Below are 121,896 nucleotides of genomic sequence, written 5' to 3' on the forward strand. Positions count from 1 at the left end.
ACAAAACAACGCTTACTGTTGTAACCAGGGGCTTCGAATCATGTCTAAAATGCTGATTTTTCTAAAACTGCTGATTACTATGGGCTTAAAGGGCCTAAAAGCAGCCCAGGAAGTGAAACCTTGGAGAGGAATTCCAAATAAGCAGGCCTCTGCTGAGTTGCAGAAAGGAGAGAGAGAGTCGTTTTTCCTTGCTTGCTCCTGAAAGCCCCACAGCTGTAGCTAGCAGAAAAGTCTTTCCCTGGAGGTTCTCAAAGTTGCTATCCCAGGTGCTAATTCAGTTCCAAAGGGCACATTCATCTGTTAAAGTGTAAAATATGGAGGTCCTGGGGAATCACGGGGAACGGGAGGGTGGAGGGAGGGGGCTTACTGTGTATTCGAGGTGAGTCCTGGTTGTGGGGTTATGCTCCTGTACAGGGGTCTGTTCAAAGGCACAAATAGGGCATCTCTCATCTCTCTGATTCATGAAGGTCAGAGCTGAGACCCAGGGTAGTGGCATGGTCTGTCTGCTGTCCTGACTCCAGAGTCTTCTATCTCTGGGATCACCAGCAGCCCTTTAATCTCCTTCTTGCAGACAGCTGAGTGGCCCATGAGCTACACTTTAAGGAGCACTTGCCAAGCTCTTTGCATAAATGACCTCATGAAACTTCCAAGCAGTTCCTGGATACCCACAAAAGATCCACAGTCCCATTCCTCTACACCACTGACTCCCCATGCTCCACTTTTCTGCTCAATCTGCCACAGAATCCTAATTGAAACATGTTGTATTTTTAATGGCTTTATTGAGATATAGTTCACAGACCATACAATTCAGTTTTTTTTTAAGCATATTCACAGATATGTGAAACCATCAACACAGTTGATTTTAGACATTTTTATTGCCTCCAAAGAAACCCTGTACCCTTTAGTTATCGTCACCCCAGGCCCCCATCCCTGCCACCCTCCCCTCCCTGCCAGTCCTAAGCAACTACTAATCTACTTTCTGTCTCTGTAGATTTCCCCATTCTGGACTTCACATGAATGGAATCATAATATGTGGTCTTTTGTGACTGGCTTCTTTTCCTTAGCATAATGTTTGCAAGGTTCATCCATGTTGTAGCATGCACCAGAATTTCATTTCTTTTTATGGCTGGATAATATTCCATGGTATGGATATACCACATTTTGTTTATCCATTTGTCCATTGATGACTTGAGTTGTTTCCATTTTTTGGCTATTATGACTAATGGTGCTATACATTTATGTACAAATTTTTGTGTGGACATAGGTTTTCATTTCTCTTGGGTATAAACCAAGGAGGAGAATTTCTGGGTCATATGGTAATTCTCTGTTTAATCATTTGAAGAACTGCCCAGACCATTTTCCACAGCAGCTGCACCATTTTACATTCCCTCCAGAAATGTATGAGGATTCCAGTTTCTCCACATCCTCACCTATACTTGCTATTATCTGGTTTTTGGATGCTAGTGGGTATGAAGTGACATCTCATGGTTTTGATTTGCATCTCCTTAAAGACTAATGATATTGAGCATTTTCTCATGTGCTTATTGGCCATTTGTATATCTTCCTTGGAGAAATGTTTATTTAGATCCTTTTCCAAGTTGGGTTGTCTTTTTATTATTGATTTGTAAGCATTTTTTATATATTCTGGATACAAGTGTCTCATTAGATAGATGATTTGCAAATATTTTCTCCCATATTCTGGACCATCTTTTCACTTTCTTGATGGTTTCCTGTGAAGCACAAAAGTTTTTAATTTTGGCAAAGTCCAATTTTATCTGCTTTTTCTTTTGTTGCTTGGATTTTGGTGTCATGCCTAAGAATCCTTTGCCAAATCAAAGGTCTTGAAGATTTACCCCTATGTTTTCTTCTAAGAGTTTTATAATTTCAGCTCTTAAATTTAGATCTTTGATCCTTCTTGAGTTTATTTTTATATACAGTGTGAGGTAAGGGTCCAACTTCATCCTTTTGCAGTGACTATCCAGTTGTCCGAACATATTTGTTGAAAAGACGCATCCACCATCTCCTACCCTTTAATGGTTTTGACACCCTTGTTGAAAATGGGTAGATATATGGGTTTATTTCTAGACCATCAAATCAATTCCATTTGTCAAGTACCTCTTGACTACCATTGCTTTGTACTGTTTTGATATTAAGATGTGTGAGTCCTCTTATTTTGTTCTTTTCAGAATTGTTTTGGCCATCCTGATAGGAGTGGTCAAAGAGGACATCCTTGAATTGTCCTTGATCTCAGGGGGAAAGCATCCACCTTCTTTCATCGTTAAGTATGGTGTTAGCTGTGAAGTTTTTCAAAGACGCTTGTAATCAAGTTTAGGAAGTCCGCCTCTATTCCTAATTCCTTCATTGTTTTTATCACGAAATATTATGGGATTTTGTCACATGCTTTCTCTGCATCTAGATGATCGGGTTTTTGTTTTGTTTTGTTTTGTTTTTTATTCTATTGATGTAAAACACTTATTTTGAATCTTAGCTAATCAGAAGGGTCTATGGAGAAACTAACCAGGGGTGTGGGTGGGATTCCAGACTTGGAGGTCCCTCTAGGTTGCCCAGGGGTGAGGTCCCTATCTGTCAATTTTATCTATCTCTGACTTTTTCTGTCTTTTTCTATTTTGGCCTGTCTTAGCGGGGATGCGGGGAGAGTGGTATCTGCTTGTCTGCGTCTATCAGTCGGTCTCTGGTTGACTTTGCCAAACATTGACTCATCTCTATTTCTATCCTTGCTCTTTATCTTGACGTATCTTTTTCTGCCGGTCTGTCTCAGGTGTGTGTGCGAGTGCAGGGACTGAATGTGTGTGGTGGTGGTGGCCGGGGGTGGGGTGTGGGGAAGACACTGTCGCCAATGTTCTGAGCCTGCTTTTACTCCCTCTCCAAGCCCCAGGAGCCGCCCCCACCTGACAGAGCTTCACGCTGCGTGCCCAGCTGGAAGAGCTCCGACCCTGGGGTCGGGAGGTGGGAGAAGGTGTCGGCGCCAGAGACAATCTTCCCCTCCCGCCTCCTGTCGGCGTGGGAGCGGCCCTAGGAGCGTGGAGCTGGTGGCGCGGGCGCTGCAGGCCGGTGGAGCTCCAGTCCCGGCCCTCCGGCCCTCCCTGGCTGGCTCCCCTCCCGCGCGGCTCCTCCTTCTGGCTCCCCGCCTTCCCAATCCACTCCCTACGCGCTCCAGTCGGTCCCGCCGTGCCGCCGCCGCACACCGATCCGCCTGGCCGCTGCGGCCGCCGCGCCACCAAACTTTCCCGGGAACCAGCGCTGGTGAGTCGGGGCGGCTCGGGCAGGGCGCGAGCAGGGGCGGACGCGGGTACCGCAGCGGCGAAGCTCGGGCTGCGCGCTGGGAGGCGCTTGGGTCGCGTTATCCCCGCGGGGCGGCCGGCACTCCGGGAGCCGACCGGCGTGGGTCTGCGCGCTTGGGGACCTTCGGGACGCAGGAGGCCCGGGTAGGGTCCAGGAGCGCGGCTCGCACCGCAGCACGTCCTGCGCCCAGTTCTGGCCCCAGCACCTTAGCGCGCTGACACCTGTGGCTTCACCCAGCTCTGCCCGGGTGTGCGCCCCGAACATCTGCCTCCAGCCTCCGGCGGGGAGAGGGCGAGCCTCCAGTTTTTCCCAGAGCTGCCCCACGGTCTAAGTTTAATATTAACCGTAGTCCCTGCCCATCCGTTGGGTGTGTTTTCTGTACCAGGTGTTGGGCATCTATTATCTCCTGGTAACTCGATGAACCGGGCATTGCTCTACCCATTTTACAGAGGAGGAAACTGAGAGTTGGGGAGGGAAAGTTGTGCCCAGAACACCAGCGAGTAAGGGGAGAGCCAGGGTTTGGAACCAGAGTCGGCCTGACAAACCCTAAGTTTAGCGTCACGAGGGGTCGGAGTGCGGGAAGCTTCAGGAACACCACTCGCCGGCCATGCGCACTGCCCCGGCTTGCAGCCAGACACACGTACCGCGCGGAGAATCTTTCGGAGAAATGGGTGGACATTGAGTCCAGCGAGTGGATTCTGGTGGCAGAAACGCATCAGTGGCTGCGCTTACAGTGCGGGGGTGAGAAAGAACAAATTCTGGAAGTTGCTTTAGGTTTTTTTGGAAGGAGCCAGGGAGGTCAGGAATAGGAGCTAGAGCGCAGCGGTTCTGCACGGTGGCTACCTTTCCCTTTCTGGGTAAACCCCTTCCCCAAGAAGAAGATCCCACCCCTGAGCTGCTCTTTGAAGTGTCCACCTCCCTGGGAGCTAGGAGGACAGAGATGCTCCAGGTAGGTTCGTTGTCTTCCGGCAGGGGGCTCCCCCTGCAGAGCCCAATGCCAGGGCACAGCGCGGGGAGACCTGTGTGAGCAAAAGTGTTTGGGTTTCATTCTATGACGGGAGGTGGGTCCCTGGGACTGGAGCACAGGAAGGAAAGGGGAGTTGGAGTCTGATAGGCAGGGGCTTGAATTCCCCACTTTTGGCTTTTATCCTGCTAGCAGGCGGGAGCCATCCCAGGCTGGAGAGATGGAAAGGGAAAGGGGGTGGGATGATCATAGCATTTGTTGTGCATTACCCCATTTCATTCTCACCGCAGTCTGCAACGTAGATACCATTATTACTACCCCCATTGAACATAGTCTGTTGAGGCCCAGAGAGGTTAAGAAACTTGCAGGAGGTGGCCCAGCTGATCTGTGGCAGAGTTGGGATTTGAACACTGTCTTGTCTGACGTTTCCAGCTTATGAAGGAAAATCAAGGCTGCAGATGGGATCCTAGGTCCCTCCAAGTTTGTGGCTCGCAGCAGCAAAGGTGAAGAATAGAGGGAATGGTAGGTGACAGAGTCCCTGTAGACACTGGTCTGCTCTATTTCTCTCTGATGGGCATCTGCTGCTGAATGGGTTCTCATTCACGCAAATCCCTGACAACTCCATGTAAAGACACTAATAGAATTCAGAGCTTGCTGAAACCTCACAGGCAAGCCTGAGGGCTTCTTGGCTTCTTCAAGAGGTGTCTCCCTGATGGAGAGGGAAGTGGGTGGGGAGGGGAGGGTACCATTTTCAAGTGTGACCAAGAGTATGGTGAAGGCAGGAGATGGCCAGGCTCTGCCTGTTCCTGATTTCAGAGCTGGGTGGAGGCTGCATCTGCCCTCCAAGGGACCCTGTGGCCAAGAGGAGTTGGGGAGTGGTTCCTTCCCATCCTCAGCTAAGTGTCCAAAGGAGGAGGAGCTTGTATCTTACATTCCTTCCCTTAGACACTCAGAGTTCTGTGTCTGCACTTTACTTTTCACATTCAACAAGTGTCCGATGGAAATAGTGTAGCCTTGGCAGAGTTGGAATCACGAAGAGATTAAATTCTGGAGCTGACCTGCTTGGGTTCAAATCATAACACTGACACTTAAGGGCTCTGTGGCCTTGGGCAAGTTGCTACACCTCTCTGTTCCTGGTTGCCCCATTAATAGAATGGAGGTACTCATAGCACCTTCCTCGTTGGGGTGATGAGAGGGTTGAGTGGTTTCACATGCATGAAGCATTTAGACCAGTGTCATGCACTACATCAAAGTGCTATTTAAATGTTGTTTGTGAGTATTGTTATTAATAAAGTCAAAAAGGTTTGGCTTTGTATCCCGACTCAGCCACCTGCAAGATGTTCACCGTCTTCAGGACTCTTGCTTTCTCATCTGAAAAGCGAGAGTATTTATTCCAACCCTGCAGGTCTAGCTTTAGATGTAATGTGTGTCCCAGAGTCTTAATGGGGTCTCAGGCTTTAAATAGTCTAAACCCCACAGTCTTAGTGTAGACTCATTTAAACCTTTCACTCTTTATTAAGTAGCCGTGATCACATTGTTACTTCTGTGGCTAACCTCGCTCCTTCATGCTGCAGCTTGGACTTCATACTGTCCCTTGGTTCTAAGGGGCTAGAGTTTGGGACAGTTTTCAAGCAGATGGGTGGGCCAGGATGGGCCTGGAGACCTGGTTTGTCCTTTGGTGAACCCTTGTGTTGTGTGGGATGAAGAAAGCCTTTTCCTGTCTTTTAGCCCAGTTTCCTACTTTTTGGTTACTTCTGGGGTCCCCAAGAGTCAAGTGTGGGCCTCTTGAGGGTCATGGGGTGGCAGGGGACATGATGTGACATTCATTTCACATGTTCTGCCCATAGCTGCTCTGTCCCCATCAAAGCAAAGAGATCACCGGAAACACAGCACCTGGCTGCCCTTCATATTGTGTTTTGTGCACCTGCTTTCAGTTGGGGAGGACACCTCCCATGATGGAGTAAAAAATGCTCAGGAGAACACGGTTCAAATCCCAGCTCTGGCCCTTAGAGCTGAGTGACCTCAGGCAGCAGTTTCCTCATCTGCAGAATGGCCATTGATCATATTTGTCAGTGGCTATGTCTCAGGATTAATGCCAGGATGGAAAAGAAGAAGAAAAGCAGATGGTATAAATGGCAAAGAATTACATGCAATCATAAGTAATTCTCCTTAGCATTCAGGCCAGGCATCAACTCTAAGTGATCCTGACCAAGACGTTTTGTCTGAAAAGACATACCTGGCAGAGGATTAGCCAAGCCCCAGTCACCTGTTGCCCTCCCTTTCAGAGCAAGGCTGAGCATTTCTGAGTCTGGGATGTAATTATAATAAGGCTCCCATATCTTGTTTATAAGTGACTCACTTCTACCAGTAATGGTGACAGAGGACTCAGACACACACTTGTCAGAACAAAGCTGCTGATGCTGTCAAAGGCGGGGTGGGGGTGGGGGGCAGGAGGCCTTGCCTCTTCTTTGCATCCGTCGTCTGGGCTGTGAATCTCCAGTGGTAATGCTTGAGGATCACATGTGTGAAATCCTCTGCCTTGGGTTGGAAGCTGACAGCTTGCAATTTGTGCAGCAGCTCGGAAGGCGAGGCCCATTGAAACTTGGCGCTGCCGGCAGTCTGTGTGATAGAAACCGTTACATCACAGCAGAGATGGTGGAGCGGAGGAGATTGAGAGAGCACCCCCAGGTTGTGGTTAGGAGCATGGACTCTGGTGTCCAAACAGACCTGAGTCTGAATCTTGGCTCTGCCAACTTGTTAGCTGTGAAACCTTGGGTAATACTTTTTTTTTGTCTGTCTCCCCCACTAGAATATCAGCTCTAATACAGCAAGGACCATGTTTATTTCATTTGCCAAGGTATTCCTCGCACACAGCAGGCACTCGTGGATGCCTAATGAATGAATGTATACTTGAATGACTAGTTTGCTTAACTAAGCCTTAACTTTCTCATCTCTACAATGGAACTAATAGAGCACCTGACTTAGAGGTTGTTGGGAGGATTGAATGAGGAAATGTTATGCATGGAATAAGTGGGAGAGTACTCTTGATGGCAAATTGATGGACAGAAGCAAGGACAGAGCTGGCTTTTGATAACCGGAGAGAGAGAACTTTTTCCCCATCCTTAGACCAAGTAAGGATCCATAATACTAATAAGAATGCCATGTTGTTTTAGTTTCCTAGGCTGCTTAAAGCAGATACCATGAAATGGGTTGGCTTAAACAATGGGAATTTATTCACTCACAGTTTTGAGGCTGGGAAAATGTTCAAATCAAGCATCATCAAGGCAAGGCTTTCTCCCCAAAGACTGGCATTCTGGGGTTGGCTGCTGGTGATCTTTGGTTCCTTTATCACATGGCAAAGGACATGACGGTGACGATGTCTCCTGGTCTCTGCCTTCTCTTCTGGGTTCCGTTTCCATTTCTTGCTTCTATGGCTTTCTCTCTAGTGTGTCTGAATTTCATTCTGCCTCTAAAAGACTGCAGTGATTGGATTAAGACCCATCCTGAATGATGTGGGCATACCTTAACTGAAGTAACCTCATCAAAAGGTCTTACTGACAATGAGTTGACACCCACAGGAATGGATTAGATTTAAGAACATGTTTTCCTGGGGTACATACAATTCCAAACCATCATACATGTATTTGCACAGCTCTCTACAAAGTGCTCTCATATCCACTGGTTCCAAACAACTAGACAGGAATGGCTGTGCAGCTGTTTTACAGCTGAAGAGACTGAGACTCGAAGTGGTATGTTCCAGTTTGGTAATGCTGCCCGTTATGCAAAATACCAGAAATGGATTGGCTTTTATAAAGGGGGTTTATTTGGTTACAGTTACAGTCGTAAGGCCATAAGGTGTCCAAGGTAAGGCATCTACAATAGGGTGCCTTCACTGGAGAAAGGCCGTTGGCATCTGGAAAACTTATGTTAGCTCAGAAGGCACGTGGATGGCATCTTCTTGCTTCCAGCTGCGTTTCAGAATGGCGTTCTCCAAAATGTCTGCGTCAGCTTCCAACTGCCATCTTCAAAATGTCTGTCTCAGCTAAGCTACAGCTCTGAGGTTCTTCTGTTTGTGAGCCCCTTTATAAGACTCCAGTGAACTAATTAAGGCCCACGCTGAATGGTGTGTCCACACCTCCATGGAAACTTTCAATCAGAGGTCACACCCTAACCAGAAGTGTCACTCACAGTTGGGTGGGTCACATCTCCATGGAAACACTCAGTCAGAAGGTTCCGACCTAATCAACACTAATACCTCTGCTCCTACAAGACTACATTAAAGAATATGGCTTTTTCTGGGGGACATAATATATACAAACTGGCACAGGGGATATTGGGATGCCCAGAGTCACATGGTTTAGAAGCAGCAGGTGGTAGAACACAAGCCAAGGTTGCTCTGATTCCTAAGTCCCAGCCATTACCACTGAGTCTTCTGTTGCCTTCTGAAGGAGGGAAGGTGCCATGTTGAGTCTTCCAAGTTTCCCTCTTCATATTTACTATATCTTTAACATCTCAGAATACAGTTTCCTCATTTTCCCTTGGATGTCTTGTACATCTTTTGTTAAATATATTCCTAGGCACTTGATATGTTGTATGCTATTATAAACGGTGTGTGTGTGTGTGTGTGTGTGTGTGTGTGTGTATTTAAACTTAATGCTCTGTTGGTTACTTTTTTGGAGAAATATGTTTGCATTCTGTGTATTGATTTTGTGCCCAGAAATCTTGCTTGAACCTTGCTTTTTTATTGATTGAAAAATTTTTATTTTTAGTTTATTTTGGAAATTCTGTGTCTACAGTCATAGCAGGTGCAAATAGCAGTTTCGTTTCTTCTTTTCCAATCATTTCCTTCCTTCTTCTCCCCCTTGCTTTCTTGCCTTCTTACCCTGGCTGGGATCTCACTACAATGGTGGATTGAAGAAGTGACAGTGTGTGTCTTGTCTTTTGCCATTCTAATGGAAGGGCTGTACATTTGACCATAAGTATGTTTACTCTAGATTTTTGGTAGATATTCTTCATCAGATTAAAAACTTGCCTTTCTAGTCCCAGTTTGTTAAGTGTTTCTTTTCTTTTTCGTCATTAATGGAAGTTGAGTTTTAACAGATGCTTTTTCGGCACTTGCTCAGATAAGCATTTTATTTTCCCTTTTTAATGTCTTAATTTGATGAATTATATTGTTTTTTTTTCCAGACTGGTTGTCCTGTAGTGTCTGTATTACAAGATTATATTGGCTAACATTTTTGTTTAGGATTTCTGTCTCTGTGACCATGAGTGAGATTTGCTGGAGATTATCCTTTTCCGTATTTGATAAGATCTGGTAGCCAGATTTTGTTGGCCTCACAAAATAAGGTGGGCAGAGTTCCCACTTTTTATGTTCTCTGGAAGAGATTGCGCAAGATGAGTAATGTTCTTCCTTGAATGTTTGGTGGAATTCATCAGTGAGGTCCCCAGTGGGTGGGAGTTAAAGTGGAGAGTGGGGTGGAAAGCTGGTTTCAGCTTAATGCAAGCAACAAAGAGTTTTCTAACAATGATAGTGTCAAACAGTGGCTCGGACTGCCTCAACTGGGAGTGTACAGGGACAGTGAAGCTGTCTGTCCTGTGTGCCACAGAAGAGCCCATCCGTGGACACTAAGTGAGGGTTCTTCCAAGCAGAGCCTGGCACAGGGCAAAGCCCCAAAGCTGTCAGCTCAGCTCAAATTTCCTTCTTCTGAAATTGCTGCAGCTGCAAATTGTTGTCATGAAGTATTGTTCCTTGGTGGGCACGGGGTGGGTGGGGGGCTTACCCTCTCGGATGTGGTATTAGTTTGCGCGGAATCCCCAGATTATGACAGAAGAACCACACTCCTACTCACCCCAATACTTGGCCCTCCCAGAGGAGCTAGATTTGGGCGTATGTCTGAGCAGGAATCTTTCTTCAGTCCTCTTTTTTTGTTTTTAATTAATAGACTTTATTTTTTAGAAAAGTTTTAGGTTTATAGAAAAACTGAGCAGAAAGTACAGAAAGTTCTCATATTACCACCCCCTACCCCCTCCCACCACCCCAGTGTCCGCTATTCTTAACATCTTGCATTAGTGTGGTACATTTGTTACAATGGATGAACCGTTATTGATACATTATTATCAGTTAAAGCTCATAATTTACTTTAGGGTTCACTCTGTGTTACGCATGTCCATGAGTTTTGACAAATGCATGTCATGCATCCACCGTGACAGTATTATACACAATTGTTTCACTGCCCTAAAAATCCCTCCACCATCCCAACCCCTGACAGCAGTCCTCTTTTAATAAAGCGCCAGACACTGCGCCAACTCAGATCCTCGCCCTCAACCCCCACAACAATATTCTGAATTCGTTACTATGCTCTCTATTACTCAGATTAGGGAAACCGGGTTTCTAGTTGCTATTGTTTTCATGGTTTCAGATTTTACATGAAATGATCGCTCTCTAACCTATTCAGATTTTAGCATGAGACAACGATCTAAATTAATTTCTTCTTCGCCTATTTAATCAGTTGTGCCCAGCCTACTTACTGAGTTGTTCTTTTTCTCACCACCTTCCTTCCTTAGGCCTCTTGCATCAATGCTAAACTATCACACATCTTGACCAGCAGGGTCACATGTTGCACAGCTCCAGGGACACCATCCCCATGCCGCTGGGCTGGGCGTCAGCATGTGCCACCTGGAAGCCCTTTCTCTCCTTAGCACCAAAACCTTTACAGGCTAAACATCCATGCTCTGTTAGACCATCCATTGATTCCAGACAGGGGCTCTGCAGAAGATGGCACCCTCAAACTGGGTTACCAAGGGGAGTTTAATAGAGGGACAATTCACAAAGACGTTTGCTAGGTGTGGGAAGGCCCACATGGGATGGGGCAGTGTCCTGGGGGTATCAGTGGTGGAGAGGAGAGTATGTCCACCCCTGTGCCTGCAGGAGCCAGGGAAAGGAGCAATGGTGGAAACCTGGAGAGAGCGCTGTAGGAGAGGTAGAGGGTGCGGCCCAGAGGGAGTAGGGGATAAGCAGCCAAATGCCCTCTCCTTCCACCCTCCCATTGGCCAAAGCCAACCAGCAGCTGGAGGGCAAGGGGCCTTCCAAGAACTCAGCTTCTGTGGCCCAGAGATCGAAGTTCAGAAGCGTACAAAAGAACTCATCCAAGTGTTACATGCTGTTGGGATAGTAGATGTTTTAACAGCTACCAAAGGCATTGCCTCCCCCTTCTTTTTTTCTCTTCTTCAAACATTTCCAGGCAATTTTCACTAGGTGTATTCTTTTAGGACAGCTTCATTTATTGACAGGCTGGCTTTTCTCTGTTCCTGGAGAGAATCACTAACCATCAGGAAATAAATCAATCCTGCTGCCCTTCACCTTGAGCCCGTGGGACGTGCGGTTCCATCGCAAGCCAGCACCTGCTGGCTGGGGCATCTGCTGACGACGTGACTATTGATTCTGGGCCCATAATGGAAGCAACTTTTGTTTCCTCGGTCCACGGTGTCTCACCACGTGTAGGGCAGGTTTACCCTGATGGATTCTGGCTGTCTTACTTCTGGTCTCCCTGGAAAATGACATTCTAGCTCTTTGCAGTGCCTCTCTGGGGCTCCCCAGAATGGATTTGGGGGGAACCGTGAATTCTGCATTTAAGTCAGACCATCACAATCTCCTTCTCCAAACCAATTCATGGGAGGCAGAAAGAGACAAAGAGGATAAAATGTAATTTTATGTATAAATTTGATTTTCTAAATTAGATTCATAAATTCAGTTTATGGTTAAGAGCACAGGTTCCAGAGTCAGATGGCAGAGGTTCAGCTTCCAGCTCCTCTGCCTTCCATTGTGTGTCCTGGGCAAGGGACTCTATCTTTCTTTCCTTGGTTCCCTCAATTGTAGAGTGGCATTAGTGCTAGTGTTAACTTATAGGGCTGTTATGAGGATTAAATGAGTTATGAAGCTTTAAAAGATTGATTTTTTTCTTAATTTTTTGATTAACTTTTTTATTTGGAAATAATTTCGCACTTACAGGACAATTGCAAAAAAGTATAAAACCCATACAGTGATCCACCAACTATTAACATTTTACCACATTGCCATACCTTTCTGTCGGTCTGTCTTTCTTTCTATCTATCTATCCATCTATCTATCTTTCTTTTTTTCAGGCAGAACTTTTTAAATTCTATTTATTTATTTTTTATTTATTTTGTTTTTAAATCAGTAAAAGAAACTGGGTCCTAGAAGCTGCAATGATCTAAGCAGCAACTGGTTTGTCTATTCATCCTCTTTGATTGTTTAAATACATTATCGTACTATCTCTTTTCATAATACCTCATGTACATTTCCTAAGAACAAGGATATTTACTGATGTAACCACCTTAAATGCAGTTATTAAGTTCAAGAAATTTAATATTGATATAAAGTTTATGTTTATATTTCAGTTTTTTCCTATGTCCCAATAATGTCTTTTGGGCCACTGTCTCCTCCATTATTAGATCCAGTCCAGGATCAAGTATTGCATTTAGCAGTTAATAGTCTCCCTCTCCTTTTTAAAATTGTAGAAACATATATATAACATGAACTTCCCCTCCTCAACCCCTCCCAAGTACACCATTCAGTGGGATTAATCACATTCGCAATGTTGTGCTACCCGCACCACAATCCATTACCAGAACTTCCCTGTCACCCCAAATAGAAACCCTATACCCGTAATGCGTTAACTCTACAAAGATTAATATTTGAAAAGCATTTTGAACAGGGTCTGGTGAATAATAAGTGTTTAAGAAATAAACCAACAAATAAATAAATATATTATATGGATTTCTTCTCCCCCAAGAAATTTGAAATAATTTGTCACGTTCCAAAACAAATCCCCCAGACTTTTTTTTTTTTTTTTAATTGCATTAATCCTATATGTTAATGCCAATAACCACATTTCAATTTCTGGCCTGCTTTGTGTTATTAGTGTTTTCTGTGTAAAGATGTTTTCTCTCAAATTAGACTGGGGTCCACCTGCAGCAGGCAGCAAGGCCGGAGTCGTCGGCCGAGCCTGAGGCTTGAGCTTGCTCCCCGGTGGAGGGATCCACGGTGGCTGAGGGGCGGTGGTGAATCTGGTAGGAAGAGGCAGCTGGAAAGGCAACGCATAAAGGGGCCGCCGCGGGGCGATGCGGTGACCGCTGCGGCAGGCCCAGGAGCCGAGTGCGCCCCGGCCCTCAGCCGGTGCTGCTGGATCCGCGCTCCCGAACACCTCGTCTTCTCCGGCCGATCCGCGATCGCCAAGGCGGCCTCGCGCCCCTCGCCCCTTCCCCGTCCCTCCCCCACCCCTGTCCCCGCCCGGGGGGCCGCCGCCACCCGCCTCCCACGATGGCTCTGAAGAGAATCCACAAGAATTTGAAATGTGTCATACCACTGCCTACTCGCCTCCATGGTGCCCAGAATTGAACGACCTGGCACGGGACCCCCCAGCTCAGTGTTCAGCAGGTCCTGTTGGAGGTGATATGTTCCATTGGCAAGCTACAATAATGGGGCCAAATGACAGTCCCTACCAGGATGGGGTATTTTTCTTGACAATTCATTTCCCGACAGATTACCCCTTCAAACCACCTAAGGTTGCATTTACAACAAGAATTTACCATCCAAATATTAACAGTAACGGCAGCATTTGTCTTGGTATTCAACGGTCACAGTGGTCTCCAGCACTAACTATTTCAAAAGTACTCTTGTCCATCTGTTCTCTGTTGTGTGATCCCAATCCAGATGATCCTTTAGTGCCTGAGATTGCTCGGATCTACAAAACAGATAAAGTACAACAGAATAGCTCGGGAATGGACTCAGAAGTATGCGATGTAATTAAACAAATTATTGGATAACCTCTACAAATAAAGATAGGGGAACTCTGAAAGAGAAAGTCCTTTTGATTTCCATTTGACTGCTTTCTATGAGCCCACGCCTCATCTTCCCCTGTGCACATGTTGACCTGATACAGCAGTGCTGCGTGTTATACATACTTGGAACAACAAACTAGAAATACTGTACTCCTGTACCAACATTGCCTCCTAGCAGAGAATTGTGTGTGTGGCAAGCCAGTTCTCCAGGCGTAACCTAGATGTGAGACTAAAAGCTTTCCTTAATTGACTTAAATTTGGATAACAGCAAGGTGAGGGGTGGTGGGTATAGTGTGTGCTTGGATGGGGAAGAACAGCTCCACTGACCTGTAGGAGACTGTTTTAAGTGGAGTCCTTTTACACTCAAAACAGTTATGAAAAGCAAAGTGAAGAACATGAAGCTGTTTCTTTATTCATTTTATTCTGAAGGACCTACGTCTTAGGTGAAAGTTACGACCAACCAGATTAAAACTGTACCTACATTCTGTATTTTAAGGTCTGAGTTTAACTGGTCAATATTTAAATGGATTGGAGCTATTAGTGCATAAAGTGTGATGGGCTTTTGTTCCCCACTCTTTTACATCTCCCCACCCTTTCAGCCTTTATCCTTTCAGCCCCTTTCTCTTTTCCATAATTTTCGGTTTGTATGTGGTTTCTCAGTTAATACATAGCTAATAGCTCTTATTTTTCTTATGTTTTTAATTGCTTAGGTCTATCTGGATGTTAGGGTAAAAATTCATTTGATGGAAATACTTGTGTGTATTTAAAGACCCAGTTGCTCCTCTGGAGCTCATACGTTCAAGAATGATTAATCTGTGTAATAAACTGATTACTGCAGTCATTACGTATAAAAAAAAAAAAAATTAGACTGGAAGCTCCTTGAGGGCCTGTTGGATTTCACTTTGCTGAATTCTTTTAAAAAGTACCAGAGACTTTGGGGAAGATAGCAGAGTAGGGGGCTCCAGGACTCAGTCCTTCCACCAAAACAACTATTAAACAGGCAGAAACTATCTGATACACTATTTTGAAACTCCAGAAGTCAGAACACTGTACAACATCCAGGGAAAAGCACAAAGAAGAGGCTGATAAATTACAGTAAAGAACAGTAAATTGCTCTCTCCACATGGTGGCTACTGACCCCCACTCCCCACTCTCACGGCAGGCCAGCGCAGGGTCCAGTCCTTGGCTAGCTGCTGACGATAGAAAGGTACATAAGAGCCCTCTTATCCAAGAACAGGGGTGCGTGCAGCTGATCACTGTTAGTGGTTAGTGAATCTGAATCACTGGGTCCCAGCTCTGAGGGCAGCTATTGTTTCAGCCCTCCCCAGACAGGGGCAGAGGTGGTGGAAATTTAAAGATGCAGCACTTCCTTGGGGCTGCAGGGAATAGTTAGCTGAAGGGCTGCATTTGCCAGGCAGGCCAGGAAAGCTCAGCTTCAGGGAACCACTGGAGAAACTCTTGGCACCCTTCCTGATCCCTTCCCCAGGGCCCTTTGGGACAAGTCTGCGCTCCCTTCATGGGTTCCTGGCCCTGATTTGGCTGAGAAAGACTGAATTGGGAAAGTCTTCCCTGGGGTGACCCTCCTCCCAGAATTTGCCTCTCAGGCAAAAGCAGCTTGAGACAACGAAAACAGTGTAAAAATCTGTAGAGGTCCTAACCCTAGCTCCACCATGTCAAAAGTTTCTTTCAAGATCATACTGATGTCAGACCCGCAGCTGTCCTACAAAATACTCAGCGTTCCCAAAGGCATCCCTCTCACAGCAGTCTTAAAGTTTGCAGCAGAGGAATTTAAAGTTCCTACAGCAACAAGTGCAATTATTACCAGTGATGGAATAGGAATAAACCCCGTACAGACTGCAAATTATCCCTAGAGACCGCGTTGGACGATGTTAATGTCGGTTATTTGGAACACAAGAGTATCTTTCAGAATAAATATTGTAATTTTTTTGTAAAATTGATATCAGGCTATTAAAAATACTCTGAAAATGCCAGTAGTCAGTGAAGTAGTAAAAGACGACGGTTGTATCTCGTCACGTGACAGGGAATGCTTGTAGCATGAACCTACCACTGCTGCCACCATCTTTCACTGCTGCCTCTCCGTGGCACCTATTAGTTCATTAGGGGTAAATGTTTTATAACTGGAGGATGCTTCTGAAAATTCTTTCTGAAAACATTTGGAAAATTAAAGTTTAATAAACCGTAATTACTTGTCTTTGGGTTAAAAGTTTTTAAAAATATCTGGTGCATAGATGGCAGTTTGCTGGATAGCGTCTAACTTGCAGGGCTCATAAATAGGTGAATTTCTAGTTATATGTAGTTTATGAGGAGGGTCATAGACATGCCAGTGAACACACAGCTATTTAAATATTTATCATTTAGTTGTTTTTTTTTTTACATTTCAAACTTCATGTATGCACATAAATTTCTATTTAATATCAAAGTGCCAATTTTTTAGACAGCCTTCATGAATAAATTGATATCCCACACCAAGTGGTTTTAACTGTTAACAGAGTCCATTCTCCCAGTGGTAAAAAGCGACAGCACATTAGAAAAAACCTTTGCTGAATTGTGCATTTCTTTATCAATCCCTTTTGGAACCCACACCTACAAGAATCGTCAAGAAACCATTTCTTTTTGAGGATGATAATTCTAAATAGCATTCAGGAGGAGATTATTATTTGCAAAGATCTGGAGATTGCAGCAAAGCTGTAAATGGAAATGCTGGTTTGTTCTACTTATTGAAGATCCAACATTTAAAGGAGAGTTAAGATAAGTCTCCCAAATGAATAAGAAGCCAGGATAGGGAAGCTGGGGACGCCCAGTGATCAGGCTAGTAAGGAGGAAGGCAACCAAGGACCACAGTGAAGGGGAACACAAAGCCGAAGCCAAGGGCACGGAAAAATCCAACCGGGCAGAGAACTGCAGAGGGCATGCTGGGGAGGGCTGAGGGGAAAATCAAAACGGCATTGCCGAAAGTAGCAGAAGGCAATTAGAGCAAATTATAGGCCTGCTCAACATACAGATTTCAATATTCTCTCAAGGAAATCCAGAGAAAGGCATGCAGAAGGAAGTATTTTGGTTATTCTTATAGAGGAAACCAGTATCTTTGCAAGTCCTGAAAGATGGAATGAAGAAATGAAGGCTCCTGGTGATTGAGAAGCAGAACGCAACCTGGATTTCTAGAGGGCTAGCACTCTAAAAGCAGATGGTGTGCCTGCTGGCTCTGTCTTGAACTGTAAATATAGTTGTAGGCTTTCCATAAATATTTTCTGAACTATTGTGATGGTTTGATTCTGTATGTACCCCAGAAAAGATCATATTCTTAAAGCTAATCCATTCCTGTGGGTGTAGACCTATTGTGCGTGGGAACTTTTGATTAGGTTATTTCAGTTGAGTTGTGTGCCCCTGGTGGGTCTTAATCCTCTTACTGGAGTCCTGTTTAAGAGATGGAATTCAGAGAAGTTAAGACAAAAAGTCCACACAGAAGCTGAGACAGAAGCTAAAAGAGAAAAGCACACAGAAGCTTGGAGAGGAAATCACTGAAGCCAGAAACTGGAAGCAACGAAACCCAGGAGAAAAGGGAAAGACCGGCAGATTTCACCATGTGTCTTGAGGATTGCCAATAGCCAGTCTTCAGGGAGAAATTATAATGTGTTGATGCCTTGATTTGGACATTTTCATGGCCTCAGAACTGTGAACTTGTAAGTTAATGAATCCCCTTTGTAAAAGCCAACTCATTTCTGGTATATCGCATTTCGGCAACTTTAGCAAACCAAAAGAACCATTCATGAATCAAGTATCTCTAAGACCAATTTTTATCCATGTGTGTCTTCTTTGTCATAGACCCTAGCTTCATTGGGAAAAAATTTACAAAGAAATGCAACAGAATCAGCCTTCAAAGAGTGGCATTGGTAGTTAAATTTAAGAAGTTAACCAGATATTGTTCACAAACTTTGACAAATGAATAGCAGGATTCTGAATTATCAAAGGGGAAAAATATCTTTGCTGAGGTAGAAAAGAGAGAAAGGGGCAGAAGGAATGGTCAAAGAAATAATGACAGAGAACTTTCCAAACTTAAGTAAAATACATGAATATGCACATCCACTGAGCCCAGAGAGCACTAAACAGGATAAACATGAAGAGAAATACAACTTATTATATATTGATTATAGTATCAAATGTAAAAGATAAGGAGAGAGCTCTGAAAGCTGCAAGAGAAAAGCCACATGCCATATGTAAGAGAATCCCAATAAGATGAAGTGCCAAGTTCTCATCCAAAACCATGGAGGCAAGAAGTCAGTGGGTTGAAATACTTAAAATGCTGAAGAAAAGCAACTGCTGGCCAAGTATTTTATATCTGGCAAGACTCTTCTTTCAAAAATGAGGGAGAGGTTAAGACAAATTCAGATAAACAGAAGCTGAGGGAGTACATCACAACTAGACCTGCCCTACAAGCAATGCTAAAGGGAGTTCTTTAGGCTAAAATGAAAAGGCACTAGACAGTGGTTCAAAGCAGCATAAAGAAATAAAGACTCTAGTAAAGGTAGCCATTTAGGTAATTATAGATACCAGTATCGGCTGCTGTTGTTGTTGTTTGTATATAACTCCACTTCTTAAGTTCCTACAGGTGCTAAAATGCAAATGCATAAAAATAATGATAAATCTGGGTGTTTGGACATAGAATGTACAAAGATATAAGTGGTAACAAGTACCAAAAAAGTGAGGATCAGAGGGGTATAGGAAAAGTATATGTGTATGCTATTAAAGTTAAGTTGGTATCAAACCAAATATAATTTTTATATATTTAGGATGTCAAGTTTTAACTCTATTGGAACCTCAGGGAAAACAGATGAAAAATGTATTGAGATAGAAAGGACCCAATATGGCACAACACAAGAAAGCAAATAAATATAAAAGAAAGCTTCAACAGAAGTGAGAGGTAAAAAAGTATAAGACTTACACAAAGGCTAAGTAGAAAAACAGCAGAAGAAAGAGCTATATTATCAGTAGTGACTTTAAATGTAAATGAATTAAACTCTCCAGTCAAAAGATAGAGATTGGCAGAATGGACAAAAAGCATGACCCAACTATATTCTGTCTGCAAGAGACTCACCTTAAAGTCAAAGATACAAGTAGCTTGATGGTGAATGGATGGAAAAAATTATACCATGCAAGTGGTAACCAAAAGAGAGCTGGGGTGGCTGTACCAATATCAGATAAAACAGACTTTAAGTCAAAAATGTTTATGAGGGGCAAAGATGGTCATCACATACTGATAAAGGGGACAATTCAATGGGAAGATGTAACAATTATAAATATGTATGTGCACCTAACAGCAGATGAAGCAAATACTGACAGATGTGAAGGGAAAAATTGACAGTTCTATATTAATAGTAGGAGACTTTAACACACCACTTTTAATAATGGATAGAACATCTAGTCAGAAGATCAATAAGGAAGTATAGTACTTGAATGACACACTAAACCAACTAGACCTACCAGACATAAATAGAACACTGCAACCAACAAAAACAGAATACAATTCTTCTTGAGTAGACATAGATCATTCTCCAGGATAGACCTTATGTTGGGTCACAAAACAAGTCTCATTAAATTAAAAAATGTTGAAATCATACAATGCATATTCTCCAACCACAACGGAATGAAGCTAGAAATCATTAACAGAGGGAGAAAGGGAAATTTCACAGGTATGTGGAAATTAAACAACATACTCTTAAACAACCAATGGGGTAGAGAAGAAATAAGTGAAATTAGGAAATATCTTGAGACAAATGAAAAGAAAAGTACAACAAACCGAAACCTATGAGATGAAGTGAAGGCAGTGCTAGAGGGAAATATATAGCTCTAAATGCTTACATTAAAAAGAAGTAAGATTTCGAAACAGAGACCTAAACTCAAAACTGGAAGAAGCAGAAAAAGAAAAGCAAACTAAACACAAAGCAAGCAGAAGGAAGGAAATAACAAAGATTAGAGCAGAGATAAATGAAATAGAAAACAAAAAAACAGTACAATCAACGAAACCAAAATTGGTTCTTTGACAAAAACAACAGAATTGAAAACCTTTAGCTAGACTGACGAAGAGAGAGGATACAAATAACAAAAATCAGAAATGAAAAAAGAGGTGTTACTGCCGACTCTGCTGAAATGAAAAGGATTGTAAGTGAATACTATGAAAAATTGCCAGTAAATTAACCTAGATGAAAAGGACAAATTCTTAGAAACACATAAACTACCTACATTGACTCAAGAAGAAATAGAATATCTCAACAAACCAATTACTAGTAAAGAGATAGAATCAGTTTTCTGGTTTGCTAAAGCTGCTGGAATTCAAAATACCAGAAATGGATTGGCTGTTATAAATCAGGTTTGTTAGGTTATAGATTTACAGTTCTAAAGCCATAAAAGTGTCCAAATTAAGGCATCAAGAGGTAGATACCTTCTCTGAGAAAAAGGCCGATGGCATCTGAAACGCCTCTGTCAGCTGGGAAGGCACATGGCTGGCGTCTGCTGGTCCTTTGCTCCCGGTTCATGTTGCTTTCAGCTTCCGATTCCAGTGGCATTTCTCTCTAAGCATCTGTAGGTTCTCACTTAGCTTCTCTGGGGCAAACTCTGGGCTTCATCTCTTAGCTTACCATCTCCAAGTGTCTTCCTGTCTGCCTCTCTAAGATGTCTCTGGGTGTTTTCTCTCTAAGCATCTCTGCCTTTTATCCTCTCATAGAGGATACCAGTAAACTAAGACCTACCTTAAATGGGTGTGTCACATATCCATGGAAATAATCTAATCAAAAGTCTGCTTCCACAACATTGGATTAAAAGAATGGTTTTTCTGGGGAATGTAATAGATCCAAACCAGCACAATCAGTAATCAAAAACTTCCCAACAAAGAAAAACCCAGTACCACATGACTTCACAGGGGAATTTTTACAAAAGATTTCAAGGAAACTTAACTCCAGTTCTGCTCAGACTCTTCCAAACAATTCAAGAGAAGGGAACACTTCCTGATTCATTCTATGAGGCCAACATCACCTCATACTAAAGCCTTATGAAGATACCACAAGAAAGGAAAACTACAGACCAATATCTCTTATGAATATATACGCCAAAATCCTCAACAAAATACTAGCAAACTGAATCCAGTAGCATATTAAAATACTTATACACCATGATTAAGTCGGGTTTATCCCTAGTATGCAAGCGTGGTTCAACATAAGGAGATAATGTGATACACCACATTAACAGAATGAAGAAAAAAATACATGGTCATCTCAATCAATGCAGAAAAGGCATTTGAGAAAATCCAGCACCCTTTCTTGATAAAACACTTAGAAAACTAAGGATAGAAGGAAACTTCCTCAACATGATAAAGGGCATATAGGAAAAACCTACAGCTAACATCATACTTAATGGTGAAAGACTGAGAGCCTTAGGTCTAAGATCAGGAACAAGACAAGAATGTCTACCGTCACTTCTCTTATTCAATATTGTACTGGAAGTTCTTGCCAGAGCAGTTAGGAAGGAAAAATAAATAAAAGGCATACAAATTAAAGGAAGAAGTAAAACTTTCCCTATTTACAGATGATATGATCCTATATATAGAAAATCCTGAAAATTACACAGTAAAGCTACTAGAGCTTATAAATGAATTCAGCAAGGTGGTGGGATACAAGATCAACATGCAAAAATCAGTAGTGTTTCTATACACAAGCAAAGAACAATCAGAACAAGAAACCAAAAAAAAAATCCATTCATAATAGCAACTAAAAGAATCCAATATCTAGGAATAAATCTAACCAAGGAAGGAAAGGGCTTGTACACAGAAAACTACAAAACAGTGCTAAAAGAAATGAAAGGATACCTAAATTAATGGAAGGATATCCTGTGTTATGGATTGGAAAACTAAATATCAAGATGTCATTACTACCCAAAGCAATTATGGATTGAATGCAATCCTAATCAAAAGTCCAACAAACTTCTTTGCGAAAATGGAAAGCCAGTTGTCAAATTATAAGGAAAGGTAAGGGGCCCCAAATAGCTAAAGACATCCTGAAAAAAGAAAAATGGAGTTGGAGGCACACTTCCCAATCTTAAAACTTATTACAGAGTCATGGTAATCAAAATAGCATGATACTGGGACAAGGATAGACATAGAGACCAATGGAACAGAATGGCAGATTAAGAACTCAACCCTGATATTTATGGCCAACTGATTTTTGACAAGGTAGCAAAGACCACTCAATTGGGAAAGAATAGTCTCATCAACAAATGGTGCTGGGAAAACTGGATTTCCATTTCGTAAGGGAGGGGGAGGACCACTACCTCATACCATATACAAAAATCAACTCAGAATGGATCCAAGACCTAAATATAAGAGCTAGAACTATCAAACTCCTAGAAGAAAACATAGGGAAGCATCTTCAGGACCTTGTGTTAGGCAATGGTTTCTTAGACTTTACACCCAAAGCACAAACAACAAAAGGAAAAATTGGTAAATAGGACCTCATCAAAATAAAAAACTTGTTCCTCAGAGGAGTTTATCATGAAAGTAAAAAGACAACTTATTCAATGAGACAAGATCTTTGGAAACCACATATATGATAAAGGATTAGTATCCAGTATATATAAAGAAATCCTTCCACTTAAGAAGAAGACAAACAGCTCAGTTTAAAAATGGGCAAAAGAGTTGAGCAGACATCTCTCCAAAGAACATATACGAATAGCTAGAAAGCACATGAAAAGATGCTCGACCTCAGTAGCCATCAGGGAAATGCAAATCAAAACCACAATGAGATACCATTTCACACCCGTTAGAATAGCTGCTGTTAAAAAAAAATTACAAGTATTGGAAAGGATGTGGAGAAATAGAAACACTCATTCATTGCTGGTGGGAATGTAAAATGGTGCAGCTATTGTGGAAGACAGTGCGGTGGTTTCTCAGAAAGCCAAGTATAGAACGACCATATGACCCAACAATCACACTTTTGGGTCTATACCAAGAAGAATTGAAAGCAGGGAATTGATCAGTATTTGCATACTGATGTTCGTAGTGGCATTATTCACAATTGCCAGAAGATGGAAGCTACCAAAATGTCCATCAACCAATGAATGCATAAATAAAGTGTGATACATACATACGGTGGAATATTATTCAGTCGTAAAAAGAAATGAAGTTCTGATTCATGCGACATCATGGATGAACCTTGAAGACATCATGTCGAGTGAAATAAGCCAGACACAAAAGGGCAAATATTATATGATTTCACTCAATTAGAATAGGCAAACTCACAGAATCAGAATCTAAAATGTAGGTTACTAGAGAACGGGGTCAGAATAGGGAACGGGAAGTGAAGTTTAAAAGGTACAGGGTTCCAGTTTGGAATGAAAGAAATGTTTTGGTAATGGATGACGGTGATGGTGACATAGCATTGTGAATGAAATTAACAGCACTGAAGTATATATCTGAACATAATTAAAGGGGGAAATGATAGAGTGTTCATATGGTAACAGAATAACAATTTTAAAAATCCATGTAACGACGATACACAGTGAACCCTAAGTTAAACCATAGACTTTAATTAATAGTACAATCATAAAAATGTGCTCTCGTCAATTGTAACAAATGTTCCATACCAATGCTGGATTTCGGTGATGGTGGTAGGTAGGGGTGGTATATGGGAGTCCTGTGTTTTATGCATGATTGTTCTGTAAACCCACAATTTCTCTAATAAAGGGGGAAAATTACTAGAACCTGGAGGGAAGTGGGTTTGATGGCAAGAGTTGGGGTTTCAGATTCTAGACCCAGATTCACATCCAAATGCCACTAACGGATGCCTCTTTGGCCTTAGAGAAAGCATTTTACCATCCCTGGCCTCAGTTTCCTTGCCTGTGAACGGGAAATCAGAGTAAAACACATCTCACAGCATTATCGAGAGCCTCCTCTCCCAGATCTTGCACTGGCTGATGCCATCTTATCATCAGGGAACCAAATGTCCCCTCCTCAGAGGCCTTCCCGACCTCTCCAAGTTTACTTCCTCCTTCCCCCCAAGCAGCCACAGTCCATTTGATTTTCTTCATAGCTCCCACCAGGCGACAGCTCCAGGGGTGTAGGGCTGCCTTCTCGCAGATTTACTACTCTGCTTGCCGTGCCTTCCTTAGCACCTGGCACCTAGTAAGTGCAGAGTAAAAACTCATGGAACAAAGGAAATGGGACAGCAAGTAGACCCATCAAGACAGGGCCGTATCTTGATCCTGTAAATGGCAGGCAGCACTGAGCATGGAGGTGAGGTCTATGAACTGAATATAGTACCTGGGTCTTAACGACGCTCACAAACCTTTGAAGCGAGTGTCCTTTTAGGCATTTTGAAAATAGTGAGGCACAGTGAGTTCTTTTCACTGTTGCATCAAGACTTCCATAGATATTTGTCAGCCGTTTATTGATTGATTCTCCCAGCACCTCACCCAGGGCTGGCCCGAGACCCCAAGACACTCCATTAATAGGTCAGGAGCACAGGATGAGGTTTTCTCCCACTGGTCAGTCCCCACTGGGGAGATTGAAGAGGCCCGATAAATAGCACTCCCTTCCCAGCCTGAGTGCTGAACGAATCAGGAATGAAGACAAAAAGCGAGGCAGCTGGAGAACAAAATACTGCTGTGATTGCTGATCGCAGTGATGTCGGGACTGGAAGCCGGAACTGGACTGGGGTCTTCCCACCCAGAGCAAGCATGCTGGGCCCCCGCCGACATGAGACCCCTTTTGCTTTCCTGTAGAGAGCAGAGTAGGACACATGCTACCTGCAAGCAGGCTGCCTCCTAAGAGGAACTGGGAAGAGACTGTGTTCTGCCTGCCTATTTCATCTCTCAACCTCACTCCTGAATATGACCCACTTTCAACCCAGGGAGGGGAAATGAGGAGGGAGAGCGAAGCCAGGAGGATTTTAGGCCTGTGAAATTCCCATCATGTGGAAGGAAACATGAGGAGGAGGCCAGAAGCCTCTCTTGCCATTACCCTTGAAGTGTGGGAGTAGGTCAAGAGAGACAGGGAAATCCAGAGGCAGAGTAGTAGAAAATGACGAGGGTCCCTGACCTTTCTGATCCTTCACAGCCAGCTGAAAGTGGAAGGGAACTGCCATCTATCGAATGGGCGCCTCCCATTTGTTGTGTCACCCAGGCCTCTCAACAGCCCTGCAAGATAAGCATTAGCGTGCCCATTTTATAGATGAGAAAACTGAGGTTAGAGATGTTGGTTAACTGATGCTAGCGTGGAACTGGGGAGACCAGTGAGAGGGTGAGTACTCAGGGCAGGGGGTGGTGGTGATGGAGAGGGGTGCACAAATAGAGACTGTTTTGGAGTAGACACATGAGGATTTGACAGGTGCTTGGGTGGGGCATTATTAGAGGGCCTGTCAAAGCCATGCTCCTGCTTAACCTGTTGTGTCTTTTTCAGTTTTAATTTTTATATTTACTTATCTGTATTTTGCACTTTAGGTAGCATAGGGGTGATCCTCCTGGGCAAAGATTATTCAAATAATTAAGAATTACCTAGGTACCACATATGCACATCCCAGTGACACAGTGGAACCGAAACTAATGATCACTCACTCTTTTTTTATTGCCTTTGTTACATTAAAGGAATCATAATACAGTGTTTCTGTTATAGTCTCTAGTTTGCATTGATTGTATTTTTCCCCCAATCCCACCCTATTTTTAACACCTCACAATGTTGACATTTCTTTGTTCTCCCTCATGTAAAAACATATTTGTACATTTTATCACAATTGTTGAGCACCCTAAGTTTCACTGAGTTATACAGTCCCAGTCTCTATCTTTTCTCTTTCCTTCTGGTGTCCCACATGCTTCTATCCTTCCTCTTTCAACCATACTCACAGTCATCTTTGTTCAGTGTACCCACATTGCTGTGCTACTATCTCCCAAAATTGTATTCCAAACCCCTCACTCCTGTCTTCTCCTGTCTCTCCGTAGTGCTCCCTTTAGTGTTTCCTGTAGGGCAGGTATCTTGTTCACAAACTCTGTCATTGTCTGTTTGTCAAAGAGTATTTTAAGCTCTCCCTCATATTTGAAGGGCAGTTTTGCTGGGTATAGGATTCTTGGTTGGTGGTTTTTCTCTTTCAGTATCTTAAATATATCACCCCACTTCCTTTTTGTCTCCATAGTTTCTATTGAGAAATCCGCACATAGTCTTATCAAGCTTCCTTTGTATGTGATGGATCGCTTTTCTCTTGCTGCTTTCAGGATTCTCTCTATATCTTTGATGTTTGATAATCTGATTATTAAGTGTCTTGGCATAGGCCTATTTAGATCTATTCTGTTTGGGGTAGGCTGTACTTCTTGGATCTGTAATTTTATGTCTTTCATAAGAGATGGGAAATTTTCATTGATTATTTCCTCTATTATTGCTTCTGCCCTTTTCTCTTCTCTTCTTCTGAGACACCCATGACACATACATTTCTGCATTTTGTGTAGTCATTCATTCCTGGAGACATTGCTCATATTTTTCCATTTTTTTTTCTATTTGTTCTTTAGTGTGTTGGCTTTTAGGTTTCTTGTTCTCCAGTTCCTGCGTGTTTTCTTCTGCCTCTTGAGATCTGCTGTTGTATGTCTCCATTGTGTCTTTCATCTCTTGTGTTGTGCCTTTCATTTCCATAGATTCTGCCAGTTGTTTTTTTCAAACTTTTAATTCCTACCTTATGTATGCCCGGTGTTTTCATTATATGCTTCATTTCTTTTGCCATATTTTCCCTAAACTTTTTGAATTGATTTAGCATTAGTTGTTTCAATTCCTGTGTCTCAGTTGAAGTGTAGGTTTGTTCCTTTGACTGGGCTATAGCTCAGTTTTTCTTAGTGTAGGTTGTAGTTTTCTGTTGTCTAGGCATCTGGTTTCCTTGGTTACCTCAATCAGGTCTTCCCAGACCAGAATGGGCTCAGGTCTACAAGAAGGCAAGAATATCCTTTTCCCTGAGGGTGTCATAGATTGATACACCCTGTGACGCCTCAAGTCACTGTGTTTTTCTGCCCAGCAGGTGGTGCCTGTCAGCCTGTAGTTCCAGACTGGTGTAAGGAGGTGTGGCCGGTGGCTGTTTTCCCCTAGACTCTGGGGTCTGGTTCTGAATGGAAGGCTAGTAGTAGAGCTTGGCCCCACCTTTTTCCTCTTAGGGAAGATGCACTCCCTGGGGAGAGGTCATTTACATTCAAATAGTCTCTCTGCCGGTTGTATCTTCACCCTTGTCTGGGTCAGAGCGCTGGGAACTGAAAATGGCTGAGGCTTTCTCCACTGAGCCTGAAAAGGGACAGAAAGCCTCCTTCAGGACCAGTCCGTGGCCATCCTTGGTTTCACCTGTCAGCCTGAGACAGCACCCGGTCCTCTGGGCTCCCCTCCCTCCCAGAGAGGTCCTCCAGCTATCCAAGGTCAGTTGTCACCAAAAGCCTCTGTCTGCTTGTTGGGGATTCATAGCTTGTATTGAGCAGTTCATGTTTGTTATTTAGAACCCCTGTTGGAGCTAAGCTGAGCTATATTCACTTGCTCAGAGAGTGCTGCTCTCCAGCACTGCGAGACTTTGCAGTTTGCTGTGGCGGGAGGGGGCTCCTGGCATGGGTCCACAGTTTTTACTTACAGATTTTATGCTGTGATCTCGGGCATTCCTCCCAATTCAGGTTGGTGTATGATGAGTGGACAGTAACATTTGTCCCCCTGAAGTTATTCCAGATTATTTACTAGTTGTTCCTGGTTGTATATTAGTTGTTCCAGGGGGGACTACCTAGCTTCTACTCCTTTCAATGCCACCATCTTAGCTCCTTGATCACTCACTCTTAATGGGATGTGCTAGCTGGGTGTGCTTGTAGAGGATTGAAACATGCAGGGCTGGGACTAAAGGGGAAAGATACCTGGGTCTGTAGGGTGTCCTGTAAGACAGGGTGGGGGGCCTGAGGTGTTCCCTTCCCCACTCCACCCTCCCCCTTGGTCAATTTAGAGGTGTTGGTTTCTGCCCCCCACTGCCCTGGCACTTCACTGCAGCGGCTTCCTGTCTCTGGAGCCCCCTTCTCTGCAGCCTCCCCACCCTGGCCTGACCTCGGGCCTCAACCCCAGGACCCCCAGCCCCAGCTTCCTGGCCTCCAGGCAGCCCCCTCCAGTCCCCATGATGAATCTGATCATGTCATTTCCCTGCTTGAAATCCAGTGACATCCTCTACAGCCATTAAATAGAATGTAACCTACTTGGAAGATGTCCATGATAAGTGTATTGTTAAATGAAAAGGGAAAGTGGCAGAATTACATTGGCGCCCTAAGACGGCACAGCACAGTGGTCAGAAGTATGCACTTTACAGTCATGCTGCATTTGAACCCTGGTTCTGCCACTTACCGACTATGTGGCGAGAAGCAAGTTCTTAACTGCTCCGTGACTCAGGTTCCTCATCTGTAAAATGGGTGTGATAATAGTCTCCACCCCCATAGGGTTGTCTTGGGGATCAGTGCTTGCTTCCTGGCAGTACTCAGTAGATGGAAGCTATTATTATGGTCAGGTCAATACTTATCATTATATATCATTATATATCGTCTCAGTCTTCAGGTTAGAGATTCCTCTTCCAGGAAGTCTTCCTGGAACACCTTGCCTTCTCTGCACTTACATTGCCTCCAGGCCTCATTTCTAACACAGCTTATTATCCTTGTTGTATCCATCTGTCCCCCCCTACCTGGCTGTAAGCAGCTTGAGGGCATGGGCTGTGGCTAGCGGCCAGTTATGTACCTGGCTCCCATTGCCAGACACACAGTAAGAACCCAGGAAATTCTTGTTGAATGAATGAATGAATGAATGAATGAACGAGTGTGAGCATGGCTTTGAGACATAAGGTTTCCACCGGTAAAGATGTGGAGGAAGGGCATTCCAGACAGCGGGAACTGCATGAGCTAAGGCTCAGAGGTGGGAAGGAGCTTGCTCCAGAAAGAGCCAGTGGCCTGGTCTGGCTACGTCATGGAGCGCGATCAAGGAAGTTAGCAGAAAGTGATTCATGTGGGCAAGGTCGATAGGGGCCATTTCCTATGATTGTGTAAAGAAAAGGAAAGAAGGTGTAAAAGGGGTGGAAGTGAAGAAGGAAGGACTCATCCTCTTTTTTTTCTTTACACCCGTATTCCCCTAGACCGGCTTAGATGCTTCTGAGACACCGTGCGGTTATGGTAATGAACAATAAACACCCAGGTTACCCGTCTCCTTTCACTGCCAGGTGGCAAACTCCTTGAGAGATGGAAATTTATGGTGTTATTTTTTCTTTCTAAAAGTCTTCTTGCACACAAAGATAAGCTATTTCCTCCTCTACTCCCACCTTTTCTCTGCTATGTGGCGCTACATAGAATGTCGTGCATTCAGCTATCTCGATCCTAATAGAATTCCACTTCCTGTTCTTGTTGCAGTCAAAGTTTTATCACTTCTCCACTTAACTGAACCCATTCACTTGACTCTAGCTCCTTTATTGAGTCCTTGAGTCAGGCCAGAAATAGGAATAGCCTTGTGGGTCATTCCTGGGTCAGATGCAGATGCAGGCCTTTTGACTGTCAGCCTGCAGAAGAAAAGGTTCTCACTGAAGTTCTTGGAGTCGAACTGAATCCTGCTCGCCAAAGCTAAACGTGGCAATGCAGGAGATGGAGTCTGTTTTGGGGGATTGTGCGCCTACTGTGTGTGGGGACGCTGCAGGGGACAGACACAGCCTCTGCCTTTACAGGTTGCAGGGTGGTGCAGAAGACAGGTGTTAGACAAGTACAGTGGAGCGGGATGTGATGTTCTCAGAATAGGGGAAGGACAGCAGTAAGGGAGGCTCAGAGAGGTTAAGTGACTTGCCCAAGATCACACAGCTAATAAATGCCTAAGCTGGTATTAGAACTGAGATCCTCTGAGCCCTTTCCGCTGTGCTATGAAGCCACTCAAGGTATGAAGCTGATTGCTTATTTTTGGAAATTGCTCAGTGTCAGGTAAATAAATTTTCTGATTCTTCACTTGCTCCCTCATCCTCTAAATATAAAGTGGATGTCTCAAGGTTCCAGGCTCCATGCTTTTTCCTGAGCTTGGGACCAGAAAACAGGAATAAGAGTCATAAAACTAATCCTTGGCTTTCTGATGTTAGTGCTTGCTGACACCAAGAGACTTTTTTTTTCTCTCTGCTAGAGGCAGGAAAAAAAAAATAGGCAAATTGGGACGAAAAATCAAATCAAATGAACGTCTAGCTCTGTGGATTGAAACATAAACCTTGAATGAGTTGCAGGGACTTGGATGCCAAGGGTTTGGAGCTGATGTTGGACCGCGTGCCGTGTGGTGATCTCACTTCTGAACACTGAGGGCTTTCTCTGCACTCTTGGTCACTAGTAGAAACCTCTTTAGAATCAAGCATTTTTCTGATTGATGCATTTTACCCCCTTTTGTCTCCGATGCAGGGCTGCATATCTGTCTATGCTCCAAATGTTACCTTAGAAACACAGTAGTTCGGGGTGGATCTCAACTTCCACACATTTATGTTACAATATTGCCCTCCTTGACAGGAGGTCACCGTAATTAATGCCTGCCATTTATTGAGCAACTGCTATGTGTTGGACATTGTGCTAAGCCCTTAATATTTGTTCCCTCATTTAACTCTCTCAGCCACCTTATGAGATGGGACATGTTATCATCCCCATTTTAGAGATGATGATATCCACGCTCAGAGAGCTTGAGGGTCCCACAGCTAAAAAGCAGAGGGACCAGGATTCAAACTCATCTCTGACTCCCAACACAGTGCTCTGAAGCACATTCAGGGGGAGTAAGAGGCTGCAAGGGACCGTGAGAGGCCACCAAGGCATGTCTTTTCTTCAGAGGAGCAGCGGGGACCAAGGGGGAGAGTGGACCCTTGGATCCAGATCTCCTGACCTCTGCAGCCACCACTACTGGTTTCAGACAGACCCTTCTGTTTCCAAGGTTTGCCAAGTAATATCTAGACTTGTAACCAAGTATCACTGGCTCCTGGCACCCTGGCTGCACCTGCTCCACCCTCTGTACCCCCCACTTGTCCCCACCCATGCTGGACAACTGGCCCTTCCCCCAAACACGCCTCGTACTTCCCTGTTAGGAAGTCTTTGCTGCTTGCCATACTCTCCTGCCATCTCTACCTAGCAACACCCCATGCCTCCATTGCACTGTATACTTAAAGCAGGAGGCTTTTAATTGGTGTATAAATTACATCTCATAAAGCTGGAAGGCTTAATAAATTAGTAAATTGTTTGGGGTTGCTGAGGATAGAGACTTTCTCAGTTCAGCCTTGGTTAGTGGGTTCTATTGTCTGGATAAATGGGGATGTAAGAAAGATAAGAAAACAATGTCACCACCACACTGCCAGACACCCCAGGGATCTGGTTGGTCATTTGGGTCCAAGGTGGCACTAGGGACCCGTTCTCCCACCCTCCCCTCTGCAGCCGCGTCCACTGCTTCCTTCGCCAGTGCTGGGACAGTATGACCCCTCAGTTACAAGTTTCCTAGCTTCTGCAGTTCTTGCTCACACCATTGAACTCTCAGTTTACCTTTCATTCATTCCACAGATATTTATCCAGCTGCTGCCGTGCCCCAGGCACTGCTCTAGGCGCTTGCCATGCTTCCCAGAACATGGCAAAGCAAGATTCCTGCCCTTGGGGAGCCTGTATGCCACCTCCTGGCTTCTGCAGCCTCATGGTGTGTGCTTGTTAAGTTGTTAACTTCCCGGTGTCTTGATTTCTGCCCCAACCAATCACTGTCTGTATGATTCACATTCAGCCTTTCAAGAGGGTACCCTGTTAGTTCAGTGAGCCGTATCCAGGATTCCACATCCCCATTGGCCCAGGAGTGACCTTCTCAGGGTCAGGAGCCCTTGGCTCATGCACCCACCAGTCCTGGGGGTGATGGTGCCACAGGGTCAGCTTTCTGCAGAAGGAGCCTTAGGGCCCGAAAGCTGGAATTCATTTGTATGACAAGTATTGACTGAGTGCTCCTGGGTGTCAGGAGATGTTCTGGATGCTGGAGTGATGGACAAGGAGGAAGATCCTAGAGTGACATTCTAGTGGAGTGACAGGCAAGAAAGAAATTAGTAAAAGAACGTGCGCTGTTGTCTTGAAGCCCAGGAAGGGATAAAAGGGTGGGGGTCTTTTACAGAAGGAAGAGGGGCCCTGCAAGGGGTGACGTTTGAATCAAGCGAGGACTTGAAGCATACGCACATGTGAGGGAAAAGCATCCTGAGCTGAGGGAACAGCAAGGCGCTGGGTCAGAAGTGGTTGGGCGTGTTCCAGGAAGGACGAGGGGCTGGAGTGGCTGCAGTGGAGTGATCGAGGGGTGAGGGGCGAGGGTAGGCACAGAGAGGGCACGGGGCCAGACACACAGGGCCTCGCAGGGCGGTGTGAGGTCTCGCTTGTGTGCAAAGACCCTGGGGAGCCATGGGAGGGATCCCAGCCCTCTGATGATGAAATGATGGAGCCTGTGATGAAAAACAGTGCCCTGGCCCGTTGTGGGCAATAGACCCACGGGAGGGAGGGGTGGAAGCAGAGGGACTCTGTTGGATGCTCATGTGGAATTCAGGCAGGGGACAGTGGGGGCCTGGACCAGTAAGTGATGAGAAGGGATCAGCTTCCAGATCTATTTTGAAGGTAGAACTGAGCCTAACAGATTTCTCCCTGATATATCTTACCCAAGTCACTCTGGAGCATGCAAGTACTGCCTCTTGCGCCCCTGAGATGTTGATCTCGGGCTTCCTGATCCATAACAAGAGGAATGTGACACTGTCACCCCCCCTGGGGTGCAGGCAGGGCTCCTGGTGCAAGGGGATGCTGAGCAAAGAAGAGTTATTTTTGTTGGAGACACAGGTTGGGGGGATCCGTTTGCAAAGAATGCCTCAGAGTCAGAGTGTTTCCTGCAGATTTGGGACACCCCAGCACTGCTCCATCCAGGAGCCCAGGGATTGAGGTCTTTCCAGTTGGAATTGGAGGGAGCAGACCCCTTCATTTAGCTTCAACTAGGAGCCTGGGCTTTCCCCAGCTTATTTAAACTGTCACAGCACCTCAGAGCCATGGAATTCACCATTCCGCAGAGTCTCAGAGGGAAGAGGGATTCACCTAAGAGTCTGAATTGCTGCCTCCTCGCCAAGAAGCAGTGTTGTCTAGTGATTAAAAGCTTGGGCTCGGGACCCAAAGGAACCTGAGTTTGAAACGTGGCTCTGCCACTTACTGCTGTGTGACCTTGGGCATGTCCTTTGCCCTCTCTATGCTTCCGTCTCTTTATCTGTAAAAGGGACTAATAATGGGTTTGTTGCCAGATTGGAGTGAAGAGTAAGGGAGGCAATGGGTGTGAAGTCTTAGATGGGACCCACACAGAGGAGCTCAGAGCTCCCTTCCTTTCGCCCCCAGGCCTGTGTCTCTGGTTCCTGCTTGTCGTCCCTGCCAGCACTTCAAAGTAGAGGCTGCATTGCTAGGTGCTGTCATGGAAACCAAGAGATGGGGGTGGGGGAGGGCAGGAAATAGGAGGCCCAGAGGAAGTACGGGGGTGGGGAGGGGACGTCATTCCCTCGCTCACCCTCTGGCCCCTCTCAGCCAGCTCATTATAACATGCTAGGGCTCAGAGGAACAACGAGGGGGCAGGAAGTGATGCAGCGATCGGGGAGACAAAGGCAGGCTGGAGTGAACCCGGGCCTGTGTTCCTTTTAGGGGGTGTGGGATAGAGGGCACGACTTGTGGGGACCACTCGTGGCAATCTCCCGCCCCTCCTTTTTCCTTACCCATCTGCCTCTCCCCACCCCAGGACAGAATACACCCGGGATTTGACTCATTCTGGAATCCCTTATCCATCTGTCTTTCTTTCCACACTATTCAAGAGACAATACACTGTATTGCTCTTTGAAGAATCCTCTCTACCTCATCTCCGTCATGTCAAAGCTGATCACCCTTCTAACTGCTTCTCTGAATCAGTTTCAAAGTGAGCTGGCCACTGCCTTGTGGACAAGGACAGGTCTGCTTGGGATTTGCAGTGGTTGCCCCCATCCAGGTGTCCTTTAATACTTAGATCCCTTTCTGAAACCTTGTCCCTAGAAAAGGGTTCCCCTCCAACCCCTTCTCCACACCCCAGCCCTCTGGAACTCCATCCCACAACTCTTACGGCTGTTGTTAAGCTGCCCATTCCCTCCCCGCATTTAGGTTGTAAGCTTCAAGCTTTGCAGGCCCCGGAAAATCAGCAGAAGGACCCCTGGCCTTGGAGTTCCATAGAGCCAAATCAGAAGAGTCCCCACCTTGTCCACTTCCGAGCTGTGTGAGAGGTTAGTGGCCCTTCTGCATCTTGGTTTTATCATCTGCTCAAAGGGAGTAGGTGGCTGGACCTGCTTGCCAGATTCAGAGAGTTAATGCACATTACTGTTATTATCACTTCAGGCCTTTCTTTAAGGTCAGGAACAAAGTAGAAAGCAGGAAAAACAAAAACACACTTTGTTTCTAAAGATTAAGTCCCTTCTCTTTGAGAAGAATAGAATCTGCTAAACCCTCTTCCCTTAGAGGAGAAATTATCGGCTTTGGATCCATTCATCAAACATTTAATGTGCACCTACTTCGCCAGGCTCTGGGGGTTCAAAGGTGGGCAAGGCATGACCCATGCCTTTGAACTTACAGCTTGGCAGGAAGGCAGACCAGACACAGCCAATCTCCATATGATCCAGGATGTGTTATGATCAAGACACACAGGGTTACAGGAGTGCGGAAGTGGGGTGAGGGTGTGGCACTTATTTCAGCCCGAGAAATCTGGGAAAGCTCCCTGGAGGAGGCAGTGTGCAAGCTGAATTTTTGAAGACAAATATAGGACTTGATTCAGCATAGTAAGGTGAGAAAGGCTTGCCAAGCACAAGGCACACCTGTGCCAAGGCTTGGTGGTCTGAAACAGCATGGTGTGTGCAAGAAACTTGTAAGCCACTAGGTTTTGCTAGAGCATAAAGTAAAGGTTAAGGGCAGAGGTTGGTAGGAGATGAAAAGCTGGAGAGATACACAGGACCACATTGTTTGGGGCCTTTCAAAATTGGGGGCTGCCTCCCTCCCTGTCTCAGTCTAACCCAGAATCTTTTCATCTCAATGAGTGAAAATTTCAGGGACCCCAGGAGATCAAGGGGGGTTGAAGGGTTTTTCTTTCCTTTCGCTTTTTTTTTTAAATTGTATTGTGATAACAATATATGATGTTAAATTTCCCATTTTCAGCACTTCCAAGTATACAATTCAGTGGCATTGATTACATTCACCATGTTGTACTACTGTCACCACCATCCATTATCAGAACTTTTTCATCACCCCAAACAGAAACTCTGCACCCCTTAAGCATTAGTCTTACTGCCCATTTATTCTCTGGAATTTTGCTCTTTGTGGAGTGGTCCTTGCACTTGGGAGCTTGTTAGAAATGTAGCATCTCAGGCCCCACCCCAGACCTGCAGAACCAGAATCTTAATGGTGTCTGCAGGTGCCATGTCTGCCCCATACAGATTGCGACACACTGGGCTAGCAAACACGGGGCTGGGGCGTGTTCGGACATGACCCCCTCTACTTCCAGCCCCCTGCCGAAGTGGACTTTTGCTCTCTCAGGAGTCCAGGACACCTGAATGGGCTTTTGGTTGGTCTTAGAGGAGGAAGAGGAGATGGTTGCCCCAACCCTGTGACTGTTTTAAAAGGGGGAGATGTTCCAATCCCTTTTATTATATCCTGGGGTCCTTAATGACAAGTATTTATATATGCCTCCTCTGACATGGGATCCATGAGGGACCCCTAAGCACAACTTTCTTACTTATTTGGTAAAGGAAAAAGCATTTTCTCTCTTCCTTGTTAAAAAAAAAAGTCTCCAAATAAAAGATCTGGGCAAGATATTCAATGGGTGTTACTTGGCCCCTTCTGTGAGATGGTTTATCTTCAAGCATAGTAAGTGTCACCTGCTTAATAGGCCCTGTTGGTTCATTTGTGTGTTATCTGGTGAAAGGAGAATGATCACATGGTCTCCCACATCTCTGAGGACCTGGAAAACCAGGCCAAAGGATTTGGACTTCTGCTGGGGGCTCTAGGAAGCCATTGAAGAGTTCTACAAGGAGGGCAGTGTCAGGCTGAATGTGTTGGCGACATAGTGAGACTGCTCTGTGTGGACGTGGCCAGAGGGTTTAGTAGCAGAAGCTCAGAGGCTGGGGCAGGGGCCCAAGTGAAAAAGACAGGGCCTGGGTCTGGGCAGTGGCCCCGTTTGGTCAGATGGTTCCAGTCATCAGAGGGCCTGTAACTTCCCCTGCTAAGTGAGCACTGGCTCAAGGATTTTGTGTTCATAATCTGCCCAGCCTGCTGGAGACTTGAGCCAATAGCTAGGTTTGATGCAGTAAGTTAGAAATGACTGAGAATACAATTCAGAACCTCTGCAGGTCACTCGTGGCCAGTGAGAGCCATCTGTTTAGATGGGGAAGTTTAGGAGCTGCCAGCTGGAAATTTGGCCTCTTCCAGGAACTCTTCATTATTCGGGGTGAACATGGAAGCACCTGCTGAGGGACTCAGAACCCCCAGGCCCAGCTGAGAAACGGGAGGAAGAAAGAAGAGCAGAGCCTCTGAAATCCTTTTGTTGCTTTTTGGCAAACCTTCTAGGAACAAACTAAAGCGGTATTTTCCAGAGTTGCTCCGTGGAACCCTAGATGTCTGGCGAAAAGTTTGGAAATGCTGCATGTCATATCCCCTTCTTAGGAATTCATAATACTCATTAAAGGGTGTAGAGTTTGGGTTGGACAGAACCTGGGTTTGAATTTCAGCTCTACTATTTATTGTGTGATCTTGGGCAAGGAACTTTACCTCTTGGATTGATACACTTCCTTATCTGTAAAATGGAAATAATGGCAGTACTGATGACATGAAGTTATTATGAGGATTCAATGAGATGGTGCATAGCACATGTTTGGCAAATAAGAAACACTAAATTCATGGTAGCTACTATTATTCTAGTAATCATTGTTATTTTACCTTTAAAGGCTCTGAGAAGTCCTGCAGTAAAAAAATCTACTTGATTGTTTAACCCAATATTTCTGCAACTTATTTCATCTTAGAGTCTCCTTTTCCATATAACATAGGAATTTCCTAAGGGATTCATGCTCTGGGGGACTCACTTTGGGAAATACTGATTTTGTGTTTGGGGAACAATATGGGGACACCAGTGTCTTTGAACCAAGATCTGGACCCTTATAGGTGGAAAAAAGTTGTGTCTTGTCTTCACTTACTCCTCCATTTCCCCTTGCCCCTTTCCTCCAAGATTGTCACTCAGGAAGAAAGGCATGGACTAACTATGCCAGAATTGTAGACTAGGAGTGGAGAAGGGGCTTAAGGATCTAGGCTAGTCCTTGGCAAACTCCTACTCATCCTTCAATACCCATTCCAATGTTTTCTTTTCTCAGAAGCCTTCTCATCCTGCCCAGGAAGAATTAGTTGGCCATTCCCACATGAGAGGGCCACCACCTCTAGTGCAAACTTCGGTTTTGCCACATGCCATGTTGCACCATAGTTACCTATTACGTGACCAGCTAGACTGGGAACTTCTTCAGGGCAGGCCTCAGGTGTGTACTTTCTCAGTTGTCCCAACAAGCACTTGACCTAGACCAGGTTCCATTTATCACCTTTTAGGGGTTCCTGATGACTTGGCCAAGGACAGGCATAGTAACGAGATATTTCTGGGTCTTCTGTGGATGGGAGAGGGCATCTCAGCTCTTTGGAAGACTCTGCTGTTCTGTGTTCTAGGAGAAGAGAATCAGTTCCCTGTGATTGCCAAGTGCATGGTTCAAGACCTTTCTGGGTCCTCAAGTTCAGAGGCCCAAGAAGTAGGAGATGATGCCTACTGGGCTTCTCTCTATATGGACTTGTTTTGAGAAGTCTCTAGATGCCCCATAGGATGTGGCACTCTCACATCCCCCATTGCCACCACATCCTTTTAGAAAGGCTCTTCTAGGCTGGCCTGGTGGGGGGTGGGGGTGGAGATGGGGATGGGAATGGGGATGGAGTCTGAGGTTTACCAAAGCAGTGGGCACCCACAACACCCACCCCTCAACCCTCACATGAAGAGCTCCAGGCTTCTGGCTACAGTGCCAGATGTTGCCACCAACTGATAAGCCTGAATGTCTCAGGTTGGCTCAGGGACAGGGTGGGCTAAGACTTGAGCCAGTCAGGATTAGGGAAGCGGGAGGAGAAATTAATAAATATTAAGTGTCTTCTCTCAGCTGGGCCCCAAGGTCATACTGCTGATAAGTGACAAAGCCAGGATTCAAACAGGACTTCCTGGCTCCAAAGGGGATGCTTTTTACCATACTGTTAAAAGTTAAGGTTGTATAAATTTTTGGAGACTAATGGAATGGGAGCCTCGAGATAGACAGTGTCAAGTAGTGCCCAGAGTACAAATTGGAGTCAAGTACAACCCCTGTCCTACTACTCATCAGCTGAATAATTTCAAAATGGCTTTCCCCCCATTCTTTTCCCAGTAAACTCCTACTCATCCCTCAAGACCCAACTCAAACATCACCTCATTTGTGACTACCCTAGTTGCTCCAGGATGAATGAATACTCCCTTCGTGGGCTCCCACGCCGCCATTCATAACTCCTACCACGACACTTAAACCACCCCGTGTTGTGATTAAGGGAGTTTCTGTCTCCTCTACTTGATGATGAGTTCCGTGAGAGCAGAGACCTTGTTTGATTTATCTCAAAACCCCCAACTCCTTTCCTCTACCTCCAATGTCCAAGGCAACCCCAGCCAGCTACACCACAAGCATTCCTAAATACGGAATGAATGAATGCTTGAATAAATTCACTTTGGCCTCTAAATTGTTCCCAAAGCAGACTCTCCAAGCTTTGTTACTGTGTGACTCAGAGGAGCAGGTCACAGTCACCTGGGATTCCCTGGCTACTGGCAGGCTCTCCTGATACACTGCAGCTTCTTGATTGGCACAAATAGAGACGAGAGTCAGCATGTCCCTAACACAATACAGCCTCCCTTTGAAGAGGTTTGTCCAAAAGAGTTCCCTGGGTGGGATTGCTTTCCAACATATCTGCATCCTGCAGTCATCTCTGCCATCTGCACTCGGGGTCCGGTCCACTCCAAAACCAGAGCTCACAGCAGCAGAGAAGAGGTGATTTGATGTGATGTAGAGAGAGGCTGCAGAGGAAGGGGGATGCTACTTGGTTGAACTTGTTGATGTCCTTCTATGCCCATCCCTTCTCCGCATGCATCCTTGGTTCTTTACCAGCGTCTTTTCTTCTGGTTCATGTTTATCATCCTCACCCCTGAAGCCCACATACTAGAACCTTCTTCCCCAGCCCAGTATCTGGGTACATCCCTCTGAGGAGGAAGGGAAGGTCATGGGCTTTGGGGACAGACTTGGCTTCAGATCCCGGGTCCCTTATTTCCTGGGTAGGTGGCCAAAGTGGACAATGTCAGTGCCCCACCTGGATCCCCTTGGGTCCCTTCCACAGTTTCTGTGTGACCCTCCTTCAACTCCCCCAGTCCCCTCCCAATCACCAAGGCATGCATCTTCCACTGTTCTTTGGAGGACCATGGGCGAGCTTTGAGCCATTGTGTGCCCAAGCGCAGAGATCCAGAAATGCCTGAAAATTTACACCTCTCCCTGCCCCACATATACCCGCCAGCCTTGACCAAAGGCATGGGTGCAGGAGTAGGAAGGCCCATCTCTCTTGCCTTGGGTTGCGCCCGCTCCGAGGCATGACGCATGACTTACATCTTCCAGACCCCTGAAGGATCTGGAAGGACTTTGCCTGGGATGGAGCTCTTTCTCAACCCCTTCCCCTCCACCCACTCTCTGCTTTTTCCTCAGAGTACTCCCTCAATTCTTGCATGTGAGTGAATCCTTCTCCCTGCCTCTGCTTCTCCAGAACCTGAATTAAGACAGTGACTCTGGGCAAGTCACTTCACTGCTCTGGGCCTGAGTTTCCTTGTCTGTAACTTGGTGGTAGTCATGCATTCTTCTTAGGGTCGTTGTGGGATTAAGTGAGAAGGTGCACTTTAAAGTGCCTGGCACGTAGTAAGGCCCACGGTGCTTTTTAATGACTCCTCTCTTCGGGTCAGCCTGGGATAGGAAGTCCTGGTGTCTGTTCTAAACTCACTGTGTGTCCTTGAATAAGTCCCTTTGCCTCCCAAAGCCTCAGTTTCTTCTCCTCCTCCTTTTTCTTTTGTAACAGTTTTATCAAGATAGAATTTACCCAATATAAGTGTACAATTCAGTGGTTTTTAGTATATTTGCAGAAATGTGTAGTCACCACTATCTCCATTACTCCAAAGGGAAACCCATTAAGCAGTCATTCCCCATTATCCTTTCCCCTCCAGCCCCAGGGAACCGCTAATCCACTTTCTGTCTCTATGGATTTGCCTATTCTCGACATTTCATATAAATGGAATCCTACGACATGGTCCTTTGAGATTGGCTTCTTTCACTTAATGTTTTCAGAGTTTGTCCATTCTGTGGCATCTATCAGTCCTTTGTTCCTTTATATTGCCAACTAATATTTTATTGTATGGATATACCACATTTTATTTATCCATTTATCAGCTGATGGACATTTGGGTTGTTTTCACTTTTTGTCTCTTATGAATAGTGCTGCTCTGAACGTACATGTACATGTTTTGGTGTGGACATATGTTTTCCCTGAGTATACACCCAGGAGTGGAACTGCTGCACTATATTGTGGTAACCCTATTTTTAACCTTTTTGCCAAACTGCCAAATTCTTTCCAAAACAACTGCACTATTTTACATTCCCATCAGCAGTATATGAGGGTCCCTGTTTCTCCACATCTCACCAAAATTTGTTATTGTGTGTCTTTTTGTTTTAGCCATCTGGGTGGGTAGGAGATGATATCTCATTGTGGGTTTGATTTGCATTTCCCTGATGGCTAATGATGTTGAGCATCCTCTCCTGTGCTTATTGGCCATTTTGCGTATTTTCTTTGGAGTGATGGCTGTTCAGATCCTTTGCCCACCAATAAGTTGGCTTATTTGTTCTTTTTTGGTTGAGTTGCAAGAATTCTTTATATATTCTGGATATTAGCCACTTATCAGATACAGAAGTCCTCAATTTCCTTGGCTATAATTTACTGTCTTCCCTAGATTAAAGTATGTATGTAAATAGCTGTTATCTGTTGTTACTAATAGAACATACTTTTATTCACAGACTTCAGGGCCGTTTAAGTCCAAGATATAATTTAGTCTGACCCACACAAACCCTTACCCATTTCACAGATGAGGCCACTCGAGCCAGAGAGGGGAATTGACTTCCTGCTGTGGACTTCAGAATTGATTTAAAGGAGATCTGGAATGGCACCCCAGCTGTGACCTTGGGCAGATCACTTCCCTTCCTTGCATCTCAGTGTTTTCATCTATAAACTGGAGGTGGAGGGAGGCAGTTACAGCTAGCCTGTGCTGAGCATCTCATGTGTGACAAGCATTGTCACAAGTGCTTTCACGTACATAGTCTCATTCAGTTCTCCCAACTCCCCTTATTCTTAGGTGCTCTTACCTGCCCATCTCTAGAAATGGACATATTCAGGATTGCAACCAGGAGTTTCAGCCCCAGTGCCTGTCCTCTCTTGTGCCACCTCATGCTGCTTCTTGGGATGCTCCATCTCCTGAGTCACCCCAGTAAAGCACTAGAGACACTTCCTCTTTTTGTTTTTTCCTTTGATGTTTATTGATTGCATCAGAAACTTTCTAATAACCACAAAAGGATATCGGAGAAAAAAGAAAATGCGTTCCCACCCTGCCCGTATCTGATGCCCTCATCGTCCCTTCAACCCACCGGATCTGATATGTTCTAATGCAACCCAGGCCCCACCCAGTCCCACCTTTTTAAAGTGGTGTCTTGGGGAGGCTTGGAGTTTAACCATCACCAAGGCCAGCGCAGCTGAGACAGTGCTGAGTTTTGGAGCAAAGAGTACCTTGGGCCTCTCCTTCTAGAAGGCAGGCAGATGTGTTTCTTGGTGAGTAGGGTGGGGCCTCTTTTTGTTTGGAGGGATTTGGGGTTGTCACTATTGGGGAGTTGGTGGTGGCGATGCTACTGGCATGTAGTGGGTAGAGGCCAGGGAGGCTGCTGAACATCCTACAATGCATAGGACAGCTTCCTTTAACAAAGAACAATCTGATCCTAAATGCCACTAGTGCTGAGGTTGAAAAGCTCTGCTCTGGGCAAAAAGAAGCTGCAGAAATGGTCCTGCCCTCTCTCCATGGCCCCACTGGGGTGATGGCATATATCTGTGCCTGGGGTGTGAAGCTCACATCTAAGGAGGCCCTTCCTTACCTGGTTTCTGGGAGATCGGATTCTACCTCTGCTCCCCTTTCTGTGTCCTAGGCTGGAAATGTCAAATGTGACCCATGCTGAAGACAAAGAGTTGGAACACTTTGTTGATTTCAGTCACCCACTTTCTCATTAGGAGAGGTCAAGGCAGGTCCTTGCTGGTCAGACAGACAGGTGATGAAATGGTTTGCTCCATTTCTCAGAGCTCGGGGCCTCTTTAGGTAGGAGCTGTGTCTCACTGACCACTGGATTTCCTGTGCCTGGTGCAATAGCTGAATGCAGTCGGTACTAGCGCAGGGGTTGCTGAATGAAAGCAATTGCTCAGAGAAGATGCCTTTTCCTGGATTAAGAGTTGCCCTCAGTCTTGGCCATGTCCAGCCCCCTCACCTCCCATCCCCAAGTGACGTGATGATATCACGAAAGCCGATAGTTACATAAAACTTACTATATCTGACAGGTCCTATTCTAAGTCCTTTGCATGTATTAACTCAGTTAATTCCCATACAATCTATGAGATAAGAGATAGATACTACTACTGTCCAGAGCTTCTTGTTATCTGATCGTCAGAGTGAAATGACCTGAGTTCTAATAGCTATCTTCTACCATCATGACTTTGGGCTGCTCATGTGCTCCATCCAAGGCTTAGTTTGCACACCTGGAAATTGGGGATAATAATAATCTGTCCCTCTTGGAGTTACCATGAGCTCAGATCATACGGGTGAAGAATATAATGGTGTTTTGAAAGCCCCAGGGTGCCATGCTTGTGACACGCGTGTGTGTGTGGAGTGGGAGGTGGTTATTCCACTCTGGAGTGTTGGCACTCAGAAAGACATTGTGTCTGGCATTTTCTGGGCTCTGTCTCTGACACCCCTGAGCTCATAGTTCTTGGTGAGGGCCGGATGGAAGTTCCAAACACAGCTATGTGGCACTTCCAGGGAATGGCGAATCTGGGTTGGTTTAGCGTTGTTTGATTTTCCTCCTCTGCGTGGGCTTCCTTGCTTCTCCTGCCATCCTTGGGAGCTGCTAATGAATTCCTTTGTCCCTCCCAAGCAGCATCGGGGCCCATTTGAAGCCCTTTTCAGCACTGCCGCTCTGAGATCAGGCTTGGCACCCCTTTCCCCTGAGTACAGCCCTACTCTTAGGAGTTCCACACCCTTGGACTGCGGGCAGCCAGAACTTTAGATTTATTAACCAGTTGTCAAGAAGTTGTGCAGCCTGGTCCCTGTTAAACTGTAGCTGGAGTGAAGGGCATTTTTTTGCCTCTGGATGAGGGAGAGTGGTTGTGCTACATGGCAGTGTCATTGGTCATTGTAACTGCAGCTTTTACCTTGTGCCTTTGTTCCATATAAATGATTGGATTCCCACAACATGAAGCAGGTATTATTATTATTACTGCTGCCATTTTGCAGATGAGGTAAACTGAGTCTCGGAGAGGTTAGCTAACTTACGACTCTACTCTTGAGAAAGCTGGAGTTGAGATCAGCTGGCTGGTGCCAAAGCCTTCACCACCACTCACTGTCTCTGAGTGAATGAAGGGGAAGGAGAGGCTGGGTTTTATGCTTTTCCCTGCTTTGGAGGATTGGCATCTGGGACCTCTCTGGTTCCTCGCCCATGGTTAGGGGACGGTCACCTCTCAGTAGCACAGGCTGGCAGACCTGGGTTCTGGTCTCACCTCTGCCACAAGCTTGCTTTCGCTTCATATGATCATGTAGAAAAGTTCCTGGCTCCAGAATAGACAGGCAGACAGATCCATAGAACAGAAGAGCCCAGAAATAGGCCAAAATAGATATGTGGGTTTAGTATGTGTTAAAGGTGACATTGCAAATCACTGGAGAAAAGATGGATTATTCAAGAAATGGTGTTGGAAAAATTGCCTAGCCACATGGAAGATATTAAGTTGGATCCTGACTCACTCCTTTTACCAAAATAAATTCCAGATGTATCAAAATTTCAAATGAAAGAAATATATAGCATAAAATTATTAAAAGAAGATATGTTTTTTTAATAACCTCAGAATGGAGAAGGCCTTTCTAAGAATAATGTACAATGTACAATCCAAAATACCATGCAAATTTTTAATAAATTTTAATAACTAAAGATTTTTAAATGTCTTTATCATACATAGAGACAAAACCCTATAAGCAATGCCAAAAGACAAATGAGTCAGCTGGAAAAAATTATCTGCAAACATAGATAAGATACATATGCTAACTTTCTTACTATACAAAGAATTCCTACCAATCAATAAGAAAAGATTATCCCCATAGGAAAATGGTCAAAGGACATGAACAGTAAGGGAAATATAAATGGCATTTAAACATGTGAAATAATGTCCACCCTCCCTCATTTTAAGAACTCAAGATTAGACTATCATGAAATACTATTTTAACAAATGAGATTGGCAGAGATTTAAAAGTTAGATACTGCACCCTGCAGAACACAGGCACCCTCATACATTGCCATTGGTGTGTAAATAGTACAGCTTCTATGGAGAGCATTTTGGATCTTAAAGAATTTTAAATGCACACATCCTTTAACCTAGCAGTTCCACTTCTAAAGGTTCATTCTGCATCCAAGTGTAGGAGGAGAGTCTGCTGTGGCAAGAGCTTGAAAATAGCCACAAATATCCACCCATTGAGTACTGGTTAAGTGAATGATCATATATCCATACGATGGCTTTTTATGCAAGTGTGAAAAAGAAAGAGACCAACCCATATGAACTGACATAGAATGCTTTTAAAAGACCATTTGCATAAAAGAAAGAAATGGAGGAAGGAGAGAGGGAGGGAAGGGAAGGAATCAAAGGGAGGTAAGAGGGAGCAAAGAAAGGAGGAAAGGAGGTAGGGAGGGGGGAGAGAGGAGGTACAAAGTACATTTGTAAAGATACATATGCTTGTGTGCATATAGTCTGACCCTGTGTGGTGGATTGAACTGTGTACCCCAGTTTGGACATGTTCTTGATCTTGGTCCCCATTCCAATGGGTGTGGACCCAGGGTAAAAAGCATCTCTTCAAGATGTTACTTCAGTTGAATTGTGGCCCAACAAAGTGAATCAGTCAGGTTGGGCTTTAATCCAGATTAGTAGTGTCCTTTATTAGAAGAGTGAAAGTCAGATGGAGAAAGAAGCTTTTGGAGAAGCAAGAAGCTGGAGGTCAGTGGAATCTGGAAGAGAAAGAAGATGCCGCCATGTATATTGCCATGTGACAGAAAAGCCAAGGAACCCCAAAGATTGCCAGCCAACCAATAGATACTGACCCTGGGAGGAAGCAAGCCTTCTAGCCTCTGAAATCATGAGCCAATAAATTTGTGTTGTTAAGTCAACCCACTTTGTGATATTTATTTTGGCAGCTAGGAAACTAAAACACCCTGGAAGGATATACAGCACACTAGTATCAGATGCCTCTGGAAAGGAAAATCGGAGTGGTGAGGATAAGTGTTCTTTATGTCCTTCAGTATCATTCTTTTCCTAACCTGTGCATTTAGCATATATTTAAAAAAAACTAATAAAAAAGCAAAAAATACAAAAACCCCTGGCACATAGGATATGCTTAACACATCAGTTACCTTCCCCTCATTAAGCCTCAGTTTTTCCCTCTGCAAAACTCAGATGCAAAATTCCAACTGGGCCTTCCTCCCTGGGCCAATGTGAGACTCGAACACAACCTCAACAGAACATGCTTTGAAAGGTACCTCATGTTCTACTAAAGTAGAGAATCAGTAATAATAATGATAATGTCAGTGTTATTTAAGATTTTCCCAGCCTGCTTGTCCTAGTGCAGAAATTCTCCCTCTCTGGGCCTCGTTTTTGTCATCTGTGAAATGGGGGCGTCCAGGACTCTTGGGGGATTCCTAACCAGTCTGGAAGGCTTGCTGAGTGCCCTCTTGTTGTAAAAGGAGCTGCCTCTCCTCCCATGTGCTTTCCTTCACCCTCAGGGTTATGCAATTCTGCACCCACCTTCTTCCCAAGCCTCAGAGTAGGGTGGGGCAGAGGGAATCCAAAGGCCTGGAAAGACCTCACCTGGGCGGGGTCATTACTGTGAACCCTGTTTCCATGGATGTCAAATACCTCTTTCTCTGCTTATTAAAATGCCAATAGTATTATTTAAGAAAATCAGAAGTTTTTAATCTCTTGTGACGCAAACACAGCTGTTTTGGAAAAGTTATAGGGGTTCCTGAGAAACTGGGATGGCCTATTGGGAAAATCAACTAAAAAGGAATCCTTGAAGTAATTTTTCTTTTTAACTACAAAGATTACATAACAGAATTACAAAGCATTTTGGAAAATGGAGGGGAAAAGGAATATCTTCAGAAATCCCAGTCCTCACAGGCAACTCGATCTGATTGTGCATTACCCACACCCATCCCCAGCATTTTATGACTGGCGTTTTTAGGTGGTTGTAAACATAGAATATATTTAGTTTATGTCCTGCTCTTTCTTACTTACCATTATGTCACGGGTTCTCCCATGTTGCTAAAACCTCTACATCCTCAAATTTTAACGACAGTATAGTATGCCATCAAGCGCTTGAGCCTTAATGGACTTAACATTTCTGTATTGCTGGACGTTTAGTTTTCAGGCTGACACTGGGTGCTTGTTGAATGACTACAAGGGAGTAGAGGGATGCTCGGGGAAGGGTGTTGAGTTGTCGAAGATCGCCCAGTGATGCGGTGGCAGGGCCAGGGCCAGGGTACATCTGGGAGCCCAGAAGACGATGTGTTAACAGGTGATTCCTTTCTATAGCAAAGGCTCTTTCCTGAGCCCCCTTTTCTCCACCCATCACAAAGAGGGGGGATCAACAGCTCTCAGGAATTCTCTTGGGAAGATGTATTGGGCAGACATATAGTGACCTGCAGTGGTTGCTGTGAATGTTGGGCTTCTCAGAGTGCTAGGGTTTGGGGAGGAGAAAGTATGGAAGGAGCAGTGGTCTGTCCTTGACTTGCTTTGGGTCCTTGGGTGAGACATATTGTCTCCCTACCTCAATTTCCATCGCCATTAAGTGGACATAAAAGCTTCCTCCCAGTCCCAAATGTCTTAAGGATCCAGGGAGGTACTGCAGCAGGGAAAGGCTTGAGAAGGGCTGGAAGTATTTCAAAAGATGCAAATATCCTGTCATCTTGTCCTTGGCAATACTTCCTCTCTTGTCTTTCCTCCTCTTCCAAGAGTGAATTCATGGCCGAGACATGCCCTGGGATTTTCCCTTAAGTCCAAGGGTGTTTGCAGACTTTCTCAGAATAAATGTTATCTACAAAACTTCTGAAATACTTATTTCAGTAATAAACTTCAGGGTGAGAATAACATATAAACAGCTGAGTAAAATAAAATATATATAGAGAGAGACACTCATTTGACTAGAAAATTATCGCATCATCAGAGAAACTTTCTTTTTGTCTTCTATCTTCATTTCTCTAATAAGCCTGGAATGGAACTAAGCAGTTCTAATATGCCTGACCCAATGCCGAGCATTAGGGAGGAATCAAAATTTTAAAAAATTTGGCTCCATATTGCATAAAGAATTATGCCTACCTATTATTCCATGTGCTTCCCTACGTTACCCAACCCTCTTGCAGCTAATCAGGTCCGTGTAACTAGTTCAAACTAAGTAAGTCCAAAGCATTTGATTGGCAGTCTGAGACCCTCCAGCATTCTCTTTCCCTGCTGTGTTAATCAACAGTGTTTCAGATGATGCAGACTTTCTGCCTGGTTCCCTGAGTGACTGCATGGAGCAGAATCCCCTACTGGACTGCACGGGCCATTTAGCATGAGTGAGAAATTAACCTTTGCTTTGTTATGCCTCTGAGATTTGGGGGTTAATTTGTTACTGCAGCATAACCTAGCCTATGCTGACTAACACAGTTCCTAACCTCAGTAATAATACCTACCATTTATTGTGCCCAGCCAATTTACTTGCTTTATCCTATTGAATCCTCAGAGCAACCCTATGAGATAGCTGTTATTATCCCTATTTTCCAGAGGACACTGAAGAAAGCAGAATTCCAGAGAGTCTTACCCAGTGTCACATAGCCAGTAAGTTGCAGATTCAGGACTCAACCTCAGGTGTGTCTGCCATTAAGGATGGTATTTTCATCTAAACTGTTTTCAAGTTCAGAGGATCTTAGACATGAAAATGTATTCTGCAAGGCCGAGGTTGGAAGCTGGGGAGGCAGGATGAAGAGGAAGTATTAAGCTTGGGCTGAGAAGGAATATCAGGTTCAGGATATCAAATCAGAATGTTGGTACCAATGAGGCAAAAATGCCATTTTAAAAATTGTTCTGGTAATGACCCACCTCCCTGATTTTTTAATTAGAGAAATTATTAGAGAAAAATCATGCACGAAATAGAGTTCCCATATAGCCCCTCATGCATGCAGATTTCCCTAATATTAACAATTTGCATTAGTGTGGTATCTTTCTTACACTTGATGAAACAGTATTATTATAATTGTAGTAGTAACTATGGTCCATCGTTTACATTGGGGTTTACTGTTTATGTTATACAGTCCTATAGTTTTTTAAAAAATTTTTATTCTAGTAACATATATATATAACCTAAAATTTTTCATTTTAACCACATCCAAATATATAATTCAGTGGTATTACTTAGATTCACAATATTGTGCTACCGTCACCATCATCCATTATCAAAACTCTTCCTTCACCCCAAATAGAAAATCTTTACAATTTAAGCATTAATTCCCTGTTCCCTACCTCTATGCCAACCCTGGGAGCCTATATTCTAGTTTCTGAACTCTTAGAATTTTCTTATTCCTCTTATTGCATATCAACAATATCATATAATAACAGTGATATCTTATAATATTTGTCCTTTTGTGTCTTATTTCACTCAATGTGATGTCTTCAAGGTTCATCCATGTTTTAGCATGCATCAGAACTTCATTCCTTTTTTACAGCTGAATAATATTCCATCCAATGTATATACCACATTTTGTTGATCCATTCATCAGCTGATGGACCCACAGATTGTCTCCGTCTTTTGGCAGTTGTGAATAATGCTGCTGTGAACATCAGCCTGCAAATATCTGTTTGAGTCCCTGCTTTCAGTTCTTTGGGGTATATACCTAGAAGTGGGGTTACCAGGTTATAAGGTAATTCTATACTTAACTTTCTGAGGAATGCCAAACTGTCTTCCACAGCAGCTGCACCATTTTACAATCCCACCAATAATAAATGAATATGTTCATATTTCTCCATATTCTCTCCAATACTTATTATTTTCCATTTTTTTTCCATTGTAACCATTCTACTGGGTGTGAAATGGTATCACATGGTTTTAATTTGCATTTCACTAATGACTAATGATGTTGAGCATCTTTTCATGTGCCTTTTGGTCATTTGTATATCTTCTTTGGAGAAATGCCTATACAAGTCCTTTGCCCATTTTTTAATTGGGTTGTTTGTCTTTTTGTTGTTGAGTTGTAGGATTTTTAAAAATATTCTGGATATTAAACCTTTGTTGGATATGTGGTTTCCAAATATTTTTCCCATTCTGTAAGTTGTTTTTTTACTTTCATGATGAAGTTGTTCAGATGCACAACAGTTTTTTTTTATTTTGATGAAGTCTCATTTATCTATTTTTTCTTTTGTTCCTGGGCTTTTGGTGTAAAGTCTTAAGCAACCATTGCCTAACACAAGGTCCTGAGGATGCCTCCTGATGTTTTCTTAACAGTTTTATAGTTATGGTTTTTAGATTTAGGCTCTTGATCCATATTGAGTTGATTTTTGTATATGGTTTGAGATATGGGTCCACCTTCATTCTTTTGCATATGGATATCTGGTTTTCCTGGCAACATTTGTTGAAGAGACTATTTTTTCCTCATTATGAAAAATCAGTTGGCTGTAGTTGTCAGTATTTATTTTTTATCTCTCAGTTTGATACCACTGAGATATACGTCTATCCTTGTACCAGTACCAGGCTGTTTTGATTACTGTAGCTTTGTAATAAATTTTAAAATTGGGAAATGTGAGTCCTCCAAATTTGTTCTTCTTTTTCAAGATGGTTTTAACTATTCAGAGCCCCTTACCCTTTTGATATAGTTTGGATGATTGGTTTTTCCAGTTCTGTAAAGAAGGCTGATGGAATTTCAATTGGGAGTGCATTGAATCTGTAAATTGCTTTAGGTAAAAAGTTTTACTTCTTCCTTTCCAATTTGGATGCTCTTTATTTCTTTTTCTTGCCTAATTGCTTTGGCTAGAACTTCCAGTACAATATTGAATAATAGTGGTGAAAGTGGGCATCCTTTTCTAGTTCCCAGTCTTAAAGGGGAAAGCTTTCTGTCTTGCACCACTGGGTATGATGTCAGCTGAGGGTTTTTCAAAAATGCCCTTTATAATGTTGAGTAAGTTTCCTTCTATTCTTAGTTTTCTAAGTGTTCTTATCAAAAAAGGGATGTTGGATTTGGATTTTGTCAAATGTTTCTTTTCTGCATCAATTAAGATGATCATGTTTTTTTTTTTTTTCCTTTGTTCTGTTAATGTGGTTTATTACATTAGTTCATATTCTCATGTTAAACCACCCTTGCATATCTGGGAAAAATTCCACTTGGTCATGGTGTAAAATTCTTTTCATGTGCTGTTCGGTTTGATTTGTTAGCATTTTGTTGAGAATTTGAGACTCTATCTTTGTAAGGGATATTGGATCTGTATTTTCCTTTCTTATGGTGTCTTTGTTTGGCTTTGGTATGAGGGTGATGTGACCTTACAGAGAGTAAGGGAGTGTTCCCTTCAATTTTTTGGAAGAGTTTGAGCAGGATTGGTTTTAATTCTTCTTGAAATGTTTGGTAAAATTCACCTGTGAAGGCATCTGGTATTGGGCTTGTCTTTGTTGGGAGGTTTTTGATGACTGATTCAATCTCTTTACTAGTTATTGGTCTGTTGAGATCTTTTATTTTTCCTTTAGTCGGTGTAGGTGTTTTGAGGAATTTTTTTCCATTTCATCTAGTTACCTAATTTGTCAGCCTACAGTTGTTCATAGTATCATCTTATAATTCTTTTTATTTCTGTGAGATCAGTAGTAATGTCCCCCTTTTTATTTCTGATTTTAGCTATTTGCATCCTCTCTCTTATTTGTGTTGTCAGTCTAGCTAAAGGTTTGCCAATTTTATTGATCTTCTCAAAGAACCAGCTTTAGTTTGCTTGATTCTCACTAATGATTTTTTGTTATCTGTTTCATTTATCTCCGTCCTAATCTTTGTGTTTTCCTTCCTTCTGCTTGCCTTGAGTTTAGTTTGCTCTTTTTTCTAGTTCTTCCAGTTTGTGAGGTTAGTTCTCTGATTTAAGATCTTTCTTTTTTAGTGTAAGCATTTAGAGCTATAAATTTCCCTTTCAGAACTGCTTTGCTGCATTCCATAAGTTTTGATATGTTGTATTTTCATTTTCATTTGCCTCAAGATATTTCCTAATTTCCCTTGTGATTTCTTCTTTAACTCATAGGTTGTTACTGTGACTTTTCCAGTTCTCCCCCTGCTATTGATTTCTAGTTTAATTCTTTTGTGGCTGGGTAAGATGTATGATTTCAACATTTTTACATTTATTGAGATTTGTTTTGTGACTAACATAAGGTCTATCATGAAGAATGATCCATGTGCACTGAAGAAGAATGCATATTCTGCTACTGTTGGTTGAAGTATTCTATATGTCTGTTAGGTCTAGTTTATTTAGAGTATTATTCAAGTCTTCTATTTCTTATTGATTATCTGCATAGATGTTCTATCCATTATTGAAAGTGTGTTGAGTCTTCTATTAATATAGACCCATTCTTTTTCTCTCTTCACATCTGTCAATATTTGCTTCATATATTTTGAGGTGCTACCATTGGATACATATAATATTTATAATTGTTATGTCTTCTTGTTCAGTTGACCGCCATATCATTATCAGTGACCTTTCCTGTACCTTTTAACAGTTTTTGTCTTAAAGTCTATTTTATCTGATATTGTTATGGCTACCCCAGATCTATTTGGTTACTATTTATATGGTATATTTTTTTCTATCCTTTCACTTACCTTGAATTGAAGGTGAGTCGCTTATAAAGAGCATGTAGTTGGGTAATGCTGTTTTATCCATTCTGCCAATCTCTGCCTCTTGACAGGGAAGTTTAAGCTCTGTCACTTTTTTTCAGTCCTTTTTCTCTCTACTTCTCAGCCTGAATCATTCCAATTGTCTTGTATTTGAGTTCATTGATTCTTTTGACAGCTCCAATCTGCTATTGAAATCCTTTAGTTCTTTCTCCATCTTTTCCTTTATTTCCTTGAGCATATTGAAGATCATTTCTTTGAAGTATCATCCAGTTTGTCCAAAGTCTGGTCTTACTTGTTGATGCTTTCTGAATTTTTATCTTGTTCCTTTGGATGAGCCATCTTTTTCTGTTTCCCTTTCTTTGTCTTGTAGTCTTCTGTTGCACACTATATATTTTAATGTTTTAAAGTGTGGACTCTGGGATTTAGTTGCTGATCTGTATTTTCCTTAAGTTTGTATCTAGCTAATGATATGACAGAGATTTCCTTTGAGTGCCAGGAGCTAACAAAAACAACAAACCAATTAAAAAACAAACAAACAAACAGAAAAACACCTTCCACAGTCTTTGCAAATTGGCTGTATGTTGGCTGGTGCTCTCTTTCAGAGTTTATCTCCCTATCAAGAAGCTCAGCCTGAGGTGAGAAGGAACTACAGGGTCCTTTCTGTCTTGCCTGAGCTTCCTTCTCTTCTTGGTCTCTTTTCATTCTCATGGCCTTAGGAATTCCCTATAGAAATCCTGAAGTCCCCTCTACTCCCTATGAAATAAACTTCTCCCCACCTTCTAGGGTGTTCTATTGTATGTCTTAAAGCAGGTAATCCTTTGTCCCAGGCCTCTTTGACTTAATTTCTTTTTTTACACTGCTTTAGCTGTTGGCAAGCTGCTTCTGCCTGCAGGGCAAGTCTGGAGGGCAAGCCAGAGATGAGTTTCCTGGTTCAGTTTTTCAGGTTGCCACCAGATAGGCACACACATCAGTATGCGCATAGGGGTTACTCTGCTCCCTGTGGAACAGGGCCAGGGACCTTCAAGGGAATCATAGGATATGCCAGGGAGAGGGTGGAGTAGTGGTCAGCACGGATGCCATGAACTTTTCCTACCGTTTTTAAGGCTGCATTTTCTTTTTTTTTTTATGCAAGTTTATTGAGATACATTCATGTAGCACATAATCATCCACATTGTACAATCAGTTGTTCACAGTTTGCATTCATCACCACAATCAATCTTTGAACATTTTCATTACCACAAAAAATAAAATAAAAATTAAAATAAAAAAGAACATCCAAAATAACCCATTCCCCTCCTCCCCCCGTTGTTTATTTACCTTTTTTAATACAGTTTATTGAGATATATTCACACACCCTACATTCATCCACAGTGTACAATCAGCTATTCACAGCACCATCATACAGTTGTGTGTTCATCACCAGAGTCAATTTTTGAACCTTTTCCTTACTCTCAAATAAAAATAAAGGCAAAAAAGAACACCCAAAACTTTCCATCCCTTTCATCCCACCGTATTCTTCATCTAATTTTTGTCCCTATTTATCCGCTCATCTGCCCATACACTGCATATAGGTAATGCAAGCCACAAGGTTTTCACAATCACACAGACACACTATGCAAGCTACATAGTTATACAATCGTCTTCATGAATAAAGGTCACTGGTTTGCAGTTTGACAGCTTCAGGTAATTCCCTGTAGCCACTCCAACACTAAAAACTAAAAAGTGATATCTATGTAGCACCTAAGAATACCCTCCAGAGTGACCTCTTGACTCCATTTCAAATCTCTCAGGCACTGAAACCTTGTTTTGTTTCATCTCTCTTCCCCCTTTTGGTCAAGATGATTTTTTCAATCCCACGATGCCGGGTTTAGGCTCATTCCCAGGAGTCATTTCCTGTGTTGCCAGGGGGATTCACACCCCTGGGAGTCACGTCTCACAAGGTGGGGGAGGGCAGTGAGTTCACCTGCCCAGTGGGCTTAGAGAGAGGGGGCCACATCTGAGCCACAAAGAGGCTCTCTGGGTGGGGTGGGAACAACTCCTAGGAACAATTATAAGTGGGCTTAGCCTCCCTTGCAGCAACGAGCCTCACAGGGGAAAGCACCCTGATCAAGGGCTTGGCCCACCAAATTGGCAGTCCTCAATGTTTGCGGGGAAACTCAGCAGTAACCCAGGTGGGGGTAGTCCAGCATTTCCACATTTCTCCCCAATTTCTCAGAGGGCCCTGCAAGTACACTTTTACCATCTGCCCATATCACTCTGGGATGTATTGGGATTTTACCCCAGCCTGTACAAATTCACCAAATCCCACTTCCCATTCAAAGCTCCAAGGGCTGCGTTTTCTGGATTACACACTTTCCCAGTTACTGCAACCCTTTAACTGCTTTCCAGAGTTTTGAGGAAGATGGCACTCCTGAGTTTTGCTAGTTGTTCAAAGATTCTGTGGAGGATCAGCACCCTGGAGTGTGTTATGCATCTATCTTGGTTGACTTCATGTCCCCCCTCCCCTGATTTTGCATGTGAAGACATTAACATCTGTCAGACACATCACTGTTAGCTTCCACCAGCAAGAGCCTTTAAACAGTAAGCTATTTACACTTTCACTCACAAATAGTGCAGGCAAGAAATGGGGTCAAGATCATAAAACAGTAGAATGAGAATGGACCTCCTCTGAGTTGCCCTCGTTTTAGACTCAGGGAGGATGAAAACAAGAGAGGGGAAGTTGCTTATCTTAGATAACCCAGTGGGTTTGTGGCAGCCTTCTCAGCCGTGCCTCAAATAGTTCCCCCGAGTTTTTTTTTTTGTAGATGTACTAGCAATATATGTATTTATTTTTTTAAATCTTCATTTTATTGAGATATATTCACATACCACGCAGTCATACAAAACAAATCGTACATTCGATTGTTCACAGTACCATTACATAGTTGTACATTCATCACCTAAATCAATCCCTGACACCTTCATTAGCACACACACAAAAAATAACAAGAATAATAATTAAAGTGAAAAAGAGCAATTGAAGTAAAAAAGAACACTGGGTACCTTTGTCTGTTTGTTTGTTTGTTTGTTTCCTTCCCCTATTTTTCTACTCATTCATCCATAAACTAGACAAAGTGGAGTGTGGTCCTTATGGCTTTCCCAAACCCATTGTCACCCCTCATAAGCTACATTTTTATACAATTGTCTTCGAGATTCATGGGTTCTGGGTTGTATTTTGATAGTTTCAGGTATCCACCACCAGCTACCCCAATTCTTTAGAACCTAAAAAGGGTTGTCTAAATTGTGCGTAAGAGTGTCCACCAGAGTGACCTCTCGGCTCCTTTTGGAATCTCTCTGCCACTGAAGCTGATTTCATTTCCTTTCACATCCCCCTTTTGGTCAAGAAGATGTTCTCCGTACTACGATGCCAGCTTTACATTCCTCCCCGGGAGTCATATTCCACGTTGCCAGGGAGATTCACTCCCCTGGGTGTCTGATCCCACGTAGGGGGTAGGTCAGTGATTTCACCTTTCAAGTTGGCTTAGCTAGAGAGAGAGGGCCACATCTGAGCAACAAAGAGGCATTCGGGAGGAGGCTCTTAAGCACAATTATAGGGAGGCCTAGCCTCTCCTTTACAGCAACCATCTTCCCAAGGGTAAAACTTATGGTAGAGGGCTCAACCCATCAAACCACCAGTCCCCTATGTCTGTGGTCATGTTAGCAACCATCAAGGTGGGGTAGGCCAATACCCCTGCATTCTCCACAGGCTCCTCAAGGGGGCACTACATATTTTTTTCCTTTTTTTTTTTTTTTTTTTAATTTTTCCTTCTTTTTTAAATCAACTGTATGAAAACAAAAAAAAAAATTAAAAAAAAAATACAATAAAAGAACATTTCAAAGAGACCATAACAAGGGAGTAAGAAAAAAACAACTAACCTAAGATAACTGCTTTACTTCCAACCTGTTCCTACTTTAACCCAAGAAAGTTACCTAATATAGCAACATTTCTGTGAACTTGTTCCTACTATATCCATCAGAAATTAACAGACCATAGTCATTCCTGGGGATCCCCAGAACGTTAAATAGCTTATCTGTTCTTGGATTATTGTTCCCCCTTCCTTAATTGCTCTCTATTGCTAGTTCCCCTACATTCTACATTATAAACCATTTGTTTTACATTTTTCAAAGTTCACATTAGTGGTAGCATATATTTCTCTTTTTGTGCCTGGCTTACTTCGCTCAGCATTATGTCTTCAACGTTCATCCATGTTGTCATATGTTTCACGAGATCATTCCTTCTTACTGCCGTGTAGTATTCCATTGTGTGTATATACCACATTTTATTTATCCACTCATCTGTTGAAGGATATTTGGGTTGTTTCCATCTCTTGGCAATTGTGAATAATGCTGCTATGAACATTGGAGTGCAGATATCTGTTTGTGTCACTGCTTTCCGATCTTCCAGGTATATACCGAGAAGTGCAATCGCTGGATCGAATGGTAACTCTATATCTAGTTTTCTAAGGAACTGCCAGACTGAATTCCAGAGTGGCTGAACCATTATACAGTCCCACCAACAATGAATAAGAGTTCCAATTTCTCCACATCCCCTCCAGCATTTGTAGTTTCCTGCTTGTTTAATGGCAGCCACTCTAATCGGTGTGAGATGGTATCTCATTGTGGTCTTAATTTGCATCTCTCTAATAGCTAGTGAAGCTGAACATTTTTTCATGTGTTTCTTGGCCATTTGTATTTCCTCTTCAGAGAACTGTCTTTTCATATCTTTTGCCCATTTTATGATTGGGCTGTCTGTACTATTGTCATTGAGTTGTAGGATTTCTTTGTATATGCAAGATATCAGTCTTTTGTCAGATACATGGTTTCCAAAATTTTTTTCCCATTGAGTTGGCTGCCTCTTTACCTTTTTGAGAAATTCCTTTGAGGTGCAGAAACTTCTAAGCTTGAGGAGTTCCCATTTATCTATTTTTTCTTTTGTTGCTTGTGCTTTGGGTGTAAAGTCTAGGAAGTGGCCGCCTAATACAAGGTCTTGAAGATGTTTTCCTACATTATCTTCTAGGAGTTTTATGGTACTTTCTTTTATATTGAGATCTTTCATCCATTTTGAGTTAATTTTTGTGTAGGGGGTGAGGTAGGGGTCCTCTTTCATTCTTTTGGATATGGATATCCAACTCTCCCAGCCCCATTTGTTGAAAAGACCATTATGACTCAGTTCAGTGACTTTGGGGGCCTTATCAAAGATCAGTCGGCCATAGATCTGAGGGTCTATCTCCGAATTCTCAATTCGATTCCATTGATCTATATGTCTATCTTTGTGCCAGTACCATGCTGTTTTGACAACTGTGGCTTTATAATAAGCTTCAAAGTCAGGGAGTGTAAGTCCTCCCACTTCGTTTTTCTTTTTTAGAGTGTCTTTAGCAATTCGAGGCATCTTCCCTTTCCAAATAAATTTGATAACTAGCTTTTCCAAGTCTGCAAAGTAGGTTGTTGGAATTTTGATTGGGATTGCATTGAATCTGTAGATGAGTTTGGGTAGAATTGACATCTTAATGACATTTAGCCTTCCTATCCATGAACATGGAATATTTTTCCATCTTTTAAGGTCCCCTTCTATTTCTTTTAGTAGAGTTATATAGTTTTCTTTGTATAGGTCTTTTACATCTTTGGTTAAGTTTATTCCTAGGTACTTGATTTTTTTAGTTGCTATTGAAAATGGTATCTTTGTCTTGAGTGTCTCTTTAGTTTGTTTATTTCTAGCATATAAAAACATTACTGACTTATGTGCATTAATCTTGTATCCTGCTACTTTGCTGAATTTGTTTATTAGCTCTAGTAGCTGTATCGTCGATTTCTCAGGGTTTTCCAGATATAAGATCATATCATCTGCAAACAATGACAGTTTTACTTCTTCTTTTCCAATTTGGATGCCTTTTATTTCTTTGTCTTGCCGGATTGCCCTGGCTAGCACTTCCAGCACAATGTTGAATAACAGTGGTGACAGCGGGCATCCTTGTCTTGTTGCTGATCTTAGAGGGAAGGCTTTCAGTCTCTCACCATGGAGTACTATGCTGGCTGTGGGTTTTTCATATATTCTCTTTATCATATTGAGGAAGTTTCCTTCAATTCCTACCTTTTGAAGTGTTTTTATCAAAAATGGATGTTGGATTTTGTCAAATGCTTTTTCAGCATCTATTGAGATGATCATTTGATTTTTCACTTTCGAATTGTTAATGTGTTGTAATACATTGATTGATTTTCTTATGTTGAAGCATCCTTGCATGCCTGGAATGAAGCCCACTTGGTCACAGTGTATGATTTTTTTAATGTGTCTTTGGATTCGATTTGCAAGTATTTTGTTGAGGATTTTTGCATCTATATTCATTAGAGAGATTGGCTGGTAGTTTTCCTTTTTTGTAGCATCTTTGCCTGGTTTTGGTATTAGATTGATGTTAGCTTCATAAAATGAGTTAGGAAGTGTTCCATTTTCTTCAATGTTTTGAAAGAGTTTGAGTAAGATTGGTGTCAGTTCTTTCTGGAAAGTTTGGTAGAATTCCCCTGTGAAGCCATCTGGCCCTGGGCATTTATTTGTGGGAAGATTTTTGATGACTGATTGGATCTCTTTGCTTGTGATTGGTTGGTTGAGGCCTTCTGTTTCTTCTCTGGTCAGTCTAGGTTGCTCATATGTTTCCAGGAAATTGTCCATTTCCTCTACATTATCCAGTTTGTTGCCATACAGTTGTTCATAGTATCCTCTTATAATTTTTTTAATTTCTTCAGGATCTGCAGTTATGTCACCTTTTTCATTCATTATTTTGTTTATATGGGTCTTCTCTCTTTTTGATTTTGTCAGTCTTGCTAGGGGCTTGTCAATCTTGTTGATCTTCTCAAAGAACCAACTTTTGGTGATATTTATCTTCTCTATTGTTATTTTGTTCTCTATGTCATTTATTTCTGCTTTAATCCTTGTTATTTCTTTTCTTCTACTTGGTTTAGGATTGGTTTGCTGTTCATTTTCTAACTTCTTCAGTTGATCCATTAGTTCTTTGATTTTGGCTCTTTCTTCCTATTTAATATATGCGTTTAGTGCTATAAATTTCCCCCTCAGCACGGCTTTTGCTGCATCCCATAGGTTTTGGTATGTTGTGTTCTCATTTTCATTCGTCTCTATATATTTAGCAATTTCTCTTGCTGTTTCTTCTTTAACCCACTGATTGTTTAGGAGTGTGTTGTTTAACCTCCAGGTATTTGTGAATTTTCTAAGTCTCTGATGGTTATTGACTTCTAATTGTATTCCATTGTGGTCAGAGAATGTGCTTTGAATAATTTCAATCTTTTAAAATTTATTGAGGCTTGTTTTATGTCCCAGCATATGATCTATTCTGGAGAAAGTTCCGTGAGCACTAGAAAAGTATGTGTATCCTGGTGATTTGGGATGTAATGTTCTGTATATGTGTGTTAAATCTAATTCATTTATCAGATTGTTTAGGTTTTCAGTTTCCTTATTGGTCTTCTGTCTGGTTGATCTATCTATAGGAGAGAGTGATGTGTTGAAGTCTCCCACAATTATTGTGGAAACATCAGTTTCTTCCTTTAGTTTTGCCAGTGTTTCTCTCATGTATTTTGTGGCACCTTGATTGGGTGCATAGACATTTATGATTGTTATTTCTTCTTGTTGAATTGCCCCTTTTATTAGTATGTAGTGGCCTTCTTTGTCTCTCAAAACATCCCTGCATTTAAAGTCTATTTTATCTAAGCTTAATATTGCTACACCTGCTTTCTTTTGGCTGTAGTTTGCATGAAATATTTTTTTTCCATCCTTTCACTTTCAATTTCTTTGTGTCCCTGTGTCTAAGATGAGTCTCTTGTATGCAACATATTGATGGTTCATTTTTTTTGATCCATTCTGCGAATCTATGTCTTTTAATTGGGGAGTTTAATCCATTTACATTCAATGTTATAACCATGAAGGCATTTCTTGAATCAGCCATCTTATCCTTTGGTTTATGTTTGTCATGTATATTTTTCCCCTCTCTCTATTAATATCCTTTATTGTACCCATACCGAATCTCTTTAGTACTGAACCTTTCTCCAAGTCTCTCTGTCCTTTCTTTGTTTCTCTGTCTGTAGGGCTCCCTTTAGTATCTCCAGTAGGGCAGGTCCCTTGTTAGCAAATTCTCTCAGCATTTGTTTGTCTGTGAAAAATTTAAGCTCTCCCTCAAATTTGAAGGAGAGCTTTGCTGGATAAAGTATTCTTCGTTGGAAATTTTTCTCACTCAGAATTTTAAATATATCGTGCCACTGCCTTCTTGCCTCCATGGTGGCTGCTGAGTAGTCACTACTTAGTCTTATGCTGTTTCCTTTGTATGTGGTGAATTGCTTTTCTCTTGCTGCTTTCAGAACTTGCTCCTTCTCTTCCATGTTTGACAGTGTGATCAGAATATGTCTCAGAGTGGGCTTATTTGGATTTATTCTATTTGGAGTTCGCTGGGCATTTATGATTTGTGTATTTATGTTGTTTAGAAGATTTGGGAAGTTTTCCCCAACAATTTCTTTGAATACTCTTCCTAGACCTTTACCCTTTTCTTCCCCTTCTGGAACACCAATGAGTCTTAAATTTAGACGTTTTATATTATCTATCATATCCCTGAGGTCCATTTCGATTTTTTCAAATTTTTTCCCCATTCTTTCTTGCATGCTTTCATTTTCCATTCTGTCATCTTCCAGGTCACTGATTCGTTGTTCAACTTCCTCTAGTCTTGTACTATGAGTGTCCAGAACCTTTTCAGTTTGGTTAACAGTTTCTTTAATTTCCATAAGATCATTTATTTTTTATTTAGTCTAGCAATGTCTTCTTTGTTCTCTTCTAGGGTCTTCTTGATATCCTTTGTATCCCATACTGTGGTCTCATTGTTCATCTTTAGTTCTTTGAGTAGCTGCTCTATGTGCTGTGTCTCTTCTGATCTTTCGATTTGGGTGCTTGGGCTTGGGTTATCCATATCGTCTGCTTTTTTCATATGCTTTCTAATTTTCTGTTGTTTTTGGCCTCTTGTCATTTGCTTAACTTGATAGGGTTCTTTTAGGATTTGTAGACCAATTGAAGTCCTTATCTCTAATTTATCAGATCTACAGCTTCGTGGAGTACATTTTTGCTAACTAACCAGCAGGAGGCATTCACGAGTCACCTGTTCTCCATAAGCGAGTTCTCCCCTGCTTTGCCTTTGTGGTGAGTGGGGGAGTGAGTCTTGTGGGGTCCAATTGGTGTACCAAGCTTGCGTGTGTAGTTGGTGTTGCCCGCCCTGTATATGGGGCGTGTTTCTGGGCAGTCACGGAGTGGGGGTGGCTCTAACAATCAAATCTCCCTGGTGATCCTGGAGTTTTAAAGCTGCTGCAATAGTCTAATCCTTCCGTTCAGTCCTGCCACAGTTTGTCTCTGCCACTGACCCACAAGTCCTCGGTATTGGCGTACAGCTCCTGAGACATGCAAGTGGGTCCCTCTTCCAGGCCGTGCACCCCCTGGTCCTCTGTTGAGGGATGACTGTGCTATGTCGCAAGTGAGTGCCATCCCCCCAAGGCGGTTCTGGACTGCTGGGCTGTGTAGGGAGGCTCCCAGTCTGCTGAAATGATAGGTGAATGGGTCTTTGTTAATTCACACTGCTCCACCTTCCCAACTCTGGGACAATCAGCTGAGGGTGCAGGGAAGGCTAATGTCCACGCCCAGTTTTTGTGGTGTGTGCCTGTTATTTGAAGCACTTCTGTCACGCTGGGTTGTCTGGGGCAGCTCTGGGCTATGGGGCTGGTGATGGGCAGGAGTGTTTCCTGTTCACCAGGATGATGGCTGTGAGCAGACATCCCCCTTTTCTTGGAAAGTTGTGGTGTTTAGTGAATTTTCTAAGCCACTGGATTATTGCCTTTTGTCTCAGAGCTCTCTTAGTTCTGCTCTTGTCTTGACCTGCCCAAATTGCAAGTCTTTGAAGGTTTCTGTATTGGGCTTCTTAGAGTAATTGTTTTAGAAAAAGAAAAAAGGATTAAAAAAAAAAAGGGCCCTCCTCACAGATCTAATGGGTTATTGAAATGCTAAGAGACAAAGCAATAGCAATTAGGGCCATTAAGGAAAGGTCCACAGGGCAGAGAGATCAGCTTTTCTTCGGGATTTGCACATGAGCATCAGGGCCTGAGCTCTGCCCTTCCCCTTTCTATGTTCACCAGAACTCCAAAAAGCCTCCGCTTTTATTCTGGAGTTTTTCGTGCTGTTTTTTTCTATGCGTGTCTCCTCTCTGCTGGGCTGGCTGCTCTCAGATTCTCTGGTGTCTGGTCTCAGTCTATCTATGGTTGGAGTTTGGATTAGTAGAATGAGTTTCCGATAAGGGCTGCCACTGCAGTTCTCCCTTCTCCTTCCCGCAGCTGACAGCCCCTCCTCCCACGGGACTGAGCCTGGCAGGGAGGGGTGTGGGTCCCCTGGCCACAAAAACTTACAGATTTCGCTGATCTCAGCAGTTCGACGTGTTCATGAGTGTTGTATGAAGTATGCCCAAAGACAGATTGCTCTGTGGTGTCCAGTCCACGCAGTTCCTGGCTTTCTGCCTACTTTCCTGGAGGAGTAACTAAAACATACAGCTCACCAGTCTGCCATCTTGCCCCACCTCCCCCCTGAGTTTTTATAGCAGTCTGCAGAAGAAAATGGTTATCTGACTTGTTTTCCTTCTTCTGTAAGATCCTAACTGCTTCTTGAAGACAGAAACAACATCAGAATTATCCACACATCGCTGTTCTTCATGCTTATGTTTGCCAACTAGGAAATAATCCTTATTCTACTTTTCTATGGTGTCGACAGAACTTAGAAACCAAGTATTTTCACGTCCATTATCTCATCTGATCTTTACAGAATACCTCTGGGTCAGCAGGGGAGGTGTCTTATCCCCATTGTAAAGATGACAGAGAGTCTCGGTGCAGTTGATGTTTTGCCCAAGGTTATACAGCTTGTGCGTAGATGCAAACTCAGATCTCTCAGACCAATGTGTTACCCTTCCAGGTCCAGGAGACAACCCCAAGCTCATGTACTAGTCCAGCGGAATTGGTAAGGGCGTGGGTATGGATCTATAACTGCCTTGCTTTGAATCTTTACTCTGTCACTTGCCAGCTATTCAAACCATCTGTGACTCAGTTTCCTCATCTGTAAAATTTGGAGGATAATAGTACCTACCTCAAGGAGAATTAAATAAATACTACTTATAAGCATCTTAAAATAGTACTTGAGACGTAGTTAGTGCTCAGTAAATTTTAGCCAGTATTATAATGAGATCCTATTGTTTGGCAATTCTCAAAGGACCCTATTGGTCCATAACATGTAACAATTTGTTGTTTTGTTGAAACAAAAGTTAATATAGAATGATTTTATGGTAATAATTAAAACACACACTGTTTACATGTGAAGCGGTAAACATGTTCCCAAATCTAATACCATTCCTTTGGATATGAGCCCATTGTAAGTAGGATCTTTTGACAAGGCTATTTTGGTTAAGGTGTGACCCACCTCATTCAGGATGGGTCTTAATCCTCTTACTGGAGTCCTTTATAAGCGGAATGAAATTCAGACATAGAGGGAAAGCCACAGAGGGAGCAGCGAGAAGCTCAACATCAATAGAACCTAGAACAGAAGGAAGAGACTAGGAGACACCACCGTGTGCCTTGCCGTGTGACAAGCTAAGGACGAAAGATTGCTGGCAGACAGCCCCAGAGTGCCACAGTTTTGGGGGAGAAAGCACTACCTTGTTGATGCCTAGATTTAGACTTTCTTTTAGCTTCGAAACCATAAGCAAAATTCCCATTGTTTAGGAAATTTGTTTGCATGATATTTGCTTTGAGAAGCCTAGGGAACTAAAACAGACTTGGGTACCAGGAGAGTGGGATGCTGCTATTGCAAATACAAAAAAAAAAGAAAAAAAAAATGTGGAAATGGCTTTGAAATTGGTAATGGGTAGAGGCTGGAAGAACTGTGAGGTGCTGGATAGAAAAAGCCTGGATTGCTTTGCAGAGGCTGTTGATGGAAATATGGAAGCTAAAGACACTTCCAATAAGGCCTTAGAAGAAAATGATGACTGTGTTCTTGGGAACTGTAGGAAAGACAACCCTCATTTTAAAGTGGCAGAGAGCTTCGCGAAATTGAGTTCTGATATCAGATCAAAGGCAGAAATTGAAAGTGATGAACCAGGATATTTAGCTGAGGAGGTTTCTAAGCTAAGTGTGGAAGATGAAGCCTGGTTTCTCCTTGCAGCTTATGGTGAAATGAGAGAGGAAAGAGAGAAGCTGAGAACTGAACTCCTGGGCACAAAGAAACCAGAAATTGATGATTTGGAAAGTTCTGAGCCTATCCAGACAAGGGCTCCATGTGACAGTTTAACTGAACATGGAACCAGTGAGCAATTTCCATGGAAGTCAGGTTTGGAAGTGCAGTTATCCAGGAAGGATCTGCAAAAAATCCTTCTGTCTTATGGATTGGGCACCTCTGAATTACATGCAAAACCAACAAGTTGTTCGCAAAATTTTTGTGAATGGAACCACTATCAGTCTAGAGTAAAAGGGACAGCAAAGAGATGAAGTGAAGGAAGGATGACTTCAAGGGCAGAACCATGGAAGCTTAGGTCTGGAATGAAAATATCTCCTCAGGCCAAGAGAGTGGGCCCACCTATGTGTGTGTAAAGGGCAGGTTCACTCTAGGGCTTGGAGTGGGTGGAGCTTGTGTCCTGGCATTCGTGGAGAACCTGGCCACCATCCCAATGCTCGAAGAGGGTGGACCCTTTGCTGAGTGTTTGTGGAGAGCATGTCTGCTGCGCAAGCACCTGGGAAGGGTGGAGCTGCCTCTCCATTAGGACTAGAGGACAAACCTTGACCAAAGAGACCCTCAGAACTGGAAGTCTGAAGGTGTTTTCCCTGCTGGGTTTCAGAATTGCTTGGGACACACGACCCCTGTTTTCCTTCCGATTTCTCCCTTTTGGAGTAGAAATGTTTACCCAGTGCTTGTACCTTCATTGTAAATTGGAAGCAGATAACTTGATTTCTAGGTTTGGGAATTGTGCCCCAGGACAGACCACAACTACCTTCCCAGAGTTCCTGCCTTTGAAGATATGACTGACTGGAGGTTCTTGACCAGGAAGACAGATGGAAATGGAGGTCTGTGGATGGTGGATATGGGGGAAAGGGAAGAGGAATTGCTTCTTTTAATAACTGATCACCCCCTCCCCCCAAAAAAAAATTTTTTTGGATGAGTCTTTGTACTAAGCATCATTTGTGAAATGACTTGAGGGTTTAGGGGTGTTGTGATGGAATGAACGTATTTTGCATGTAGAAAGAACATCTTTTTTGTGGTCCAGAGTGTAGAGTGTGGTAGCTTGAAGCTGTATGCGCCCCAGAAAAACATGTTCTTAAATTTATTCCATTCCTGTGGGTGTGAACCCACTGTAAGTAGATCCTTTGATGAGGTGACTTCAGTTAAGATGATGTGGCCCAGCCCAATCAGGATGAGTCGTAATCCTATTACTGGAGTCCTTTATAAGCGGAATAAAATTCAGACAGTGAGAAAAAAACCACAGAAGGAGCAGCCAGAAGCTGAACATTAACAGAACCCAGAAGAGAAGGAAGAGACAAGGAGACACCACCATGTGACAAAATGAGGACAAAGGCTTGACAGCAGCCAGCCCCAAAAGGTCACAGTCTTTGGGGAGGACGCATCGCCTTGATGGCACCTTGATTTGGACTTTATTTTAGCCTCAAAACCATAAGCAAATAAATTCCCATTGCATAAGCCATTCCTTTTCATGATATTTGCTTGAGCAGCCTAGGAAACTAAAATGGATAATACACACAATTCTTTTCTTCATGAGAAATGGCTACCAAGGGAGTGACAGTAATGAATCTCCTGATAACTTGGAGGAGAGACAGGCAGGGAGTACATGCTTCCAGAATGGCGGAGCGATTGGGAGAGAACCAGGATCCTTGTACTCTTTCTGGTATGTTGGGGGCAGCCTTTGGGACATTGTCATGGAAAGGTGTGATCAGGATGGCATTTGGCCAGGGGCCCCAGGAACACTCAATGGTGCCCTGAACCAGCCGGCCCAATCCAGCAAGTCCCGTTGAGGTATATAAGTGTCCAAAGGACACTGAACAGCGAGTCACTCTGAAACTTTAGCTTCATAAAGCAACCTGGAACTGAAGTGAGCATGCCCAGGCCAGATAAGAAGTTGCTTTTCCCTTGCCCACACTTGAGTCTCCAATAGTAAGAAAGGACCAGGCTATGACTTGCCACCCAAGGCCCAGCCCATCCAAGATGCAACCTGCAGGCCTCCTTGGCCAGGGCAGCATGCCAGCCACATGGAAGGAAGTGCACAGAGTGCCAACCTTCACCCGCTGTGCCAGCTCCACCCAGGCCCCAGGGCCAAAACCTCGCTGTCCCTTGGGTCTGGAAGTCCTTAGCAGTCATTCTGTCTTGCTTGGGGGAATCAAAGTTTGGGAATACTTAATGAATTAAAATGTTTTCATATTTAGATTGTGCTAACCTGGACCTAATTATCTCTAATTCATAAAAATACCCCCAATATCTAAACCTCCAGTGGACTGAGAGGTGGTGAAGAGCTGGGAGGAAATCCTTGGCTGTCACCTGTCAATGATCAGCCATATCAGTGTCTACACCCGTGAAAGGGCCTTGGGAAAGGAGGGTTCTGATACAGAAGGAGAGGGTCAAAGACCCAGCTTGGCCCCTTATCACAGCAACAGAAAATCAGACTGCTGGGGGGCAGTCTGAAGAGAGACAGATCTTAGGAGCTGTTTGGGTATGTCTGCAAAAGCGCAGCTGAGAATCAGTAATTCTGAGCTGCTGCCTAAAATTTATATACACTCCAGGCCTGAATGGGCTTTCTCTGTGGAATAGCTCCTTGGCACCGAAGTCCCCAGATCCTGTGACCAGGTTTGAGACGGCTCCAGCCTCAGTCATTGTATAATTGCTAATGAATTAGAGGAAGTAAGCATGTAAATTGAGTCCACCCTCTTGGTTTAATTCAGTATTTCTCAATGAGAGATCAACTGACACATTGTAAAAGACAATTCTTTATCCAAGAAATGTGGGAGGTGGGGAGTTAATGCTTAATGGGTGCAGTTTCTGTCTGGGGTGATAGAAAAGTCTTGGTAGTGGATGAGTGATGATGGTAGCATTGAATGTAATCAACACCACGGAATTATATATTTGAATGTGGTTAAAAGGGGAAATGTTGGATTGTACAGGCATACCTTGTTTTATCGTGCTTTGCTTTATTGCGCTTTGCGGATACTGCATTTTTTTCATACTGAAGGTTAGTGGCAACCCTGTGCCAAGCAAATCTGTTAGTGCCATTTTTCTTTTCTTTTCTTTTCTTTTTTTTATTAAATTCAGTTTTATTGAAATACATTCACACACCATACAATCATCCATGGTATACAATCCACTGTCCACAGTATGATAACATAGTTATGCGTTCATCACCACAATCTGTCTCTGAACATTTTCCTTACATCAGAAAGAACCAGAACAAGAATAAAAAATAAAAGTGAAAAAAAGCACCCAAATCATCCCCCCATCCCACCTCATTTGTCCTTTAGCTTTTATCCCCATTTTTCTACTCATCCATACACTAGATAAAGGGGGTGTGATCCACGAGGTCTTCACAATCACACTGTCACCCCTTGTAATCTACATTATTATATAATTGTCTTCAGGAGTCCAGACTGGTGGGTTGGAGTTTGGTAGTTTCAGGTATTTACTTCTAGCTATTCCAATACATTAAAACCTAAGAGGTGTTAATCTATATAGTGCATAAGAATGTCCACCAGAGTGACCTCTCGACTTCATTTGGAATCTCTCAGCCACTGAAACTATTTTGTCTCATTTTGCATCCCCCTTTTGGTCAAGAAGATACTCTCAGTCCCACAATGCCGGGTCCACATTCATCCCCGGGAGTCATATTCTGCATTGCCAGGGAGATTTACACCCCTGGGAGTCGGGTCCCATGTAGGGGGGAGGGCAGCAAGTTCACCTGTCGAGATGGCTCAGTTAGAGAGAGAGAGGGCCACATCTGAGCAACAAAGAGGGACTCAGGGGGAGACTCTTAGGCACAATTACATGCAAGTTTAGACTCTTCTTTGCGGTAACGAGCTTCATAAGGGCAAGTCCCATGATCGAGGGCTCAGGTGCCATTCTTCTTATTGCATGTGCTTACTTTCTGTCTCTGTGACACATTTTAATTAAGGTATGTACATTTTTTTAGACATAATGCTATTGCACACTTAATAGACACCAGTATAGTATAAACATATATGCACTGGGAAACCAAAAAATTCAGGTGACTCACTTTATTGCGATAATCACATTATTTCGGTGGTCTCGAACCAACCCCATAGCATCTCTGAGTTGTGCCTGTATGTGTGTTACTAGAATAAAAAAATTTTTTAAAACCATAGGACTGTACAACACAAAGAGTGAACACTAATGTAAACCATGAACTGTAGTTAATAATGTAATTATAATTATATTGGTTCAATTGTAACAAAAGTACCACATTCATGCAAAATGTTAATAATAGGGAAAACTGTGTATGGGGGGGCGGGATATGGGAACTCTATACTTTCTGCATGATTTTTCCATAAAACTACAACTGCTCCAATAAAAAAAAAATTTAAAGGAACAAGAAAAGAAAAGTGGGAGGCCCTGAGCATTCCTCACCCCACCCACTAAATGCTGTAGCATCCCCAGTCCCTGGGTCAACCATCCCCAAAAGCTAGTATTACCCGTGATTTACAACCACTGGCCTCGTGGATCGGAGCACAGAGCCAGATTCTTATGGAAAAGAGGCCTGTTTAGTGGGTGTGGTGGACAAAGAAGGAAGTGGCATGAACCTCTGCCCCTCCTTGTTTTCCACCGCTGTCTCAACACAGGAAACTCACTGCCCAAGTTTTCATTAGATGTGATAATTTGACTATACTTCAGCCATTATTATTTTGTTTTAGTTGTTATCATCATCATTATTATATTACTTCTACTTTTTATTGAGCTCTAGTTTATATAAAAGCATGCACATCATCCGTGCTCAGCTGCACACATTTTAACAAACTGAACACACCTATGTAACTAGCACCCAGATCAGGAAAGAGAACATTACCAACACTGCCAAGTCTCTCTTCCACAATATCCCTTCTCCCAGGCACTCAACCCTCAGTCAAGGGCAACCACTATCCTGATTTTTAACAACATAGCTTAGTTTTGCCTGTTTTTGTCCTTCTGTCTCGTTTTGCTCAACTTATGTTGGTGACATCCGTCTGTGTTGCGGTGTGTAGTTGTAGTCCTTTCCTTCTCACTGACATGTCGTGTTCCATGGCGTGAATATAACCAAATGTATTCGTCTACTGTTGTGTCCCGTTTGGGGCTCTTATAAGCTGTGCTACTGTGAACAGTCTAGCACACGTCTTTTGGCGAACATCTCTGCACATTTCTGTTGGGTCACAGGGACTTTTTTTTTTTTTAATTCGGTTTTATTGAGATATATTCACCTACCATACAGTCATCCATGGTGTACAATCAACTGTTCACAGTACTATTATATAGTTGTGCATTCATCACCCCAATCTATTTTTGAACATTTTCCTTACACCAGAAAGAATCAGAATAAAAATAAAAAACAAAAGTAAAAAAGAACACTCAAATCATCCCCCCCAACTCACCCTATTTTTCATTTAGTTTTCCTCCCCATCTGTCTACTCATCCATCCATACACTGGATAAGGAGAATGCAATCCACATTGGTTTTCATAATCACACTGTCACCCCTTGTAATCTACATTGTTGTACAATCATCTTCAAGAGTCAAGGCTACTTGGTTGGGGTTACAGGACTTGTTTTCATTTGTCTGTTCCACAAGAGAAATCACAAGGATGAGTTGGGTCTCCGAGCATCATCCAAACACACAAGATGCGCATGTGACAGACCTCCCACCTCGACGAAACTCAGTCTTCTTGAGGTTCTCCTTTTTCTGTTTCTCTTATCACCGCTGTGCCTTACTGTTCTGTGTTCATAGCTAGAAGGAAAGGCTTACCTCTCATTGGCCTTTTTCCCTCTCATGCCCATTCGGAAAAACTATGGCTCAGTCATTATGTTTATTTTGCTTTTCCGTTTGTGCTTTTATTTATTTATTTATTTTTGACATTTTGTTGTGGTAAGATACATGGCACTCAAAATTTCCCATTTTAACCACTCCTGAGTGTGCAATTCATTTACATTAATTACATTCACAATTCTGCTACCATTACCACCATCCATTACTGAAACTTTTTCCATCACCCCAAACAGAAACTCTGCATCCATTAAGCAGTATCAATCATTATTCACTCAACTGCTTTATCTTGTTTTGTTTTGTTTTGTTTGCTTGATCTTGTTTTAGGAGAGTGAGTTTAGTAATGAATATAAATTAAAGCATTTTTATTTTCTGGTTGGGCTGACCAGTGCAGAATTATTTCTAATTCATCGTATATTATGGGCCAGAACATCAGCAACATCTAAATCTAAACCTATTAGTTACTGTGACTCACATTTTACTCCTCTTGAGGCCAAGATAATCATAACAAAACCCTTCTGGAATTATTCCATATGTAGGCTGATGCCGGCTCTTTTTCTCATCTCCTAAGTTCAAATGATCATAAACAGAACTTTAGTAAAGAAAATCTTTGATACAGTTGGCAAAATGAAGCCAGTAATAAATTGCAAACTATTAGGCTAGTAGTTATTCTGCTTTATGTTTTGAGGTTCTACTTTTTTTAAGTGGGATGGGGAGGAGAGGGAAAAGATCAGGGCCCATTTTTCCTCTTAAAATTCTGCAAATTTCACAATTTTTGCCTTATTCATTTGCCAACTGTGCTATTCTTTACATGATAACTTTCTAAGTCATCTCACTTTTTAATTTAAACTAAACTCTTTCTTGAGCAATAATAGCCATGAAATCAGGGAGGTGATGTGCTTTTTTTTCCCCCTAAAATACCTTAAAATATATGCATAACCTTAAACAAATTTTCTTTGGGTCCAAACAAACAAAAAAAATCACCAAGCTTACTGACATTTGGATGCATGTCATACTTCGGGAGCTCCAGATTTCCATTTTTAATCCTCAAGACGTCCTGTCACGGGGAGAAATAGCTCCTTTTTATTGACGAGGAAGTGGATTTCCTGACCAAAAGCATGCATCTAAAGCAGTGCTTTTAAGAGGTCGGTGCGACATTCCTTCAAGACATTTTCCTTTGTAAATGTCTTTCTGATCCTGAATCTTCCTCTTGCCTTTTACCAAAAAGAGCAAAACATTGTAGCAAGTGGCTCCTTGCAATACCCAGCTTCAGCAAGGCTGTTTTCCTTTTGAAAAGATTCTTATTCATCTCAGTCCCTTTAAATCAAACTCAAATCGCCCACTTGAGGGGAAACCGTAAACAGCTTTGATTGGAGCTGGGGGGAGAGTGCCAGCCGCAGGACTTTTAAAGTCATTTTGTACATCCAGATGAGACCATATTTAGGCATATCTGGCATGTAGTAGCCGAAATGTTCTCCCACACGTCTCCCCCACTCTTGAGTTCCCGAGAAATTCCCTCCTTATCAGTGTAGGAGTATAAGAATGACCTAGAAGGACCCTGCTGGAGCTCAGGAATCTCCATGTATTTGCCAGAAGCAAGTGACTTTCAAATGGCATTGGGATTAAGTTACAGACTATTTGCAGACTTTTTATCTTGGGACCCTGCTGCCTGCCTCTTGAGTGTTCTTGCACTTTTGATAGCATCTGTTCAGGTATGGCGGAATTCTCTAGGACTCTCTGGATTGGAAGGGACAGAAACCCCCTCAATCAGGGAGCTCCTTATAAAGATATAGAAGCATCCCAAGGAAATCACGGCAGGGTTGCAGATGAGCCTCAGGAAGGGCTGGATCTAGCGGCCAAAATGCAGCAGAGAGCCCCTCCCCCTATAAACCCTCTTTCTTCCAGTTACTTTCTGGGTATCCGATTCATGGTTTGTTCCAAGCAGACCTTCTGACCCTGCTTCCAGCTTCTTTGTATCTCTATCAGACCCAATTCTGCATTTCCAGAGAAGGAACTATAGACTCTTGTTCCTCCAGTCCATTTTCCTCCCAGCAGCCAGAGCAAGCTTTGCAAAATGTGCATCTGGCTAGATTACCTCCTTCTTGAAACTCTTTAGTGGGCTCTTTTGCTGTTAGGATGAGGCACTGGGTGGTCTGGCCACTGCCTACTCTGCAGCATCATCCTCTCACACACTCTGCCCCCAGTCCCCAATTCTCTAGCCCCACAGTCAGGCTTTTGCCCATCCTGGAGCACTCTCTCCTCCCACCTTGGTCTGGAGAACCCCCCTCGGACCTCCCTGACTCGGACACATCCCCCTATTACAGACACTCATGACGTTTGGCATGGATGCACTTTTCTATTTGTGTGATTCTTTGATTAGTGTTTATCTATCCCCACACTCCTGCTCAACTCCATCAGGATAGAAACAGGATCTGTTTATTCTCACTGAGCCCCCTGACTCATCTCTCACAGCCTTTCGTAGCACCCAAGCTTCAAACCTGTCTCAAATGTTTGAGAAGCCACCCTTTTCGAAACCATGTCTGAAGCCATCACTGTGACTCATATTCCGAGTCATAAGTAGCCATTCTGCTACCATTAGGTCAGATAGCGGGGGACCTCACCACGCAGCATCTGTGTCACCTGGGAGTTTGTTAAAGATGCAGAATCTTGGGCCCACCCAAGACAAGTGAACGAGAGAATCTGTTTTTTTAACAGAATCCCCAGTTGATTCCTGTGCTCATTAAAGTTTAAGAGACACTGGGTTAGGACGCCCTTTTATGCATTCTTATAACCTCCTGTTGTGGTTTGAAGCTGTATGTACCCCAGAAAAGCATGTTCTTAAATCTAATCCATTCCTATGGGTGTGGACCCATTGTAAGTAGGACCTTTTGATGAGGCTACTTCAGTTAAGGCGTGACCCACCTCATTCACACAGGAATCACCTGGGAAAGCAAGAAGCTGGACACAACAAAACCCGTAAAGAGAAGGGAGAGACCAGCAGACACTGCCATGTGCCTTGCCATGTGGCAGAAGAGCCAAGGATCACTGGCAGTCGGACTTTGGGAAGAAAGCATCGGCTTGATGATGCCTTGATTTGGCCACATTCCTAGCCTCAAACTGCAAGCTGATAAATTCCCACTATTTCAAGTCAACCCATTTCATGATATTTGCTGGAGCATCCCAGGAAACTAAAACACCTCCCTTGGCTTCTTTACATTTATAACTTCTTTTCTAGTGTTTGACTTTCCTTCTAGATCGTGCACTTTGTGAAGGCAGGGACCCTGGCTGTTTTGCCCAACTCAGTAACCCCAGTGCCTTGCATTTGACCTGGCACAAATAGGCAAGGATGTTTTTTTTTCCTAAAATTATCTCCCGGAAAAGGAATTATACAAAGTCTTTCACATTTTAGGACGCTCTCTAAAATACTTTATTTTGAAAAAGTACTGTCTGGGAAAAGAGCATTAGTCTGAAAATGACCTCAATGCTGGTTTGGATGCTTATAGTGGTCACTTAATGGATTCGATAAAGGAAAAATAGGTAAAGAAATGCAACCCAATTTAGTAATTACTTTTGGGAAGGATGACCTCACAATTGTAATCTCTGGATATCACTGTAAACATGCCTTTTGAAGATCACCTTAAAAAGTATTACAATGTCTTGTTATATTATAGGGGGTCATGACATACATCCACAGAATTAATTGAAACAAAACCAGCTCACCTAAGGTGTCCCTGCTATTTGCACACTGTCTCTAACACTACAGCATTAAGTCTTGGCAACTGAAGCACAGAGGACCACATTTGGCAGATCTGTGAGTGGGAAGTCCCCCCTCTGCCTTTTTTTAGCTGGCGATCAGAGCCAGTCTTTAAACTCCCCTGAGTCTCGTTTTCTCCTCTGGAAAATGAGGACACTGTTCTCTGATTCTGCTTGTCTTTCAGCATCATTTATTCAGCCACCTATCCAAAGCCTCAGTTATGCAATTAACCACCTGGGCCCTCATCTCCCCACATGGCAGCACCCTCAGTCATCTGACGTCTCTGTTATCTGTAACTGCAGGGGGATGTGGCAACCTCAGGCCCAGCTGTCTGCAAAGCTGTAAGGTAGTAACAGCTGCTGTTGGTCCTTTGCATCCTTCCATCTTGCCAGCCAGGGGAGTCAGGCCCACTGTGTTTGCTCTTTGCCTCTGAGGATATGCCCCTCCCCACAAAGTCCCACCCAAACCAGCTTCCACCTTCCACCCCCTTTCCAATTCTCCCTGCCCCAAAGTATTCTCTCTCCTCTCTGACTTGTAAGATTCCCATTTTTCCAGGACCCTGACAACAGAATTCTATTGAACGAAGGCACTAGATTCCAGTAGTGTTTGCAAGACCAAAAGGCCCATCTCATTATTATAATAGCTGCCGTTTATTGAGCATCCATTTTTGCCTGGCTTCTGTGTTGGACATGCAGGTGGATGGTGGTGTCATTCTCTGAGAAAGGGAATAGGAGAGTGAAGGCTTCCTGTCAAAATGGCCGACTGTGTCAATAAGGGAGAGCCCCATTCCCAGGCCTCCCCCTAAAACTTGGAGGAGGTCCAAGCAAGAGTATAATAGGCATGTATGCTAAAATTGTTTTATAAGTATTAATAGAACTAACAAACCATTATGTAAATATTAACTCCTCATCCCCTTGCCCCTCTGTCCCTGGCAATATGTACTCTACTTTCCATCTCTATGAGTTTGCATATTCGCCAGTATTTTCTTTGTAGTTACCATGGGGCTTAAATTTAACATCCTGTGCTGGTTTGTATAGATTATGTCGCCCAGAAAAAGCCATGTTCTTTAATGCACTCTTGTGGGGGCAGACGTATTAGTGTTGATTAGTTTGGAACCTTTGGATTAGGTTGTTTTCATGGAGATGTGACCCACCCAACTGTAGGTGATAACTCTGATTAGATAATTTCCATGGAAGTGTGGCCGTGCCCATTCAGCATGGGCCTTGATGAGTTTACTGGAGCACTATATAAGCTCAGACAGAAGGAGCTCATAGCTTGCTACAACCATGAGGGACACTTGGAAGAACACACAGAGAGCTGAGAGCAACTGAGAGTGACATTTTGAAGAGGAGCTGCAGCTAAGAGAAGACAAAATGCCCCAAGAGCAATATTTTGGAGAACGCCCTTTTGAAACATAACCTGGGAGCAAGTGGACGCCAGCCACGAGCCTTCCAAGCTAACAGAGGTTTTCTGGACACCATTGGCTATCCTCCAGTGAAGGTACCCCCTTACTTTGGACACTTGAAGGCTTTAAGGCTGTAACTTTGTAACCAAATAAACCCCTTTTATAAAAGTCAATTCATTTCTGGTATTTTGCATAATGGGCAGCATTAGTAAACCGGAACATATCCTAAATCTGTAGCACTCTCATTTGCTTTGATATCAACACAAACCATGTTCCTATACTCCTTGTGCCCCCCTTTATGTATTCTGGTCAAAAATTACATATTTATACATTATGAGCCCCAAGCCATCCATTTATCATTACTTTGTATGCTTTTGCCTTTTAAATCCAGTAGGAAGTAAAAAGTAGAATTGCAAACCAAAAATACAATACTGGGATTTATATTTATCCATGTCATTACCCTTACCAGTGATCTTTATTTCTTCATGAGGCTTCAATCTATTGTTTATTGTCTTTACCTTTCAACTGGCAGAACTCCCTTTAGCATCTCTTGTAGAGCTGGTCTAGTGGTGATGAACTCCCTCAGCTTTTGTTTATCTGGGAATGTCTTATTCTATGTCTCATTTTTGAAAGACAGCTTTGCCATTTATTGCTGACAGGGCGATGCAGGAATGAGACACGGACACAAAGCTAAGAATTAAGGGAGCAGGGGGCCCACTTGCATCTCGTGCTAAGTGGACGACAATGCAGCCTTGCTCCAGCTATTTATTTCAGAAGATCAGATGTATGCAATCTAGGTTTATGATAATGGTAGTTACAAGACACGCCTCTTTACAGGGCGGGCCTGCATGGCATTCTGTGCAGGCCTGTGGCTCAGCATTCCAAGCCACCACCCCAGATATGCCTCAGGCAACATGGAAGACTCAGTTTCCCACAGCCATTAGTAGAATTCTTGTTGGCAATTTTTTGCTTTCAGCACCTTATGTGTGTCATCCCACTGCTTCCTTGCTTCATGGTTTCCAATGAGAAATCAGCACAATCTTATTGAAGCTCCTTTGCATGTGACACATTGCTTCTCCCTTACATCTTTCAGAATTCTCTCTTTGTATATGGCATTTGACAGTTTGATAATAATATATTGTAGTGTGGCTCTGTCTGGGTTTATCCTGTTTGGAATTTGTTGAGCATCTTAGACATGTACATTCGTGTCTTTTGTCAAATTTGGGATGTTTTCAGCCACTATCATCTTTCTAGATGAGAGGTGATAGTGGCCTGGACCAGAAATGTTGGCAGATGATATAGAAAAGAACCCAGGTGCATTACTCTGAGCAAAGAAACTAACTTTAAAATCCTCCTTTGAACCAGTGAACCCATTGGTGCCTCCCACCCCTCTACAACAGAAGCAAACACTAAACTATCCCAAAATGAGATTTCCATAACTCAGGGATATGGGACTATCTTGGAAGACACCACTGTAGTGCTAAAGATAACCTAACAGTAAAAAATCACAAAGCCCCTTCTCCCTGAGATTCAGATCACTGTCAAAGAGAACAGTTTGCAGCTCAGGAACCACAGATGACAGACCAATCTCCAAGGAGCTTTAAGTAAGCATTTTTACAATGTTCAGAAAGCTAAAGGAAAAAAAAGATCCATTGTATGCATATTTTGGAGGATGAAGAAGAATCTAGAAGAAGCCATTAGGGAGGAAAAGAATGAGTTGATATTAGACATATTGTGTTTGATGTACTTATAGGATCCCTCTACTGGGGAGACATATTATAGATAGATAAGGATTATATATTGGTCTGGAGCTCAGGAAGGAGGCCTGGGTGGGAGATATGGGGGGACAAAGACCTAGGTAGATGTCAGGATTCACACTTTCCAAGAGCATTTGAAAGGAGGTTGTTTGGTAGCCAGAAAGGCATTCCAGACATTGGAAATGGTATGAACTAAGAAAGGCATAGAGTTATGAAAGCACATAGTGGGTCTGTAGTGTGTCTGGAGCCATAGATTTTGAGGGGGATGGTGGGAGTTGAAGCTATTTAGAGCCAAGTTATTAGGAGTCTTTAATGCCAATGCAGGAATTCATACTTTATGCTTTAGGGACATGGGGAGCCAGTGAAGAGTTAATCAGGAGGGTGGCATGACCCAATTAGCATTTTAGGAAGATCCTTCTATTAACACAGAGAAAGGACCAGAAGGGAGTACCCGGTTAGGGGAGTCCTTTCTAGTCATCTAATCAGGAGACATTGGCTGCCTGAACTAAGACAGTGATGAGACAATAAAAGGGAGAGGATTGATGTATATGAAATTTCCAAGTTGGAAATGGGATGATGAGGAAAGAGAACTACTGAGGATAACTTCCTGCTTTACAGGTAGATGGCTAATAAGGTAGGGGACCCAGTCACTGACAGGTGACCCAGGAAGAGGCTTGGAAATGACAAATTTGAGACGCCTCCCCAAGGTTGGGGTCCAAGAGGTGTGTGGAACTATGGGTCTGGAGCTTGGCAGGTGTGGGAGGATTTGGAAGGCACCAGGAGCAAAAGTTAAGGCAGGGATACAGAAGGCCGTGACTGCTTTCTAGATGAGAGGTGATACGTGGCCTGGACCAGAAATGGTGGCAGATAATATAGAAGAAAAAGGATGGAAGCAAAAGCTAATTAGGATGTAGAATGGGTAGCAGTTGGAAATGGCTCCATGTGAGAGGTGAGCTGGAAGGATAAATCAAAGTTGACACTCAGATTTCTAGCCACAACACACAAGGGGGCAGTGATGCAATCTTTGGGACAAGAGGCAGGTTTGGGGGGAAAGATGATGACTTCATTTGGACTCTTCTCCAAAGCAGACCTCCAGGCAAGCATTTGGGTGTAAGTCGTATATTTGGGAGTTGATCCCAGAACTCAGAACTCTCCAGGGAAGCCGGGGTGTTTATCCACCACTCCCACCACTCCTTAGCTGAGTCACTTCAACACTTCCAGTCTGCCCCTGCCTGGGGGTGGAGGGAGAATGTCCTCAGGCAGAGACCCCATGGGATTGTACAGGAATGGACTCAGACTAGCCCAAGGAGTAGGGGCGATAGCACTCATCATCTGCAGGTGAATAGATGGCTCAGATGGGTCGAGTCAGGGTCTGAGACTTTCAGCCGGAAGTGTCCCCAGACAGATGTGCAAGCCAGGTGATGGTGACACTACAGGTGGCATCAAGGAGTCCTGGGCCCTGTTTGCTTAGGGCCTGGGTGGTGTGAGGTTGGCAGATGTACTTTGCAATCAGCCTTTGGGGCTGATTGCAAAGCTGCTACCATAGGACTCAGCTCACTGTCCACAGCTTCAGCGTCAGCTGTTGCTACACCACCACCTCCCTCCCTCCCTCCATATCGAGAGTCATCTTGTCAACAGTTCCAAGAAGTGGGGCTTGCAAGACAATAGGTCCATCTGAGCAAAAACTGCAGATTGAGAAACAAGAGAGCTGGGGTCGCGGTCCCATCAGCCGAGGTGAGTGAGATCCCTGGGCAGCCCTGAGGCTTGTGCCGAGGGAAGAAGTGGTCAGTGCTGCCTCCCCGGCCGTGTCCACTGTGCCCCAGGACACTGACAGGCTGTCAATTCAGTCTGTGTGTCAATTTCTTTACCTCTTTAGGGGGATATCGCTCCAGAGAGATAAGACGCTATCCATCAGTGTAATTTTAAATATCCTAGTAGCCACATTGAAAAAGCAAAAAGGGCCATGTGCAATTGATTTCAATAATTAATTTTAACCCAATATAACCCAAGCATTATAATTTCAACAGGTAATCAATATAGAACATTATTGATGAGGAATTTTACGTTCTTTGGGAGGGGAGTGGGGGGAGATGGAATAAGTCTTTGCAACCCGGCGTGTGTTTTTCACTTGCAGCACATCTCAGTTTGGACTGGCCGCATTCAAGAGCTCGCTAGCCACGTGTGGCTGGTGGCTGCCTGATTGTATGGTGCAGGCCTGGCATTTCTGCCTTAGAGGACAACGGGGAGGAAAAAATTCAGCCTCTGCCCATCTCTCCTGTTGCATCTCTTTCTTGTAGAGTTCAGTCTTCATCATAACCGTAAGATATTATGGTCATGATAATTTAGTGTCAATAGACATGATCTTATTTGAACTTCATGCCCATGCTGTGAGATATGTATGGTTGCCCCTGTTGTGTAGGTGAGATGGTTCAGGCACAGAGAGATCAAACAGCTCACCTGTGGTCATTTTCCTTATTGGTGGGACCCCAGGATTCAAGGTCATGTTCTTGACCAGTAAGCATCCTGTCAGTCCCAGGAAACTCCTTGCTGTCGTTCACCCCTGGGGCCTTTGCACCTCCTGTGCCCTCTGCCTGTAGTGCCCCATCATCTCCCTACCTGGCTAGCTCTTACTGCCCCTCCAGGTTGTGATTTGCACTACACCTCCTCCAGGAAGCCCTCCCTGTACACATCTTCCCTGACTCAGGCAGGGTGAGCTACCTCCCCAGTGCATACACAGTCCCACATTAGCCCTGCTGTAGCACTCATCACACAATTGCCTGATTACCTGTGTGTCCTCCCAGCACCTTGCACAGAGCCACGCTTGTAGAAGGGACTCAGGAATGTTTGTCACATGCAGTTAATGGGTCTAGGAGTACTTGGCTGAAGAGATGCACAATTGACCTTGTTGGCTCTAAGAGGTTCCCCACATGAGGATCCTGGGAAATGGTCATTTTGGTTGATATGTGTAAAAGCCAGTTTTCAGCCATCCCCTTGCTTCCTAGCGTGTAGAACCTTCATCTTGTTCAAGGATCCTACCCCACAGGGTAGTTGTTGCCATTCTTAGCTCAGCCAATCATGGGAAACCTAATCCTCTTGCTGGTGATTTTTTTTAATAGTGGGAAAGACACTGGGGGACTTTGGTGGGGCTGGGGTCAGTGTGCTTCTAGAAAAGGTTTCCTTTATCTTAGGAAAGAGACACATGGAGAGAGATGATTTCTTCGTTGGAATGCTTTAATGTCTGGTTGGACCTCAGGGACTGTGGCAGCCACTTTGAGGCAAGGAGGCAATCTGATTTGAGGTCACATCCGACAGACAGACACTCTGAGGAGGCAGAGCTAAAAGATGGAAAGGACCAGAGTCCTCGATGACATCCTTGAGGTACTGACTGCACCAACCCTGGAGCTGCCCTATCTCTCTACTTGTTACAGAGAGAATACATTTCTTTATTATTTAAGCCAGGTGGGTTTGGGTTTTCTGATATTTTTTGCTTCAGTGATCCTAATGGGTTTGCTGCATCATGGAGATACATATGATCTGAGGCCATTTAGAGAAAAGAGCAAGGACCTGGGCTCAAGCTCCAGCATCGAGGGACATCCTTCTTGCAGAGCTTTCCTAGAGGCCCCACCAAGAAGTAACTCCTCTCTCCTCTGGACCCCTGTGGCTGTGCATGTCCATTATCTGAGCACACATCCTCTCTCCTCACTGGGTGTGGGCGCCTGAGAGCAGGCACTGCGTATTGATCATTTCTCTATCCCCATGCTTGAAAAATGATCAGCGAATAAATGGGAGGATGAGGAGATTAATGTTAATAAAGCTGCTTCCTAACTCATAAGAGAGGAGGTATGTCCCTTGGGCACCCAACTTGGTGAATGTATGAGCAAGTTATTTCCCTGCTCTGGGGCTTAGCTCCTTCATCTGTAAAATGAGAAGGATAGGTAAGATCTCCAGCTCAAAAAGAAAAAAAAAAAAAATCCCTTCGTGACTTGGTGGCATTTTACATTAAGGAACTGAAGGGCTATGAAATACAAGAGAGAGTTAGACACGTTCCCTTCCTTTGAGATGCTCAGGGCCTAAGGTGGAGGGTCTGTATCTTAAAGGGGAGAATGGACCTCTTTGAGGACCTCTCCCCAAAATGCTCTGTTCAGTTTTAGAGGATCCATCAGTGGAGTCAGCTGGAGAAAGGCAGCCACAGGCCCACTTCCTGCCCTCCAGCCCCATCTGCGCTGGAGTGAGGGCAAATAAAGGAAGAACTCAATCTTTCCTAGAGGGGGAGGCAGATGTGCAAATAAACCACTCACCCTCCAGCTCCAGAGGTGCTGCAATAGAGGGGAGCCCCGGTAACTGGGAGCACCCACCCAGGAGAGGGACTCCACACAGCCCAGGGAAGGCAGGGGAAAGCCCTGCAGCTCATGTAGGAGTTTGCCAGCTGCTCAGACACAGGAAGGCAAATAGGCAAAGCTGTGGCACATGCAAAAGCTCGGGAAGAACGTAATTCCCTATGAAAGGGCACAGGGTAAGCCTTGGTTTCCTAAGTACCACAATTGGAAGAACTTTATCGTCTCACAGTTCTGGAGGCTTGATGTCTGAACCTATAGGGGAGAATCTTTTCTTGCCTCGTCCTAGCTCCTGGGTGGGTTCCCGGCAAATCCTTGGGTTTCAGTCTCTGCCTCAGTGGTCTCATGTCGTTCTGCTCTGTGTCCGTCTGTCTGTCTGTGACTCTTCTATTCTTGTAAGGACACTAGTCCTATTGGATTAGGACCCTACCCGAACCAGTTTGGCCTCATCTTAACTTATCTTCATCACCTCTTCAAAGACCCTATTTCACAGGTCCAGGGGTTAGGATTTGAACATATCCTTTTGGGAGATACAATTTAACCCATAACAGGATATTATGAAAATGGTGGGTGATGGTGCGGCTGGAACAGAGAAAGGAGATGGGACTAGAGAGGTGGGTTTGGGGAGTTGAGGGATGCTGAGTGGAAGGGCAGAAAAACGGCATGTGGGCAAGGAGCCAAGAGGCCATCGCCGGGTATAGGATACTATAGGGTGTGTCCAGAAGGGTGGGGATCAGGACAGGAAATTAGTGTGGAGGATAATAAGTACCTGATGTCCAAACATGAGGTTCCAAGAAACAGGCTGAAAAATCAGTGCATCTGCAGGCTCTGTCTGAAAAGGGACATCTATAAATTTTCAAGGTGTCGCCACGCTGTTGTTATTGCCCTAAGGTGGGGCTTCCCAGGCAGCAAGCTCCCCTTTCTGGGCCTTGTGAGGCATCTGCTAAGCTGCCCGTGGGAAGTATGTCCTCTGTGGGGTCCCACCGAGCTTCATTCGGTGCTTAATGGCCTTGTATGGGGACCCGAGGCCGTTGTCAACATCTCAGGAAGTCTAAAGGGAATTGTTTGCCTGATGCCCAGGCCTGTAGCAACATCAGACTTTGCTTTTTGCTGAAATTGCCTCGGCACAGCATCTCCACATGGGTCCCTTCACACTGGGGCTGATTACAGCAGGATGCCTTTAAATCATTCAAAAATAAGGAAAATGGAGTCTTTCCTAATAAATGCAGTTTTGTGGTAGATAAAGATGTATTGTGGTGGGAAAGATGAAAACGGAGCCTTTGATTGGGGAACCACTTAACTGATCCTTTCTAAGGCTTCTCCTGGTTTTTGACACCCCAACTTCTGTGGTTTGGGCCTCCTGGCTCCCCAGCCTCTGCCATCCCTTAGCCAAGCTGGTCTTTGAGCTAACAGCACTTCAGCCCCTAATTCTTCCTTAATCTAAAAGAATGGGAGGTGGGCTGGGGTGTGGAGGGATTGTCCATGGAGTACCTACTGCAGGCCTGAAATTGTTTAATCATTTCACAACACCAGTAAGGAAGAGTTGGTGTTGCCATTTGCTAGATTTGTTTATTGAGGCTCAGTGGTACATGCCTGTCCATCCGACAACAAACATGAATGAAGGACCAACTATGTGATGAACCCTGGGCCAGGAGCTGGAGATACAATAGAGAACACAATAAAAATGTTTCCCACACTCATGGAGCTCATGGTCTAATAAGAGATAGAAAGACGCTAATGAAATAATCCCACAGATAAATGGTTGGGTTTAGTCTGGCGGCTTGGGAAGGCTTCCTGGAGGAGGTGATATTTGAGGTTGGAAGAATGAGTAGGGATTAACCAGGCGGAGACAGAGGGGCCAGTTATTCCAAGAAAGGGGAGCAGCACTGGCAAAGCCCTGAGACAGGAAGGAGCTTAGAGCTTTCCAAGGACTCACAGGTTTGTGTGGCCAGAGCCTAGGGGAGGATGGTCTAAGATATCTACTCGCTGAGTGGGTGGGTAGGGATAGGCTCTGCACGACCTCGTGAGCCTTGGAGGGAGGGCATGGAGAAAAAACCAACTACATACTGGGTGCTGTCCCAGGCATTGTGGTACCTGGGACCTCATCTAATCCCCATACCCACCCACGGGGTAAATGTCAACACCATCCCCATTTTACGCGGAAGAAAACTGAAACTCAGACAGGGCACCCTGCTGGGCAGAGGCAGAGGCAGGCTTCCCTCCCAGGCCCAGTCCAGAGCCCCACCTCTCATCCCCTGGGGCCTCATGCACCAGCTGCAGCCCCTGCAGTCCAGGGTCCCCACCCTCCTTCCCCAGATGCCAGATTCCCTGCAGAGAGAGCCCAGGCAGGTCCCTCCAGTCCATGGTTTTGGCTTCTGTCTTGGTCTCTGTAGCATCCTTCCTTGGAATCAGAGAGAGAAACTTGGGGTCTGGTAATTTTATTCCATTAAGCTAATTAAGATACAAATCTGTACAGTTAATGAAGAAGGCAATTTGGAGGCAATTTGGCGGGTGACACAGGCCTCTCATTGGTGCCTCTCTTCTCAATGGGTAGGTCTGAGGATGTGGGAAATGTATGCACTGCTGCCCACCAGGCTGCATCTGGCTAACCTCCAGGGATGAATTCTTCCCAGTGGAGAAGGACAAGTGACCACAGATAGAACACATTGCACAGAAACCGTTCAGATCACAGGATCCTTGCTTTGGGGGATGACCCAGCTTGGGCCCCAGCTACCTTCCTTTGATACTTCCGTGCAGACTCCACCCTGTCCTGGGCACTAGATGGGGGGCAGGAGGGCCTGAAGCATTTCTCTGGAACCAGAGTGTCTAGGTTCAAATCCCAGCTCTGCCACTCATCAGCTGTGTGTCTTTAGTCAAGTTTCTTAACCTCTCTGGGCCTTGGTTTCCTCCTCTGTGATAAGGGATAATAATAATATCACCACATAAGGTTGGTATGAAGATGAAATGAAATAATGCATGTAGAGCACTTAGCAAGCACCTGGCATATAACCCTTGGACGTTGTCGTTAGCTCTGCCAGTGCCCCACATTCCTCCTGGGCAGGAGTCCTGCCCCTAAACCCCAGACCCACAGATTTCCTTTGGATGCTGCCTGAGGCCCACCATCTTGGATTTGTGAGTTCCCAGGTCCTGGATGCCCTGTCCATGGTCTGTCTGGCTATGAACCTGGGGCATACCCAAGAGCTGATCTTTGCATGGATTGCTACCTATTGGTTGGCTTTTTTCACATGGAACCCAAACTGTGCCCTCTGACTCCAAAACTCATTCTTATACCCTCTGGTTGACCTGCTCTACAATTCCTAAGCTCCTGCTGTGTGCTAGGCCCTGTGCCAGGTACCCGGGGTGAAGGAGATACAGAGACCACAGTCTGTACCCTCAAGGAGCACACAGACTTGTGGGAAGGGACAGGCAAGGGAACAGATTATGACAGAGGGGGGTGGTAAGTGCTGTGGTGGAGGGAACCCGTGATGGGGTATGTGGGAGCATAGGAGGGCCTTAGTCTTCCAAGGGAGAAGTCCAGGAAGGGGTCACAGAAGTCACACTTGGCCTGATTGCCGAAGGATGGTTGGAAGTTCTCTGGAGGTTGGCTGTGCAAAGGGCAGTCCTGGAGGAGGGAATAGCAGGTGCGGTAGCATGGAGACATGAGACACTTGGGTGTTTTGAAGGTTAGGGGCTGGGGTTTGATGGTGGGCAGGGAGTGACTCGGGGCAGGGAGCAGAGTTGGAAAGGTACACAGAGGCCAGCTCGTGCTGAGCCTCAAAGGCCAGGCTAAGGCACAACTTGCTAGAGATTTAGAGTGGTGGGTTCTAGAATGAGAAAGACCTGGATTTGAGTCTGGGCTCCTTCGCTTACTTGCTGTGTCACCTCGGACAAGATCCTTTACCTCTCTGAGCCTCGGTTTCCTTCTTGATAAAATGAGAGAGGGATATTCAAAAGGCCTCCCTGCAAGGGTGGTGGTGAGAAGATGCATGCAAAACATTAGTGCTGTCTCTGGACCTAGTAAACTCTCAATCAACACAAATTGGCCCCTCCCTCGGAGGGTGTAGGGAGCCACTGCAGGATCCAGGAACAGCTGTGGTCATTCTCACTCTTGTGGCATGGGGACAGGGGTTGAGGGGGTTGGGGAGTGTTATCTGGCCCACTCTCTGACAGCTCCCTGGACGGGTGGGTGTCATGGACCATCAAAACAGGGTCAGTGGATAAAGAAAGAGGGTAGGTTGGTTCTCTTTAGAAGTTTGTCATTGAAGGGTGAGAGTAGACAGTTTCTGTACTGTGGTATATACACTAGAGTGTGATGAATTTAAAACCGTGTTTCCCAAACTTTCACACTCTCCCTTTGCAACTTTTGTCATATCACTTCACTTTTCTGTTCTATTATTTCCTTAATACTTTCCTTTAAATCACTTTTGGATTGACTCACTTTTTGTGCTTAGTTTTATGCTAACAAAATACTGTCAATTAAATGAAAAAACTTGAACAATTTCACTTGAAATCCTTCTACCCAGATAAAGCCCACTGTTAATATTTCAAGGAACATTTTTCTAGACTTTTCTCCAAGCACACATACCCATACAATTTTACATAAATAGGAGTACATACTGTTTTGTAGCCTTCTTAATTTGACAAAATATCATGACTGTTTTCCCACATCAGTAAGAGGGAGCCACATCATTATTAAGAGCTGCCAACTATCTCAGGGTTCTTACATGCCAGGATTTAACCAATCCCATAATGACTGATGTTTATATTGTTCTCATTTTCCAATAATATAAACAGCACTATGATGAACATCTTTTGTCCTCTGTGCGATAAAGGATTCTTAGAAGTAGAATTACTGAGCCAAAGGGTATGTACATTTTGCAAGGCTTTGAGTAAAAATCACAGATTTACACACAGAATTACTATATGACTGGGCAATTCCATTCCTAGGTATATACTCCCCCAAAATTGAAAACAGAGATGCAAACAGATACTTGTACACCTCTGTTCTTAGCAGCATTTTTCATAGTAGCCAAAAGGAGGAAACAACCCAAGTGTCCATTGATGGACCAACAGATAAACAAAATGAGATATATATATACAGTAGCATATTATTCAGCCATAAAAAGGAATGAAGTTTTGATTCATGCTACAACATAGATGATCCTTGAAAACATTATGCTCAGTGAAATAAGCCACATGCAAAAGGATAAATATTGAATGATTTCACTTATATGACATATCTAGAATAAGCAAATTCATAGAGAAAGAAAGTAGATTAGAGGTTACCAGGGGCTGGGAGAAATGGAAGTTACTGCTCAATAGATACAGCGTTTTGGTTGGGAAGGAGAAAAAGTCTTGATGGTAAGTAGTAATGATGGTTGCAGAACACTGTAAATGTAATGATGCCACTGAATTAGACATTTTAAAATTGTTATAGTGGCAATTTTTATGTTATGTATATTTTATCACAATACATTAAAAAAATCACTCCATAGTTCTCCTGAAAGAATCTTAATTAACCCTGGTGCGAGATACCAGCTTCCTTTACTCTCACGTGCCTTGCTTTGTTTATGTAGATGTTAAAATAAAAAAGCCCAACTAGGAAATACTTATCAATAGAGAGATTTGAGATTAGTGTTTTGGAGATGTAGTGTTTTTCAATTGCCTTGAGATTCTTGACTTTTTTTTTCCCCACATCTGGTCTGATAAATACATCACTTCTAGTTTGTGTGATAGAATCAGATGCATCAGTAGTTCACTGTGTTTGGCCAGGGGCCCTGTGACTTCTCAAATCTCTACCCTGAGGGCTGCTTTGGATGTGAGTCTCCTCTCTCTGCTGGTAGCCAATGAGTCCCCTTGTTTACTGAGTGCTTTACCAGGCTCCAGGCTCTGTTGGGTAAGCACTTCTTAGCTGTTATCTCACTATGTCCTTGCAAAGTCCCAATGAGGTAAGAACTGTTAGCTCCATTTTAGAGTTGAGCAAACTGAGATTTAGCTGTTAAGGGATGACATTCAGACTTGGAGGCTAACTCCAATTCCTTACTCATCACCAGTCTTCCTACTGCCCAGCTAGACTGGAAACTTCTGCAGACAAGGATCCTTGTCTGGTTTGCCTCTGGGTCCTGCCCCAGTATCTGCGTTAGGTAGGTGCCATCAACTCCAGTAAATGGAGAGAGTGAAGACCTTACCCTTAGATGACTTGGGTTTGAGTCCCACCTCTGCCCGTTACTGGCAGTGTGGCCTCGGTATTCCCGTTTGTTAAATGGAGTTTATAATTCTTTCCTTGCAAACCTACCACAAGGATAAAAATGAAATAGCAGATGCACCCAGTACATAGTAAGCACTAAAGAGAAGCTGCTGTTGTCATTTTTTGGTATATAAATTAGTCCCCAAAGACCTGTGGATCCAATGGGTAGAGCTCCATGGAGTTAGAGTTGGCTCCAGGACCCTCAGAACATAACCTCATTCATTCATTCATTCATTCATTCACTCATCAAATGTCAATTGGTGATATTTGTCACCTATTATGTACCAAGCATCAAAATAAAGCAATGAACAAGACAACGTCCCAGCTCCCCAGGAACTTACCTATGAGGGGGGTTGAGACCGACAATAGAGTAGCAAGTAAATAAATCTGTACCATAAGTTAAGCAGTGGGAGGCTAAGAAGTTAGAAATAATGACAGAGAGGGCTTGGGGAGAAGAATTATTTAGACCTAGTGGATGAGGACAGCCTCTGGGAGAAGGTGGCCTCTGAGCAGATTGCTGAACAAAGGAGGGCATCGCAGGAAGATTTTAATTAGCAGCTTTGATGCCCAAAGCCAGCCGCTAATGGAGGCCCTCAAACCAACTTTGTAATTCATGAGCATTGCTGTGCTGGCTCCCTGTTTCAATGAATTATAATGAAACAATGAATTATAATTATAAAGGCGCTGAGCTCTTTTCTTTCCAACTGCTGTGGGAGTTCACTTACTGTTGACATGTACATTTAACAAATTAAGAATTGAAACCGTATTTCATAATCGCAATTTGACATTTTTGTTACTTTTGCCCTGGCTCCCCTGTCTGGTTATGGCTGTATCCCGAGGCAGCTAAGACCCCAGGTATGGCCCGGATGTAAGCCCTGGGCAGAGGAGGTATCTCCAGTCAGGGATGAACTGTGGAAAGGACAGGGACTTCCAAGCCTCCTCTGCTCCCATTTGCCCAGGACAGTTCCCAGCCCTACCAGGAATCAACATTTGCCTCTTGTAGTCTGAGAAAGGATTTGGAGCCACTTCATCCTGTAAGTTTAGATGCAGAAGGATTGAGCTATGGAGCTCTTCCTACAGTTCCAGGCAGTGTATCTCAGACCACCTCATCAGAATCCTCTGGGGCTCCCCTATTAAAATCACAACTGCAGAGCCTCATCCCAGATCTGGAGTCAGCTTTCTGAGGGTTCCTGGGTCTGCATTTGAAAAGCTCTCTGGTGATTCTCATGCACTCCGATTTTCAAGAGCTGCTGGTTGGTGGGGGCTTCTGATCAGAACGTTCAAGATCCTGGTTGTCCTGGGCACTTGGTGAAGATGACACCTCAGTGCCGGGTCACTGGGAGGGTAGGGTGGGAGATACAACCCCAGTTTGTGTTTTTGCATGTGAGAGAATTGAGGCAGGAAGGAATGAGTACAGGAATTTCAGAAGCTGGCTTCCATCATGCAGTAAGACAGCGTGCATAAGGCTCTGCCATGCTTCACATGAGAAGGGAAAAGAAAAATAATAATAATATATATATATAAAGCAAATGTGTCACTTTCAAATGGATTCTTTTCCAGTCTGGACACAGTTTTCATTTTTCTCTGGTGAGTCATGGCAGAAGTTACCTTTTTCTCACTGCCTCTTATCAGTGAAGGACACATTTCATGGAGGGTCTGAGAAACCCCCCTGGGGACAGGCCTGGGAAGTTTACTCCTTGCGAAAGTCCAGTTGGAGGACACCGTGGAGGCCATCACAAAACTCCACCAGGCCCTGGGTGCTGGTGCCCACAGAGATGCAAGACAACCTCCTTAATAATTGGCCGTGCTTGTTAGCGTAGGGCTTACTCTTTGTTTTCAGTGTGTCTGGCTACCATCCTACTGGAAAATGTCCCCAAATACCTTTTCTTTTTCTTTTTTTATTGTGGTGAAATATAAATAGCATTAAAACCATTTTAACCATTTTTAAGTGTACAATCAGTGACATTAAGTACATTGACAATACTGTATAACTTTCAACTAGTAGTTGCAGAATATTTTCATTATCCCACACTGAAACTCTGTATCCATTAAGCAAGAATGCCCTGTTCTTCCTTCCCCCTCAGTCTCTGCTAACCTCAAATCTACTTTCTGTCTCTATGAATTTGCCTATTCTTGTTATTTCATATAACTGGAATCATACAATATTTGTTCTTTTGTATCTGGCTTCTTCCACTCTGCATTATGTTTTCAAGGTTCATCCATGCTGTGGTGTGTTTCAGAGCTTCATTATTTTCTGCAGCTGAATAATATTCCATTGTGTGGATGGACCACATTTTGTTTATCCACTCGTCTGTTGATGGATACTTGGGTTGCTTCCCGCTTTAACTATTGTGAATGATGCTGCTATGAACGTTGGTGTACAAGAGTCTGTTTGAGTCCCTGTTTCCAATTCTTTGGGGCAGTAAATATCAAATAACCAAACATTACATACTTCCTTGGGACGCCAAATCCCACCTGTAGTCTTACCAAAGGGACCCAACCTGAATCTGATCCAGTCTCTGGATCCACCTGCCAATTTGCAGGATGCACAGAGGACCTAAGAACAAGTTGAACTGTAGCGTGAGTGTGCAATCAGCAAAACCAAGACTATGGGAGATTTTACAGGTCAAACTCCCCAGTTCTTGCAATGAGAATTGTAAGGGAGGAAAAGGGATGGGTGAGAAATCTATACATTAAAACAGACTTAAAAGACATCAGTTTTTAAAGTGGTTAAGAATGTGGTGTTTAGGGATGCACATTTGGGTGATAAAAATTTTTAAAGACACAGGAACTGATTAGTACAAAGTAAGGATAGTTTGGGAGGGGAGAGGAGAAGATTTGTGAGTGGGGTGGGACGTCATGGCAGGACTTCTGGGATAGCTGGCAGGGTTCTCTTTCTTGACCTGGGTGGTATATTTGCCTTATAATAATCCATTAATCTTTATAATAAATTTGCATATTTTTTCTGTATTTATGTTTCATTTTACAAAACAAAAATCTTTCAGAAAAGGAAGGGGGAAATGTTGGACACAAACAGAAGGAGTCGGACAGAATCCTAGGTTCTGCCACTTGTTAGCTCTGTGACCTTTGGCAAGTCACTTAACCTCTCCAAGTCTCAGTTTCCTCATCTGGAAAAGAAATTATAATAGTACTTACTTCCCAGCATCATGGTGGAAATTAAATGAGGCAATCTGTATGAATCCCTTTGCCCAGCCCCCGGCCTGAGAAATAAGCTCTAAATGTTACTTGTCGCTGGGTATAGGAAGGCCCAAGTGCCAATTTCACCTCTAACCCTGACTTGCTATGTAGGACTGTAGATGGAGTGCTCCCAAATCTAGGTTCATTGCTTGGTGTGGCTCCAATACACAGACACACCAACTGGGCTGAGGAGGAAAAAAAGGTTTATTTACTCTGGTGGAAGAACAGGGGAATTTTCCCAGATTTGTCTCCCCATGGTGATTTTTCAATTGGCTTTTATACCCTTCAGAGACAGAGATACAGATCTTAGTTAACAGGTAACAGAGGTCTGGAGAACTTCAGTAGTTCATCTCAGTGATTTCCTGCTTCCTTCAGGATTTACATCTTCTGTGACAACTGGGAAAGGTGCCTCCAAGTCTAGGGAGAGATGGATGAAAAGCTTACTCATCTGGGGCAATAGATGAAAGCTTATTCAAATCTGGGTGCAGACTTTACGTTTATATATTGCTTTTTTTGTGAGACTAAGTGCTCTCATTCACAGCTTGCTTCCAGCTTTAGTTACATTGAAAGGCTGGTTTAAAGGTTACACTTGAAAGGCTACTATTACAATTTCCAGCTTGCTTACAGTTTTAAGATTACATTTTAAAAGTTACTTTTTATAAAGTTTCAGTGGCTGAGAGATTTCAAATGGAATTGAGAGGTTGCTCTGGAGGGCATTCTTATGCACTACATAGATATCCCTTTTTAGGTTTTAGTGTCTTGAAATAGCTAGAAGTAAATACCTGAAACTATCAAACTGCAACCCAGTAGCCGTGATTCTTGAAGAAGATTGTATAACTATGTAGCTTACATGGGGTGATGGTGTGATTGTGAAAGCCTTTATCCAGTGTATGGAAGGATGAGTAGAAAAATGGGGGCAAAAACTAAATGAAAAATAGGCTGGAATGGGGGGAATGATTTGGATGTTCTTTTTTACTTTTATTTTTTATTCTTATTGTTATTCTTTCTGGTGTAAGGAAAATGTTCAAAAATAGATTGGGGTGATGAATGTATAACTATATGATGGTACTGTGAACAGTTGATTGTATACTATGGATGATTGTATGGTAGGTGAATATATCTCAATAAAACTGAATTAAATAAAAAATTAGGGGGAAAAAAAGTTTTTCCCCTAATAGAAAATTAGGGGGAAAAAAAGTTGCTATTCATAGGAAGCTCATAGACTTGGTAGACTGGCTTCTCTGCTTCTCTCTAAGATTGGAAGCCTCCTAATTTGCCTGATAATTGCAGCTCTTGCAAGAATGTTGCTGCTGAGGTCTTTTGGCCTCCAGTCAACAAGCTTGCTAGGACAGGGAAGGTGCCTAGGGAAGCGTCTGCTGTGCTGTTTCCTCCAAATGTGCAGATCTTGGGGTCACTCAGGGAAGCAGCAGGCAAGAAGGGATGGAACTGTCAACCCTTCCCATGCACGCTGGCAGGTAGAAGTGCACCCCAGCTACAGGACAGAGACAGAAAATTGGTTTTAGTCATCCTGCGCCAGGAAATAATGCTGTTTTTACCCTGCCTCTTGTGAGCCTTGCTTGTCCTCTATTACTTTTATCAGGCTGTGCTGAACTTAGAGATCGGACAAGTTGAGGGTAATGATAGCACCCAGAGAAGGGTTATCCATCCAGCCAAGATTTGCTTTGTATAGTTGGATTTCATTCAAAATCCTGCTTCCCCAGGAACATGGAAGAGACAACTGGCCAATCCTTGATTGCTTAACTGAGAAGCCAGCAAGAAACCAAGTTAGATGGAGTGTTTGGAGTCGCTGTCCCCCGAAGTAACTGGAAGTGGGAATATGAGTTTATAAGAAGATTTAATTTAGTTCATAACATTTCACTGGCATTTACCATAAGACAATTGCATTCAATCTTCCCTGAATTCCCAGGAAGATGCCTTCTAAAGATCCCCTTAAGTCCACAAATCCTTTAATGGTAGACCCTGTCAAAATGCTTTAAGGCGCTGCTCAGTTATGCTGTAGAATGTTTTAATAATCCTTTGCGCCAGTGATTGTGTAGTTGTTCTGATTGTATAGGGGGGATTCTCAACTAGGTACTAAGAGTTGTTTAGCACCTCTCTTTAACACCCAACCCTGGGTTCAGGAACTATGTCACCCGAGAAGAAGCAGGAGACAGGGAAGGGGGACGGGGAAGGGACGGCTAGGGCTGGACCATGCAAGGAACCTGAACATGTAAATTCACAGCTGTAACTTCCCTGAATTGGGAGGGTTCTCTCGGAATCAATTTATGAAAACTATGATTATTTTCCATTTCCAAATCTCTGTGACTGTTTTCATAGGAAGCTAAGTGGTTCCCAGGTGATTACAGATCCCACAAGTGTGGAATTTTAACTCAACTACTGAAATGTGAGACCATCTATCACATCCATTTGCTCAACTTCCTCCAACAGAGTTCACTGCACTTATTTCAATCGCTTATAACCGGTGGAGGTTTTTGTGAGTTCTGGAAAACAAGAGTAGAGAAAAATCAGTGGAGAAAAGATAGGATAGAAGAAAATGCCTGTTTAGGAAGAAAATGGCAGACTGACTTGAAGGGAGCAAGGGTGCAAGTTGCTGAACCTTGGCATGCTGTGTAGCTGGGACAGACTTATATAAGTTGAGGCAGACTAGGTAGTTCCCTGTATCCAGTGTGATTTGGAGGCAGTGGAAAGCATCGTGCCTTCATCCCAAGACAACTATACCCAGTCCTTCCAATCGAGGGTCCTCTCCTTCCACCATTCAAGCACAAGACCCTCCCTAATAGTTGTCCAAATGACTCAGAAAGCATTTTCCCTTTTTAGAGCCACTCTTCTAAAATGCAGATGTTCCTTGAAAAGCTGTCTGAATTTTCAAGCAATATGGACTTTTCGGGTGCATTTAGCTTGGTTGTTTTCAAATGATACTCTGAGGGACCTCTGTGGGGTCTGGAGTAAAGAGGGTGGGAAAGAGCTAAGCAGATGAGGCTCGGATCCCCCATCCCTCCGCTCCAACTAGAACAGTCTGTTTTTATCTGTTTCATATAAATGTTCCTATGAACCAGTAGATGTACAAAGAAGAAAAGGGGAAAACTCTGAACTAGTATAATCCCCTTGTTTGACAGAGGAGGCCCAGAGAAGTTGAGAGAGGGGGTCAAAGTCACACAGTGAATTCATTCAACAAACGTTTACTGAGCACCTATTATGGGCCAGATGCATAGTAAACACAGATGAGTGCATGAATTCCCTCCCTAAACAGGGGTGCTCTTCTCTCTGGGATGGCTTCTCTGCAGCCTTGGTGGGGTGGGGTGGTGCATGAGGAACTGTCCACTGGCAACAAAACAGCCTTCCTCAACCCATAATATATTCCAGACAGATCATTCTCACCCTCCAAATATGAGTGATGCTATCTCCCCTGTGCATGTAAAAGAGTACAGACTTTAGTTTCGTTTAGTGTGTTGTTCTTCCATCATCTCATTTCATCCTTGCTAAAGCCCTGCAAGGTGTATACCTAGTGTGTGCCAAGCATGTGGCTACAGAGCTGATAAACACATAGTTCCTGCTCCCCAGGAATCTGCAGCCTAACAGAAGAGAAAAAGACTCTGTCACTGACCACAATACAGGGTCATTGCTAAATGCCCTGATGGAGGGAGTGATAAAATGCATTTGAATTTGAGTTGGGGAAAGAAGATGCATATCTAACTAAGAGAGGTGATGTTGAACCTGGGCCTCTCTTATCTCCCCAATTTTTTGGGTAACAGTTTGGATGCTGGAGTCAGGTAGCCCTCACTTCAAAGTTCAGCCAGTCCCCCTATCTGTGTGAGCTTCCAGATCCTCATCTGGAAAATGTGGGTGAAAATAATCATTTCTACCTCTGGGGGTTGCTGTGAAGATGAAATGAGAAATGAGTTAATGCATGCTCAACTGTTAGCCTCAGTCAATGTAATTTCTACAAAGAAGTCAGCTGGGTTCACAATAGGGATTGCATTAAATCTATGGACTGCTTTGGGGAATATTATCATCTTAACAATGATAAGTCTTATGATCCATAGGCATGGGATGTTTTCCCATTTATTTAGTCTTCTTTAATTTCTTTCAGTAATGTTTTGCAGTTTTCAGAGAAAAAGTCTTATACTTCTTTTGTTGAATTTATTCCTAGATATTTTATTCTTTTTACAGTATTGTAAAGGGAATTTTTCTCATCATTTCATTTTTGGATTGTTCACTGTTAATGTTTAGAAATGCAAATGATTTTTGTATATTGATCTTATTTCCTGCAACCCTGCCGAATATGTTTATTAACTCTAATAGTTTTCTTGGGAATTCCTTAGGATTTTCTACATACAAGATTAGTCATCTGCAAATAGAGATCGCTCTACTTCTTTGTTTCCAGTCTGGATGCCTTTTATTTCACTTCCTTGCCTCATTGCTGGGTGGCTTTTAACTACTTTTATTGTTGACTGGGTGAGAGGCAGGCTTAGCTTGAGTCCTAGGAAGGAAGAGAATGACCTTTGGAGGGCCCAGCCGGGGAAGGGAGGCTATTCAGGTGCGGCCCCGTGAGTGCCAGCACAGAGCTCTCTAACTGCACATGCTCCCAGGGATTCCTAGAGATGAGCATGGGTGGAAAGACAGGTCCTTAACTCTGGAGCATATTTCTGGAGCATTCATTAACTGTTTATTGAGTACCTCCCTGGTTCTTGGGGCTGGGAACAAAGAGATGACTCAAGCCTTAATTTGGCAACCACAGGCTGGTAAGAAAGTCTGATGAGTAATTAAGGAACTGCAACCCAGTTTAATTAAGATTATGACAGAAGTCTGAACAAAGTTCAGAAAACCTCTACAGAAGGAAGCAAATTAACCCTGCCTGGTAGAATTGTGCAATGCCATAGAGGAAGTGACATCAGAACTGGGGTGTAAAGAATAAACTGTCTTGCCAGACTGAGAGGAAGGGAGAAGGCATATGTGGCAGAAAGGACAGCGTTTATGAAGGTATGAGAGTGTGAAGGACCTGTGTAAGTGGAATGTCAAAAGATGAGGTTACACCGTATGTTGGGACCAGATGGCAAATGCTCTTTTGTGATGGGATCAAAGCATTAACATATAATTTAGTCACTGCCTGGTCTTCTTCCTTAATTTCCAGGGCAGATTCTGTGTAAGTGCTTGTCTCTTGAGTTTTGTGCTGATTGGCCTAGGGAATAAAGAGGAGAAGGCAGTGGGAAAGCCAAAGTGATTTACGTTAGAAATGGCAGGGTGCCCTTGAAGAGATCAGAAAAGTTGAGGGATGGATGGGTGGGAGAAAGAAAGGGAAATAACAATAACAGAGACTCCATTCAAACCCAAAGGGTTTGATTCAGAGGGATGGGAGATTTGAGGAGGGGCAGCTACCACAGGTAGTGGCACTATGGGGTGATAATGGGAAAAGAGTTTCTTTAGAGTGTTTGGCCTGTTTGAGACTCTTCAGTAAAGATCTGGATTATTTTTCCATCATTTCTCCCCCTGGATATTAGACTTGAATTTCTTTTGAAATGAGACCATGGACAGACTGGACACAAGAGAGCCCACTTGTCTTTGGGTTATGCTTTACTCCACATAGAGGTTTCAGTTAAGTCCTGACCACACTGATGACAAACCATGAAAGAGTTTTGAGTAGGGGAAAGAGGTGATTGGATTTCTGTCTTTAGAAAGGTCGTCTAGCTTCTGTATGGAGGATGGGTCGAAGGCCAAGGTCAGGGGCAGGAAGACCAGTTAGGAAGCTCTTGCTATCCTTGAGAGGAAAGAAATTCAAGCCCCAGTGCAGCCTGGGGGCGCTGGTAGCAGAAATGGTCGTTGTCTCTGCTCCTTGGTCATCTGGAGTGCAGAGTTTTAAAGCAAATCTGAGTATGGGTAGCAGTAAGGAAGGAAATTCCCTTTACCTGTGGGATAATTGAGATTTTAATCATATTCTAGGGTCTTGGATTTTTTTGTGTGTGAATACATACCCCAGAAAGAAGCTTTGACCTCGTCTCCTGCCTGCTTCAGGACAGGACCTTAGGGAAAACATGAGATTTGAGCAGCATGGGTCTTTGGTCTGCCACCTGCAAGACTCACCTTTCATTTCTGCAGTGATTGGAGGGATCTGGACAAGACTGTTTTCTTTTTGGTCTCTTGACTTGCACACACCGTACAAGAAACACCCTCTCTCTAGGGGTGAATGTGGCCTGTCCTTAGATAGCATTTGCCAGAGGAAGCTGCCAGAAGTAAGACTGTCAATCACAGAGATGGTTGCTGTTGAGACTTGCCAATTAACCAGGAGGACAGAAAGTTCTTGGAAAAACTAGGACATGGCCCCAGCTTCCCTGAGGCACATTGGATCAGGGGGAAGTGGGAGTCTTACTCATGTTTCTATCTCCAACAGCTTGGTCTAGCATAGCACCTGGTACCACATTATTGCCTAATTAATAGTTCCTGAATATATTAATGAATTAGCATAGCATAAAATTCTGAATATGGTCATGTTGGGTCAGAATTGTGGTGTGTTAATGACAGGATTCATCCACTCATTTATCGTTCACTGAGCTCCTCCTACCATTCACTTTTGGATTAGGATAGCAGTTCACAATCTTGGGTGCACATTGGAACCATCCAGAGAGTTTTCAAAAATCCTGATACTCAGGCCACACCCTAGGCCAACTGGATCACAGTCATCTCTAGGGGTGTGACCCAGTCATCATGTTTTTTTTTTTAAGCTGCCCATGTGATTCCAATGTGCAGCCAAAGTTGAGAACCACAGGTTCTGGAATGAGGTGCTAGGTGCTGAGGTAGAAGCTGGAATTACAGGTGAATGTCACACTGCCCCTGCCCTTGTAAATATCAGAGTCTAAGGATCCTGCATTCATTCATTCATACATGTATTTGTTCAATAGAATGCAGAGTGTTAAATGCCTTAATAGAGATATGAGAACAGTGCGGTGGGAATCTAGAGGAAGGAATGCTTAGATGTGGCTAAAGTATGCGGGAACAAAGAGGAAGGGACATTTAAGGTGGGTTTTGTAGGATAAATAGAAGTTCACTGATAATTGTTCTTCCTTTCTTCCTCCCTTCCTAACTTCTTGCCTCTCTCCTTTCTTTCCTTTTTCCCCCATCTTCTTTATCAACTTTTCTGTCCCCCCCCATTTTCTTTTTATCTTTTTCACCTTCTTTGCTTCAGGCTGGCCCAGAAACAGACAATAAAAATGAAAATGCAGGGCTCAGCTCTCAAGGTACATCCTCTTCCAGGAGTAAAGAATAACATGTGCAGGGACCCAAAGGCTGGGAGAACCCAAGGTGTTTTGGGGACAGTAACGTCACTGATAATGGAGTGTAGTGGGTCAAAATGTGAAGGAAATGTCATGTCAGCATGTCATGGAGTTTGAACTTTTCCTTAAACACATTTAGGAGAAAGCAGTTGTTGCCAGATTTTAGGTGGTACCTGAAGTGACCATCAGCAGTACACAGATGGCATTAAATAATATCGACTCACGCTGATTCCCAATTATGTTTCAGTCCTTCTAATTACCTCCTCTCGCACAATGTCTATGGACAATCCTTTGTTGTCAACCTGTTTACTTATTTTGAATTTTTTTTCCTGACATAACATATATATAACCCAAAATTTCCCATTTTAACCACTTTCATGAATAAAATTCAGTGGCATTAATTGCATTTGCCATATTGTGCTACCCATGCAACCATCCATTATCAAAACATTTTCATCAACTCAAACAGAAACTTAGCACCCATTAAGCTATAACTTCCCATTCTCCTCTCCTCCCATCTTCTATAAACCTCTGATTCTCTTTTCTGTCTCTATGGCTTTGCTTATTCTAGATATTTCATATAAATGGAATCACACAATATTTGTCCTTTTATGTCTGGCTTATTCACTTAGTGTAACGTCTTCAAGGTTCATCCACAGTATTGCATGTATCAGAACCTCATTCCTTTTTGTGGCTGAATCAAATTCCACCATATCCTGTTTATTTTTATGGAAACCATCTGTAGATGACAAATGATGCTGGTTTCGTATATAGTAACAAAAGAAATTTAGACCAAAAACATAGATCCGTATTAAAAACATAAAGTAAATGATGGTACAGGAGACACATAGACTCAAGGAAAATTATAATGGGGGGGAGTAAATACCCAAAGGAGAAAAACATGGATTTAGGGATTTAAGGAGGATGAAGGGGGCAAGATTGGAAGGTGGCCAGCCACTTAGGGGGCTGTTGCAGTAGCCCGAGTAAGAGCTAACTTCAGCCTGGCCAGAGGCACCTCCAAAGGATGAAGGAGACAAGGAGACGGCTGACATCCGAAAGGCCGGCGATGGGCGGGAAAAAGCAGAGCAGGTTCTAGTGAAACTGAGGCTGGCAGAAGTTCCACTGGGCAGGCTGATCGGCCACAGGAGGTCGGCGACAGAGGAAAGGACCAAGTCCTGGGGGCCTCACCCCACACCTCGGGTAATGAAGGTATTTGCCATAAAGACAAGAATTTGGGATTCAGTCATTGGCCTTTGAGTGAGCTGGTTCCTAGGGGAAACAGAGGCATCTGGGAGCAAGAGGCACCATGTTGGTGTCTGTCAAACTTGGCTGGGTACCACATTCAATAGGGGATGCTATACAAAAAGAATCCTGGAGCCCAGCCCGGACCTGCTGAATTAGAATCTCCAAAGCGAGGGCCCGTGTACTATATTTTTTTAAAGTTGCCCTGGTACTTCTTATGAACCCAACTTTGATGCAACCTCTGTTTAGAGACCCTTACTACTCATAGTGAGGCTCATGGGCCAGCAATGTGGACATCATCTGAAAGTAGTGAGAAATGCAGAGTCTCAGGCTCTGCCCAGACCTATGAAAGATTTTAACAAGATCCCCAGAAAATGTATGTGCTTATTGAGTTTTGAGAATACTGGCCTGGACCAGCGGTTTTTAACCATGGCTACCCATTGGATCACCTGGTGACCTTTAAGCCAGAGTGACTATAACTGGGGCCAGGCATAGGTATGTTTTTATTATTATTATTATTAATTTTTTTTTATTTTGAGAAAATTATAGGTTGGCATACAGTTGTAAGAGAAATAAATTGGGTAGACTGATTCCTCCCATTTTCTTCTTCTTTTTCAAAATTGTTTTAGCTATTCTAATTTCCTTGTCTTTCCATATAAATTTTAGAATAATCTTGTCCATATATAAAAGACATCTTGCTGAGATCTTCATAGGAATTGCACTAAATCTGTTTATCAGTTTGGGAAGAATTGACGCATTTGTCATCAGTTTTCCAATCCATGAAAACTGTACTGTGTGTCTCTCCATTTATTTAGATCTTCTTCGACTTTTTTCACTAGTGTTTTGTAGTTTTCAGCAGACAGGTCCTGTATGAGTCCTTCATCTGAGAATATCTTGATTTCCTTTTCATTCCTTAAGGATATTTTCCCTGAGTATGGGACTCTGAGATGACAGTTCCTTCAGCATCTGAAAAATATTGTGCTACTTCCTTCTGGCCTCCATGGTTTGTAATGAGAAATACTCTGTCATTCTAATTCTTTATTCCCTGTAACTAAGATGTTGTCTTTCTCTGGCTGCTTTCAGGATTTTTTCTTTCTCTTTACTTTTCAGAAGTTTAATTTGATGTCTGTTGGTCTGGATTTGTGCTTATCCTCTTTAGGCTTCTTTCAGCTTCTTGAATCGGTGTGTTTATGTTTCTTGCCAAATTTGGGAAGTTTTCAGCCATTATTTGTTGGGTACCTTTTCAGCCCCCTCCTTTTTCTCCTCTCCTTCTAGGACTCTATGGCACGAATGTTAGATCTTTAGTTATGTTCCCACAGGTCCCTGAGACTCTGTCCTTTTTTTTTTTTTTTTTTTTTTTTTTTAGTTTTTCAGTGTTTTTTCCTTCTGTTGTTCAGATTGGGTAATTTCTATTGTTGTATCTGAAGTTCACTGATTCTTTCTTCTGTCTCCTCCAATCTGCTGTTGATCGTCTCCAGTGAATTTTTTATTTCAGTTATTATAGCTTTCAGTTCTAAAATGTCCATTTGGTTCTTCTCTGTATTTTCTGTCTTTTTGCTGAGACTTTGTTTTGTTTTGTTTTGTTTTTCCTTTGTCATAAGCATGTTTGTATTTGCACATTGAAGCATTTTTATTATGGCTACTTTAAAATTTTTGTCCAATAATTTTAACATCTCATGTAGGCATTAGTATCTATTGATTGCTTTTTTCCTTTCTATTTGAGATCTTCCTAGTTCTTGGTATGATGCATGGCTTTTGATTGAAATGTGGACATTTGGGGTATTATATTATGAGACTCTAGATGTTATTTAAATCCTCTGTTTCAGTTGGCTTCTTTTGATACCCTCTGGCATAGGAAGCAGCAGTGGGGAGGGTGCACGGCTTCATTACTTCCAGTTGAAGTAGAAGTCCAGGTTCCACACTTGGCTTTTATTGACACCTGGAGGGGAAGAGTCCTCAGTTCTGCTGACCAGAGGTAGAAGACCAAGCTCCCTCATGGGCCTTCACTGATAACTCCTTGACTGGGAGATGACAGAGCGTCTCCTTACTGCTCCCCACATGGCCTCCACTGGCACCGTGGGGGTTGGCAGGAGGGCCTGACATTGTCAGGTGGGGAGAGGAGTCCCAAGTGACAGCTAGGACCACAGGGACACCACTGCACAGGGGGGTTGGATTATTTCATTATCGCCTGACGAGGGTGGAAATCTTGGCTCCCACTTGGTCTTTGCAGACCTGAGTGAGGTTGGGGCTACAGTCTTTTCTGTAGTGTTTGTCTGGAATAGAGCAGCTATTGTCTAATAGTGTTCCGTCTTGCTAGGCTGCTCCTACCGTGGTCCTTTGGATAGAGACAGTAGGTTTTGGGGGGAGGGGGTCTTCTTTGGGTACACTCACTGACATTTTTGGATGGCTGGCTTCTTCAGCTCAAAGATATATATATATATATATATGAAAGGAAATCCAAGAAATTCATCACTGTGTCATTCTCGGGTCCCTGGCTCCCTAACTGGTCTACCTTTTCCTCTCCACCTTTCAGAGTCTTGTGTTTATTTTATCTACAATGTCTAGGGTTTTTAATTGTACTTAGCAGAAAGAATAGAAAAAAGTACATCTACTCCATCTTCATGGAAGTGGAAGTGTCAAGATGTTGTAAGAACTCTCCAGGCATCCAGGATTGAGGACCACTGGTGTAGACTGTGAGCTCCATGAGGACAGGGACAGTGGCTTTCCTTTACTTATCATAACATCTGAACCTGACAAAGAACACCCCTCAATGAAGATTTTTGGGATGGATGGATGGATGGATGGATGGATGGATGGATGGATTGATGGAAGGAAGGGAGAATGAATGAATAGAAGGATGGATAGGTGACTACCAGAATGGAATGAGTAGACAGACTGATTCACCCTCTTCTATGTCCCTATATATACACACTATTTAGAGGCAAACCTGACTCCCGAAGCAGAGGGAGTCTCGGCCAGCAGGTGGCGCTGAGGAGCTCCGGGAAGGGGGACAAGCTGGCCGACCCACAGTCAGGCCCTTGCCTGAAGGAAACAGAGCAGTCAAGGCAACTTCTAATTACCCAGGAGCTCTCTCTTGTAAACATCCCATCTGCCTCTCATTTCTTTCCTGCCACCTCTTTTATTTACTTCAATATCATAAATCAATTTTTTTTCTCCTCAAAAAGAGAACAGGCTGGATAACTTTGGGCTCTGAGAGTGCCTTTCTCAAGATTTAATCTCCAGGGATTTGGAACAAAAATAAAGCACTATTCATCACACCCTGAAATGACACGTGGATGTGCTGGACCTGGTGTTGTATTCCCATGTCCTTGCCTAATGTTAGCACAGATGTCCGTATTTTTCAATTCCGTGGAATCTTTATTTAAAGTGTGTATTTGCTCCCCTCTCTACCTTTACCATGGCGAAAAGGGAGGGCGAGTAGGAGAATGAATTATGGAGTTCATTCAAATGACTTAGAAGGTGGACCTTTAAATGAAACTCATTCTTCCGTCCCTTTTGGATCTCTTAGTACAGGGCACCAAGCTCTTTGCACTCCAGAAGTCTCTATCTCCACATCCTTCAAATGTGGGTGAAAATGATCCCTTCTTTGTAATGTCACAGGAACTGTGAGGGTTAAATGAGGCCACATGGAAAATCTGCCAGCACAATGCAGGTGTGTAGACAGTCCTTAAAATATTACTTTCCTTCTTCATTGCTTTTCAAGGTCAAAGGGGACAAGATAACTGAGCTGGGGTTTTTATAGCTCTTTTGTTTTCCATTTGGTGATAATTATCCTCCAGTTCCCTTTCCTGTGACCTGCTTTAAAGATCTCAGCCTGTCACACAGGGGTGAGTGGGTAAGGGTGTGTGGGTGTGGTAGGAGTGGGGGTGGGGCATAAAGAATGAGGGGGTGTGGGGGGACAAGGGGAAGCAGGCAACAAGCAAATACAACCTCCTAAACTCTTAAACCAAATTATAAAATGAAAGAGCATAGAGGTAAAGGAGGAAGAAGTTGATGTAGCTGTCATTTCCCTATTTCCACTTCTAACAATTAACTCAGGAGAATTTATCCATAATATTTCATTGTGTCTTCTTTATTAAAAACCATGAGAGATATTTTATCTAAGCCTTGGCTCTGGCTAAAGCTATTCTTCTGCTAAGCAACTAGTCTATATTCATTTAAATGACATTGAGAGTCTTGTAACTGTTCCTGTTTCCTTTTTTGCTGTGGCTCCTGGGAAACTCAGAGTCAAATTTGTGGTGCAAGTTTAGTGATTCTTTAGAATCCACCCTCAGCTTCATCCTTATTTGCCCTTTACTCTTACTTTTCCAGTTCCTTTTTTTTATCCTGATGTCCAGTAGGTATTTTGGGGACCAGCACTTGATGTAAAGAAATAGATTTTAAAAGCAGAGAGACCTGGTTGTTTGGCTGTTCCACTGGACTCTACATAGTGGAGAGGTCAAGACATGGGCTAGGGACTCAGGCCTGAGCTGAATGCCAGCTCTACCATGTACTAGATGTGCAATCCTGGGCAAGGTCTTTAGCTCTTTCTAAGCCTCAGTTTCTTCATCTATAAAATGGGGTTAATAATATCTTCATACAAAGCTTACTGTGATTGTGCAAATGTTTTCTTGAACAAGTATAGCACATGGGATAGAATAAAAAAAAAACTGTAAATTTATTCAATGGGACTAATTCTTTGCCTTTAGATGAAAACTCCTGGAAGCCTGTGACTTCTCTGGTCCTTCCTATGTCGTAAAAAAAAAAAATCCTCCAGTTACTTTAAGTTGCAAAGCAGCTTCAAATTGGTAATTTAAATGACTAGTCTGTTATGAAAAAAATAAAATTTTAAATTTGGGTCTCTCCTCTCTCCATGCCTGAGCATGCTAAGGGTGGAGGAGGATTGGCAGTCCTACTTGGTTTCTTTAATCAGGTCTTTGGGGAGAGGAGGAGTTGAAAATAGAAGATTAACTCGTACCAAAAAGGAATGCCTGCTGGGGTATCTCACAGAACCCAAGGGCAGCCAGATTCTATAGAGGGCCTGGCACCATCTGAAACACAGGCAGCCTCTTTCTTGGGCCATTGGATTTTTTTTAAACAGCTTTATTGAGGCACAATTTACATATCATAAAATTCACCTCTTCTAAGTATATCATTCAATGACTTTTAGGAAATTTATAGAGTCGTGCCATCATCACCAGAATTCAGTTTTAGAACATTTCCATCATCCCAAAAGATCCCTTCCTGTTCCTACCCCCAAGACCAGGCAATCACAAATCTACTTTCTGTCTCTGTGGGTTTGCCTTTTCTGGACATTTCATATAAATGGAACCATGTAATGTGGTCTTTTGTGACTGACATCTGTCACTTCGTATAATGTTTTTGAAGTTCATCCAAGTTGCGGCATGTGACAGTACTTTGCTCCTTTTTATTGCCAAATAATATTCTGTTGTATGAACATTCCACATTCTTCTTATCCATTCATCAGTTAATGGGCATTTGATTGTTTCCATATTTTGGCTATTATGAATAATGCTGCTGTGAACATTCATGTACAGGTTTTTGTGTGGACATGTGTTTTTGTTTTTCTTGGGAAGATACCAAACAGTAGAATTGTTGGGTCATATGGTAAATGTATGTTTAACTTTTTTAAAGAAACTAGCAAACTCCTTCCTAAAGTGGCTGCACCATCTTACATGCCCACCAGCAGTGTGTGAGGGTTCCGATTTCTCCACATCCTCACCAACACTTAATATTGCCCCCCTTTTTTAATTTGTGGCCATTCTAGAGGGTGTGGAATGATGTCTCATTGTGGTTTGGATTTATGTTTCCCTCATGTCTAATGATGTTGAACATCTTTTCATGTGCTTATAGGCCACTCCTAATGTTTTCTCTCTTTTTTTTTTAATAACATAAGCATTGCCATTTTAGCCATTTTAAGTGTACAATTCAGTGGCATTAATTACATTTACAGTGTTATGCTACCATCCATGCCATCCATTACCAGAACCTCTTCATAACCCAAAACAGAAGCTTTACCCATTAACTAATAACTTCCCATCTCCCCTTCCCTAATTCCCCTCTCTTCTTCAATGAAATGTCTATTCAATTCTTTTGCCCTTTTTAATTGAGATATTTGTCTTTTTAGTGTGGGGGAAGAATTAATTATATATTCTGGATACAAGTTCTTTATCAGATCTATGATCTCCAAATATTTTCTCTTAGTCTGATGCTTTCACTTTCTTAATGGTGCCTTTGGAAGTACAAAAGTTTTTAATTTTGATGAAATCCAATTCATCATTTTTTTTTCCTTTTACTGATCATGCTTTTTGATCATCTAGAAAAAATCTTTGCCTAATGCAAGGTCACAAAACTTTCTCCTATGATTTATTCTAAAAGTTTTAATAGTTTTTGTTCTTACGTTTAGTACCATCATCCATTTTTTGTTAATTTTTGTGCATTGCGTAAGGGACAGGTTTTAATTCAGCTTTTTGCAGCTGAATATCTTTTTTGTTTCATTTTGTTTTTGTTTTGCTTCTATGTGCTTTCTTGCACTGTATTGGACTCTATCCCTTCTCTACTTCAGCATGCCCATTGACGAGCAAGGCTACCCCCTCAGTGGCAGTCTCAGACCCCGTCATCCTGTTGTTTCAATTCACAGCACCAACAGGCCCTCTGAATTGTGCATTCTCAATTGCAGATTTCCAGAAGAGAGAAGTTGGACTGATTGGCCCATTTTGGGTCAGATGACAACCTCTGGTCCACTCACATGTGCCCAGGGGTATAACTATGGCTTCCAGGCCCCACCCATAGGGGGATGATGGTTCTCAGAGAAGGAGGTTTGTTGCGAGCTGGGAAAATACCCCAAAAGGTGTTTCCTCCAGTGTCACTCTCTTGTAGTAAGCATCCTAGATCCCCTGTGACCTAAGTAGCTTGAGATTTCCAGCTAGGGACTCACAGGTCATATCCCCAAAAGTAGTTTTGTTTGCCTGCATAGTGTTCAAGAAAAAAGATGAAACCATTGGGTAAGTGACAACATTTAAAGACTAAAAGAGTTCACGTAAAAATCCAGATTTAAGCTTCATTTTAAAAATAGGCAGATCTGGGCCTGTAGCAGTTGGTGACTTCTGAGTGGCCCCTGTCCTCTTCAGACAGAGTGTGCTGCCCAGGTTGCCACAGTCACCACCACTCCCTCTTGCCCCACACATAGTCCTCTGTTCTTATCAGCTGACTCTGCAGACATTTCAATGTGTGCCCCCACTATCAGAAAAGCCACTGGGGCCACTGCCTGCCCACAGGACCGCCTACCTCTTGGGGTCTCACCCAGATACTAGCTTCTAGCCCAGTATTCCCCCAGCCGAGTTCCTGCAGCCCTGGGCTCATGAAAGGATTTTGCTATGTGCAGTCTGCTCCATACACCATGGCCAGTGGCACTGATAAGCTTGGGTGGTTTATGGAAATTATGCCCTCTCCAGACTTAATGAGAATATGCAGTACTCAAGGCACCCTCATATATGGCACCTTTCTCCGAATTAGAGCAAAGAAATTAATGTTCTGATTTCTCTGACCAGAATAACCATCCAATGCAAATGAGGAAGGGATTAGACCAGTTTGGAATGGGGAGTGGTGGGTGAGGCAGTGTAGAAGGAATCAAGAAAGGAATCCCAAACTCTCACTTTTTATGAAAGATGATAAAAGATGTGCCAAGAATGTGGTAGACATTTCTTTCTTTTTATTATTTTTTTCAGTGGAATAAATCTATTTTATGTTGTTTTTAAAAATGAATGCAGTTAGGTCTTATTTTCCCGATTATAAAACTAAGATATTTTTATTGTTGAAATCTTGGCAAATACTGTAGGCAGTAAACATCAGCCATTACCCAGAGAAAACCACTGTTAATATATTAGTGATTCACTTCTCTCTAAGCCTGTTAATAGAACTGACATCATCCTGGGCAAACAACCTCTTTAGTAAATTTAATTTCATCCTAAGCATTTTCCCTTATCATTACTGGTGCTCCATAAATGTCATTACCGATGGCTGCATGATGTTCTACTCTGTAACTCTCTCAGAAGATATTTAGTTCCCAAAAGCGAGATGTTAGGTTATTTCCTTTTATTTCCCATCATAAATAATATTGCAGGGAGCATCTTTATGCATAAATCATTTTTTTTTTACATTTGATGTAATCTTTTTTTTTATATTCATTTTATTGAGACATATTCACATACCATGCAGTCATACCAAACAAATCGTACATTTGATTGTTCACAGTACCATTACATAGTTGTACATTCATCACCAAAATCAATCCCTGACACCTTCATTACCACACACACAAAAATAACAAGAATAATAATTAAAGTGAAAAAGAGCAATTAAAGTAAAAAAGAACACTGGGTGCCTTTGTCTGTTTGTTTGTTTCCCCCATTTTTCTACTCATCCATCCATAAACTAGACAAAGGGGAGTGTGGTCCTTATGGCTTTCCCAATCCCATTGTCACCCCTCATAAGCTACATTTTTATACAATTGTCTTCAAGATTCATGGGTTCTGGGTTGTAGTTTCATAGTTTCGGGTATCTACCACCATCTACCCCAATTCATTAGAACCTAAAAAGGGTTGTCTATATTGTGCATAAGAGTGCCCACCAGAGTGACCTCTCGGCTCCTTTTGGAATCTCTCTGCCACTGAAGTTTATTTCATTCCCATTCATATTCCCCTTTTGGTCAAGAAGATGTTCTCCATCCCATGATGCCGGGTCTAGATTCCTCCCCGGGAGTCATATTCCACATTGCCAGGGAGATTCACTCCCCTGGGTGTCTGATCCCATGTAGGGGGGAGGGCAGTGATTTCACCTTTCAAGTTGGCTTAGGTAGAGAGAGAGGGCCACATCTGAGCAACAAAGAGGCATTTGGGAGGAGGCTCTTAGGAACAATTATAGGGAGGCCTAGCCTCTCCTTTGCATATGCATAACTCCTTATTCATGTTTTGGATCCCCACGAAAGAAATTTCTAACAATTAAGTGTCCAGGGAGAAGTAGAAAACTAAACCGAAACATATGGACCGGTATTCCTCAATAGGATAAATCCTATCTTAAATTTTTTTTGCTGATTTCAACAACCTTACTAACACTATGCCTACACCTTCTGTACATAAGGCCATTTCTCCACGTCCTCCACTACGCTTTCTCTGTTTGTGTCTCATTTTTTCAGAGCTTATCCAGTAAACCTCTGTTGAGCATCTGTCATGTGCCAGCAAGATGCAGTCTAGTTGAGGAGAATCAGCTAAAAAAAGGATGATAATGTCACAAGATAGGTGATACAAAAGGAAAGTGTTAGAAGTGTCGTGGGTATACAGAGAAAGGAGCAACTAAGAGCATCTTGCCAAAAGGGTGCTTTACACAGGTAAAGGCATACGGTGTAAAAGAACTTTTTCATCCTCTGGTCCAACATGCATTTCTAGATTTGCCATTCTGTGCTCCAGTCACTTTCAATGATTCCCTCCTAATTACTCCAATTCAATTCTGTCCTTTTATTCTTTCTTCTACTCAGCCTTAAATTTCTTTTTCTTCCTTCCTGTGAACTTCTATGCATCCTTCGAAGCCCAGTCCATACGTTATCTCTTCTCTGATCTCCTTCCTGACTTTTGTGCTCTGCCTTGGGAGAGTTAGTTCCTTTCTCCTCTGCATTCTAAGGTTTTAAAGTTTAATTTAAATTTTTTGGTGCTGTTTGTTTATCTTTTGTTTTTCTTCTCATACTAACTTAGAAACTCCTTGAAGTCAGGGACAATGTATCAGTTAGGATTCAGTTTGGCTGTGGGTGACAGGAAACCCAAACTAATAGTGGTTCAATGAGATAGATATGAGACCTGGAGGTGGACAATCTTGGGCTGATATGGCAGCTCCATGATCATCAGGGACCTCAACTAATTCCTTCCATTTTATGGCTTCACCTTTCTCAGTTTGTGGCTTCTTCAACTTGGTCCCAAAATGGCTGCCTAAGCTATATACATCACATCCACATTCCAGCCAACAGGAATAATGAAGCACCAAAGCAAAGTACATACCCTCCCTTTAGGGATGCTTTCTGGAAGTTGCAAACTACTCTCCATTTATAGTCAATCAGAATTTAATCACATGGCCACACCCAGCTACAATAGAGCCTGGGAAATGTAGTCTTTATTCCAGGCAGCCAGGTCCTCAGCTAAAAAGCTGGGGTTCAATTCCTAAACAATAGAGAAGAACAGATATTGGAAGACAATTAGCAATTTCTGCCCCAGTGAAAAACAGGGAGAGGTCAAGGATAAATCCTCTGAGTCAGACTGAGTCAGCAGTGGGATGGTGTCCTCTTGCCAAGAAATGGAAGAAAAAAACAACAGCTGCTATTAATTGAGCATCTCCTATATGCCAGGCACTGTACTAGGTAAGGAAAGCTGAGGCTTAGTGATGTGAAATATCTTGCCCAACCGGTGAGGGGTCCTTAACCACTGCCCTGTTCTACCAGCCAAGAGAGCTCTAAGCCTTGCTGAAATGGGAGGGCTTGTTAGGTGGTGAGTCTTCTGGAAGTGTCTTTAACTTGAAGCATCCCTCCAAACCCTGTACTTCCTTTTGCCTCCCCTTCCTGACAATCCGTAGGTCTCCTTCACTTAAAACCAGTATCTGCAGGTTTTACTTAGGTAAACAATTGCCTTTGAGAAAGTGGAGTATTTCTAATATGGAATCAGATCCAGGCAACCTCTTCTTGCATACTTCCCTTGACAGGGAGCTTATTATCTATCAAGGCAACTCATTGCATTGTTAGGTAACATCTATTTTAGAAAGTCCTTCCTTACCTTGAGCTGAAGGCCATACTTTTTGGCAAGCAATGGAGTTGAGTACTTCAGGGTGCATATTCTTTAGTGGTTCTCAACGGAGGGTCATTCTGCCCCCCAGGGGATATCTGGCAACATCTTGAGACATTTTGGATTGTAATGACTTGGGGGTGCTACTGGCATCTAGTGGGTGGAGGGGCTAGGGATGCTGCTAAACATCTGACAATGCGCAGGACAGTCCCTCACAAGGAAGAATTATCCTGCCCAAAATGTCAAAAGCACCGAGGTTGAGAAACCCTGAATGAGATAGACCCAGGCTCACCACTTCCCGGCTGTGTGACCTTGAGTAAGTTGCTTCCCCACTCTGAGCCTGAGATGACCGTTTCCCCATCTCTACCACAGGGATAATCAGACTTCCCTCGAGGGGGGATTCGATACCCAATGTATGAAAAAGCACCAGCCCAGTGCTTGGCTTGTAATGTCATAGTTGATCTGGTTGCCGATCTGGGGCATGTGTTTATTTCCTGGCACATGGACCTGGTTCGATTGGGCTGCCTGTAATCACTCTAGTAAAAGACATCACTCCAGGCTAATAGTGTTGGGGGGTTCCATGGCCTTAATTCAAAAAGCATGGCTTCCTTTTGGAGAAGAGGTTCCACTTCTCCATCTAACCAAGTTGTCGTGAGTCACCTTGGGGTTTACAAAGCTTTCTCATCCCACTATCTCAACCCATCCTCCCCACAACCCAGTGAGGTAGGATAGTCATGCTTTCCCTGTCTCACAGATGAAAAAATTAGATCCACATATTGCTTACTCAGGTGCCACACTGCAGCTCAGAGGGTGAGAACTCTGGTTCCTGTCTCACTGCCCCAGTGCTGTCTCTCCGAGGACCCGGCCTTAGAGACAACCTACAGGTGCTCACTTTCTTCTCAAAATGCCCTCCTCTGGAGCATCTCCTCCAGCTTCTGTTCTCTCTTTTGTCAGGACCATCTCTGTAGGCTTGCCTTTTACCCGAAGAGGGTACCACAGATCCAGATGGGTTCTGGGTGGCCTGAGGAGATTGAGGAGAGCAGCCAAGTATGCATGTCCCCAAATACCCACCACACTCTCTGCCAGTGTGTCCAAAGCTCCCTTGGAATGTGTATAGGGAAAACCGCTTGCAAATCTGTGTTTGAAAATGCAGATACCCAGTGAATCTGGACCCGGCATCGTGGGATTGAGAACATCTTCTTGAGCAAAAGGGGGATGTGAAATGAAACAAAATAAAGCTTCAGTGGTTGAGAGATTTCAAATGGAGTCAAGAGGTCACTCTGGTGGACATTCTTACGCACTATATAGATAACACTTTTTAGGTTTTAATGTATTGGAATAGCTAGAAGTAAATACCTGAAACTACCAAACTCCAACCTGATAGCCTTGACTCTTGAAGACGATTGTATAACAGTGTAGCTTACAAGGGGTGACAGTGTGATTGTGAAAACCTGTGGATCACACTCCCTTTATCCAGTGTATGGATGGATGAGTAGAAAAATGGGGACAAAAACTAAATGAAAAATAGGGTGTGATGGGGGGATGATTTGGGTGTTCTTTCTTGCTTTTATTTTTTATTCTAATTCTGATTCTTTCTGATGTAAGGAAAATGTTCAAAAATAGATTGGGGTGATGAATGTACAACTATACGATGGTACTGTGAACAGTTGATTGTACACCACGGATGATTGTATGGTATGTGAATATATCTCAGTAAAACTGAATTTAATTTAAAAATGCAGATCCCTGAGGGAGGGAGGGAACAACACCTTCCCTTAGGTGGTGGATGACACCTGCTCAAGGAATAGGTGAGGGGACGTGAGACCCTCATGGGTGTCTGACCTGCCCAATCACCTGGGGTCCTGTGCTCCTGTGGGCCCTGTGCTCAGTAATAATTTTTAAATTTTCACTTTGCCCTGGGCCCTGAGTGGGCTGCAAGGCAGATGCTGCTTTTCCACTGATCATAGAAGGAAAATGTTCCCGCATGGTTTTTCCTGCCGCCCCAGTGGCTGCCTGCCCTGGGTGGCCTGCTTTTCCCAGGCACAGCTCCCTAAAGCTTTCTCCTCCTTCCTTGAAACTCCACCCAGCAATCCTCAGGGGAGGCAGGCACCCAGTGCTGGGCACGGCATGGGTGCTGCAGTTACTTTTTCAGGAATCCTGCTTCCTAATCCGGCGACTTCTTAGGACAAAAGTGGATTTTTTTTTCTTGTTCTCGAAACAAATCACTGAGCCTTCCTACCATAAATATTTGTCAAACGAATAATTTCTGAGCTGAGATACTTCAGAGTGCCCTGAGCCTGATTCATTTATGCATTTGCTTAACAAAACATATATACTCTTTTGCTTCTGTCTTCACGAAAAATAATGCGTCCAAGCTGCATAGGAGAAAACTCGATAAAGAACTGAGCATTGAGTAATAGGGGATGAATATAAACTTATGCTACATTAATTATCCCCAACATTTTATTATGAAAATTATCAATAAGACAGAAAAGTGGGAAGAATTGTACAGTGGCCACCTGTATACCTACCACCTTGATTACAAATTAACATTTTGCAGCATTTGCTTTATTGTGTATTTGTTCATTTAGCCATTCTTCTAACTAACCAGCAGTCCAACTTGTTTTTTATGCATTTCAAAGTAAGTTGCAGACATCAGTAGATTTCACCCCTAAATACTTAAAAGGCTACTCTAATTTTTAGTTCAGATGTTAATCATAACACCTTCCCTTTTTTAATCTAAAAAGAAAAAATAGTTTTTTTAAGTAAAAAACAAATCATTTCCTGTCCAATATAATTGTTGTATGATTAAGAGTAAATTTGCAATGAAAAAATATGATTGATTTATTGATTCCCTTCTGTGTGCCAGGCAATGAGAAAAAAGAAAGAAGAAAGACAAGTCTCTAAGAATGGAAGGGTAGTGCTACCTAGTGAATGCCAGGCTACATGAATTTTTTAGGAAACTGTGTCCTATTTCTTCCCAGCCACACACACACACACACAATCCCTGGAGATGAAACTTACCTACTGTTTTAGTTTGCTAAAGCTGATGAAATGCAATATGCCAGAAATGAGTTGGCTTTTACAATGGGAATTTTTTAACTTAGATGTTTACACTTCTGAAGCTATGAAAATGTCCAAATCAAGGCCTCAACAGGACAATACCTGGACTCTAAAGACAGGCTGCCAGCACCCTCAAGCTCCTCTGTCACATGGGAAGGCACCTGGCATGTCGGCTAGTCCCTCCCTTCTCTTCCAGTTTTCATTGCTTCCAGCTTCTGGCTTCATTGTCTTCCTCTCTGAGCTTCTCTGGCATTTTTCTGTGTCTTCTCTCTGTCTTTTATCCTCCTATAAAGGACTCCAGTAAGAGGATTAAGACCCCCATCTGCGGCACGCCTCAACTGAAATAACCTTATCAGAAGGTTCCAATAGTCTACACCCATAGGAATGGATTAGCTTTAAGAACATGATCTTTTCTGGGGTACATACAGCTTCAAACGACCACACCCACCTTTCTCTCTTCCTTCTTGGGGAGGTGTGGACAATACCAAGGGGTTTGGACTTGGTCAGGGCTGAGGGTGAAGCTACAAGGTATTAGATGTAGGCATGGAGGCAGATACAGGCTGAAGTTGAAGCTTTAGGGTTATCTTCATAGAGGTGATGGGATGGTTGGGGTGGAGGGGGTGGGTGAGTGGATAAGGTCCCTGAGACAGAGAACAGAGGGTGACAGGAGCAGAGGGCAGGCCTTTGAGTCTTATGAGCATTTAAGGAGCAAGAAGAGAATGGGATACTATTGAGGATGTCAGAGGAGGCACCGTCAGGGATGTCAGAGGATTTTTCTAGCTGTGGAGCTCACAGCTGCAGGAGATCTAAAAATACCTAAAGGAAGCTCTATAAAGGAGACCTTGGAAAGCCTTTGGAGTCCATCTATCCCGCTGTACACATAGAATGTGTGAGAAATGGAGGCCGAGAGATGACTCACAAATATAGTGGCAGAGCTAGGGCAAGGTCAGTGCTTCTCAAATGATGCTTTCCCAACAAACTAACCCTAAGGTTTTGCCTTGCAGGGGGGGGGGGGGGGGGGAATCTTTCTTTTTTTTCTTAAACAATTTATTTGAATTTTGCCTTTCATTATAGAATTTATCTGGCCTTGTATTAAAGTCAAAACAATTTGTTTTTATTAAATTATTGAAAGAAATTTACACTCCTGCATTTCTCAACTTTCTTTAAACTTATGCCACTTTTTGATGACTATAAAAATCTAATGACTCCTTCCAGAAGTTTTAATACCTGCTTCCACTTCCCACCTCAGTTATTATATAGATCATCAATTATTAGAGGATAAAATCTGTTTTCTCTATTGCCCCACTGGCTAAGAAGGTTTTGTTACATATGACTTTGTATAGTTTGTGTTATGAAAAAAAATTTTTTATTTGCTTTGTTCACATATAAAAGTAAAATGATAAATACGCCATTTCAAATAACATAAGCCCCTTCCCATTCTTCTAAGAGGATATGTTAGGTTTATTTCATGCTTTGTGTACCCCTGGTACCCCTCTTTAACCTCCCCCATATCACTTAGGGATGCTTTTAGCTTGAAGTAAAAACTCCCCTAAAGTGACTTGAGCAACAAAGACATTTAATTATTTCCCATAATAACTAGTTTGGAGAAAGAAGCTTCCAGGGTTGGTTTAGCAGCTCAGTGTTAGCAGGCTTGGTGTCTCCGTGGTTTTCTTGGCATTTCCGTGATCCCACAAGGTGACTTCCCTATCCCCAAGCCTCCCCTCCTCCCTTCCTGGAAGTAAGAGGGGCAAATGGGAAATTTTTCTTTTCCTTATTTTGCTTATTTATCAGAGAGAAAGAACTCTCCTAGAACCCTATCTCTGCCATTGGACTTCCCCATATAATTCATTGGCTGCTGTTTGTGTCTCATGTCTACTCGTAGGCCAGTGTTGAGGATTGAATCATGTCTGCAAAAGGCATGCTCAGGTCCCAACCCCTGGTCCTGTGGGTGCAGACCCATTTGTGAGTAGGACCTCTTGAAGATGTTATTTCAGTTAAGGTATGGCCCAACTGAATCAGGTTGGGCTTTAATCTGATTGTTGTATAAATAGAATGACATTTAGACATACACCCATCCCTCCCCCCCCCCCCCACACACACACAGACAGAGAGAGAGAGAGAGAAGCCATGAGGAGTAACCAAAAGAAGCTGGAAGCCACAGGAAGCTGGAAGTCAATGGAAATTGGAAGCAAAAGGAGAAGATGCCTCCATATGCATCGTCATGTGATAGAAAAATCAGGAACCTTGAAGATTGCCGGCCAGCCAGAAGATACTGACCCCGGGAGAAAGCAAGCCTTCTAGCCTCTGAAACCATGAGCCAATAAATTCCTGCTGTTAAGCCAACCCATTGTATAGTATCTGTTTTAGCAGCAGGGAAACTAAAATAACCAGTCATTGGCAAAAAGGCGCTAGATTGCCATATTCAAGCTTAGACTAATCACAATGTACCCCCCCATCTTCCCAGAACATGTGCAGAATTGGACTTACGCAAACTATTTATTTTTGCCCAACTCCCTTGCTAGAATGTAAGCTCCATGAGGGCAGAGATTTTTGTCTGTTTTGTTTGCTGCTGTATCTCCAACAGCTAGGACAATGCCAGGAATTCAGTAATCATTGGATGGATGGATGGGTGGATGGGGAAGAAGGAAGAAGGGGACATGGCTGTTGGGTAGGTAAACAGAAGTGTCCCCCACCCCTCTAGCATGCACCCCTAGTTTGACAAACATGATGCTACTGAGGGACTGGGGTGATCACCAAACCACTGACCTGAATCCTTGTTATCTTTCCTTCTAGGGAGGGAGCCATAGCTGGAGGTTGCTCTTGTGCTGATGACCCTTCTCAATTCCTCTTATGTCTTAGAAGACAAGATGTGTGAGGGGAACAAGACCACCATGGCCATGCCCCAGCTGATGCCCCTGGTGGTGTTCCTGAGCTCCATCTCCGTGGTCACCGTGGGGCTCAACCTGCTGGTCCTATATGCTGTCCGGAGCGAGCGGAAGCTACACACCGTGGGGAACCTGTATATCATCAGCCTCTCGGTGGCGGACCTGATCGTGGGGGCCATTGTCATGCCCATGAACATCCTCTACCTCCTCATGTCCAAGTGGTCCCTGGGCAGGCCACTCTGCCTCTTTTGGCTGTCCATGGACTACGTGGCCAGCACTGCGTCCATTTTCAGCGTCTTCATCTTGTGCATCGATCGCTACCGCTCCATCCAGCAGCCTCTCAGGTACCTGAGGTATCGTACCAAGACCCGAGCAACAGCTACCATCTTGGGGGCCTGGTTTCTCTCCTTCCTGTGGATTATTCCCATTCTAAGCTGGCGTCACTTCAAATCGGAGAACTCGCACCGGGAGGACAGGTGCGAGACAGACTTCTACAAAGTCACCTGGTTCAAGATCATGACCGCCATCATCAACTTCTACCTGCCCACCTTGCTCATGCTGTGGTTCTACGCCAAGATCTACAAGGCCGTACGGCAACACTGCCAGCACCGGGAGCTCATCGACAGTTCCCTTCCTTCCTTCTCAGAAATTAAGCTCAAGCCAGAGAATCCCAAGGTGATTACCAAGAAACCAGGCAAGGAGTCTCCCTGGGAGGTTCTGAAAAGGAAGCCAAAAGATGCTGGGGGTGGACCTGTCCTGAAGCCACCAGTGCAAGACCCAGAGGAGATGAAATCCCCAGTTGTCTTTAGCCAAGAGGAGGATGGAGACGTGGCGAAACGCCATTGCTTCCCACCTAGCATTGTTCAGGTGCAGACTGTGGCAGAGGAGAGTAACAGAGGTTATGATGCAGTCAACCAAGGCCAGCTTGAGACAGAGGAGCAGGGCCTGAGCATGCGTGGGGCCGGTGAAATGGCAGAGGACCAGATCGGAGGTGATAGCCAGTCCTGCTCCCGGACAGACTCAGACACCCCCACAGAGCCTGCATCTGGGAAAGGCCAATTGAGAAGTGAGTCTTGCACGGGCCTGGATTATATCAAGTTTACCTGGAAGAGGCTCCGCTCACATTCAAGACAGTATGTGTCTGGGTTGCACATGAACCGCGAACGGAAGGCCGCCAAACAATTGGGTTTTATCATGGCAGCTTTCATCCTTTGCTGGATTCCTTACTTCGTCTTCTTCATGGTCATTGCCTTTTGCGAGTGCTGCTACAACGAGCCCGTGCACATGTTCACCATCTGGCTGGGTTACATCAACTCTACACTGAACCCCTTCATCTATCCTTTGTGCAATGAGAACTTCAAGAAGACGTTCAAAAAAATTCTGCACATCCACTCCTAAGGGAGGCTTTGAGGGGGTGAAACAAAGAGATGCTTAGGATGTCAAAGGAGGAAATGGAAGATGGATGCCTGCATCTTGCCAGGCTCCTGGGCTTTCTGGAGTCAAAAGAATAGTCTTAGTGGCTGGGTCATTTGGAAGGTTCTTATGCGGCTCTGGAAGGAGAGCGGATGGTGGTGGTCAACAGGGAGAAGGTACTCTGAGTAGAAAGCGGAGCAATTCCAAGAGACTCAGACCGGGATAGAACTCTCCAACTTCTCAGGAAATCTGGGAACTTGAGACTCCTATTGTAATTCAAGCTTTCGGACTTGAATTAGTTGGCAACTGAAAGGATGGGTGGATAGTTTCACTGGAAAATCGGACAGAATTCTCGAGCCTAACTGGAATGGAGCTATCAGGCTGTGCAGAGACTTTACACAGCAGATATGTGCTCCCCCCCTTTAAGGGGTCTCCTTGAGAGGTGTCACAGCTGTTTCACTGTGGCTCTCACTTCTCAGAACACCTCTTTTCTGAATGTCTTTTACAGCTTTCTGCAGAACCAGTGTCTGAACCTCCCCTCTGTCCCCCAGAAATTCTGCCTTAATATTTCTTTCTCACGCATATCTTATTGGTAGGAAATTAGGCAGTTTGAACAGCCATCGTTTTCAACCCCAATTCTTTTTGGCTATTAAAAAGTAATGATAAAATCTGCCCTCAAAAAGAAAGAGGAGAGAAATACTTTTGAGTGGTTGGCACATTAAAAAAAAATAAAAAGGCATAGGGGAAAGAAAACCATATTGCTTCAGGGCTATATGCCAGCTTTATCTCTTTTAAGCTTCACACAGGACAGTGTTGTTACTAGCTCCAGTTTACAGAGGCGCAAATTGAGGTGCAACAAGGTTAAATAAATTGCTGAGATCACACAGCTAGTGGTGAGAGAGAGCTGGAATGAAGACCCTGTCTGGGTCCAGCTCATTGTAACATATTTTCTCCAAAAGGCAAAGATTTGTCTTATTAAGTACATGCACAGAAACATTTCCAAGCATGATGGCAATTCTCAAAAAACTATATTGGGAGGAGAAACAGCTGTTGTGGTGTGTCTGTGGCCACAAAAGGTGACTCCTTTGAAGACACAGTGTGCATTTTTATCTGAGTTCCACTGTGTTTGTTTAAAAAAGTTATCATGTTCTTTTAAAGTCATACTTAGGTAAAAACTAGCTTGATTTTACTTGGTGTTTTTGTTACAATCTGATTGTGATTTGTATTTCAAAACCTGATACTAAACCATAATGTGTGTAGCAAATGGGAACAGCTTTAAAAGCTGGTGTTTTGTGTCTTATGTTAGTGTTTGCATGATCTGTTAAAATGAGATATTTTTGCCTACCTAAAATACGATATTTGAAGCTGTAGTGTTATGTGGTTTATTTATTTCTACCTTTCTGAGTCTCTTGGACTGAGAAGATATATTAAAATATCAAATATATTGAAATGCCAAATGTTATAATATTTGATATAGAGTTTGGGTCACATCTGAAAATGTCTTTAGAAAAGAACTTATATATATCTAAAGCTTCATTGTCATTCTGCTTTGCATACCCCAAAGTTTGACTGCCTCAAAACTGGGGGAGTTTAGGAGACTTTTATCCTGGTTTTAGGCACTGCAGCTGGTCTATTTCCAGGTCAGAAACAATTTCCCAGAAGACTTGTGAGACGGTCACTTCCCAGGATCCCTCAGGACCAAAGAAACACTTAAAAAGACTGCTCTACCCGGACAAAATACTTAGTGCCCGGTGATAATGGTGATGAGCAATCAAAGAAAGTGGTAGAGAGAAGTCACTTCAGGACCAGAAAGCCCTGGATTTGAGTCTGTCAAGAACAAGAAATGGTCAATAAATATAAATTGTCAGCATAAAAAGAACAGGGTCCATGCATTATTTTATATAGTGCTTATGGTGCCTCCCATACTGTCTGGTACACAGCAAGAACACATAGATAATTTTTAAAACATACCGACAATATACCACATGCCAGGCTCAGTGCTTTACCCTCTAATTTAAGTTGCATAACAGTCTTTAGGAGGGGAGTTTCCTTGTTTTTAGAAATATGCAAACCAGAGCACAGAGAGGTTAGGAACCGCTCCAAGATCTGATTCTGGAATATGCTTCCTTTCTGCTGTATCAACTGCCTCTTTCTACTCCTGTCTGTATGATAGAATTAATGTTTGAATTTATGAAAGTCAAGGGACTATGGTGCAGAGATAGTTCAGCCCCAGCACGTAGGAAGGAATCCATGGCTATGGCTGGCACAAAATCTAGGTGAAGCCGGGCTTTCTGCCTTCTAAATGCTAAAACACATACTTTCTAGGATAAGATGTTAATTATGCATCTGAAACCTCACAGCTCAGAAGCTCCTTCAGGTTTCTTTTTATGGGCTTAAAGCAGATTAGCTTAAGCCAATTCCTAAAATGATTAAGTTGCCAAATTGGCCAAGTGTACCAATTTGCCAGAAATTGGTTTCTTTTAACTAGTTACAAGGCTCACAACAATTCATATTGGATATGATTTTTACAAGTTGTTTTCTACATTTGTTGTGATGTTATAGTAACTGACTGGTTGTTGTTTTTGTTCACAGCAGCATGCTAAGGAAGGTTTGATTTGTCTCCACTTCTAGTTTGCAGCTACTGCAGGGAGAGAAAGAGGAGCAGAAACAGGAAAAGTGAAGAGGAAAGAGGGGTTGCTGAATGGGCAAAGAGGAGACGCAGAGGTGAGAGACTGAGCAAGACAGAGGGGAAGAATGGGGGCAGAAGTTAGAGGAGGCTGGGGGAGGGGGAAAGAGAGGTTCAGAAGAGGGGCTCAGGAAGAGATGGGGGGCATCAAGAGGCAGAGGTGGGAGAGGGGGAGATGGATGTGCAGAGAGAGGAGGATACCCAAGGGAAGAGATGGGGAGAGATTAAGGTCTTAAGAGGGAGACCAAGGGTGATATAAAGTAGGGGACTGAGGGAAGGAATGGGAGACAGGAAAGGAGAAGAGAGTGGGGTGGGGTGGGGGGTGGGGGCAGCAGGACAGAAAGAGAATAGACTGAATAGCATAACATTAATACAGTCAAGAATGAAATCTATATTCAAGAACATAATCTTCATCAATCTACTCATAAGTATATTCAAAGGAAGAATAAACTATCTTTAAATTCTGATAAATCGAAAATTCTTTAAAGTGCCTCTCTGAAGACAACACAAAAACCAGTCATCTACAACAATGCATAAATATTTAAAAGCTTGCAACGTCACTCCATGCAATAGAAATGACCATGAATGTTATGTGCAGGTAATTTTAGCATTCAGGAAAATCTACCAGTCCACAAATTGGCCATTTGAGGAATTGGTCGTTCGGGTATTTGGCTTTCAGATAATTGCTGGTCTCCCTTTTGAAAATGGGTTGCTGCATGGACTTCTTGGAGGTAAATTTAATAGTCTTCAGAAAGGGTGAAAAAGATGATTGAACTCACTGGTGGCTGGGCACTCTGAGTGCTGTAAAGCAACAATGCTGTTAAAATCTAATTTGTCAACATTTGTCATCCCACAGTCTCTCAGCCTCTCAAAACCCAGGTTGGCTGGGCATGGGATTCCCACTCTGGGGACTGTGTGCTCTCCTTAGTTGAGCTGTAAGACAAGTGGTAAAGGCGGATTGGCCTGAAATGCTGCCATCTTGTTTAAATGTCACGGGGCCTCCTTGCCATGCTGTGGTCTGAGAACATTCTCTGCCTTTCTGTGGCTCCTGGTCTTGCAGCTTCCTTGATGCATTCTGGTCTTGATGCCCCAATGGTCTGCCTACCAAAAGCCTCCTATCCTGGGCAGCAGTGCGAGTCTTCTGCTCTGAGCTCCACC

General features: G+C 43.3%; 1 protein-coding gene and 1 pseudogene across 2 annotated transcripts; both read left to right on the plus strand.

Annotated features, from left to right (window-relative positions):
• The first annotated feature begins 3,233 nt into the window (after positions 1-3,233).
• Positions 3,234-119,513, plus strand: HRH1 (histamine receptor H1). Of its 2 annotated transcripts, none has more exons than XM_037801989.1 (2): positions 3,234-3,264; positions 116,548-119,513. In XM_037801989.1, the coding sequence occupies exon 2, from the start codon at positions 116,583-116,585 to the stop codon at positions 118,035-118,037; it is 1,455 nt and encodes a 484-aa protein (XP_037657917.1). In that variant the 5' UTR covers positions 3,234-3,264; positions 116,548-116,582; the 3' UTR covers positions 118,038-119,513. The 2 variants fall into 2 exon arrangements, with proteins under 2 accessions (XP_037657917.1, XP_037657920.1); XM_037801992.1 differs by lacking the exon at positions 3,234-3,264 and adding an exon at positions 4,642-4,789.
• LOC119508361 lies at positions 13,592-14,849 on the plus strand (annotated as a pseudogene).
• Positions 119,514-121,896: the final 2,383 nt, after the last annotated feature.

Source organism: Choloepus didactylus, chromosome 1 (genome assembly GCF_015220235.1).
Source record: "Choloepus didactylus isolate mChoDid1 chromosome 1, mChoDid1.pri, whole genome shotgun sequence".
Classification (NCBI taxonomy): domain Eukaryota; kingdom Metazoa; phylum Chordata; class Mammalia; order Pilosa; family Megalonychidae; genus Choloepus; species Choloepus didactylus.

Excerpts from the sequence above, each read along its gene's own strand:
- HRH1 (XM_037801989.1), top strand. The coding sequence starts at position 116,583 with ATGACCCTTCTCAATTCCTCTTATGTCTTAGAAGACAAGATGTGTGAG.